At 39.1% G+C, this 144,179-nt stretch overlaps 1 protein-coding gene across 1 annotated transcript; it reads right to left on the bottom strand.

Annotated features, from left to right (window-relative positions):
• Positions 1–45,837: 45,837 nt before the first annotated feature.
• Positions 45,838–132,466, bottom strand: LOC149262954 (uncharacterized). Its single transcript, XM_089383961.1, has 3 exons — positions 132,316–132,466; positions 62,400–64,644; positions 45,838–46,009 (listed from the first exon to the last, which is right to left on the bottom strand). Exons 1-3 carry the CDS (start codon positions 132,464–132,466, stop codon positions 45,838–45,840), a joined length of 2,568 nt encoding a protein of 855 aa, XP_089240087.1.
• Positions 132,467–144,179: the final 11,713 nt, after the last annotated feature.

Below are 144,179 nucleotides of genomic sequence, written 5' to 3'. Positions count from 1 at the left end.
GAAGGGGATCTACCGCCCCCTTACAAATCGCCTAACAAGGGGGGATGCCAACCCTCTTGTGACCCCCACACTGCGCCCAAAGCAACGAATGGAATCCTCGCCACCCCCCTATAAACCCCTGGCTTCACGTGTGGGGCTAGTCATGGAAAGAATATAGCACACACCCAACATTCTCCCACTTGTTGTTTTCTTTTCCACAAAAGGGGTCACATGAGAGCTTAGTCATTGGTTCAACCCTACAATGCCCATTGTTTCTCTACACCAAGAGAAATTCTCAGTGCTCACAGACTTTGTCAATGCATCTACGATATTCTTCAAAGTGTCCAACTTTACCAACAACACCTTTTTGTCCTCAACCATATCCCTTACAAAGTGATACTAAACATCAATGTTCTTTGTATTTGAATGATAAAGAGGTTATTTTCCAAGAAAATTTCACTTTGGGTGTTACAGTCTATTCTTATATCTCGTTGTACTAACCCCATACTTGAACACAATCTCTGCAACCAAATTGCTTCCTCGCTTGCATGAGCAGTTGCCATGTATTTTGCCTCTGTAGTTGAAAGTGCCACTATAGACTGTTTCGTGCTCATCCAATTGACTGCCTCTCCAAACAGGTTAAACACATACCCACTTGTAGATCTTCTCTTATCTAGATCTCCAGCCGAGTTTGCATCGACAAAGCCATGGATGTCCAAAACTCTGTCCAATCCTAGTCTTCCTTGGTAGCACAGACCATAATCACTAGTGCCATGCAAATACCTGAAAATGCGCTTCACTTTTGTCCAATGCTCCTTCCCTGGGTTTGATATAGACCTACTCAATACTCCCACTACATGTGCAATGTCAAGTCTAGTACAGGCCATTGCATACATCAAGCTATCGACTGCACTTGCATATGGAACCCGGGACATGTCCTCTTCCTCTTCTTGTGTCTTGGGACACTGTTCAGTAGGTAACTTTATACTTACATGAATAGGAACCTTCATCAGTTTACTATCCTGCATATTAAACCTTTGCATTATTGTCTCAACATACTTCCTCTAGTTTAGCCATAGCTTCCTCTTTGCCTCATCTCATTTAATTTCCATGCCAAAAATATAATTTGTAGCACCAAGGTCTTTCATGTCGAATTTGGACGAAAATTGGGTCTTCAAATCCTTGATAATTCTTTGTCATTTCCAACCAACAACATATCATTCACATACAAGACCAGATAAATAACATGGTCACCAATTAATTTAAAATACACATAGTGATCCACTCCACTTTTGGTGAAGCCAAGTCCTCGTATAAATGTATCAAATGTATGATACCACATCCTTGGTGATTGTTTTAACCCATACAAAGACTTTTTTAACATGCATACCCGTTCTTTCTTTCCCTTCACTGCTAAGCCTTTAGGTTGCTTAATGTAGATCTCTTCTTCCATATCCCTGTGAAGACATGTTGCCTTCACATCCATCTATTCTACCTCAAAATCAAAACAAGCAACAACATATAAAAGTAATCTAATAGAAGATACCTTCGCAACAGGAGAAAAACATCACCAAAATCAATTCCCGACACCTGGGAATAACCTTTTGCTACTAACCGAGCTTTTTATTTCTCCACCTTACCTTCTACATTCATCTCCTTCTTGAACACCCATTTCCTTCCAATGGGTTTCCTTCCAGCCGGCAACTCCACCAGATCCCAAACCTCATTTTCGTCCAAAGATGCCATTTCATCAATCATGGCCTCTTTCTAGAGTTTTTGATCCTCTGAATCTACTACCTCCCTAACAGTTCTGGGATCATCATCAGTAATAGATGAAGACAAATTTGAATAGAAGTATATGGATTATAAATATTTGGATGCCTCGTTTCTTGAATTGATCTTCTCATAGCTCGAGTTTGTGGCTCTTCATCTTCTCATTCCTCTTCTGTTGTAGAGTCTGATTCTTTCTCCTTTAGCTCAAACTCTATCTTCTCATCTTCCTTTGGTAGGACCTCGTGTTTAATAAAATCTTTCGCCTCTACAAACACCACATCTTGGTTGTACACAACATTCCTTATTTCTGGGTTCCAAAGCTTATAAAATTTTAAACCATTCTTATACCCAATAAAGATGGACCTTTTAGATTTACTATCCAACTTGGTTCTTTCATCCTTTAGAACATGTACATATGCATCAAAACCAAATACCCTCAGATTTGAAAGAGAGGGTTTCTTACCAGTCCATACCTCATGTGTAGTCTTATTCTCCAACGATGATGAAGGTGATTTGTTGACCGGGTAACATGTAGTCTCCAACACCTATGTCTAGGATTCCTATCCTAACCTGAAACCATTGAGCATGCTTCTTGCCATTTCCATCAACGTCCTATTCATTCTTTCTGCAACTCCATTTTGCTAAGATGTGTATGGATTAGTCTTTTTTCATGCTATACCACACTTCCTATAGAACTCTTCAAATTCCTTTTAGAAAAAATCTCCACCATTATCTATCCTCGACACCTTTATCTTCTTCTTTGTCTAGTTTTCCACCAGAGCCTTAAATTCTTTAAACCTGTGAAAGACTTCATATTTCATCCCGAGGAAATATATCCACGTATTTCTTGAGAAGTCATCTATAGATGATACCTAGCACATAGACTTACCCAGTGATGGAACTGACAAGGTGCAAACACATCACTCTGCACAAACTCTAATATCCCTTTCACCCTCTTAGCACCAGAGGGGAAACTCACCCGATTGTGCTTCCCATATACAAAATGTTCACAGAAATCGAAATCTAGAGAGAAATTGGACATACATTCTACCATACCATTACCATGAAGTATTCGAAGGAACTTCTCTCCAATATGTCCAAGCATTTAATGCCATAGCATGGTATTTTCCCCAGAGACCACAAGGTTTTTTGCTCCACTTTCAGGAACCACAGAACTGTTGCATCCATAAATAACATTTCTACCCAGAAGCTTGTATAAAGTTCCAATCTGAACTCCCCGCATCAATACCAGTGCTCCCCGAACCATCTTGCAGGTATCTTTCTCGAACATTGTTTTTACACCTGCATCATCCATCTTACTAACATAAATTAGGTTTTTGGACAATGCAAGAATATGAAGAATACCTGGATGTGTTCTAATCCTTCCACCTTATAACTTCAACTTGACTTTTCCGCATCCGACGATTCTATCCTTCCTATCATCCCCTAAGAAGACATCACCACCATAATATTTCTCATACTTGCAGAACCACTTCCTGTGGGGAGTGAAATGAAAGGATGCACTTGAGTCAATCAACCATGCCTCATGATCTACATGTGTACTTAAACAAGAATAAAAGTACACATCCCTACCTTCATCTGAGGTAGTTTTCACCTCTACGAAAGGAGAATCACCAGATCCCTTTCCTTTCTCTAGAGATTTAGATCTACGGTCCTTTTTGAAGTGCCCTTCCTTTCCACATTTCTATCACACCTTTACAGGTCTTCCTGCAGATTTATATCTCCCTCTAGATTTAGATCTCCCACTCGAGGACTTATTTTTGTTTATTTTCTGGGACCATCTTCATACAAACAAGGCATCACCATTATGGCCCTCCATATTTTTCTGTCTTATATCCTTTGACAACAAGGATGAGACTATTTCATCAAACTGCAAGGTAGTTGTATTGCTACCTATTGCGGCAACATGACTATCACACGAATCTGGTAGAGAACATAGAAAACTCATGCACTTATATTCATCTGAAATTTTAATATCAACAGATAAAAACTGGCTTACCATAGTATTAAAGGCATTCAGATGATCTGTCATCGAGTTTCCATCCTTCTTCCTCACGCTATATAGCATTTTTCATAGGAACAATTTATTCACCAAAGACTTAGATTGGTACAAAGTCCCTAACTTGTCCCACAAATCCCTAACCGAATCTTCCCCTAATACATTCAACAATATTGAATCTGAGATACACAACTATATTATGCTCTTTGCTTTTTGATACAACTTCTCCCAGTATTCATCGAACATTGCCATTGGTTTAATACCCAGATCTACTATGATGCATTGATCTTTATCCACTAGCAGATCCTCCATCTTGAGTTTCCACAACTCAAAAATATGACCATTAAATTTCTTGATCTTTATCTTTCCACTGCTCGCAATCTTCTTTCACCACAAGAATCGATCCTGCAGATATCCCATTGAACAGGGTCTACCACATGCCCGAGCAACAAACCCCTCAACAGCAAAGGCATCACCTTGAAATCAAAACAACTTTGATACAAAATGTAGGCTTTAACACTATACACAAATTATCTGCAAGCGAATTCTTAAAAACAAAAAATATACAATGGCAAGAAACATAAAACAAATACACATATATTTTCCCCTAGATCCCAAAAACTAGGAATACCAGATTAATTTTCATTATATTCCTTTCAATGTTACAATACATATATATACATGTTGAAGCATCCATAAACCCCATTCCATTAACCTTGTATTAGAACATAACCATAGTTCCCTTGATCGAATCTACAAAATACCATGGGTAGAAAACCATCATACCCAAAACCATGTGAGAAATCCATGGACAAACCATAGGTAGGTCCACCAACCTAATATAGGGTCAAAAAAAAAAATTGGGGAGCTACCCTGAGCCCCATGCAAGGGGGCATCCCACCACCCCCCTTCAAACCCCTCGATAGAGGGGGATTTCGCCTCCCATGTGACCCCCCCAGTGCGCCTGACGTAACAAATGTGATCCTAACCATCCTCCCTCTAACCCCCCATCTTCACGCGTGGGGATAGGCGTGGAAAGAATATAACACACACCCAACATTCTCCCACTTTTTATTTTCTTTTTCACACAAGGGGTCACATGAGAGCTTAGTCATTGGTATAGCCCTGTTGATGAGCCCCATAAATGGGTAATTATATGGGCTCATTTTGCCTCCTAACTTCGCTTAATCCACCATTCTCATTAGTTTATTGCATGTTTTTTTATTATATTTATGCTAATAGAGTGAGTTGGGTTGGTCATTATGCCTTGAAGTCTAATGTGTGCTTAATGCATATTTTTGGTAAATTTTGGAGACAAAGTCAAAGATTTAATGAACATTTGGTAGAAAATATTTGAAGAAGACAAGGGAGAGGATTTATAGGAGGTTTTCCCCCTCATTTATGACTCCCTACTTCGAATTATCCTTCATAAAGCTCGGAGCACAAGCAGCCACACCAATGCACCAAGGAGGCAACCGAGTAAGTGGAGGATCACTGTTGTCTAGCTCAAGTTTTGGGAGACAAGCCTCCCTGATTTTAAGGGAGCTGTTGGGAGCTCTAGTTGTATAAGTAGAGAGGCATAGGGTCTCATTAGGTTGTTGAATATTAGTCAAATTTTTGAACTTTTGTTGTAGTTTTGCTCTGCTCAACTTCAAGCTTACTTTTGTGGACAATTTCATGTAATATTACTGTTATTTTGATAATGAAGATGAGATTGGTTTTGAGCTAGCTTTGAGTCACCTTAGAGGGCTGAAGCTCTTGGGTTAGGGCCCAATCCAAGCAACCAAGCACCTCTTGTTTTGTATTTATATGTTTTGTTTCAGTTTATGAATTCATTACTGTTAGATAGATCTCTTTCTTGGTTAAGGATCGGTTACTTTTGGTGATTTAAAAGGTTGTTTCCATTTCAGTTTGTTGTAGTAGGTTGAGTAGTAATAGAAGAAGATACAAAAGGCCATAAATAGAGCCTTGTCATCCTTTCTCCCCTTTGGGACCATGAACTGAGGCCAAGACCCTCTCGTTGCCACACAAAAACACAGATTTGTCTTTTCCATAGGATTTCTAGTGTTGCAGTTTGTTAGAAGGTTAATGCTTTGCTATAGATCCATTTCACCATGGGAATTTCTGCCTTTACAATGAATTTCCTTCCATGTTTTCTTTCCATATAGCATTGTTCATCATTTATTTTTTAGATCAAAATTTAGAATAGCTTGATGCACATTTCTATTTTTTGGTGTAGCTAGTTTCTTTGCTTGCTTAATCTCAGCATTTGGTTTTCAGTTCTCTGGAAGTACATCTCAGCTCACAATAAGTCATCCAATCAGCCATCACCATCTCCCTTTGATCTATGTTCCACAGGTCATCCAAAGTCCCTAACAAATCTGCCTTAATTTCCTGCACTTTTCTCATGCACTTTCCTTTCTTTCCTTGAACAAGTCCAACCATATTTCTCTCTCCTAATCCTTCTTGATAAACCCTAGACACCTTACCACATCCTCCTAACCATCAGCTACCCTTTCCACCCATTTTCCTACCTTCAAAACCCTCTAAAACAGCTCTCGGCATCCTCCTGTAGACCTCTTGTAGATCCCTTGCAGCCTCCTGTATATTTTCCTGTAGGTAACTTTTTGAAGTCCGATTGTAGGGAAAGCCTCCAGAAGGCCACCTGGGACCTGCTAGGACCCCTCCACACCTTCCTAAATCTCTGCAAACTCCAAAGTCGCCCTCCATTGCCACCTAATCACTACCACATTCACAAGCAAATCAATTACATGTATGACAATTTCACCTAAAAATACATAAAAATCCAAAAAGATGTTTTTTTCTCATTTCCTTCTAGAAATCACTTGAGTAGATGTTTTTTACTTCCTAAGTAGGTAATGGAATTCATTTCATGGTTTTGCATCTCTCTTTCTGCAAAAGTAGGATTAGTTGGTTAATTAGGGTTTGCTAGGTTTACTTCACATTTCAATCTTCTTTCTCTTTCTGTAAGTAGAGTAGCCTTTGTAGAGTAAGCTTTCTCTTCTTTCATCACATATAACGCTTCTTCTGGAATCCATAGAAGTTGGCTTGAGCTCCTAGTGATCTTGCGCCAGCTGACCAAGTGACGGCCTGCAGTAAGAACTAGCACTTGTGCATACAACACCGTCGCTTCCAAGTTTGTTACAAACTACTGGGTTGATAAAAGTAAAGTAGGAAGCCCAAGAGTTGCTGCATTATTGCTGCAATACTGGTGCTCACCACTTTTTGGCACCATTTCCAGGGAAGTGTCAGAGTATTTTGTGATTACTGCTTTTCTTATATTTTCTTCCGCAACATTCTGCTAAGTAGTTTATTTCAGCAAAAGTAGAGTAGTTGTTTCTTTAAATTTCTGCATTTCCTTGTTTTCATTTCAATTCTGCAATTTCCATTTCAGCAAAATTAGATTAGTCGTTCCCTTGCTTCCATTTCAATTTTGCAATTTCCATTCCTGCGAAAGTAGATTAGTCATTTCCTTGCTTTCATTTCAATTCTGCAAGTTCATTTTAGTTAGTTGCAATTCGTTTGTTCAATCAATTTTAGTTTTGTAGGTACAAGCAGAAGAAAAAAAAAAAAAAAAAAACACCCAAAAAGAGATTTCCTTTCATGCCTCGTAGGAACAGAGATAATTCAAGAAAATTCTTGCCCAACATCCCCACCACATCACATAGCCACCCTTCTCTCTTCTTCGGTGGCAGTGATTAAGAAGAACCTTTAGGTGAACAACCAGAGATATTTGAAGAACCTACAGGTGAAGAAGAAGAACAAAACATCCCTTCCGAGACAATGGCTGAAAACATAAATGATAGGGGAAATGGAGAAAGAGTAGAGGGTACCTTTCCCATCTAAGAGACCAATGGGGACACTAAAATGAAGAACATAAGCCCTTCTGTCCTACCTCACTTTCATGGATTGACTATAGAAGATCCTAACATCTTTTTGTTTGAGTTTTTTGTTATCTGTCAAATCTATGACTATGCAGAAGATGAGCAAAATTTGAAACTATTTCCTTCTACCCTTGAGGATGTAGCATTGCGTTGGTTCATGGGGTTACCTGGCAATAGCATCACAACTTGGGCCCAGATGCAGCAAGCCTTTAATAACAAATATCGAGACTACTATAGGTCAAAAGACACCAAGGAAGAAATCTTCTGAATGACCATGAGAAGAGATGAACCATTGGAAGATTATGAAGAGAGGTTCCAGCTGAGTTATAAAAGGGCCAAGTGCACACTTGACCCCAAATCTCTGAAGTTGGTCCTGCTAAGGGGAATTCCGGAAGACTTTCTAGACACCCTCCATCTACTAGCTGGAGCAGACATCTACCAACTACCTTATGAAGACATAAAGATTATTTTTAGAAACCATTCTAGGGCAGCCAGAAAGAGAGGGAGGGGGAGTCAACCCATAGCCAGTACCTCCTCATCCAGTTCATCCCTCAAAGGTGAACTTGGAAACATGCTGGAAGACTTCAAGAATGAGATGTTGGAGACCCTTGCCATGCAAATGGATACCTTTCATATCAAAAGGAAACAAGAGGAAGCAGAGAGAGCTTTGGCCATTTTTTGTCCTAGGTGCACCTGAAGGCATCCTAGGAACGAATGTCCATTGAACTCTATAGAGTTTTGTTCAATCTGTGAAGAAGATCATTCTACATATAAGTGCCCTTCCTTGCCCGAACTTAAAGCTGTGTACCAAGGGGTCGAAGGAGCCACTGAACCACTATATTTCATGAACCAAAGGAGACTACATGGACCTAGACCATACTAGCAGGGGATGCAAGGGACATCTCAGGCATACTACAACCCCAACCAACCCACTTCCATACCTTCTTGGGGCCCTCCTTCTCATCCTTCCTGGTCCACACCTCCTTCTTGGTCCTATCCATCTCAATATCATGCCCAACCAGTTGCTCATGCATTTCAATCCTATGCTCAGCCACAACCTCAATGGAATGCATCTCATAGGGGTGGAGGCCCCAATACAACTCTCCTCCCAATTATTTGCCTCCACCGCCTGCTCAACCACAACCATCACCTCCTGCTCCACCAATGCAACCCCAAATGCCTACTCAACCGAACCCGAACCCGAACAACAGACAGGCCTAGCAAGTATATAGTGGGGAACCATCATGCCGAACTTATGCTGTGGAGATTCAGGAAATTAACCTCTGATCTGGAAAGCTTCTCCCAGATAGCCAACCTCCCCCTCAAGAGGTTGAGGAAGATAAAGGGGAAAGTGAACCGAAAGAAATTCCACCCTTTCCTGAGAGATTATCTGGGGCAACAAAAGCCCACCCCAGAAGAAACTGAACTTCTGGGAGAATTGAAACAGTTATGTGTAAAGATACCACTTCTCCAAGCCATAAAGGATGTGCTTATATACAATAAGATGATCAAAGAGAAGTGCTTCAAGCATCCAACCAGGCACAAGAGATATGCCCCAACCATCAATGTCATAGGACAACTGTCCGACCTAATGTTGGGGCAGGTAATATGTATAAAATATATAGACCCTCGAAACCCAGTAGTTGATGTCCACATAAATGAACACATATTTCGTTAAATTTGGAAATTTTTTATTACATGGACATCACTAGAATTAAGTTTTCTAGTTATTTTGAAATTCTAGATCCACTATTTAATTCCAAATGCAATATGTGTTAATGGCACCATGATCCCACATATCTTGATTGATCTGGGAGCTGCCCTTAATCTGATGACAAAGGACACCGTGCTCAAACTCAACCTCCAGGGCTCCTTGAGAAAGACCACAACAGTACTGCAGCTAGCAGACCACTCCACCGTGACCCCTAAAGGGATTGTGGAGGATGTGATGGTCTCCATTGATTCTTGGGAAAACCCTGTTGATTTATTAGTTCTCCGGCCGAAGGCAAAGCTCACTAGGTATCCTCTCATCCTAGGAAGACCCTGGTTGGCCACTGCCGATGCTTACATCAGTGGTCGGGCTGGGAACATGACCATCAAGAATAGGCATATGTCCAAGCAGCTAATCTTATACCCTCTTGCCCAACTCTTACTAGAACATGATCTACCTCTCTGGTTGGAAGAGGAGGGTGAGGATGAAGTGTATTCTGCACCACTGTGTGCAGTAGAAACTGTCATGGGGGCGAAGCTGCAAAATGAGGATGATATCATTGAAAATTTAATTCAGAATCCACCCCCCAGTATTTTTCCATTAGAAGATTTAGTGAAATAAACCCAAGACAATCCCTTAACTGATCTCTATGTGGCTAACCCGACCTCTCTTCATGTTAAGAATATAGAGTTCGGCCTAGAAAGAACCTTGAAAATCAACTCATCCCTATCCACTTCCTAGGAGAAAGAACTGTGCATCTTATTGAGAAAACATTTAGATGCCTTCGCTTGGAGTTATACATAGATGAAGGGAGTGCACTCCTTAGTTTGTACTCATCACATATACATTAAGGAAGACTACAAACCGGCCAGGTAGCCTCAAAGGAGGATGAATCCAGCCCTTAAAGACATTGTTAAGGAAGAATTGCAAAAATCACTTGATGCAGGATTCATCTACCCCATCTCTAATAGTGAATGAGTCTCTCCTTTGGTGCTAGTGCCAAAGAAAAATGGTAAGTGGAGAATCTGTGTTGATTATCGGGAACTGAACAAGGCCACTAAAAAGTACAAGTTTCCTTTGCCTTTCATAGATTAAGTGTTAGATGGTCTGGCGGGGAAAAAGTTTTTTTCCTTCCTAGATGGGTGTAGTGGGTACAATTAGATTCAAATCAGCCCGAAAGACCAAGATAAGACCAATTTCACTTGTCCTTGGGGTACCTTTGCATACCAGGTCCTTCCTTTTGGTTTGTACAATGCTCCAGCCACTTTCTAGAGAGCAGTATTGAGTATATTTTCTGAACTGGTTCATGATGCAGTGGAAATATATATGGATGATTTTACTCCTAATGGTTATAACTTTCAGGAAGCTTTATCTAACCTAGGAAAAGTTTTGGACAAGTGTATTGAAATGAACCTGTCCCTCAGTCCAGAAAAATGTGAATTTTTTATGACTGAAGGGACCATGCTAGGTCATGCAATCTCTCAACAAGGATTGCAGGTGGAACCCAACAAAATTGCCATCATCCAAAGGGTCCCACCTCCTCAAAAGGTGAGAGATGTCCAAAGTTTCCTAGGTTTAGCAGGATATTATAGAAGATTCATTAAATATTTCAATCAGTTAGCCTCTCCATTCTTTGGTCTTTTGGGAAAATATGTCGAGTTCATATGGACTGAAAACTGTCCAGAAGCCCTAGATACCTTGAAAGGAAAACTTGTGACTGCCCCAATTTTGAGAAGCCCAAACTGGGCCCTACCTTTCCACATTCACAGTGATGCCTCGAACAAAGCAATAGGAGAATCCTTGGGACAAATTGATGAAACGTTAACTCATGCCATATACTTTATAAATAAAAATTTGTCAAAGGCAGAGTTAAACTATACAGTAACCGAGAAGGAACTTCTAGCTGTAGTGCATTCCTTAAATAAATTCAGACATTACATCATAGGCTATCAAACCTTTGTACACACTGATCATGTTGTAATTAGGTATTTAATGAATAAGCCAGATGTAAATTCTCACATTATTAGATGGTTGCTTTTACTGCAGCAGTTTGATTTAACCATTGTTGAGTTTTTGTCTAGAGTCAATTTGCCTGCAGGTGAAGAAGGAATGGTGGATGATCAAATGTAAGATGAACACCTATTTACTATCTTAGTACTCTCTCCATGGTTTGCTGATATAGCAAATTACTTGGTTTCAACACAGTTCCCACCACACCTGTCCTCAAAAGAGAAGAGCAAGATCGTGAGGAAAAGTGCCCCTTTCACTTGGATTGAGAGTAATCTCTTCAAACTTGGCCCAGATCAGATCTTGAGAAGATGTGTCAGGGAGAAGGAAGTTTTTGACATTCTCCTAACCTGCCATGACAGACCTTGTGGAGGTCATTTTGCAGCAAAGAGGACTGCCTTCAAAATCTTGTAAGCAGACTATTATTGGCCCACTCTTCATCAAGATGTGCAGAGATATACCAGCCAATGTGATCGATGCCAAAGGATGGGGAAACCTACTCCAAAGGATGAGATGCCCATGCAACCTCAAGTGACCTTTGAACCATTTTAGAAGTGGGGCATGGACTTTGTGGGTCCTATCAATCCTCATTCAAAACAGAGGCAATACATCATTGTGTGCACCGATTATCTAACAAAATGGGTAGAGACCAAAGAAATCAAGGCAACAATAGAGGAAAAAGTAGCTGAGTTTTTAAGAGAAAACATATTCTATAAGTTCGGGTATCCAATAGAACTGGTCACAGATCAAGGCAGTCAGTTCACTTCCAATTTGATTGAAGACCTGCTCACACATCATAAAATCAAGCACAAGACTTCCACCCCTTACAATCCACAAGACAATGGACAGGTCGAATTCACTAATAGAGCTTTGGAAGGAATTTTGACCAAGGTAGTGAGCAACAGTAGAAAGATTGGGTGGATAGACTAGTTGAGGCCACCTGGGCCTACAACACAACATGGAAGACCACCACAGGGTTCACACCCTATGAACTGGTCTATGGGAAGAAGGCTTTGCTGTCAATATAATTTGAATACAATACACTAAGGATGGTAACTCAGCTAGACCTAGACCTCAGCCATGCACACAGGGAAAGGCTACTCTAGCTCAGTGGATTGGATGAACAAAAATTGCAAGCCCTTCTCCACACAGAGGTAGTCCAGCTTCAAAGGAAAATATGGCATGATAAAAATATCAAGGAGAAGCAATTCCAAGAGGGAGATTGGGCACTACTTTATGACTCAAGATATAAAGACTTCAAAGGCAAGCTGAGGACAAGATGGTTGGGATCCTACACTGTGGAAAAATGCAATGACAATTGTTCGGTTCTGATCAGAACCATTGATGAGGAAGCCATCCCCATGCTTGTCAATGGAGATCAGTTGAAAATTTACAAGAAGCCCCTCTCCAAGCAAGAGTTCATTGAAGATCTGAATAAGACAATGTTGGTAGTGGAGCAGGTCTCAGCCTCCACTCCACCCACTCACTGAAGAAGCAAAAAAAAGAAAAATAATGACTCAAGTGAAAACCTCCATGAGGTAGTTGAGTCCCATCATTGGCTTGAAAACCTCTTTTGAGGAAGCCCAGTGATGAAAAAAACAAAAGAAGAGAGAGAATAAGATCCCTGGGTGAAAACCTCCCTTGCAAGCGCCGAGGGCAGGCAATTAGGGTGAAAACCTCCTTGAGGCACCCTAGTTGTCTTTCAAAAATCCTTCATGAATCCAACATGATCCGCTCCACCACCTAAGGACACATTTATCCCTAAGTCTGCTAGGGTACAAAATGGTGTTGCGGGAAGTTTGTAGAAGGCGTGTTGAAATTGTGGATTTTAGGACTTAGGACGCTCGATCAAGTGCTTAAAGCACTCAATCAAGGGCTTATATTTCAAATTCGAATAGCTCGATCAAAGGTTTCATACACCCTCAATCGATCCATATACATGGTTAACAGGGGCTCAATCGAGCGTTACGGCTTGATCAAGCTACATAGCTCGATTGAGCCACTATAAAAAAAAATTCTAAATGATCTAAAATTAAGCTTTTACCACATTTTAAAATTCCAAATTTTATTAGAATTTTTGTTATCATGTCATGTAGAAACCTTATTAAATTTAATAATAATATTATTATTATTATTAAATTAAATGATGAAATATGATATTAAGATAAAAAAAATTAATATTAATATATTCTAATTTTAATATAATATTTATTGATTTTGGATTAATATAATATTATTAACTTTAATATAATATAAAATTTGTTATATTATAATATATACTTAGCACAACCACATTAATAAATGTGGTTGATATATGCCATAGGCATCAACAAAAGAGTCATACATGTTGTCTGAATAAGTTAATTTTATTTAACCTGTTTTGTTTATAAATCTAACATAATAAAATATATAATATTTTTAAAATCTTGAAGTAATCATAACCTAAACAATTTCGATTGGAAGACATGAAGCGCTCTATGTATATTTTATGGAAGTAGTTGGAACATTAATATTTTGGAAAATTTTAGATAATATTTCCCTGGAAAATTATTGTTTTCCCTCCGAGTATATGTTTAACACACATTTGAAATATTGCATTTTAAATACGTATTATATAAAAAAATTAAATTGTTGTACGACATCAAAATATAAAAATAAAAATAAAACTATTTAAACATAATATGTTAATTGTGAAAGTATTTTAAAATTTTCAATTTATAGAGGAGAGAGAGTGGGAGAGAAGGGTAAGAGAGAGAGAAAGGGGGACACAAAGATGAAGAGATGGAGAGGAGTAGAGAGTCTCGTAGAAAGAGAGGGATCTTGAGAGATGGAGTTGGAGAAAAAGATAGGGAAGGAAGAAGTTCAAGACATATAGAGAGAGAGGTGGAGAGAGAGAGGGAGTGGGAAGGGAGAGATGGAGAGAGGGTGTGTATTTTTGGGGGTGAGATAGAAAGACAAAGAAGCAGAGATGGAGACACAGAGGCTTCATTCAATGAAACTCTGATACATCACATGTGTTCGTGGCATACTAAACAATACCCCTTGTTTGGCTACAAATTGGAAAATACCTCTAAAAATAATAGTATTTAACTCCCTACTAATACGAACCAAATACACCTTCGAAATTCAAAAAAGCCCTAATTTCACTAGATATTGTAGGTATCCATTTTTTCATTAACATTTTTTATACCCTTTTATATTTTTCATTAGCTTTGAACTCCATTTTTTATACCTACCAATATAAAAACCCTTTACCCCCTAATATATGCTCAATATATTGTCATTTTTTCCTCGATATATATCCCCCAATATGAACCCACGTGTTGTGGTATTGCTCCCATAGTGAAGACACCATGGATGGAGAGAAGGGGGTGAGAGAATGAGAGAGGGAGGGAGATAGTAAATAGAGTTTCCATATATATATATATATATATATATATATAGAGAGAGAGAGAGAGAGAGAGAGAGAGAGAGAGAGAGAATGTGTATGTTTGTGGGGTGATAAATAGAGATAAAGAAGGAGAGACAAAGGGAGATAGAGATGTAGATAGAAGGGGGAGAGAGGGAAGAGGAGAGAGACAGAGGGAGGGAGGGAGAGATAGATAGTTATGAAGAGAGAGAGTGTTTGTGTGTCTTGGGGGGTGAGATAGAGAGTCAAAGAGGGAGAGATGGATGGATATATCAATATATATGGAATGTGGGGAGAAAGGGAAGAAAATTTCTTGGACTAGATACATTCATTTCAATGTACAAATGCTGATTTCTAATCCTATTTTATTTCTTGCATTAGATGCATTAATTTCATTAAATATGTTAATTTCTATTCTTATTTGATTGAGCTTGCATTAGATGCATTGATTTCAGTGTATACATTGATTCCTAATCCTATTTGATTGCTAGCACTAGATGTAAGGATTTCAGTGTAGATGTTGATTCCTAAGACTATTTTATTGTTTGTGGCATTAGATGCATTGATTTCAGTGTAGATGTTGATTTCTAATCCTTTTTGCTTGTTTGCATTAGATGCATTGATTTTAGTGTAGATGTTTATTTCTCATCCTATTTGATTGCTTGCATTAGATGCATTGATTTCAATGAAGATGTTGATTTCTGATTGGATGTAACCAGATATATAGTGTAAATTAATTTCAAGGTAATTAGTTTAACATTGTGCATTAGTTTTAGTGTAAGCACAAAAAAATTATTGATGACGTGCATTATGACTAAGATTTTGTAGATAACCTCAAACAAAATAAAGTCAATTAAAAATTGTATTTGTAACTTTTACATCTCCACGTCTTTTAAAATTGAATATATAGCTTATTTCAATAATATTTGAGTTTTTATAAATTGAATAAAACTTATTTCCATCACAAGGAATTGATTGAAATACTTGGATAACTAGTAAATTTAGGAAAGTTGACAACTTCATATAAAATTATAGAAATGTTGGCATATATTGTTTTTTGACCTATATATTAAACTTCAATATGATTCACTTATATCATGTTATGACTAACTCTTGTAGATAATCTCAAAATAAATAATGTTGAAAAAAACCAATTTGTTGTTTACATGACATCTTTTAAAATTGAATAAAGCTTATTTCAATTCTATTTCTTTTTTTTTAATTGAACCCTGAGATAAGAAATTGATTGAGATACTTAAAAAAGTTGTCCTTGCAATGGTATATGGTTGGGTCACAAATATTTTCATATATACATGACTTTATAATTCAAATAATTTACTTTTAAAATTGAATTGTAATAACATACATGTTGATTACACTAAAATACACTTTCTACAAGCCTATATGAAGCATGATTGGAATTCTTTCCATGTTCAATATTAAATTGATACATGATATATTTTATTTCATTTTAAGTATCAAAGTGACGTGCATTATAACTTAAGGTTGTAGTTATTTTCTTAGTCTATGAAACTAGAAATCAAAATTGAACATATATTTTACTAATAAAAGTTATAGTATATAGAAATTTGTTCAAATTAGCCAAAAAAATTTAACATACCCGTAAACTTCAAAAATTAGTGAGCATCCATAAACAAGATTAATACAAATCCATAAATTGAAATAATGAATACATGTATCAATAAACTATCCATATGAAAATATATACAAATTACAAATATCACACGAACATCCATAAACTGAAGTAATAACCATCCATAAACTAAAATGTTGTTCACGATGTACATCCATAAACTGTCCATGTATGAAATATATAAAGTTTGTATCACATATGTGAATGTGCCCTATGAAATGAGCTTGAAAGTATACAAATTGTGACACTCTAAGTACCACCAGAACTCCTATGTGAGTTCTGCCCCACAAAGTAAGTGTCCATAAGCTGGTACTCCAATATAACACATTCAAATTCAAACTAATTAGATAATTATTTGTACAAAAAAAACAATATGGAAATGAATGATTTTGAATCACATTTTTAAATACATATACATGAATCTAATAACCTCAGTCGAGTACAAATGCAAGTCAGATAGGATGGGGGTCTAATCATGAATCTGAGTTTTGTGCTACCCTACATATGGCTCAATGATTAGGGTCTGAATCGATGGACCTGCATCATTAATGCCTCTAAACCCAACTGTTATAGAAATATTTGGGCACTGCAACCCCAATCACATATGTCCATAAACCAAGGGCTTCTAAACCCCTAAAAGTGTTGTTTCATACCTTAAAGGAACAAGGTCATCTAATTACATCATCTCCCAGAAGTTCTCCATGAAAAACTACTAAGAACTGGTCAAAACTGGACCATACAGACGGCTCCATGCATAGGGTGCGATGCATCTCACCTATTACACACGGGGGGTGCGATACATACTGGAAAGCCCTTCTGTAGGGTGCGATGAGCAAGAGTAGACAAATGGCAGAAGCAATTTGCTAGGTGTAAACCCAGAGAATCTTCTAGAAACTTCTCATATGACACTTGCCTCTCTAAATTCGCCCAGGGATGAGTAAGAGATCTGAAATCTCCAAGTGGAACGAAGAACTATCAGTGAGATGACACTAATCAAAATCCCAGAAGCTAACTCACTCTCCTGTAAACATCTATATATGGATCCCTCATCCAAGAGATCCAAAGGCTGGAATTTTGTAATTTGCAAGGAAGTGTTGTTGGCTTCTCTTTGAAGACATTGTTGGGTGATCTTAGTTTGTATGAGGTGAAGAGGGCTTTCATGCTGGGAGGATGATGTTGGATCAGACAACTTGGTTGTAATCCTCTCTTCTACTACTTCTATCAATAAAGCTATTTGAGTTTTCCTCCATATGCTTGTATATCTCTGAATCTTGTATTTGTATATGCATTTATATGGTTAATGTACATATGATCCTACATTATTTATGGTTATATATCTCTATGCTTTGATGGTATTTTGCTGCCTTGACTCTACAGGTGTTCTTTGAAGTGGGATAAGTGAGAAAGGAGTGGTGAAAGATATATCAAGGGAGAGAGGAAACAAGCAAGGAGATTAGCGAAAGACTGAGGTTGGTACTCTCTGCTTCTCTCTCATCTATCTCTCATAAAGGAAAACACAAGTAACTTTAGTTTGTTTGTTTCTAAGATAGTTACCCGTCTTAGTGGGACTAGCAGCTCGAATGGACACTAGTTTTCCCGATAACAAAATGGCGACTCTGCTGGGGAGCAAATAGTTTGTTTGTTTTGTTATTGTTGTTTGCTTTATAAATCACAGATGGATCCTGAAGTCAGGCCAGCTAACCTTTGAACTGCTTTTGCTATGCAACTGCAAAGTAGATCAACGCTGCTTCAGTCAATCTTTGGGTTGGATTATGAACTGAACATCTAGCTTGCAAACATATTAAGTGCCCTAGTGGTAGCTCAAATAACCTCATTAGATCAGCCCCTATACTTTGTGTTTACTGACAATCATTAGCTCAACCTAAATCCCTGAACTTAGCTGCAAACTGTGAGTGAAAACCAAGCACAATCTCGTCCCTGGACCATCGCATTGTCTCTTCTTGGCAACTTGGATGCATCGCACCTTCCGTGTGTTGCAGGTGAGATGCATCCCTATTTCCCTGTGTTACAAGTGCGATGATTGAATGAGACTGTTTCTGCCTCCAGATTTTGGTTTTTCCTTCATTGTCTTCAGCTTTATTCAGTAGTTTTGTTGTCTATGATCAGTATATCTCTGTTGAAACCATCTTCCTTTTCATTATTCAGCCTCCATCAGAAGGAATTGTGAATGCTTTTTTATGTATTTTTCATCATTTACAGTTCTCCTTTGCAAATAGTAACTTAATCGAACTGTCATCCTTTGATTTGAAAGTGTCGCAAGTGTCATTTTCAGTGAAGAAAAAGAGTGTCACAAAGAATTCCTCTTTTAGATAGTCAATTACACTTTTGCCATTGTATTTGATTTGAATCATTAGTATTTAAAGTGTCGAAAGAAGTTTTAAATTCAAAATCTCAAAGTGTTGTCTTGACCTTACTATCGTTTTTTGAAAAGAAAATTGTTATACTATCACTTTCAAAAAAAATAGTTCAAATCTATACCTAGTTTTCTTTTTGTCATTCTCACATTAAGGAAACATAAAAACAATACATGCATGTGCATTTGCATTAAGACTACATGCTGAAGTTGATTTAGGAAAAGTGCATCTAGTGTGTGCTCTCTGCTCTATGTTGAAAGAATTTCATCTCTCTTTACTTAGTAGCTAGGATTTTCATTGCAAAAAGAAAGTAAACGACTGTTTATCATCTTAGATTGCATATTTAGGAATTGTATATCTACATCACGTGGTGAACCTTAAAGGAAAACTTCTTAAGAAATATCAACTGTAAAATAAACTTCAATGAGCATAAAAACGCTTTGGAACCTAACGCACAACATTTAGAAGTCTAGGTTAGAGACATATTTCGGGGTCGTAAAGCCTATTAACTATCGCTTTCATCGTAGGTTGGGTGATTCTTCCTCTTTGAGACGAAAAGTGATAGTACAGACTTGTGCTCCCACGCACCGTTGAGTATATATTGGGAGACCACAATAGGCTACATCCTTTATCCTTAGGAAGCCGTGTCTGCCGCCCTATCGATCGCAATGCACTGAACACAGGATTCAGGAAGATTGACTGTCATACCATAAAAAGTATTCTACAGTTTTGCGATTGGTTTGGTAATCCCCTCTGTCTAGATTTCCTGAGTAGTCACTTTCATTCCTTTTCAGACTCCTTAAAAGAAAAGGTCCATCTGAGCACTTGTCACTTCAGGCTCATTAAAAATCGAAGGTGACTAGAGTCATCTTTAGCTTTTTCTCGACTCTTAAAAATTGAAAAAGCAAGTTGTGTTAAAGCATCATAAAATTTATTTTAATCAGAATAAAGTCATTGTTCCCTCATTGGTCTTAGGTTGAGAAAATGGAGTCTACCAATCAAGGATTTCCCCTTGGGGGAAATCCTAGTCCCTTCTCCTCTTGGGGGGATGTTGGTGCTCCACACATGGCCACATTGTCCCTTCCAGGACTCACAATTGTCCTGCCAGTATGCCTTTTCTCGACCTCTGTCATTCAAAAAACTGCAATTCCTCAGCAATCCAATCAGCAACTAGATGAAGTTGCTCCCCAACCTTCTACTTCGTTTGTTTCTCCCTCTCCTTCTTCCTCTTCGCTTGGTGAAGTTAGTCATGCTAAAAACCAAGTAATTGAGAAGAAGAAGAAAGGGAAGGAGAAGAAGAAGAAGAATCCAACAGCAAAAGGGGGCAACTATACATCATCTGGCGAATATCCACACATTGCACCTTCCAAACCTAAATCTCCATGTGTCATTTGCAAGGGAGACCACTATCATCGAGATTGTCCCTGCATCCCACGGATCTTGAGGGACTAGTCTCCTAGATTACACAATCCGGTGTCTTCAACCGCTGACGATCATGTTGAGAGCATACTGTCAACTAGTGAAAACGAAGTCAATGGACAAAAAGGAAGATCCAAATTTCCTTGTAGATTGTGTGAAGGTGATCATGCCCTCCATTGTTGTCCCTTCCTAGACGAAGCTAAGAGAGTCTTGGATAACTGTCCTACTTCATCACAACGACTTCCTCCCGGATACAAAAAACTCTTGCCAAGTACATCGCTAGTTGAAAATCTGACTGACACACCTTTGTTGTCGGTTGAAGCACCTATCATTGAAGATAAACCCTCTGAGTCCACACCGGACCAAAGTCAACAGGTCGAGATGGCATTCGACCCAATCTTGTCTTCATAGGATGCACCTTCAGAAGATACTGTCACCAAGGAGAATGAGAACGACACCGTTCAAATTCTCTTCGTAAACACAGACTCCAATGAACATGGGGGCAATCTACCCATTCCTTTACCACAGGAAGGAATTTTGTCAGAGATTTATCCGGCCGTTTATTCGGTCCCACCTCCAAGCAATCTAGTCGTTTCCTTCGATTGGAATCTACTAGGCAAACCCCATCTACCATCTAATGTACCATTCTGAATCATAGTACAAGCTTACAGAATGATCATGGTTGGTACTATCATAGATGAAGGGGCTTCTATGAGTATCCTTTCCTCAACTGCTTGGAAAGCGCTTGGTTCACCATCGCTTCTGCCTGAGATTCGAAATCTGACAGGCTTCAACAAAGGAACCAGTCGACCGTTAGGGATCCTTCCAAATTTTCCTATAACTTTGAGAAGGAAAATCGTTCATATAAACGTGATGGTAATCCACGGGCCTCTAGATTACAATCTACTCCTTGGGCACGACTACATTTATAGCATGGGAACTATTGTTTCCTCACTCTTTCGAGTGATGTGTTTTCCGCATGAAGGTAGAGTGGTCTAGCTCATAGACCAGCTTTCATTCCCCAGTTCAAACACAGCTACTAGTCAAATTCCATACCTAACAGGTCTTTTTGCACAAGGAATGTCTCATCAATCTCCAGTCCGTCCACCTGATGACCGCGAGTGATTCAGTGATTGTGACTGAAACCCAGGAGGCATGCACCCTGGTCTGCTTCGGCAAAAAAACCCCAGATATAAGGTAGGTTTCTACGTAGGAATATGACTAGTCTGATACCCCTGTCCGTTTAGGAAAATGGATTCGGACTGGAAAAAGGTTCCCTCGTCAAATGTTATGTGAGGGGAAGCTCCCACCATTCACCTTTGTCTATTTCGATGGACATCGCCAAGGAAGTGTTTTGTCTAGGATGCAGATGGAACAATCTTGCTAATGCAAGAACTTCCATAAGGTGACCTGGAAACTCTACTTTGTACCTGGGGGCATGAAAACCTTTTTGCATGCAAGTGAAAAGCGACCATTTATTTTCTTAGTTTGTAGGCTCTTAACCCTTTAGACTCGTAGGTTGGTCACTCCTAGCTCGCATAACGAAAGGCTTCGGAGCAAAGTTGTGCATGGGGCAAGCTCACTAAAAAATGAACCTACTGATGGGACATCCTTATTATACGACTGGCACGAGCAGTTTTACACAAAGTTCAAGCTCGTTAAAAAATAAACCTCGCCATGAGTAGTTTTACACGAAGTTCAAGCTTGTTAAAAAATAAACCTAGCAATGAGCAAGTGTTCCCATAGAGTTCAAGCTCATTAAAAAATGAACCCCACCTTCGGTAAATAACCATTGGGATCTCATAATTATCAACTTTTGAACCCTTGTCGTGTTCTTATCATCACTTCTGCTCTTTTTTAGCAAATCATACGCCTCCATTTGATTGTTTACCCCTTTTGAGGAACAACTACGACGAGTGATTCTATTAGCCACCTTCTTTACACTACCGTGATTGAAAAGTTCCAAACCTTACCTAGGACCAGCTGCTATCCAAAAACATCACTCCTTCCTAAAAAAACGAGTCTCCTTTAAGCTCTTTTCATCTGACTTGTAAAATATGAAAACATTGCCGAGCAATTGGCCTCTCCAGCTCGTTAAAGCGATCGGAAGTGCCATCCCTCCTCTAGATTTTAATCTTTTTGGACCTGAGAGATTATTACACAAAAATATCAAGCGCTTGTCTTGTTCAGCTCCTTAAAACTATCGAAGAAGTCATCCCTTTTGTATAATTGTATACTTTTGCAGGCTTAAGGGATTACATTACGAAAAAGGACCACCTTTACGTCTCTTTTTAGACTCTCTAAAATTGAAAAGGACCGAGTTATCTTTGTCTTTAAACTTGTTAAAACAATAGTGACAAACTTTTCCATGCAGACAAGAGTGAGTTTCACTGTCGCTAGGCTTGTTAAAACATAGCAACAGGTTTGCCCGAAGGGAAAATTATAGAACAAGCATATGTTATCCTCCTCAAGCTTGACAAAAATAAAGAGGTACTGGTCAGCAATGGCTGGGGAAAAAGGGAAGAAAACTTGAATAGCTTCATTGGTAGTAGGTCGCTCTTGAAAATGACACTTTCACTCCGTCACCATGATTGAGTCGGGTTGGGTTATTTCGTTCACCGGTCATATTACCATTGGTCCACCGTACCATCCATTTTTGGGGTTAACGATACCAATCCATTTCAGTGTTGCCGATATGTTCAAGAGAAGCCGCTCAGAGAATTCACCAACCTATGTAACGTTTCATCTGCTGCAATACCTTCACTCTCCATTTTCATGACCGCCACCCTGAACCTTGTATCATTAGATCGTTTTCACCTCCACAAAATCATTTGCTCCATTCCGTGTCGTAGATGTGGGATTCATTAAGGCCCTCCTATGATAGGTCACTTCTTGTCAACATCAGCTCATTATCCAAGAAGTTGACTTAGGGACAACCCTTTTAGTACTTTGAAGCTTGCATGCTTCAGTGGCAAGATTCCCACTTCCGGCGGTAGTTTTACATCAATGGCCTTCGACCGAAAGATTTTACATGGTGTTCAACATCAACTCATGCATTCACACCACGTGAATTGTATTGCAGTGCCTTGAGGGCCATTATCATTATCGGTGATTCCTCTTGCACCTATTAACAGCTTACATCATTGGCTGGTAATCAGGTGATGTCTTTCCATGTTTGACATCAAAACATCTTTTCACATGGATCGACTTGTACTTTGGGCGAAGATTGAACGAGTTTGAAGACCCTGATCTAGTTTCATCCATCTGGGTTGCGATATATTCAAGAAAATAAAGACATCAAATGTACAGCTGCACAGATAATCATCCAAACTAAAGGATATGGCTCTACCAGAATCATTAGTCTGCCACCCAGACGATTTTCTGTCTTATGTACATGAATATGAATTTATAAAGCTGAGCATGGGAATGCCCGCCTCAGCTAGATCATGAAAATATTATGAAGATAATGTATTGTATTATATCTTATTACAGGTCACCTTCCAGTTTGAAAAATCTCGGATCCTCATTATAAAGCATTTCACCCGACATCAAAAGATTTATGACCTCATGCTTTAGGGGGCAACTGTTATAGATATATTTGGGCACTGCAACACCAATCACATATGTCCATAAACCAAGGGCTTCTAAACCCCTAAAAGTGTTGTTTCATACCCTAAAGGAACAAGGTCAGCTGATTACATCATCTCCCAGAAGTTCTCCATGAAAAACTACTCAGAATTGGTAAAAACTGGACCATATAGACTGCTCCATGCATAGGGTGTGATGCATCTCACCTATTACACACGGGGGGTGCGATGCATATTGGAAAGCCCTTCTATAGGGTGCGATGAGCGAGGGCGGACAAATGGCAGAAGGAGTTTGCTAGGTGGAAACCCACAGAATCTTCTAGAAATTGCTCATATGACACTTGCCTCTCTGAATTCGCCCAGGGATGAGTGAGAGATATGAAATCTCCAAGTGGAACCAAGAACTATTAGTGAGATGACACTAATAAAAATCCCAAAAAATGACTCACTCTCCTGTAAACATCTATATATGGATCCCTCATCCAAGAGATCCAAAGGCTGGAATTTTGTAATTTGCAAGGAAGTGTTGTTGGTTTCTCTATGAAGATAGCTTGGTTGTAATCCTCTCTTCTACTACTTCTATCAATAAAGCTATTTGAGTTTTCCTCGATATGCTTGTATATCTTTGAATTTTGTATTTGTATATGCATTTATATGGTTAATGTAAATCTGATCCTACATTATTTGTAGTTATATATCTCTATGCTTTGATGGTATTTTGCTGCCTTGACTCTATAGGTGTTCTTTGAAGCGGGACAAGTGAGAAAGGAGTGGTGAAAACTCTATCAAGGGAGAGAGGAAACAAGCAAGGAGACTAGCTAAAGACTGAGGTTGGTACTCTCTGCTTCTCTCTAATCTATCTATCATAAAGGAAAACACAAGTAACTTTAGTTTGTTTGTTTCTAAGATAGCTACCCGCCTTAGTGGGACTAGCAGCTCTGAATGGACACTAGTTTTCCCGATAACAAAATGGCGACTCTGCTAGGGAGCGAATAGTTTGTTTGTTTTGCTACTGTTGTTTGCTTTATAAAACACAAATGGAGCCTGAAGTCAAGCCAGCTAGCCTTCGAATTGCTTTTGCTATGCAACTACAAAGTAGATCAACGCTGCTTCAGTCAAGCTCCAGGTTGGTTCATGAACTGAACATCTAGCTTGCAAACATCCTAAGTTCCCTAGTGGTAGCTCAAATAACCTCATTAGATCAGCCCCTATACTTTATGTTTACTAACAATCATTAGCTCAGCCTAAATCCCTGAAATTAGCTGCAAACTGTGAGTGAAAACCAAGCACAATCTCGTCCCTGGACCATCGCACTATCTTTTCTTGGCAACCAGGATGCATCGCACCTCCCGTGTGTTGCAGGTTAGATGCATCCCTGTTTCCCTATGTTACAGGTGCGATGACTGAATGAGACTGTTTCTGCCTCCAGATTTTGGTTTTTCCTTCATTGTCTTCAGCGTTATTCAGTGGTTTTGTTGTCTATTATCAATATATCTCTGTTGAAACCATCTTCCTTTGCATTATTTAGCCTCCATCAGAAGGAATTGTGAAAGTTTTTTATATATTTTTCATCATTTACACTTCTCCTTTTCAAATAGTAGCTTAATTGAACTGTCGTCCTTTGATTTGAAAGTGTCGCAAGTGTCATTTTTAGTCAAGAAAACGAGTGTCACAAAGCATTCCTCTTTTAGATAATCGATTACACTTTTTCCATTGTATTTGATTTTAATCATTAGTATTTGAAGTGTCGAAAGCAATTTTAAATTCAAAATTGCAAAGTGTCGTATTGACCTTACTTTCATTTTTTGAAAAGAAAATTGTTAGCACTGTCGCTTTGAAAGAAAATAGTTCAGATCTTGGTTTGTGTAGTTGGCTACAAGTACGAGAAGAGAGTTCGTCATTGGGTAAGAGCTTGTGCATTTGAGTTACATGGTATGCCTACAAAAACACATTTGAATGTACTACCATTGGGATCGTACAATATGATTTTGGGTATGGATTGGTTGCACCTTCACAGGACCAAAGTGGATTGTTATGACAAGGCCACTGAGTGCCTGCATGATAATGGGGAGATGAGAATTTTGGAAGGAAAGAAGAAGCTACATTAGTGAGGATGGTCACTGTTATGCAGGCTAAGCACAATTGTAGAAAATGTTGTGTATGTTTTCACTGCATATCTCTAGTGACAATGGTAAAGATGTTGAGGATGCAGAAATATTCAAGAGTTACCCTATATTGCAACAGTTTCAGGATGTGTTTCCAACAAAGATTCTAGAGTTACCTCCTCATGGGGAAGTGGATTTTTCTATTGAGTTGGTACCAGTGGCAACACCTGCATCAAAGGCACCTTACAGGATGAGCACGCCAGAGTTAGTAGAGTTGAAGTTGCAGCTGAATGAAATGCTTGACAAGGGATACAATAGGCCAAGTGTATCACCTTGGGGTGCACCAATGTTGTTCATGAAGAAGAAGGATGGTACTCTTAGGTTGTGCATTGATTATAGGCAGTTGAACAAGATCACAATCAAGAATAGGTGCCCATTTTTGAGGATTGATGATTTGTTCGATTATTTGAAGGGAGCAACAATGTTCTCAAAGATCAACATGAGATCAGGATACTCAAGTACGCATCAAAGAAGAAGACATCTACAAGACTTCCTTTAGGACCAGATATGGGCATTATGAGTTTGTTGTGGTTCCTTGTGGTTTAACTAATGCCCCAACTATATTTATGTGTTTGATGAATAGTGTGTTGTGTCCTTATCTGGACAAGTATTTTATTGTATTCATTGATGACATACTGATATATTCTAAGAATGAAGAAGAGAATTTAGCAGTAGTGTTGAGATTGCTAAGAGAGAATTAGTTGTATGCCAAGCTTAGCAAGTGTAGTTTCTTTCAAATAAAGGTGCATTACTTGGGACATCTTGTCTCCAAGGAAGGCATAGCAGTAGATCTAGAAAATATAAGGGCCATCATTGAGTGGGTAGCTCCTAAGAATGTGGAGGAAGTAAGGTCATTTATGGGATTAGTAGGTTACTATAGTCGGCTCATCAGGAACTTCTCAAGCATTGCATATCCTATTACATATTTGCAGAGGAAAGGTAAGATTTCGAATGGACAGAAAAATGTGTAGCTAGTTTTGAGCAGCTGAAGAAGTTGTTGACCAATACTCCAATTCTTAAGATTACATATCCGGATAAAGAGTTTATGGTCTATACAGATGCTTGTAAAAGAGGACTTGGTGGATTCCTTATACAATAGGGACAGGTGTATTCTATGATTCCAGGAAACTGAATGAACACGAGTAGAAATATTTGACTCATGATCTTGAGTTGGCAGTTATTGTTCACACCTTGAAGATGTGGAGGCATTATATTCTCTGCAGAAGATTTATACAGATGAGTGATCACAGTGAGCTGAGATATTTGTTTGACCAACCGAATTTGAATGCCAAGCAAGCTAGATGGTTAGCCACCCTTACTGAGTTTGACTTTGAGATCAAATGTATTAAAGGAAAGGAGAATCGGGCCGCGGATGCTCTTAGTAGGTGACTACAAGTGAATCATATAGCAGCTATGAGTTTTTAATGGACAGATTTACAGGATCAGATCTTACAGACATGACAACAAGATGATAGATATATGGAGCTCATGCACATGTTACAACAAAGTAAAGGTACAGATAGAGGTGCAAGTACAGGTGATCAGGATGCAGACTATTGTCTCACGGAAAATGGTTTGGTGAGATTTAGGGATAAGATCTATGTGTCAGATGACAATGAGCTCAAGAAGGCTATCTTAAAAGAGTTTCACGTCATGCCATACTCGAGTCACCCAGGATATTAGTTGACAGCGGTGAATAAGTTTTATTAGTTGAATCTGAAGAAGGAAGTGGCAATGTTCATGGCGAAATACTTAGATTGTTAGCAGGTGAAGGCAGAATGTAAGCTCCAAGTGGTCTACTACAACCTATTCCGATTCTGGAACGAAAAGGGGAGGTCATTCCATGGATTTCAGTACAGGTCTTTTGAGGACAGTGAGGCAACATGATTCTATCATGGTTGTGATTGACAGGTTGAGCAAGGTAGCTCACTTCATTCTAGTAAAGACCACTGATTCAGCTAGTGAGGTAGCATTGATCTTCATCAGGGAGATCGTGAGATTGCATGGTGTTCCAAAGAAGATTATGTCGGACATGGATTCCAAGTTCACTTCCAAGTTTTGGAAGGAGATGTTTGCATGTTTAGTGACAAAGTTGGTCTTCGGTACAACCTATCATCTGTAGAAAAATGGACAGACAGAGAGGGTTAACGGGATCCTAGAGGATATGATGAGGATGTATATGATGCACCAACAGAGGAGATGGGAGGAGTACCTTCCATTGGTTGAGTTTGCATACAAAAATGGTTATCAAGAGTCACTGAGGATGAGTTATTTTGAGGTATTGTATGGGCAGAGTTGTAAAACTCCCATCAGCTAGAGTAATCCAGTGAACAAGGTACTTTTTAGACTGGATATGTTGGCAGATGTGGAACATGAAATGCAAGTTATAAAGAAGAATCTAAAGGTGACACATGACAGAAAGAAGACTTATGCAAACAATCACAGGGAATTTAAGGAGTTTCAAGTTGGGGAGAATGTGTATTTACGCATCAAGGCCAAGAGGAGCTCCTTGAGGATTGGATCATGTGCCAAGTTGGCACCACGGTATTGCGGGCCTTTTGAGATCCTTGAGAGGATTGGGCCCGTGGCTTGTCGACTTGCACTTCCTCCAACATTGAAAGTCCATGATGTTTTCCATGTTTAATTTCTTACGATCTGTATAAAATATGTTGATAATTTTATTTATTGGTTTGTATTGCAAGTGGAGCAAGAAGGATAATTTCAGCCAGAACCCCAATGCATATTGCAATAGAAACATGTCGTGCTTTGGAACAGAGCACTTGAGTAGGTTAAAGTGCAATGGAAGTAATTTGGGCCGAAGAAGCTACCTGGGAGATTCTGGATCAAATGCGGGCTATGTATCCCTCATTGTTTATCGATTGAGGCAAAGCAGTTTTGGTACTTGTACATGTTTATGTATGATTGCTATTGTAATTATCACCATGAGCTAAGTTATAAAGCTTCATAAGAAGTATGGTTGTTATATTGTCATGTTGTCATGACGATTTTTGCTTTTGAGCCGGTCATTCATTGTAAATACTGCAACGAGCTAAGTTAAAAAGCTCCATCAGAAGTATGTTTGTTTTTTAGCGGTTTTACTGGGTATAGGTGTGGTTTAACACTAATGACGGTGCTCCCCTAAGGGGGAGGGGTCTGTAACATCCCCAGGTTAAACGTTCATGTAATAAAACTTAATAAAGGAAAATTAAGACCATGATTAAGGGACACTTATTCCAAGTTGAATGTTGGGAAAATATATCTCAGTGGGCATCACCTGATGTATTTATGGCTAAAGGGAAATTGGAAAAGGCAATGGCTAAGGAATTAAAAAGACAAAAAAAGTATTTTTGTCATTTTATTTACGAAAATAAAGGAAAATAGGAGAAAAGGGAGGTGAAAGGTCACAGGTTGCATGTGATGAGGAAATTGAAGGAAAATAATGGAATATTGAAGAAAATTAGAAGCATGAATAATAAAAAGACCTCAAAGCATTAGTTTGGAGCCTTTTTTCAGTTCATTTTCAGAATTAGTCTCAGAGGAGAAGAGCTCCAAGAGGAGAAGAAGATCAAGAAAGAAAAGGATGAAAAGCAAGCAGAGAAAGGAAAAGGAAAGGAAAAGGAAGCAAAGACCAATCAAGGAAAGGTTGGCTCAAACAACTTCAACAAGGATACTTGCAGGTAATAGATTACATGTATGATTTCCTAGTTGGTTTTGACATGCGTGGTATGTGCATGTTGGTATTTTGTTCTCTTGTTGTCGATGGCATGGTTTTTTTGGGTTTTGACAGTGGTTTTCAGCCTTGCCTTTCCATTTCCGGATAGTCATGGTGTGATGGGATTGTTCTCGGTTTGAGCTTTGAAATTGTCGGATGGTTTCAGAATCCGGGGCAGAGGTGGTCTCAAGAAAATTCCCAAAGGCCTGGGAATCCCTTAACCAATAATGGAGGGATACATGGTAAAGCCTGAGGTTGGAGACACGAAAATTCCTCAAGGATGGTGAAGGAATCTAGAGGCATTACAAGCTCGGTTTGGTTTTGTGATCTCAGGACCGGTTTAGGTGAGATCACAATATGGTGAGGGTGGAGGTGGTTTAACTGTTGGACTCCCTTAGCTGTTTTTGGATTGGTTTATCCATGAGATCCCACATTCATGCTTGGAATATGGCATGGGGGTGACTGGATGAAAGAAATATTAGGTTCAGTCATGTGTATGGTCGGGTGGAACACGGAAGTCCCGAACCCAGTTGGCTCTTGCCTATGTTTAATGAAAACTAAGTTATCATGCTTTGATTGGTAAATGACTTATTATTATGTGGCTTTAATGGTTGTTCTCTTATTTTTATTGATATGGTTAATGTTGGTTATAAGCATGGTTATGTGAAAGTTTTCAGTCATGGCTCTTTTCATGTTTTTACTTGTCACTGAAAGAATAATGGATGCAAGACCTAATTGATGTTAAGAAAGCTAATGTGAGAAGTTGGTGACCCTTCTTGTTAATTATCAGATGTGTTTTTAGTGCCTTATATTCAGACTTGCATTCATAACCTATACTTTGCATATCTACCAAGTGTTTGACAAAATTTCAATATCAGTTGGGGATGGTCAGGTCTAGTTCTGTTGTTGGTTTTTGGTTTACAAGCATCGTCCTTATGTATTTTATGAGTTTTGGAAGTCACATGGATTTCTGGGCAAAGGCTTAGCACTAGCCCTAGAAAATAGCCTTAAATTTTGTAGTCGTTAGTGTTGAACCTCAGAATTACCCTCTCCTTGACATTTTTTTCTCACTTTCTCATAAGATTACAGACCCAACCAATGATAAATGCTAGGTTTTGTCTTAGGGAAAGCATTAAAATGATCATCATATTATATTTTCATGTTCTTGCTATTTGAATAGATTTTTGCAAATTAGCTACAGAACGCAGCCTATTCTGCAGCTAACTATGGATTCTGTAGCTACTCTCATGGTTTGGCAGGTTCCAAGTGTCAAATGAATAATTGGACCAATGGGCTTTCTAGAATCATCTCCACATGGATTCTATCCTATTCACTCGGTCCAGATCGATGGAAAATAAAGCCTAAGGTCATGGTCAAAGATGGAGTCAAAATGCGTTATCTAGAAGCAGTGGGACTCTTGATTTTCTCTTTTGTAGCTAATCAAGAGTCTAAAAGTTCTGTTGAAAATTTAATTCGAATTAGCCACCTGTAGCTAATCAGAAGTTTAAACAGTCCTATTGTAATTCGAATTAGCCACATGTAGCAAGTTTATCTCATAAACAGTTATGTTATTTTCCTATAAATATCGGTTGCATGGAACCGAGAAGTAGTTAGAAGTTAGAAGGAATTACGTTAAGTTCAGGCTTTTTGTTGATACTCTGTATTCAGACTTTGTTTTGTTCATAATACAAACTTCGTGTTGTCAATGATCATTTAAAGTGCATCCTTAACTAGCTAGCATTCTAGCCACATCAGTTGTAGAGGGCCCCTACACTGAAGGAGGTTTTTCATTTGTTGTTTTCAGTTTAATTTCTATTACTCTATTTTCAGCAAATCTGTTTTCTAATTTAGAATGATATTTCATTTCAGTTTTTAACCAATAGTGTAAGGATAAAATCACAACTGTGCAACCTTGTTCTTCTAAGATATTTCGTGGAGAAAAATGACTTTGTTTCCAAACTGAATTAAGATTGAAGTAATAAGAATACACAGTTGCTTAGTTTTCTTACTATTTTGTCATTCATTCTCTTAGAACAAAATTGTCAATTAACTGTGTTAATGGATGTTTTCAAAAGCCATTTCAAGATGATGATGATCCTAAACTAAATGGTTAAATGTCTAATTCATACAGTGATTGAATTTACTCAGTACATTGTTAGTTTTACATGCTTTTACCTTTTTGCTTTCAGATCCTTACTTAGTTGCATCACTGATATTCCAAAAAATCATTTCAAGGAGATTGATTTAATCATATTCCAAAATTGAATGGTTGAATGTTTAATGAATGCAATTACTGAGTTACCTTCTGCATCAATTTCACTCTTGGTTTTAAGAATTAGATCCATGGATTAGGACTAATGATAAGATAAGATAGATGCTCTGTTTTCTTATTAGGTTCTAACTAGCCAACAGTTCTTGGTCCATTTTTAGGAAATTAGATTAACTTAGGAACATTTCCTTTCCTTTAAAATTCATTAGATCCACTTAAATTTTCTCATAGTTTCAGGTTGTATATTCTTAGACATCAAAGAATAGAAACCCCCAAAAACAAACATAAAATAAAAAACAACGAAGTAAGAGAAAGGTTAACTAAGCACATATAGTGCACCACACTTCATCAATTTACAAACCTCGGTTGATAATTTATGCAAGCAATTTAGGACACTAAATTGACTAAAAAGTTGGCACAACACTGGTAGGAAAAGTCCACAGTCGCACTCATACAACATCATGGGAGTGACTAGGACCTACAGTTGCACGAATGCCTTGGCAAGGGAGAGACTAGGGGTGAAACTCAAGGAAAAGTTGAGTTGCATCAGGCGATGGACTCTTGGAGGGGTTGGGACACTCCTGGAAGGTATGTGGCACCTAAGAGAAGTCAATAAGGTTTGTTATGTCGACTCCATTTCCTTAAGGTCACCTAGGAGGTTGAGTCTTGTCATAGTTGCCCCTCATCTCATGTTTACCTAGGGTAACACAGTGAAAGTGGATAGATATGAGGGGAGGTGTCATTACATAACAAATATAATTCATGCTCAATATGTTGATAAAATATGTTTTAATGTTCATAAATTTTATGGTTGTAACTATGATATTGAAATTCTCCATTGAAGAAGAGATATTGTAGTAAGAATGATTTAATCAAGTTACAAAAAGGTGGTGTAAGTGACAGTGTCACCTAAAAGAGTCTTAGTGACTATAACTTCCAATTTAGAGCTAAAATGTTCTTTGTTTTGGGTTAAGATTTCATCTTTGATTACCATTTTAAATTATGCTTGATGATAACCTTTCTTCTTATGGGCCTCATTTCAATGCATCCACTTCTTGTTAGTCTGTGTGTTGCCTAGTGAAGCCAACTAGGATGTGCCTTGCATGAAAACCTATTTCATTTTCTTCTCAGCAAAGAAAACTATCTAAGCAAGGTACATACCAGTTGGCTTGGTTTTATTTCACTTTGTTTCCTTAGTCTATGTTTCTTACTAATGTTGTTTGCGTGTTTTATCAAATTTTCTTAATCAAATTTCAGTTGTCTCCTCATTAGTTACGTTTCCTTGGTTTTCAGTAATTTTTCTCCCCACCTTAACCACACAATTTCACTCAAGGAAATTTAACCTTTTCCTTGCTTAGTGGGAAACTTCATTGTTTACTTAGTGTCTTGGATATGGTATGTCTCCTTCATTTTTTAAGAAAAGTTGTCAAGTACACTGATCCTTTGCTCAACAAGTTGATATTTGGATGTGATGTTTTTTTGTTTTGCATAGTGGATTAACCTTCAATTTTCCCCATTTTCTTAGTCCACCTTTTGATTAACAATATGAATTTCCTTAGTTCAGTAGATTAGGTCATAAATTTACTTGGTGAATAATGGTTCAAGATCCTAGCATATTCATTGAGTACTATATCTTATCACCATGAAAAGACATCTTTGCGTAGTAATCATATACTTCATCAATTTGTTAAGTTTCTAAACATTCTTTGCTCAACACAATAAGGCATTTTCTTGGTGGAATTACCATGCCTTGCCATATGTTAACATGATCCATACACACTTAAAACAAATTGTCCTTTTCCCATTGACATTTTAGAACCTCATTAATCTACGTGTCTAATGTATTATCTTTACTCAATGCTTATCTCATCTCTTATGTTCAATGTTTGTTGGTCCATACCTTTGGCTTATTTGTTGTGCATTTCCTATTTCTTTTAAGCAAATGCATGGAGCAATGCCTCTTTTCTCAAAGGTCTAAAACATAGTTAATTTCTCCCTTATTTTCTTCATGGACCCTTGCTCAATGAGATGTCTTTGAATTTGTTTGAAAAATGTGAATGTATATTTGTCTTTGCATTGTTAAGTGCAAGCCATTAATTACATCACCATTCGGTCAATTCCCACTAATTTTGGTAGTACCCAAAGGTTTGAAGTTGACTCAACCTACCTAACTCCCAAAGAATTGCTTTGGCAAGATTGGTGATACCAAGACAGATGCCTTGTAGCTCATTAAGATTATACCCAAATGTGGAGATGTCTCATTAGTAAAACATTTCAATGTGAGATTTAGTGAGGACAATGTTTTCATCCCGACTAAGTCTAACTAAACATAGACATCTAGATATTATCATTTAGGTCTAGGGCCTTAATGTTTACACATTTCATAAGAAATAAAGGAAATTTGACTACTATTGAATTGATGTACCTTATGAACAAGAAATAAAAAATAGCAAGATGCCATTAATTTGGCTATAAGAATTATCCAATTCTTTTGCTTGGATGCATTATGCTCGGAAGAAACCTCATAAAAAGTAGCATAGCTCTATTAGAAAAAGTCATTTTGTTCATGAAAGATTTTCCAACTCCTCTATATGGACCTCATACTCCACCTTATACTTCACCCAATTGAGCCATGAGTGTGGACGTAATGATAATAAGCTTAACAACCATTCTAGTTGAGATGGTTACCAATCCCTTCGCCACAAGGTATTATCTAAGAGATGCTTTGGCTCACTTATAGGTAGTGGCCCCTATGTTGGCATACATAAAAATGGTACATACTTTAATTATCCCATAGAGTTGTTGCTCAATAAAATAAAATAAAAAAAGTAGCAGAAGCTAGAACACATATGGTGTCAATAACTACTCCTTTCATTTGACAATTGAAATTTACTATGCTTTTAGGATAAGAAACATTTTGTTCATTTTCTGTCACATTTTTGTAATCTGAATTGATAGAGAACATGGTAGCTTACCAGATCTATGTACATGTAACAATGTTTTGATTTAATAACAGACCATTGGTTTCTTCTCTTAGAAAAAACTACTCCTTCCATTTGACATCAATGTGTAAACCCTCTAATTTTTCATATGAAATGTTAATTTCTTAATGATTTAATAACAAAATCAAATAACATCCCACAAATGTAGAAACAATAAAAACACCTTAATCTTTGACACGGATATACTTATTAATTAAATGGAAATAACAACTTGACATGATTTACCAACTTTATCAAGTGAAAACTTTTATCCATTCACTAACTATATTATAGGTCAAAATAGAAATGTAAAATACCCAAACTCTCAGCGTTCTAGTGAAATTTCCTTAATCAGAATTCATAAATTAATTTAAATTTTAAAAAATTTCAAAATAACCAAGTTAATCTTTGCCTAATAAGAGAAAACGATAGAATTAATATTATTAATAATAATGATAATAGAAGTTTTAAAAAATCGCGAACATTAATAAGGGACACTTGTCTTTGAGATGTAAGCATAGAGGTAAAGGGCGGTTCACAAGAACGGCAGGATATACCTAAGCAATTTATGCTTTAAGCATCTCTTATCTTCGCAATTTTCCTATCGATGTAATCATTGCTTCGACGTGTATCCCCGCGCATCGCATCGCATCGCATGGTGTGAATTCCATCTACTTTGGTCAAAAACGGGGATAGCTCTTTAAACGAGCCTTCATTGATTATTCTTATTCCAAGGTAAACCCTACGCTAAGCTAAGCAATCGAATAGCGTCATTTTCAAGAAATGGATTCTGGAACGTTCCCGTAACGGCTACTTCCCATCATGAAAATTTGTGATGAGAAAAGTAGGTCGGTCAACCTTATCCTTCTTCCACCAGGTTCCTTGGCCTTAACAGTCAATCCGATAGTCGCGAGTGGAATAATGGTTTGCCCGACCTTTTAAAATATATGGAAGTAAGTAGTATATCTATGTTTCTTTCAAGCCTTGAGTGTAAAAGTTTTCAACCTCCCACACTTGTTCTTAGTAGTTTCCCTTTTCGTAGGAAACCGATATTTCATATTTTTATAACAATACAAGGGAGTTAAAAGAATATTAACATTATTTTGAGGATTTAAGAATATTAAATTGAAAATTATATATATATATATATATATAATCAATTTAGGTTTAATATTTGATGCGTGAAAAATCAGTAATAATACAATTAAATACTAATAAATATAAATTGGGATATGGAATATAAAGATGAAATTAATCAAAGAAATTGTGTGAGTAAAGATGATCCATGTTGAATATGTTGGAATAGGAATAGAAATTAAGTAATTTTTTCTCTTACTCTATGTATCAAACTTGCAAATCAAGGGAAGGTCAATTTCTCATATTATAAATGGGAATTTAATGTTTCATGATGATATATTGAGATCCTAAGTTTTAAGAGGATCTAATGAGAGGTGCATTTAAGTTTGTCAAGAAAAGGATCACGACACATTCAACCCTCGCTGCAAAGTAAAGGGGACCATATCTAAGAGCAAAAGGGAATTGGACTCAATTAAGTAGACTAAGTCCATTATTTAGGAACGACCATTACATTAGTGGCTATAGTTATCATAATTCATTATATTATTTTTTTTCTAGGTTATCATAATTTATTGTTTTTTTCACAATAATAAGTAGATTTTATATTAGAAAGTGTTGTAGGAAAATTAGACATAATTGTAGGATAAAATTGAGAAGTTTGGCCTAATTTTTATACCTAAAGCATATTTATATTTAACATCCAAAGAATCCTTACTCTTGTCCTTCCAATTCTAACAATTATAGGCATGGAAATGGTATTGCATTACATATTGAAATAGTGAAAAATTATTCGATAAAACATACCAAATATAGTGAAAAACTATAAATTATGTCCTTCAAGCGACACAATTGTGAGGCCCACATAAGTCTCCATTGGAGCATCTCGGAACTGCATCTCCACTTTAGTATGAGCTACACCACTAACTTCACCTATGGCATCCTTTAGTTTCCAATTTGGGGTCCATGTAAGATGTAGATATCCTCCTTGTTGGATACAAAATAACCATTAATGGAGGATTTCTAAGGTACCATTTAAAATTAAGTGAGGGACTAGACATGACAACCTCCTAGTGGAGGCTAAGTTGAAATAAAATACATCCAATTGAAGACTAGAAAGAACCCATTTGAGACATTAATTGAAGATATTTTGCGAGATAAATTTACATGAATGTATTGACTTCATTTTCCATTTCAATGAGTTTTAAAGTATGTGTTGCATTTTTCATCACATACTCTTCTCTGGCTTGATTTTCTACCTTGATATCTTTGTCTAATTATTCATACCAACAATTCCAATAAATAGTGGAGTTCATCACGCTGGACTATTCTTTAGCTATCTCACATTTAGGACATTTAACCCCTTTTTGAACCTTTTTGGTCTAAGACATAACGTAACAATTGATTTTCCAATGTTAGTGCGTCATAGTTTCCTTAGGTTTACACAAAATCCATGATTTAAATTGGATCATTATATTTTTTTCATCCATATTAATGCTTTCAAAGTGGAAGAAGTGGAGGAATCAACTCACAGGACCATTTTTACTAGCAGTCCCAAATTGAGAATTTTAGGGTCAAAAACTTTAGGAGTCATTTTGAGGCCTTAAATGAAGACATTTTGCGGTACAAACCTTACTATGAACCTAGATTTCATAATCTACATGTTGATACCTTTCCAATGGTGCAAAAATCACCTCAATCAAAGTTCGGATCAGAAAGTTATGTCTCTTGGAAGTTGACATATGGAAATTGACCACCATAATTCGATATGATGTCATTTCAACCCCCATACCTCATAGAAAATGAGCTAGCTACGATGAAGAAGACTCTAGAAGAGTCCATATTGTAACTATAGAGAAGAGTTGAAGGAGTCAAATCTAACTGCTAGTAGGCTATCAAACTATGTTATAATCGAGCCACTAAGAGGAAAAGGGGTTCCATTCTTTATCAGTGCATTTTGTTCCATAGACATGAAAAGTAGCCGAGACGGATAGGGAGAGATCTGACATAGAAGATTTGTGCACTGTAGTAACTTGTAGGCTACATACCTTACATCTTTGTACTTGCAGTTATTTTCTAATCAAAAAGAGAGAGAATAACAGTCTCACATTCCAGTTGGATTTTCTCCCAAAAAGGTTACCCAAGTTATATCTTGTGTTAATTGTGGTTTGTGAATTTTTATTTCACTATTCTCTATTTTTTGCATAATTATAATTTGCATGAGTATGCAATAAACATTAATTTATATATCCAAAAATCTAATGAAAAATAAACACTCATGATATAGATTTTAGATTTTTAAGTATAATTTTCTTAGATCTAGAAGAATATCCAAAATATTTTATAGATCACTCCAAATCAAACCTTCCATATCCATATCACCCAACTTGCTTCCAACCCTCATTCATTACTAGAGATGACATCAAAATTAACAAATATATACCAATAAAACAAACCACAAATATATTTTCAATCAATCCACATAAATACCATAGCTCTTCCATAATATTGAATTTAATTAAGCAAATTAAAAAGAAAAAAATACCTTAAAGTAAATGATAAAAAAACATTAATTAATTATATATATATATTAATTCCGAATCTCAATTGATATATACACAACTACAGTCCAAATCTCAATCGATATGTATTTATCATATAAAGTGAAAGTTGTAATTTCAATGAATATAGATAGATCCCAACATGCCAAAATTGATTTCGTTTCGCTGCATATTTGTTATTATTTTATATCGACAGTGTGATACAGATATGGAATAAAATGCAGATTATGCTGAGGCATTTACCATAAGAGGAATAAAATGCAGATTATGCTGAGGCATTTACAATAAGAGGATTATTATTGTGAGGTTATTTTAGAAGCCTATGTTTGGTTCATTTTTAAACACACCACGCATTTCTTTTCGAAACTTGAAATTGTTTATGAGAGAAACCAGAGTTTTAGTTTTGACTGTATTGCAACAATTCCAAAGGCTGCACTTACCGACAACACTACTGAGTTCCAATCATTTGTTAAAATCTAAGTTCCAATCATAATTAAATTTATCACTTATTGCAATCTAAGTTGCAACTGGTTGAGGCGTAGTTGACAGCTATTTCACGTGGAGCTCCAACAATAGCAATCCCGTTTGGCAAATATTAAGGCTGACCACATGTGCAAAATATATATTATCTGCAAATATATTTGCTTCCGCCATGACTTCCTCTTGAATTTGGCCACTTCAAAAATATTAATGATTTCCTCTTCTATTTGGCCACTTCAAATATAATATATGAATGATTTACTCTTCAATTTGGCCCCTTTTGAACGTCATCATCATAATGTTGCAACTAATGAGACAAGTGGACAAGAACCGCACGAAACGAATTCGTGGTTATCACATTTTCAATCGTGACATATTTCTGAATGTGAACAACTGCTTAACCGACTTATTTTAGTCTCCTTTCCCAACTACTAATATAACTGCTGCGTAAATTGGTGTTAAGTGTAATTAAGATCTTATAATGTATGTTAGGTGTGATGTGATTAAAATCTTATTTTGAATTTTTCATTAATGGTGGGTGTTTCCACACGTGCGAATTTATCCCATTTATCATTTCTTAAAGTTTACAAAACTCAGCAATTGTAAAAATTAATCAAGCGCTAATTATTCAAGCAATTGAAAATAATGAATGAATCCCATTTCTTAAAGTTTACAAAACTCAGCAATTGTAAAAATTAATGAAGCGCTAATGATTCAAACAGAATGAATCCCCTCTGAGTCTGAGATTTGAGCTCCCTCACGTCCATGCAAAGACGATATGATGCATTTGGTCAACCCTCACTTGTATATGGAAGTTTTCCACGCCTCTGCCCAACGCGTGGTCACGCAAAAAATTACATCGCAGTTTATAGACGCAGCTTCGGAATCCAAGTGGAAGCATAATATTCTTACAGCTGCTTTGATGAAGTGAGGAAGAGGACGAGTGTCATGCCTTCAAATCTGGAAAGCTCCAATTCAAACCAAATGGCAAGTGTGATGCCTCCAAATCTGGAAAACTCGGATATGATTGGTTAGGCATAATTTCCACAGTTTGGCAGATGACTATTGTAGCCTTGTGCACTGCATAAATTAATGAAGTTGTTTTCTATTTTGAAAATTTCAATGTGGCTGGATGGTCCACTTGGTTTGGGTGTGACGTTGGAGGACCATATTGGTAGGGAGAGAGAGAATAAGAGCAGCACCCCACAAGGGCAAGGGCCCCACCACCGACCGTCTTTTCTTTATGAGCATCAAGATCCATCACTCACTGTGTAGCACCACCATCCATTCATTCAATCACACACGCGTGACGCTCTGACTTGCAATATCATGTAATACATGAGCTGTCTCCTCTGCTACAAAACTTCTCTTTCCGTTTAGTAATTTCGTCAAATTTGGTGAAACTAAGGGTGCCTTTGTTTATCAATCTGAAAGTTTGACGGACTTTCTGAATTATTTGCAGGGGATCACCATTTATTCATTCAATCACACAGGCCCTGACTTGATACATCCTGTGACACATGAGCTGTCTCATCTTCGAGTAAACTACTCTCTCTGTTTAGTAGCTCCATCAAATTTGGTGAAACTAATACTTACACTGTCTATCACGCTGACAGTTTGATTGACTTTCTGAACTATTTTCCTGGTCGAAATTTTTGCACCTAAAAAGGGGCGTTCACTACAAGACTATAATTATTTCATTTCTGAAGAACATTAATAGGTTAATTAATTTTTTAGAAGTGTCCAACGATTCATTATTTGAATGATGGTGGTGGGACAGTGGGAGATATAGAGAGATGACTAAAGCGCTGCCACCAAACCTGGGAAATAAGAAATAAGTTAACCAGATGGAAAAGTTTGGTCTTGGGTTGGCTGCCTATCATAAAGGACCGAAGATAAAAGCCGTCTGTCTGTCAGTGAGTCTTCCCTGTAGTTGCCTCCCATTTGCTCCTACCTCAACTTTACTTTACAAACCCAGAATTTATGTTGCTCCTACCTTAACTTTACTTTACAAACCCAGAATTTATGTTGGCCATTTGCCAGCGATTCCCATCAAATCACAGGCTGACAGGCAAATTTATCTTATTTATGTTGACAGTCTGCGAGCCACTGCCATCATATCCTTGCATCTTTGGTTACCCTGTGTAATAAATAAGCGCCTAGTCTAAAGAGGCCGAGAGTTGCCCGGGAATTTATGAAAATTTTAGTTTTAGGTGTTTTAGATATTTTTAATGGTGTTAAATTTATTTTTACTATCAAAACATTATTTAAACAGTGTCTAGATTTTTTTTTGAATTTTTTGACTTTCCAGGCAATTTCTCCACCTCATTAGACAACTCCATAAATAAGTCTCTGTTTGCTGCATTTGACAGAATTAACCCTGAGCATGTATATCAGTTTTCGCTTTTGCCAATCATTCATTCGTTTATTGTAGGTGAAGCAGCACCAAAGTCCAAAGTTAACTAAAACCAATCTGCTCAGCACTGATCGGGCCCCGGCCCCCCACCCTTTCTTTTGAGTGGCGGTAAAATGGCCGGTGCAAAATAAAGCATACCTTAAATCCAAGAAGCCAACTATCAGTATTCTTTTCCCTATTCTAACCTCCATTCCAGCTTGCATGTACCGAGGTGATTTTATTGTTGGGAAGTGGGAATTGAAATTTCCTAACGGTCCCTCCTTGAGTTTAGGTGGAACTTATTACACTCCCGCAGAGATTAACAGGAAACCCAGATTAAGCTTGTGCATTAAACCTCAGAAATCATGAGCAGTTTCTGTACTCCTAGCAAGAAAATTGATACCCAACGTTTGCAACACAGAATACCTTCAAAATCGACGTTTCTTAAAAGTTCGAACATCTGACTTCATAGCTGACAGCTTATACACTCCTAAAATTTGATCAATGTCGTGAGCAAAATTTTTACATTATTAGATTTAGGCACTTTACAAGTGTAATCTCTTAATAAACCTCAATGTGATTTCAATTGGGGACCGACATTATTTTCAGTAGAATCTGGTGAAGTACAGGAACCAATTATTTATAAAAAATTTGAAAGGCGCCCATCACTCTGTCCTCAACCACACAAACAAACAAAAGAAAAGGAAAAGAAAAGACCGTTATAAACATTTGGCCCAAAACTTCCCAATAACTCTTGGGGAAAATTCTTATTAATTTTATAATGATACAATCATTATTAGTAATCTTTTTCAAGCTATCCAGAGATAGAGAAGAGGGGACTGGAATTGAATCTACAGACACGGAGAAATCTGTAATGTGCACTGTACACTGTCCAATGGCAAAGCCATACTAATCTTTCAAAAAATTCACAATACTAATCTGATAACATGCTCCACCATAAAATCAATGCAAATCCAACTATTCTTTTATCTGGTTATCTGGTTTTCTGATATCTAGCACCTACCAAAATACAGTCCCCATAAGCGATTGCATCTGCCGGTGATGAGCAAATATCATCCAAAAGCATAGCTGTAATATTGGATCTGACATCCAAATTTTCGTAGCCTTGAAGTATTGTGTAAGGACAAGACTTCTTTCTGAAAAACAAATCCTTCTGCTTGGACTGTTCCAAGGAATGCACAATAGAATCCGAATTCTCAACGATATGAACATGATCCATCACCTTCTTCCCAAGCACATAGCTCTTCTGAATAAGATATGTAAGCAGCACACTGTCAGGGAACGGAGTCCTACTCTTTCTCTCCAATGCCACTCTGACAATCTCAGTCATCATAGCGTTGGCCAAACGCCTAATGGGCTGAATCCCGCCCACGATTACCCCACTGTTCACCAATTTCATCTCCGTTTCCCTTCTGTCCAACGAAGTCCACAGCTGGTGCCCGTAGACTCTCTCAAATATACCCTCCATTCTTACACCATTACTTTCTTTAATGTTCAATCCAGACTCAACAATGTCTGTCTCATTCTCAGGCATGGGATCACTCCAGGTTCTGTCCTGTACAGTCAGATAAAGCCCATTCTTCTTCCTAACCACCGCCATAGCATCACCAAAAACCAAAACCCCCTTAACTTCTGTCAAAAGAACATGTTTAAACTTATGCCTGACCTTACCCAACAACATCTGATAACAGGCCCATCTTCTCAACTGAATAGGGGGCTGATCAAGAAACCCAATCAAAGCATCATCAGGATTAAGCTCCGCAACATCGAAGCCCACGATGGATCCCCAAACAGGCTCAAAAAACATATCTTCAGATCCAGAGCTCTGATTCCCATTATGCAATCCCCAAAGGGGTTCACTCGCTTTTCCATCTCCCACACCATAGTTCCTATCCTGGGAAGCCTTCTTGAATGCACCTGAATTGAAGCTACTAATTTTACATGTAGAAACTGCCCTCGCCACATTAAATTCCCCTCCGCCCTTATTAACGACAATCCTGGAAGAAGATAACAGCTGCTCAGACTCCTCCACCTGACTTATATTCACGCTAGCCCTTGACATTGTTTGTTGGGCAGAAACCTCCCTGATTAGGCTGGTAAACAATTTCATGAAGCTCCTGTTCTCTTCCTCAATTGCCCTCAATATCTGTGGAGGAATAGGACTCCACGGAAATACAATCACAACATCTGCTCTTGCAGTCATTCCGGATCTGTGCAGAGTCCTCAGAAACCATCTAACTTGATCTTCGGTGCATCCTTCTTCCATGTGTGCAACAACCAGCTCATTCATGGCCCTGGTTCCTCTTCTAAACAGAGTACCCATACCATGGAGTGCAAGCTTGCTAAACTTGCTTCGACCGCTGCTCCCTTCCTTCTTGGGCAGACTCCTCTCGGCTTTAGTAACTGTGCTCTGCAACACCCTCCATCTTTTACTAAAACTAATCTCAATCTGGGGACCTATCATGGGCAATGATGGCTGTGATGAATTCACTTTGCCAGGATCAAATGTTGAAAGCATAAACAGGAGAACTGTAAAAAGAATAAGGGCTGCACATATTGATATTGTTGATTTTGCACTCTTGGTGAGGCTGCATTTGGAGGCCTTGAAGTTATCGTCCAAGAATAGCAAGAACCCAAACATATCCCTACAGTTTGTTCTATCTAGATGGCCGCCTCTCGGTGGAGAGGATCTCCTCCTCCCAGAGAAGGGCATGGTGGTCTGATGATGCGCGATACGAAAGATAAACAGATCGATCCAACTAGAATGATGACCCCAGGAAAGGACTGGAATGGATGCAAGGATGAGAAACCCGCTTTCATATATGCACATAAAATGATTTTAGGATTGTTTTTCTCTTTCAGCCGTTTGGAAAAAGAAAGGAAAAGAAAAAACGCGAGCGCAAGGGCCGTCGGAAATTTAGTCATCAATGCAATTAATCAGGATCACATGCACCTCCGTCGGCTGGATCATGTTTTTTATACTTTTTTTATTTTCTATTCAATTATTTCCAACCCAACTGTAATTTATATAAAATAAATAACTAACTATGTGCTTTGTGCAAAACGGGGTAATTGTCCGTACCAAGGCCGTTCCGCGTTAATTTGGTTTCCAACCTTGCAAAGGAGAAGTGGCTGTACAATTAGCCTGTCCTATATCCAACATTAATAGGGTACGATTTTTAAATTTTATTTTCTAACACTTTTTAGAGTTTACTTTTTCATATAGACTTTGTTCAACCAAGCTTATAATTTATTTTAACTCAATTTATGTATTGTTTTTATTTTTCATTCAATCTTGATTTGATGGTGGGGAAGGAAATTGTTTTCTTTTCATCGATATGGTTGGTTATCGTATATTTATTCCATTTGTATTGCATTTCAATTAAATTAAATCGTCATAGCTTCTAAATGAAAGGGAAAGGGTTCTTTTATATCACTAATTCTATGGTCCTCTCGCATTCTTTATGACTCGGGTATTTGGGGATCTTTAAGTTGGCGCGCTATAAAAAAAATTTCTTTAATGATTTCTTTTTCATTATATGTATTAATTTAATATATATAATATTTAATAACGTTTTTATACTAATTTGTTATAATAATAAAATAAAAAAAAAACAATTTTATTTTAAAATCATTAATTTTCATTTAAATTTTTTTATTTTCAAAATTAAATAAATAAAAAATCTATTATTATAAAATCTTCTTAATTCCAACGCATTATGACCATTAAATTATAAAACCAAATTGATCAGTATTAATTAACCAAATCAAAATCTCATGCAAAATACCCTAGATTCTTACACCTCTATCTTCTTACTTTTTTGCTGAATATTTTTCCGAAGTACATCAAATCCCATGTCACAATTGGGCCCACGCTATTAGAGCGTCATGGACAAATTATTTATTACTTCATCCATTATGCGCAGAGTATGTATTACAATTATATATTACTAGAACTCTAGTGAGACGAGTATTTATTGCTAACCAAATGTCAGGCAAAACCAATCATCGCAAACAATCATCCAACGGAAAATTTAAAACAATAAATTAATGCCACGTGCATAATGCACAATTTTTTAGACAGTAAAATCATAAACAATTATCGAATAGAATAGTCGAACTGATAATTTTTTTTAAGATAATGTAGTTTGAATTAAAAAAATATAATTTTAGGTGAAATTGAGTTTTTTTATTCAAAATTGTTTTTGAATATATAAAATTTTATATATCGTTTTGTTTGGAAATTTTCTAAGAATAATTAAAGATTTTAATTTTACAAATTATATAACAAACAAAACATCTATCAATTAAACTTATATTTAATTACCATGTATGCGATCTTAATCGTCTTCAAACTTGAGTAATAAAAGTGCAGGAAAGAGCTTTCCAAGTTCCACGTTAGAAAACAAACAAAGAAAGTGTGGAGAAAAGAGGTTTCCACGTAAGTGAAGCAAGCACTCAAGACGTTTAAAGAAAAGGGGAACGGGAGGCTTAGACCATTTCAATTCTTCCCTGAAACACAAGCATTAGCAATAGCATTGACTACATTAGAAATACGCTCGTAAATATTTGATTAAAAATGAGGATAATCAAGAGCGTTCTAGGCAGAAGGCCATCTGAGGACGCTCTGGTTTGATCTTTCAACAATCATGCTATTGACTTTGTATAAATATCATTCATTTACCAGCTTTATAATATCTCTCTGTAAATTTAAAATTATACACTGTATAATGATGATGGAGAATACTTCTATTTTTAATTTTTTAATTATAAAAATGTTTTTTAATAATCAAATCTGGAGAATACTTTTATTTTTAATTTTTTAATTATAAAAATGTTTTTTTAATAATCAAATCTTTCGTTAATTACGTCATGTTATTGAGTTTGCAAAAATAACTCATCTACAAGTTTTATAAAAAAAAATTCCTATGTTGAAAGATTCCATTATAATAATGGAGAATTCTATGTAATTTAATAGTATATAATAATGGAGAATATTTTATTATTATTATTATAAATTTGTTTAATATTTATAAAATTTATTCAATAAAGTATATTTTGTAACAATTATAAATAAGTTTGATCAAAGTATCATAAATTTTTATTTTTAATTAAAGATTCATAATCATCTATTTATTTAGGTATCAACATGATAATATTTTTTTGTAAGTGTAAATTTTCACAAATTAACTAAACCAAAAAGCATTTATGAAGTTGTTTATTTAGGAATGCAAAAAAAAATGACCAACATTTACGTATGAATTTTGTTATCTTTCACAATGTCCCATGCTGAGAGGAATTGACGGAGGTAACCACAGACCAAGCTTTTAGTTTAATAGCTAGCCTTACCAAATCAAAGAGGGCTCTCTCTATTCTATGAGATCACAGCTAAAGAATTGACTCGAATATAAAAGGATTTAAGGCTAGATATGTTAGGCTCAAGTAGGTTTTGATGCTGGACAAGGGACGAAAACCAGGTAACTAGGTCAAAGGATCAAAAGGGTAACAACATCAAAGATATAAAGGAGCAAGGTAGCAATAGTTTTGTGATGGATTAGGGTTTGTCAGTATAGTGTCGTGTAGTGTTTAGAAGAAACAAGATGTCTTAATGAGCATGTACATCATGAATTCATTAAGCAAGAATGAAAATAACACATAATGATATTCCCATCAAAACAAAGCTTTGTGCAAAGAATTTTGCTTATAAACTTTAAGGAAAACCCCTGAAGAACTGATGAATGGAAAGAGAAGATGAATATCTTTCATATAAAACTATAACAGAGAAAATACAAGATCACAAAATTGCTGCACATGAATTCCTAGAAAATAGTTGCAACTACTCCTTTGATTTCCTAAAAATGCTCAAGCACAAGCTACAAGAGTTCTCTCCTCAAATGTTCAAACTCTCTCTTTGACTGAGAAAATGATACATATGGACCAAAATAAACAGTTTCCCCACCCTCAGGGGTCGAATCCATGAGTGGTGGAATAGTTCCCATGAATATCTCAACCAACAACTAAGACTGAGAAGGTTGAATACAAACTCTTCATTTAGACTTTGACTTGAGTTTTTCTTCTTTAGTGAGGCAAAAGTTCAGATAAAAACAACTTAAAAAGGCCAATTACCCACTATAACATCATATTTACACTAGGATTAATCAATTACATCATTTACATAGGTAAAAGGTCAAACTAGGGCAAACTGATGAAGAAAATCAGCCTCCTAGAAAAAGCGTAGTGAATCTGGAAAAAGAACAATGTGGCTGAGGAAAAGCACAACGTGAGATTGCAGACAACTTTTGGAGGCCTTCCTGAACTCCAAATTGAGTTCATGATAGCTCATTTGAAATTTATTTATGTCTAGTTATCCATGAGGCCCTCAAGCATTGAAAATGGTGAATTATAGCTCCTCAAAAGTGACTTCTCCTAATACTGGTCAAAAAGCATAGTGTGGCCTCCAAAAACAAGGAAAAAAGGTGTTTTTAGGTGGTTTTTGGCCATTTTCACCTTGTAAAAGTTTATGACTTGGGCTGCCAAGTGTCCAAAGTTGATGTAGGGGTCAAACGCTATCCAAACATGTAGATTATTTTCCTTTTAGAGCTCTCCATAAAAAGTGCAGCGTGGCCCATGCTACACTTTTGGTAGGGTGACTGTGCCAAAAATTTCCAAATTTCTGTGAAAATAGGGTTGAAAGGTGGGGATCTCTAACCATAAATAATTTTGAACTTATGGAAGAGGCATTTGTATCTTGGCATCTTAGGAACAATAACCTCCTCCAGTTTTCACAAATACTTTACCATTTGTTTAGAATCCAAGTTTCTAGTTTGTCACTAAAATACTGAGCAACTTTCCCATAGAAACTGTATTTTGGCCATTTCTCCCAAATTATAGCACCTGTGACTAAAATGAAGGAGGTTTTGTTCCTTGGTCTACTTTTAACAAAAACCTCTTTCACTTTTGTAAAATTCATCTTCATTTTGTCAGAAACATATTTTGAAGAAAAATTGTCCCTATGTGCAGCAAATGATTTGTCAATGTCCCTTTGACCTAGTGGAGGAGATGGCTCACTCTCTTGCTCTTTTTGCCTCTTGATACCTCTTGTTCTTTGTCTCCTTTTTTTGACCTGCGTTTTTTATGGCTTCTTTTCTCCGGCCATTGTTTACAATTGCAAAGCAAAACCCTAGTGAAAGAAAGGGGAAAAATAAAGTGTTATGAGGGAGCAGGGGATAGGGATTAGTATGTTTAGGTGAGGGATGAAGGGGTTAGGGAGAAAATGTGTGATTATGAAACTTTTGGGAGGTAGATAGATGTATTAAAAAGCTTAGAGAGGTGGAAAATGAAAAAAATAATGTGGTGTTTAGTGTAGGGAATTAAAACATAGTTTTAGCCCTAAATCTGCCCAAAACACAGCGTAGGAGCTAGGGTTTGATGTAGGAATTATGGAAATGATGGGAAAGGAGGTGTAAGGGTTGTGTGAAGTGTATTTGGATGTGAGGAAGGTTATTGTGTATGGGATAGGTACTTTTACTTGCAATTTGGAAAATGAAGCTCATCCACCAAAAACGCAGTGTAGGGGCCTATAGAGGGTGTCAATCACCTGTTTAGAGTGTCCTTTGATGTTGAATGTGCTGAAATGGTTTTTTTTGGTGATTTAGTGCTCAATGCCAATGGAATGAGTGAAATAAAGGCTTGTATGGTCCTTTATGAGATTCAAATTCACTTTTTGGCATATGTCATGGCATGAACTCATCCTTCATCTTAAGACCAGATGTGATGTGGTTGCAACAATATCTTTATGAACTGAAATGAAACCTTTACCTTTATTTCATTTGTTTCCTAAGATGCTAACTCCCTTTATATGTGGACTCAAGATCATAAACATGGCTATAATCTTGAAACTTACATGATGATGACAATTACAAGTGATGACCTAAACCAAGACCTATATGATAATTTGATTGATCCGTGACTTGTAACACTTGAAAAATGACATCACCATGATGAAGAATAATAACCATGAATGCTTAAGGGAGTAGCACTAACCTAGACACACTAGACCAAATTTTATTTTGAAAACCTAGTGAAATGATAAAATTTGACTTTGAGACCCCTAACAAACCTTGTAAGAGCATATTTGATCACTGGTGACAAGAAGAACTTACTGACACTAACATTGGCTCTAGCTGGGGATGGCAGCTCCATGGAGGTGTCAAGAATATCGTAGACCAAGTAGCCTTATCCATTGGGCATGGAGTCAAAATAAAACAAACAAACTTGAAAATGAAAATTGACTGACTAATTGAACTGACTTAACAATAAAAAACATACTAACGGAATTTACTTATGGCAGTATACCCTCGGGATCCTAGGGCCTTCAACTCGGGCTTCAAATCCTGATGATAATGCCCACCTATTGAAGATATATACATACAATCATGTGAAATTATCATTCCAGTGTAACCAATCCAGTAGATGGCTACTTATTTGAATTTTGCTTGTACTTTCTTTGAGCAAGTAGAACAAACAAAAGCTAGGAATCTCCAAATTCCATATGGATCCAACACCTGTATTGAAAAAATTGGCATATTATTCCTCTACTGATGACTACAATAAACTTACCAGAGGATCATGGAAATCATGCAACATAAGATCTTCTAGATGATTAAAACAGTAAAACAAACCTTATTCCAAAATGTTGATTTGTCTATGTTTTGAAACCGAACACCTTCATCAATGAATGCTCCAACATCGACCTTCATCACTGGTTGTAATGAATTTTCCACAGGATGCTGAAAATCATGAAAAATTGGCTCTTGTTGATTTAGAGGAATCAAGAAACATCCTTCTATTGCAACTAGTCACTCTTCATGATGAATTTTGGCAAGAGTGTGCTCTTGGTCTTCAAAAAATTATGAATGTGTAGTTGGACAAGTTTCATCTTGAAACAAAAATTCAAGAAATGAAGTATTTGAAGAGAAATCAGATTGACACACCTCATCAATGTCTTGGTCTCCTAAACAATGTTGAATACCTTCATATAATTCAAGCGAATGAATGTGATCTTCATCAATTGATTGCTAATTAATATTATCTTCAGTCAAAGAAGACATTGTTTGCTGGAAATTTTCCTGAATACAATTTTCTTCTGCAAGATTATTTAGAACAAACTCTTCTCTTTCACTGCTCTTTTCTTGATATTCGAACATCTGATTAGTTTCATTTTCAACTGCAGAAAATATTGTCTGTTGGATATGTTCTTGTGGATCATAAGACTGTTGCAAATCAACAAATGATTCTTCAATGATATGCTCAATTACTTTTACCTGATGATTGGCAAGAGGACTTTTTTTGACAAACACAGTGCTAATGTGTACACCCACAGGATCTAAAATAACATGTTATTTTTCATTATTCTCCTCTTCTTGATTATTTTCAGGCTGATGAATTCCTTCCTTAACCTCTAGCTGATTAGTGTGTTGTGTTGTTGCTAGAATTGTTTCCTGTGGGGAATCTTTATGAGCATCTATACAATATTCATCATTTATTTTTTCATCAATTAAAGAGGAGGCTACTGTGTGATGAGTATGATCTCATGTATCAAAGTGATTAGCTTCTTCAGATTGTTGTTGGAAGGAAAAATCATAGAAGACTCCAATTATCTCTTCATCATCCATACATTCGATATCTTCAATACTTTTAATATATGCAATAAAACCTTCATAATAATCACAACAACTTTGTAAAAGAGACTTTCCATAATGCTCGGTGAACACTCTATGGAAATATTTAACAGGGTATAAGCTACCTGGGTTTAACCCTTCATACCATGATCTTGCTTTCCCTTCCAAGGTAGCCATAAACATCTTCATCAAACAATCCTCATGAAAACTAATCCCAAGCTTATGTATATGGCAATGAAATTTTATTAGATGCATAATAGTTTCATCCTCATTTCCATCTATGAATTTCAGTGAATTAGTTTGCCAATCTAGGCAAGGAATATGATTTGGAAAACTAGAAATATGAGCTCGATTCATAGGAGCATACCTTCGAGTAGTTGAATCCATCTTCAAAATAGTTTAAGTCACCAAGAAGTTCTTCAAACTACCATTTTTTGAACAGTGGAGTCACCATGAAAATTCTGAACCTTTGGATTCTTCGACTCTGGAGTCACCAGGTGAAAGATGCACAACCTTTCTTGTGTCTAATCATTGTTCACCATTAGCAATCAGATCTAATCCTTATCATTTTTTCCCATGGAAGATATGATCTTGAATTCCCCGACAACAATGCCAAAATTTTGTCCTCCACAATGTCCCAGGCTGAGAGGAATCGACTGAGGTAACCACAGACCAAGCTTTTAGTTTAGTAGCTAACCCTACCAAACCAGAGAGGGCCATCTCTATGAGATCACAACCAAAGAATTGACTGGAATATAAAAGGATTTTAGGCTAGATATGCTAGGCTCTGGTAGGTTTTGAAAATTTAAGGTTTTAATGTTGGACAAGGAATGAAAACTAGGTATCTAGGTCAAAGGATCAAAAGGGTAACAACTTCAAAGATATAAAGGAGCAAGGTAATAATAGTTTTGTGATGGATTAGAGTTTGTCAGTGTAGTGTAGTGTAGTGTTTAGAAGAAGCAATAGGTCTTAATGAGGATGTACATCATGAATTCATTAAGAAAGAAAGAAAATAACACATAATGATATTCCCATCAAAATAGAGCTTTGTGCAAAGAATTCTGCTTATAAACTTTAAGGAAAACCACTGAAGAACTGATGAATGGAAAGAGAAGATGAATATATTTCATATAAAACTATAACAGAGAAAATACAACATCACAAAATCACTGCACATGAATTCCTAGATAATAGCTGCAACTGCTCCTTTGATTTCCTGAAAATGCTCAAGTACAAGCTACAAGAGTTCTCTCCTCAGATGTCCAAACTATCTCTCTGACTGAGAAAATGATACATATAGACCAAAATAAACAGTTTCCCCACCCTCAGGGGTCGAATCCATGAGTGGTGGAACAGTTCCCATGAATATCTCAACAAACAATTGAGACTGAGAAGGTTGAATACAAATTCTTGATTTAGACTTTGACTTGAATTTTTCTTCTTTAATGAGGCCCAAGTTTACATAAAAACAAATTAACAAGATTGATTACCCACTATAAAATAATATTTACATTAGGATTAATCAATTAAATCATTTATGTAGGTAAAAGGTCAAACAAGGTCAAAATGATGAAGAAAATTAGCCTCCTAGAAAAAGCGCAGCGTGGCTGAGGAAATGTGCAACGTGAGATTGCAGGCCACTTTTGGAGGCCTTCCTGAACTCCAAATTGAGTTCATGATAGCTCATTGGAAATATCTTTCTGTCTAGTTATCCGTAGAGCCCTAACGCACTGAACATGATGAAGTATAGCTCCTCAAAAGTGACTTCTCCCTACACTGGTCAAAACGTGTAGCGTGCCTCTGTTTGGTCAATTTAGTGTGTTCTAAATTGCTATTTAAAATGTCAATCCGAGATTCGTAAACTAACGAAGTGAAGTGTACTATATGTACAAGATAACCATTTCCTTAGTCTTTTGTCGTTTTTGAGTTTTTTAGTTTGTTTTTGGATTTATCTTTCCCTAATGTGTGATGGCAAAAATGAAAGTTAAGTATGGATGGTAATGGTGATTTCTACAGTGATTTTCCCAAACTTAAAAGTGTTCAAAAAGAAAGCTTTAAAACAACTGTAATGAAATCAATTCTTAAGAGGAAGTAAATGTATCAAACAGTGAACTAATGACAATGGCCTAGTATCCTTGTTGTTGTATGAAAAAGAAAGTAAAAACTGAACTGAAAGAAACTCAAAAACTAAAAGCAAAGCAACTAATTCACACTACTTCAACTTTTCTGATCCTTTACCCTTCAGCTCAATCTACCTTGTGGGAAGCAATCATGAACAAGTTAAGCAATATGATATCTAAATGGCAAGAAATTAAATTGCATAAAGGAAACTAATCACACTACTTCAACTCTTCTGATCCTTTACCCTTCAGCTCAATCTACCTTATGGGAAGCAATCATGAACAAGTTAAGCAATATGATATCTAAATTGCAAGAAATTAAATTGCATAAAGGAAACTAATCACACTACTTCAACTCTTCTGATCCTTTACCCTTCAGCTCAATCTACCTTATGGGAAACAATCATGAATAAGTTAAGCAATATGATAACTAAATCACACTACAATAAGTAATATTCTGATTCCTTACTAATAGAGTCACTTGACTATAGAAAGAAACCATAAACAAATGAGTAGTATGATGTCTAAGTAGCAGAAAAATAAATAAGCAAAACACAATTTGAAAAAGGACAGTGCTGGTATTAAACTTCAGAAAATGAAAATTAGCAGGAAGGACAAGATGATCTCATATGTCAGTAGTTATAAAAAAGATGAAAATTTGTCCGTAGAAAAGCATTGATCAGCTGACAGCTATAAGAAAACAGAAGTGAAAATGTAAACAACAGTGAATTAAAAACATCAAAATAGCATGTTATATACAAGCTAATGATTATGAAAACAGAAACATAATAAAATCAAATGAAAACTATACAGGGATTTAGTGCGCAGGGGCCCTCTGCCACCTCAGCCAGTCAACGAACAGTCACAAAAACGAGCTCAGGAAAGTAGTCTTCTCATATATTAAAGCAGCAGAAAAATATGTAAAACAGAGTGTAGTGGGGTGATAATAACAACAGTTCAAAAATTACATCTCCAAAAAGCTTCTACACAACGTTTATCAACGAGTTATTTATAATGAAAAAGTGCTGTAACTAACTAACTAAATCCTATGCTATCAACTGCGTTGCCAGAGACACGTAGATCTACTCAGCCCGAGATCTAGTGTAATGGTCATCATGTTCATTAAATCTTCGGAGTGGTAGCTGTTGGATTCAGGTTACGGGGTTGATCTCCAGGTGTGCCGATGTCTCCGTGCGCTGAGGACTGTGCCACGTAAACTTTCACGTGCTCAAAACAGAGACGTGCCACCGCTAAATTCCTTGGTTGGCTTTGCCTTTGACCCTTGTTGACCGTGACCTTTTATGGATGATTTGGCTGATCTGAAGGGACACGTTCCATGTACCCGTCACCTGTAGCTTGCCCATGTGGCTCGTTTCTTCATAGGACACCTGTAGCATAGCCTTTAACAAAATGGATGCGGAAACTGACAAGTTTCCGCAGCTGCTTGAACAAAAATCTAAACCAAACAACAGTCATAAGCATAGTTAGAAAACCATGTCAGAAGCTCTTTTTAGACTATAATGCAATGATTTAATAGCTTGATGGATGAAGTAAGTGGGAAAAGAAGGCTGAGAGGGTGTATAGGAAGGTGCAGTTTTGAGGCTCAACAACCTCCAAAAACAAGGCATAAAGGTGTTTTTAAGGTGGTTTTTGGCCATTTTCACCCTGTAGAAGTTGATGAATTGGGTTGTCAGGAGTCCAAATTTGATGTAGGGGTCAAACTCTATCCAACCATGTTGAGTTTTTTCCATTTGGAGCTCTCCAGAAAAAGCACAGTGTGGCCCACGCTACGCTTTTGGCAGGGTGACTGTGCCAAAAATTTCCAAATTTCTACGAAAATAGGGCTGACGGGTGGAGCGATATCTCTCTACAAATAACTAATTTTTCAAATATGAGAGAGGTTTTTGTAGCTTGGAATATTAGTAACAAACACCTCCATTTTTCACAAATGCTTTCCCATTTGTTCAACATCGAAGTTTGTGGTTTGTCACTAAAATATTGAGCAACTCTCCCATAGCAACTATATTTTGGGCATTTCTCCCAACTCATAACACCAGTTAATAAAATGAATGATGTTTTTGTTCCTTGGTCTGTGGTTAACACAAAAATCTTCCACTTTTGTAAAATTCATCTTCATTTGGTAAGAAACATATTTTGAAGCAAAAATGCCCCTATGTGAAGCAAATGATTTGTTAAGTCCCTTTAACCTAGTGGAGGAGATGGCTCACTCTCTTGCTCTTTCTACCTCTTGATAACTCTTGTTCTTTGTCTCCTTGTTTTGACCTACTTTTTTGTATGGCTTCTTTTCTCCCTCCATTGTTTACAATTGCAAAGCAAAACCCTAGTGAAAGAAAGGGGGAAAATAGAGTGTTATGAGGGAGTAGGGGATAGGGATTAGTGTGTTTAGGTGAGGGATGAAGGGTTTAGGGAGAAAATTTGTGAGTAGGAAAATTTTGGGAGGTAGATAGATGTATTAAAAAGCTTAGAGAGGTGGAAAATGACAAAAATAATGTGGTGTTTAGTGTAGGGAATTAAAACACAGTTTTAGCCCTAAATCTGCCCAAAATGCAGCGTAGGAAATAGGGTTTGATGTAAGAATTATGGAAATGATGGTACAAGAGGTGTAAGGATTGTGGGAAGTGTATTTGGATGTGAGGAAGGTTAGAGTGTGTATGGGATACTTATTTTTACTTGCAATTTGGAAAATGAAGCTCACCCACTAAAAACGCAGTGTACGAGCCTGGAGAGGGTGCCAATCACCTTTTTAGAGTGTCCTTTGATGCTAAATGTGCTGAACTGGTTTTTGTTGGTGATTTAGTGCTCAATTCCAATGTAACGAGTGAAATAAATTCTTGTATGGTCCTTTATGAGAGTCAAATTCACTTTTTGGCATATTTCATGGCATGGCCTCATACTTCATCTTAAGACCAGATGTGATGTGGTTGCAATAATATCTTTATGAACTGAAATTATATGTTTAAATTTATTTCATTTTCTTCCTAAGATGTTAAATCCCTTTATATGTGGACTCAAGATCATAAACATGGCTATAAGCTTGAAACTTACATGACGATGACAATTACAAGTGATGACCTAGACCAAGACTTATATGATAATTTGACTCATCCATGACTTGTAACACTTGAAAAATGACATGACCATGATGAAGAATAATAACCATGAACGCTAAAGGGAGTAGCACTAACCTAGACAAACTAACGAGTGACCAAATTTTATTTTGAAAACCTAGTGAAATGATAAAAATTGACTTTGAGATCTCTAACAAACCTTGTAAGAGCATAGTTGATCATTGCTGACACGCAGAACTGACTGACACTAACAAATTCAATGGTGAGGAAAATAGTTGAGATTATATGAAGATACATAGTCCTTTTTATGAATTTACATCTCTTTTTTGCTAGGTTACCTATAGAGTTATTTTCTTGGACATATGAGTGAAGGAGGATTTGTGAAAGTGACAATAAATTCACTTAGTTTTTGGATAAGAATCTTTCATAAAAGATTTTGATTTCCAAAGCCTTTATCACTACTTTACATCCCTAAAAACCTTAACCTCTTCCACATTACATTTCTTTGCTCAAGGTGGAAATATGAACATTTGACCAAACTATTTGTGTCAATACCCTATCCACAATAAAGTATGAGCATCCACCTACTCCACATTAACCTAGGTTTCCTTTAGATGATCCATAAAAAAAAACAAGGGAAGGTGTTGTCTTTGGAGACATCGAGAATTTTCCTTTGTTTCTTCTTGATCTTAGTCCTTAGCAAGCTATCATTATTGTGTTAATCATAGGTAGAACTTATGAGAAGGAATGGTGCATAATCTTGAGATATTACTTTCTTATTGGCATGATCCAAACTTCCCAAAACACCATTATTGGAAGGGTTGGAAGTTAATTCAATTCATTATCATTGGCCCACCTTTTTGAAGCACTCTTAACTTTTTCACCTATCCAAGTCCCATTCTCTCTTGTGATAATCTTAAAAGTTTCCCATACTAATTTGGAAAAAGTAGCATTTAATGAACAAAAGAGTTACACTTTCTCCCTTTTCATACAAGTTATCCCATATTAACATTTATTGTTTTAGACGAACCACAAATAGGTATTTTTTAGAGGTGTTTTCAATTTCCATGTCCCCAACTACCATCATCATGAGTGCTCCTCTTTCACATGTTGATAGATTACCAAGTAACCCATCCTAGTAATGTAGTGTTGATTTTTTAAGTGAAATAAAGACAAACACAAATTTATTTTCCAAATAATTACTTCCAATGATATTATTCTTACTTTAACACATCCCAGATCATTAAGCAATTATACTTCAGAAATTTTCAACCATAAATGCAGTAGGACAATAGAGATCACAATAAAATAAGATACACAAGATAGACACAAAATTTATCCCCAGAAAACCCAACCTCAGGAAAAACCCCATAATCTTTTCTTAGGAGAAATTGTCCAATTCAACAAATGTGCAATTCGAATATCTGAGTCAAACTTGATCAAACTGACCAATCAAATAATATAGATCAAACCTGTTCAAAAGAGAGAATTCTAGTCTTCTGTAACAACCAATAAAATCTAGTCCAATAGACTGAATTTTGGCCTCTACAACTTATGGTCAACTCTATTCAAGCATTCCAAATTTCAACCCCTATGACTTTTAGTCAACTCTGGTCAAATATGTGAAATTTCAGCCCTTGCAACTGCCTCAAGAATTTCGTTCAACTGTCCCAGAATTTTGATCAATTGACTCAGTCAAACTGCGGTCAAATAGAGAAACAAAACGTTTGGTCAACGTAGCTCAAAGCAATCCAAACTTTTGGTCAAGTTCACTGGTCTTGTCTCTCTCTCTCTCTCTCTCTCTCACGTGTGGACAGAAAACATAACCTATGATGATTTGAATTGATTTCCAAATGAGAGAGGTTGAATGCCGATGTATGGAGGTCAAAGTAGGAGGGTTAAAACCAAGGATCAAACCCATTCATATGGCGAGGTTTACTTGAATGTCTAGGGTCGATATGAACTCAAAATAATAGTTTAATTTCCTTTGAATTTGTTGACTTAAATACTGACCTTAGATATAAAAATTCAACACCCCCTCTTAGCTAGGGAGGTATTCACTTTGACTTCCAGAGATGTACAATTGTTGAAAAAAAATTCCAGCCAAAGAAAAGATTAAATGAGCTAACTATCTTGATGTATCCATCCATTACATGTGGAAAGAATCCCACATAAGCATCACGCAAAGGAATCTAGTCACCCACTAGGCACACACCCTTTGCAAATGGATCTAGCCACCTGCTAGCTAAAGGCCTTTTGGGGTCCCATTAGCTAAATACCTTTTGGACTTTGTTATAGCACCAATTATCACCCTTGGTATTTGTGATGCTTGGTTTATGGCCTAGGGCAACCCCTCCTTCTAGACTTGGTCCAAATATATTAAAAACAGTGTTTTATTCCCTGTATGCTACTTTGCGCTAAGATAAAAGTGTGTACACATGGGTTAGTCAATACCCAACCTGCGTATATGTATTAAAACACTTAAAAAAATAAATTTCCTTAATTATGGGCGGAGTTCATGGGTTTTACCTGTTGATTACCTCTTATTGCCCGTGGCCCAACTGTTTCCCAACTAAAAAACTAATTGGGAGAAGTATAAATAGACTTCTATGGGAATGCCTTAAGGAGGAGAAGAGATAGAGTTATTATACTTGGATTATCCCTAACTGAGTCTGATGAATCCCTGTGCCTCATGCACTTCCCCAAGCTTTAGGAAACCCTTGTTTCCTTGATTATAGATATTCTCCCTCTTGCTTGAGATATCATGGTGTTGGTTATGGAAGAATATTGTTGAAGGCTGGGATAGGATGAATCCGGAGGACGGTTCCGCTTGGAGCCAAAAGAAGAAGACTCAAGTGAATCCTCTCCATGCTATTTATAGCTTACTGCAATAAAAGAAATGTTGTCTTGTTTCCAAAAATAACTTTGTTTATACATCAAATTGTGTTGAAATTCATGTATGAATGTTGTTTTGATGTATAACTGACCATTAGCTTATATGATATAAAGTCAAATTTCGTGAATATGCTTTACTTCTATATTGCTATGTATGTTCGAATTGAATGATTTTCAGGTTTGAAGAACATCAGGAGTTGCAAAGGGTCTGAACCCTGTGGGACTTACTCGAACAAAGGAAATCTAGGTATGGTCACTCTTACGTAGTTTGTTTATATGAGCATTTTTCCTGAGTTGTATGAGTGTTTCTTGTTGTAGTCTGCCTCTTCTTTGTTGAGGTTCCAACCCAAAGCCCTAGGGTACTTATTCCCGTAACAGAATTGGCAACTCCACTAGGGATAACAATCTTGTTATTCCTAGTTTGGGTTCAATGTCAATCAGGGCTCAGTTTCTTGTTTGCTTGCTATTACAGTCTTATTTGGTCTACTAGAGTCTCAGACCTTAAGTCTAATCTTTTTGATCTGGCTTTGTTTTTTACTTTTCTTGCAAAGCTTTGCATACACATTTTACTCTATTTACAGTAGCGTACACACGCTTTTTTCTGTGAAGTGAACCCATGTATATGCGAGTTTCCTTTATCAAAAGCGCGTGTACACACCTTTGTGCTTGAACACAGTCGCGTATACCATTTTTTGCATTGTTTTTTCAAATCTCTCTCCCCAGAAAGATTTGTTGCCTGGTCTGCTTAGTCTCTGAGTGGTCAATTTCTGTCTGAAGAATTTCATTATTCTACAAGCTTACTATTTCGAAGTCTCTTCCTCATTGAAAAGATTTGGCCTAGGTTTGCTTTTTGAGCGAGTTTGTAATTGGTGTTTTGGCACACAAGACTTTGTTCAGAAGTTCTTGATTATTCTGGTCCTCCAGAACAGGAGATTGTTTTCAATCTCAGTGTCAAGCTCGATTTTTGGTCTACTTGCTTTGCTTTCCATCATTTTGTGGCCTTATAGCTTTTCTTGCTTTTTGAAAGTCTTTTTGGTGAATTTGAAAGTATTTCTTTCCTGGATTCTTGGTTAGTTTGTCAAGCTCTTTACTACTGTTTGGATCATTCAGTACAAGTTGAAGCCTTTTTGCTCAAGTTTTCATTCATTTTCGAGTTTGTAACTTGCAAGGACTCCTTGTGCTCTTCTTTCAGTCTTTGAGTTTTAGTGACATTTAGAGTGATTTCAAAAAGTTGTTTTGGTTGTTTCTTGAAAAAGAAAAGATCTCAAAAAACATTGTTTTTGTTTTCTTTTGCCAAGTTTGATTTTGGTTTCTTTTGATTTTTGAAAGTGAATTGCGATCTTTTGTGATTTGTCCTTCCTGTTTGGAGAGATTTCGTATTCAAAATTTGTATCCTCTTCAATAATTAAGTTGGCTCATTAATAGTTATAAACAATTGCTTTCGTTTTTTAAGAGTGATTTAAGATCTTACATCTTCATTACACCTTGCATTAGGGTAGTCTGCATTGTTAAAACATTAGTAGTCTTTTTAGTTTTTTCATGTGTGAAGTGTGTTTCAAGAAAAGAAAAGAAAAAGTGTTTTGCTTTATAGAAGTTTCGTAGAACCCACGTAGAGATCCCTTTTCATCGAAGAACAAATAATTGCATTCATGTAGTTAGTTTTTCATTGATTTCTTTTGCGTCATACAAACACCATTGGTTTCACTTCCATCTATACCCTTGACTTAAAAGAACAACCATTAAAATCAAGCGCTTAATTAAAATAAACTAGAACTTTTGTATTGTCATCAGAATACACCAACAAGTTTTTAGGTTTATTAGGGCCTTATATTAGGCGAGAGGAGAGTTAACTCTCCAAGGCCACTCTAAATTACAAAACATAGAAGTTTGATTAATGAGCGAAATCCAATAGCGTTAAGAAGATCAGAAAAGCTCCGTGACCAGGAGTAAAGCATGAGGGTTAGTGAAGATAAGGACGAGAGATACCCCCTCTCTTACTTGTCGGATCCTACCTCACGGCTGTTCCGCCCGGCTTTTGATACGAGTTGGTGACCATATTTGCCTATCCTAGGAACCACACAGGTGGCTGTGGAGGGGAATCCCATGGCACCTGAGGTTGACGTTGTATCACGTTCAGCAGTACTTCTAGAGGGCACCCTTGCAAAGCTTGGGGGGTTGCACCAACAAAGGCTGTTGTCTAGAAGTTAGCAAAACTACCTCTGATACCTTCGCTAGTAGGCTTGGGGCATAATTACCCCAGTCTATTTTCGGAAGGCCCTTGTTATTAACTTTCTTGTATTTTGGTGCCCAGTCCTAATCACCCAGAGTGGAAATAATTGAGAGTTGTTTGATTTTTTTTTTCCGAAGAAAGAGAAATCATAATTTCTATTAAAAGAAATTACATGCTGTTGATGCCATTGGCATATGCTGTAGTGTGGTTTTCACCACTGTTCAGAAACAAAATTACATCAAAGTACCCACAGAGATACGGTGGTTCTGTATCCCTCAGAGAAAGTGCAATGTCTCAAAACAAAATAAACAGTTCTGTAATAGTATATCCGCTATACAGGTGCAAAAAGAAAACATCTGAGCTGTGTCTGTTATATACAATAAATATCATAGCAGAGCCAAAAATTAGATGGGGGCATTGCCACCCTGTGGGAGGCCATCAATATATGGACGATGGAAAAATCTGTGCATCCCATCTGGTTTGTGTTCCTCGATCAGCCAATCTCCTAGAGGACGATCCGCCGCTTCTTTCGAGAGCCGGTCAGCAGTTGAATTTCTTTCCCTGTAAATGTGAGAAACAGTGATCTGGTCAAAATGTGTTTTGAAAAAAACAATTTCTTCCAAGATATGTTTCAATGAATATGCATGACAGATGGATTTGTTGTTAACCCAATCAATCACAATCTTTGAGTCCCCAAAAATTTGTAGTTGCCGACAGTTTTTGGACAAAGCAAAATAGAGGAGATGTCTCAGTGTAATTAGTTCAGCATGGTTGTTTGTGCCAGGACCAAGTCCCATTCTCAGGTGAAAATAGTGTGAGTCTGATAGATGAAATAGTATGCCCCCCCCACAGCCTTGTCTCGGAGCTGCCCCATCAAAGTATGCCCACGGCATATCCTTGTTGATGATTTCTGGCATAATGTTCTTAGGGGTGTTCTGTTTATTTTCAAAGGGGATCTCCGTATATGCCGCGCATATGGAAGGTGGGAGAAGGTTCCAATTTGCGATGCAGTCCTCAAAGATGATTGCATTCCGCCTATTCCAGATGTACCAGGACACCAAAAGCGGTAAGTTTCTGGACTTTTCTGAAGCCACTGCGTTCCACCACTGATCCCAGGCCGTAGGTATATCTTCCCCCTGCCAAGCTGTATTTATATTGAGAGCCTGAGTGACCTGGTTCCATATATCCTTTGTGACCTCGCAGGTAAGGAATAGATGTAGAGATGTTTCTTCCTCTTTCCTGCAAAGGACACACCATGTTGGTCCAGCAAAAGCTCTTTTCCTGAGGTTGGATCCGGTAGGTAATTTATCTGCAAGAATGTTCCACATGAGAAGTCGAGTTCTTGGTTGAGCTTGAAGGTGCCAGAGAGCTGACCACCAGCTTTTATGCAAGTCGGGGTTCTTTGCCTCAATCAGCTTATAGTAGCCGATCTTTGGCGCATAATTACCAGATTTGGCAGCCGCCCAAATTAGCTCATCCCCTTCCTCTTTCAGTCTGATGTGCGATTCTGTTAGTGCCTGTATGTAATCTTTCCAGTTTGAGTTCCATTCATCTGTCAGTTGCCACTGTCGGTCTGTTAACCATGCCTGTGAGAAGATGGAAGTATGTTGCTGATCTCCAATCTGCGCAAGGTATTTAATGCCCCTGTTGTTAAGATATCGAACCAGCCCTTCCGGCAGTATGTGCGCATTCCCAGAGCCAGGCCAAGGATCTAAGCCTATGCGGACTTGAGAGCCATTACCAATACGCCATAAAAGATTGTCTCTAATGAGAGGCATAGCATTTAGAGTGGCCTTCCAGATCGCAGATATGCCTTGTCGGTTCCAATGGGGTCTACGGATCCAATCGATGATGTTTGAGGGCCAAATATACTTCTGGTGTATAACTTCCGCCCAAAGACTGTTCTGTTTGAGTAGTGACCAGCCCTGCTTGGCTGTCAACGCTTGTGCAAATTCCGATAGAGCTTTTAGTCCCCACCCTCCCCATCTCTTTGGTGTAGTGACTAATGACCATCTCGTCCAGGCAAATATCTTCCCTTTTTTGTTCCCATTCCAAAGGAATCTGTTGCATATTTGTTGAATTTTTTGGAGGATGCCCTTTGGGATCCATGTGAGGGACATCCAGTATACTGGGGTAGCCTCAAGAACAGATTTGATCAGCAGGAGTCTACCTGCTTTAGATAGAAGACGATGATGCCAGCAATTTATCCTTTTTTCTATTTTGTTGATGAGCCAAGACCAGTGCTCTATTTTGTACCCATCCGGCCTTAGTCTAAATCCAAGATATTTGATTCCATCCAGCAAATTGATTTCCAAGAAGGGGAAATGCTGTGTCGCCAGCTGAGATTCCTGATATGTGCACCCCGCCGTGGACCTGGTAGATTTCTCCCTATTGATCACCATTCCCGTAGCCTTACAAAAGAGTTGAAGAATATCATTTAGTGCAATGGAGTCCCGGATACTTCCATTCAAGAAGATTAGGATGTCATCAACAAACAGTAGATGAGTGAGATAGTACTGCTCAGTGATTTTGAGTCCACTGAAGTCTCCATTCCTTTTTGCTGTTGCTATGAGCCTACTAAGCCCTTCCATAACAATAAGAAAGAGGAGTGGGGAAAGAGGGCATCCTTGTCTGATTCCCCTGTTGATGTTGAAGCGAGCAGAGGCCGAGCCATTGATGAGGATAGCAAAGGAGACAGAAGATATGCAACCCATTATCCAGTTAATGAGAATGTGGGGGAAGCCCAAATGTGTGAGAATCATCTTCAAATAGAGCCAGTTTACCTTGTCAAAAGCCTTTGCAAGGTTGATCTTTAGAGATATGCCTTTGAGGTTCTTATGCTTTATGGAATGTAAGGCTTCCTGGGCAGTGCCAATGGCCTCTTGGATGTGGCGATTTTGGAGGAAGGCAAACTGTTCAGCAGAGATATGTGAGGACAGAATAGGTTTTATGCGGTTTGCAATGATTTTAGCAATAATTTTGTAGAGGCAATTACATAATGAAATAGGACGGAAGTCATTGAAGGATGTAGGGTCATCTGTTTTGGGTATCAGGGCAATGAAGGTGTAGTTCATAGGGGGATGGATGTGCCCTGTGGTCCGGCTCTCCTCAATGACCTCCAATAAGTCCTCGCCTAGCAGATCATAGAAAGCAAGATAGAACTCCACTGGCCATCCGTCCGGCCCCGGGCTCTTATCTTTCTCGAACCATTTGAGGGTGCTTTCTAACTCCTGATTGGTAACCGGTTGGAGAGTTGTTTGATTGTTGATATCTTTAGGGACATTTTAGTGAGTGTTCTATGCTCCTAGTCGGCCTAGATTTATAATTTTTTCTGAGTCTTTAAGTAGATATGTTAAATAATTCAAAGTGGCCGACCGACCATCTCGACGGTCCAGGAGACTTCGTGGGCTATCACCTATGAGTTGAGAGCCTTCTCCTAGAAGGCGTAGGAGTGATTCTGCCAATGGTTTCCAACCAGTGGCAGCAGGCGCATCGGAGATTGATCCTCCGCTTGGGGGCATTAGTTCACAAGATAGACCTAGTACCAGTACAGATTTAGAGAGGAACACACCAGTTCTTTCTCAAGTACTCTTCTAGTCAGAAGATAGTATTGAAGTAGAAGACCTTTTAGAGTTAGTTGCGGCTCCGAATTCTCCTCTCCCTCCTGACCATTCAAACATTTTTTTATACATTGGAACTCTGACTCACAGGCCTTTGAGCCCAGGTTTACATACATCTATTCATTTGATGACCACTACTGGAAGCATGGCATCTACAACGAGTGTTGTGAGCGTGCAGACTCCCATATCTGTACAAGGGGGAGGAACTATTTCCATCCCTTCTAATACTCCCAACATGACTATATTTGGGTCTACTTCCATTCCGTCAACGAGTGGAAGTTCTCAAGCTACTGCATCCATTTTTGGATTCTTCCCTTTTGGAATGTCATCTCAAGGTATACTAACACTCCTAAAAAAATATAAAGTGTGCCCAAATATATCATTTCAAATGATCTATGTAGCTTACCTTTTGGTTTTTCAATTATCAAAGTTGTTACCTATATTGATGAGAAATTCTATAGCCGATACCACAGTGACAATATATGTTATTGTTTTATCTGTGTTTCTTTTGTTAGTGCCTATATCGACCTCAGGCTGAAGGGAGGCAATCTTAGGATAACCACAAACCAAGCTTAACCTGGTAGCTAGCCCTACCAGGTCTGGAGAGGGCTCTCTCCTTGTCAATCTCAGTGGAGATGACTAAATTGAATATGAATTTTAGGATAGGTATAGTAGCTCTAGGGTTTTTGGTTGATTTTGAAGGTTTTTTTGCTGGATCAAATGGAGCAGGCAGCTTTGGGTCTGGGAAATGAAGTCAGGATGCAGGATGTTCTATGGGGTGAGGTAGGTAGGTGTTTATGCACTTGGAATTGAGTGAGATGGTAGGTCTAAGACTGGTGAGGGGATGAGGAGGGCATGCAAAGGTCATGAATCCTCTTCAAACAACTGAAAACATAAAAAACTAAATGTATTCCCAAGGCAGAGCACTGTTACCAATGTATTCTACCTATCCATCTTGATTCATTTAGTTAAGAAGAATGAAATAGATTTTGGCACATATAACACATGAGAAAAACTAATGAGGGAAGGAGAAACAATGCAAAAACACATTACCACAATAATCCCACAACAATAGCTGCAAATCCTAGTTTATTTCCTTGCCAAACTGCTATAGAGATGTAAAATGTAGCTCAAAGCATCCACAAGAGTCCAACCTTTACAAATTACTAAGAAAGTACATAATATAGGCATCAAACAACTCATGCTGAACTTTAGGGGTCGAATCCATGAGAAGAGGGGTAGTTTCAACCATTTCTAAACTAAGAACAGGAATATAGGCAGTGGAACAACTTGCCTCTAAAACCATGAAAACTAATTCATTCACCCCCAAACCACCTCAAAATGATGAATCTACTATCTAGAGTCATTTTACAATTACATTTACATAGAATAACATCATTTACATTCATAAATTCATCCAAAATGAGATTAAAAGTCAACTTGTAGAAAAACTAGGCAAAATTTTGATTTTTGAGCAAAACTGGCAAAATTCATCCTATAGGAAGTGCCTTTTCAAACCCAGTTTTGGAGGCCTTCCCCTTGACCAAATTGAGCCCAAGATAGCTAGTTGGAAAGGTATTCATGTCTATTTTTTCGAACATCTTTAATTTTTTAATTTTGAGGTCATTTCCCCCCTCAAAAGTGGAATCTCCCCAAACTGCTTCTTGTGTGTCCAAAAAGTGGTAGAGAGGGCATTTTTTGATGGTTTTTTGACCTTTAGGTGACCAAGACTTGCTCCACAATTGCTGAAACTTTCAAGGATTGATGTTCTCATCTTGTTGAATCTGAATATAAAAGCCATTCTTTAAAAAATGTCTCCATCAAAAGCACAGCGCCAGTGGTGCTGCACACCTATGCCAAATTCTTGTGTTGCAAAATTTTACCAAAATTTTCCCAAAATTGCCACAAGGCACCCTCATCCACTACTTTGATGAGCTAATGAGGCATTAGCTAGAATTTCCAACTTGTCTTTCTCCTTATTGGCCATTAAGGCCTTCCTCAACCTAGCCTTAAGCTTCCTCATTCTTATGTTGCAGATTTTGTTCCGGGTCATGTAGTGATAGGCCATGTGGCGAAGCATCTTTTTGTCTCTGTAGGCCCTCTTAATCAACTTCTCCAGGTGTATGTTAACTCGCTCAAGACGAATCTCCCTAGGACTCTCAATTTCCTTTGCCTTTTGTCTTCTAGCCTTGCCTCTTTGTTGCCTAGTCACTTGGCCTTTTTTCATTGTTTGTGAACACTTGTGGTGAATGATGAGATAGGGTGGATGGATGAAAGATGAGTATGAAGAGATTTTAGGATGAGTAGGTGAGAGTGAATGGGATTTAGGGAGTGAAGGGTTTGGGGATTTAGGGAGTGAGTAGAGTTTTGTATGTAGGGTATGGGATTTTAGGAACCAGTAGCAAAGATGAATGAGTGAACCTTGATGAATAGTGAATAAATGAACCTTGGCAGTTATGGTGAACAGTGAACACTAGGGTTTTGATTTTATGGGCAAAAGACCAACAAGATTTCATGCAAGAACACTCTTCGGCAAGGAGGATCAATGCACTTACCTATAAAGAGGATGAACTTGGAGATTTGAGGCAGTTTGAAGTGATTTAGAGAGATTTGGAAGTGTTTGACAGGTGCACAGTGGTATGGTCACCACTATGTTAGTGCCTAGATCGACCTCAGCCTGAAGGGAGGCAATCTTAGGATAACCACAAACCAAGCTGAGCCTAGTAGCTAGCCCTACCAGGTTGGGAGAGGGATCTCTCCTTGTCAATCTAGTGGAGATGACTGAATTGAATGTGAATTTTAAGCTAGGTATAGTAGCTCTAGGGTTTTTGGTTGATTTTGAAGGTTTTGTTGCTGGATCAAATGGAGCAGGCAGCTTTGGGTTCGGGAAATCAAGTCAGAATTATAGGGTGTTCTGTGGGGCGAGGTAGGTAAGTGTTTTGGCACTTGGAATTGAGTGAGATGGTAGGTCTAAGACTGGTGAGGAGCTAAGGAGGGCATGCAAATATCATGAGTCCTCTTCAAACAGCTGAAAACATCAAAAACTAAATGTATTCCCAAGGCAGAGCATTGTTACCAATGTATTCTACCTATCTATCTTGATTATTTAGTTTAGAAGAACGAATTAGATTTTGGCACACATAACACATGAGAAAAACTAATGAGAGAAGGAGAAACAATGCAAAACACATTACCACAAGAATCCCACAGAAATAGCTGCAAATCCTGGTTTATTTCCTTGCAAAACTGCTTTAGAGATGTACAATGTAGCTCAAAGCATCAACATGAGTCCAACCTTTGCTAATGACTAAAAAAATACATAATATAGACATCAAACCACCTATGATAGCCATCAAGGGTCGAATCCATGAGAAGAGGGGTGGTTTCAACCATATCTAAACTAAGAACAGGAATATAGGCAGTGGAACAACTTGTCTCTAAAACCATGGAAGTTGATTCATTCAACCCAAAACCACCTCAAAATGATGAATTTTACAATTACATTTGCATAACATAGTATAATTTACATTCATAAATTCATCCAAAATGAGAGTAAAAGTCAACTTGTAGAAAAACTAGGCGAAATTTTGACTTTTGAGCAAAACTGGCAAAATTCATCCTATGCGCAGCGCCACAGATCCTATGCACAATGCCTTTTCAAACCTAGTTTTGGAGGCCTTCCCCTTAACCAAAGTTAGCCCAAGATAGCTTGTTGGAAAGGTATTCTTGTTTAGTTTCTAGAACATCTTGAATTTTTGCATTTGGAGGTCATTTGCCCCCTCCAAAGTGGAATCTCCCAAGACTACTTCTTGTGTGTCCAAAAAGTGGCAGAGAGTGCATTTTTTGATGGTTTTTTGACCTTTAGGTGGCCTAGATTTGCTCCAAATTTGATAAAACTTTCCAGGTTTGCTTATTTTTTCATGCTGAATCCAAATATGCAAGCCATTCTTCCAAAAAGTGCCCCAATCACCTATTGCAATTTCCTATGTTGCAAAATTTAAAATTTGAAAATTACAAAATTTTACCAAAATTTTCCCAAAATTGGCACAAGGCACCCTCATGCACTGCTTTGATGAGCTAATGAGGCATCAACTAGGATTTCCAACTTGTTTTTCTCCTTTTTTCTTCTCAAAGCCTTCCTCAACCTTGCCTTAAGCTTCCTCATCCTTATATTGCATATTTTGTTCCGGTCATATAGTGATAGGCCATGTGGCGAAGCATCTTATTTTCTTTATTGTCCTTCTCAAGCAACTTCTCAAGGTGTATGTTAACCCTTTCTAGCCAATTTTCCCGTTCATTCTCAATCTCTTGCTCAATGGAGGTCATCTTGACCTTTGCCTTCTTTGCCTTTTGCCGGTTCTCCTTGATCATTTGCAACTCCATGAGGACTTGCTTGTCAGTTAATTGCTTGTTTTCTTGCTCAAGATAATTGATGATCCACTTTTCCCTCTCTAAATTAACTAACAAGGCTTGTATATTGGCCTCTTGCTCTTTGATGATCATGTCTTTAGTTATCTTTGTACCTTGACTCTCCAAATCAATGATATCAACTCCCTGTGTCTCCTCATGATCAACTAGGACAAAGTCCCTCTCTTGCTCATCACTAGGATCCTTCTCCTACATTTTTCCTTTGGCTTTACCTTTTCCCTTGCTGTGCTACCCAACATGTACCTGTTTTGCTGAAGAAGAAGGCAAAGCCCCTTCCACTCCTTGTGGAGATAGCATTTGCCTGTGGTCTGAAGATGAAGGCAAGACCCCTTCCACACCTTGTGGAGATAATACTCGCCTAGTAGCTGCAAAGAGCCCCCTAGTGCCCCTCTAATATGTCACAAACACTGGCACTCCAACAATTTCAGTTTCTTTGGCTTGTTCATGTCTTGAAGGTCCACCTTCCTCCTGATGCACTGATGAAAATACTTGAGGGCCTTTGAACACTTCATGAGAAATGAAGGTCTCCCATGGTATATTCAGTAGATTCAGCTGATGTAAGACAATGATTTTGATCACAGAGAAGTGGTAGATGTTGTTTAACTGTTGGGGATATGGCTTTTTCTTGACATAGAGTGCCATCTTCTCAATATTTCGGAACATGAAGTAAGGAATATTCATCATCCTCACCCTAGTAAAATGCATCAACAATCTAATGTGGTAGGCATATAATCGAGAAAACCTACCTTCACAAGTAAAGTATTTGATGATTATCTTCATAAGTGGAGCAAGCCTGTCCTCCAATAATTTGAAGGGGAACACTCTCTTCAATTTGCCATGGTATTTAGACTTGATGAAAGGCTCATAATACTCCATGTTAATATACTGTCCTTTGTTCCATCTTTCACCTACATTTGGAATTCCTGTAGCCTCTGAAATAATAGCAGGTGACAAAGTGAATGTAACTCCAGAAGGGTTTACTTCATTGTTGTCAAGATGTGTCACAAACAACCTTGTTAATTCATGATGAAACTTAACTTTCTCCACCATTTCCTAGAATCCAAAACATGACTGATGTTTGAAACATGAGATGGCAAGTGAACAAGCAAGCAATTCCCTCAAACTAGTGGGCTCTCCCTTGATTATCTTTCCCCCTTTTTGAGGCTTCTTCTGCTGCAAGTTTCTTTCCCTAGAACTGTCACTAAGGGTGTCTTCTTCCAACTCATATTCATTGTCCTTTTCCATTGCTCTTGATTGCTGTGATCACTTGTGGTCAATGATGGGAGGGGTGAATGAAGATGAGTATGAAGAGATTTATCAATGAATAGAGTTATAGGGAATGGTGAATGAGTATAGTATAACCTTTGGGAATAATGTAAGTGAGAAAATGGGAATAAGGGAAATGCATGAGGGGGATGGGGTTTGGGAAATAGGTGAATGGAAATAGGGTTTAGTTTAGGGAATGATGGTGAGGGTAGGGTAAGAAAGCAATGGAGTGATAAATAAAACTAGAGAACCCTAGAAACTAGGGTTTCACTTTAAAGATGCTAACAAACCAACTCTAGCAAAACAAACCCTAGCTCAAGTGATATGGTAATGGAACTTACTTGCAAGAAGGTGGAACGAATTATTTTGAGTGGAATCTGCAATTGTGGAGCTTCTTTGGGCAAACTGAAGCTCGACTGCACAGGTACGTAGCGCCAATACTATGCACAGTGCATGTGTACAAATACACGGTGAAGAAAACTCAGGTGTGCAACGACTATCCTATGCGCAGTGCCAGGATTAGGTGCATAGTGCCAAGTGATTTTTCTCCAAAAACGCAAAAATCACCCTCTTTTGTTCAATGACACTTCAAAATCATTTTTTCTCTCCTTTGGCACTTGAAACTTTCAACAATGAAATGACATACAATATAGATGACCTTCAAATAGATTTTCAACCTTTGATTTTTCATTTTTCACAACCCACTTTATAATGTCTATTTGCTTTCTTGAAATACTCTGTTTTTTTGATATTTGACTTTTTGGCTTTTGACAGGTGGATTGATGCTTGATTGCTTCTCTTTTTGCAGTGGCATGTACTTGGAAAATGTCACCAAGTGATCAGGAGCAACATAGAAATATTTATTACATAAAGGATCAATAAAATTACATGAAATTACAAATAAATACAAATGCTCTGTTTTTTACCTCAAACTGGTTTTGAGGTGAAAAACTTATTAAATTTACAAATTATGATTTTAAAACTTTCATGATGGTTATTGTCATCCTCATGTGTCTGCTGACTCTTATTGGTCAATGGTTACTGAAAATTTGACATGGTGAAACCCTAATACCTAAGACCTAATGAAACTGAAACCCTAAGACCTAAGACCTATTTGATGAAATAAATTGAAAATGAACCTGAACCTAACCATTGACTGAATTATGCAGGAAAAGTGGTCAGCAGATAAGTATCATGAGGGAAAAAACTGAAAGGTGACTACCATCAGTTGATCCAATGACCTAATGGGATGCAACTCATGAAGAATAGAACTCCTAATATGAATGCAAAAGAGTGAATTTTGATCACTGATGGTAGTGTGAAGACACTTACACTAACATCTTTGAAGGTGTTTCTCCTTCAGCAGAGCAGCAATACTCTATAGTTTCCATTTAGGGGAGAAGTGTACCCAGTAGCAACCTTGGCCTATGTGCAGATGGGTTGAATGCACATTAGACTCTATCTGTTGTTTTGAAGGTGTTTCTCCTTCAACAATGCTTCATCTTAGTAGATACTTCCGGTTTGCACCTTTAGTAGATGCTTGCAGACTTTGGATACATGTTGTAGATTATAGTTTTCCTATGAGGCTGTAGTAGCGATGAAAGAAGTGCATCGATTTTAGGCATATTTAGTATGCTTTTATAGTTTGACTTAGATGCTCACTTTTCTTAGTTTAGGTGTTTTTCTTAGTTCTGTTTTATGCACAAATTTATATTTAAGAAAAGTGCACAGTAGAGAAGGGTTCTATATTTTGAGTAGGGGACACACTTCTAGGTACGAGGTACTCTATTTTAGGAAGCTTTTTCCATGTAGGTTAGGTGCTTTATCTGAGAATCCCAAGAGGCGCTATTGTCGCAATAAGAAATTTGTTTATTTTGAGTTCTTCATTAGTGCATTGATAGTATATTGTTTATTCCATGCAATACCTCAATATTGTATACAACGATATTTAGTATACTTTTATAATTTGACTTAGATGCTCAATTTTCTTAATTTAGGTGTTTTTCTTAGTTCTGTTTTATGCACAGATTTATCTTTAAGAAAAGTGCACAGTAGAGAAGGTTTCTATATTTTGAGCAAGGGACACACTTCTAGGTAGGAGGTACTCTATTCTAGGAAGCTTTTGCCATGTAGGTTAGGTGCTTTATCCGGGAATCCCAAGAGGCGCTATTGTAGTAATAAGAAATTTGTTTATTTTGAGTTCTTCATTAGTGCATTGATAGTATATTGTTTATTCCATGCAATACCTCAATATTGTATGATCAAATTACAGTTAAGATTGTCATAATATTTTGACTTTCCCTACTTTAGAGGGAAACTAGAGTGTGTGTCAAGCTTGCACGCCTGTTACAGGGAAAAGTGTCTATGCAGAACTGCTAATCCCACTAAGGCGTGGTAGCTACCTTAGAAACAAAAAAAGTAAAACTACTTTCATTTTCCTTTATGAAAGATAGATGAGAGAAGAATAAAGGAGACCAACCTCTATCTTGCGCTTGGTTCCTTGCTCGATTCCTCTCTCTTATGATAGTCTTTTGCTACTCACTTCCTTGTATACCCAGCTTCACAGAATACCTGTAGAAAAAAGCAGCATAACACTATACGAGAACATGGATCTACTATCATAAACAATCTAGGATCAGATATAAATTGACCATACAGATGCACAAAACATAGATTACACAAGAGTATGGAGGAAAACTTGAACAGCTTTATTGATAATCAAGAAAGAGCCAAGAGAGTTACAACCAGTTGTTCTGACCCAGCATCATCCTCTCAGCAAGTAAGCCCTTCTTCACCTCATGCAAATCTTAGATCACCCAACATTATGGTGTTGCCTCAAGAAACCAACAACAATTCCTTACAAGATGCAAAATTCCAGCCTCCGGATCTCTGGGATGAGGGATCCATATATAGATATCTGTAAGGGGGATGAGTCAGCTTGTGATTTGATTAGTGTCTTCCGTTTGATAGTTCTTGCTTCCACTTGGAGATTGATGATCTCTTACTCATCCTTGGTCGAATTCAAAGAGGCAAGTGTCACAGGAGAGTTTCTGGAAGATTCCACGCCTCTCCACCTCGCAGATTGACACTGCCATTTGTCTCTTCTCGCCCATCGCACCCCATAGAAGGGCTTTTTGAAATGCAACACACCCACAGAGTGTACTTAGGTGAGATGCAACACACTTTGCCTATGGAGCAGGTGCAATGATCCTGTTTTGACTAGTTCTGAGTAGTTTTTCATGGAGAACTTCTGGGAGAAGCTGCAATCAGTTGACCTTGTTCCTTTAGGGGTTGGAACAACACTTTTAGGGACTTAGGAGCCCTTGGTTTATGGACATTTTATGCTTGGGGTTGCAGTGCCCAAAAATGTCTATAATAGTTGCCCCCTAAAGCATGAGGTCGTTAATCTTTTTTGATGTCGGGTGAAATGCTTTATCATGAGGATCCAAAGTTCTTTCAAGCTAGGAGGAGACCTATAATAAGATACAATACAATACATTATCTTCATAATATTTTCATGATCTAGCTGAGGCGGGCATTCCCATGCTCAGCTTTATAAATTCATTTTCATGTACATAAGACAGACAATCGTCTGAGTGTAGACTGATGATTCTGGTAGAGCCATCATCCCTTTGATTGGATGATTATCTGTGCCGCAATGATGTACATTTGATGTCTTTATTTTCCTGAATATATATCGCAGCCCGGATGGATGAAACTAGATCCGGGGTCTTCAATCTCGTTCAATATTCACTCAAAGTACAAGTCGATCCATGTGAGATATGTTCTGGAGTCGAACATGGAAAGACATCGCCTGATTACCAGCCAATGATATAAGCTGTTAACAGGCGCGAGAGGAATCATCGATAATGATAATGACCCTCAAGGTACTGCAGTACAATTCACGTGGTGTGAATAAAGGACTTGGCGTCAAACACCACGCAAAATATTTCGGTCGAAGGCCATTGATGTAAACCTGTTGCTGGAAGTGAGAAACTTGCCATTGAGGCATGCAAGCTTCAAAGTACTGAAAGGGGTGTCCCTAGATCGAATTCTTGGATAATGAGCTGATGTCGACAAGAAGTGATCCATCATAGGAGGGCCTTAATGAATCCCACATCAATGACACGGAACGGAGCAAATGATTCTAATGGAGGTGAAAATGATCTGGTGATATAAGGTTCAGGGTGGCGGTCATGAAAGAATGGAGCGTAAATGTATTGCAGTGGGTGAGACATAGGTGAATTATCTGAGTGACTTCTCTTGAACATATCGGCGACACTGACGTGATGGATTGGTAGCATTAACCCCAAATGTGGATGGCGTGATGGGACCATGGTGATGTGACCAGTGAATGAAACAACCCAACCCGACTTGGATGCGGAGTGAAAGTGTCATGTTCAAGAGCGACTTGCTACCAACAAAGTTTCTTCAAGTTTTCTTCCCAATTTTCCCCAGTCATTTCTAACCAGTACCTCTTTATTTTTGTCAAGCTTGAGGAGGATAACATACGCTTGTTCTATAATTTTCCCTTCGGGAAAACCCATCGCTATGTTTTAACGAGCCTAGCGATAGTGAAACTCGTTCTTGTCTGCTATGGACAAGTTTGTCGCTATTAGGTTTTAACAAGTTTAACGACAAAGATAACTCGGTCCTTTTCAATTTTAGAGAGTTTGAAAAAGGACGTAAAGGAAACTCCAAAAATCCTTTTTCGTCATCTAATCCCTTAAGTCCGAAAAAGTATAAAACAATACAGAAGGGATGAATTTTCGATACTTTTAACGAGCCGAATAAAACAAGCGCTTGATCTTTTTGTGTAATAATCCCTCAGGTCCAAAAAGATTAAAATCTAAAGGAGGGATAGCACTTCCAGCCTTTTTAACGAGCTGGAGAGGCCAATGGCTTGGCAATCTTTTCATATTTTACGAGTCAGTTGAAAAGAGCTTAAAGGAGACTCGTCTTTGAGGAATGAGTGATAAAATTGGGTAGCAGCTGATTCCAGGTAAGGTTTGGAATTTTCCAATCACGGCAGTGTTACAAGGATGGCTAGCGGGATCACTCTTCGCAGCTGTTCCTCAAAAAGGGTAAACAATCAAATGGAGGTGAATGATCGGCCAATGCAGAGTGGAGGTGAATGATGGGAACACGACCAAGGCTTTAAAGGCTGAAGTACTACATTCACGATGGTTATTTATCAGGAATTGGTTCATTTTTTATTGAGCTTAAACGCCGGGGGAAAAATTTGGTCATTGCTTATTTTTATTTTTTAACGAGCATGAAGTCCGCGTTAAAACTGCTCGATTAATCCAGTCGTATAATAAGGATGTCTCATATATAAAAAACGACAATTTTTCAAATCTTTGCCCCACATCCTTTCTTTATGCAAGTTAGGAAACGACCAATCCTACGAGTTTAAAGGGTTAGAGGACCTACAAATTTAAAAAATAAATGGTCGCTCTTCGCTTGCACGCCAAAAGGTTTGCATGCTCCCAGGTATAAAATAGAGTTTCAAGGTCACCTTCTATTCTACCGACAAGACATTCGTTTTATCAGGAAAGGTTTACCTCTTTCAGGTTACCAAAGATTGTTTTATTTGGACTTCAAACAAAACACTTCTTCGGCAATGCCTATCGAAATAGACAAAGGCGAGTGGCGCAGACGCCTCCACCCACATAAATTTTACAAGGGAATCTTATTCCAGTCCAACCCCCTTTTCCAATCACGGACGGGAGCCTCAGACTAGTCATTTATCCCTCGCGGAAACCTACCCTATACCTGAAGTTTTCCTGCCGAGGCAGACCAGGGTGCATGCCCCCTGGGTTTCAATCATGTCCTCCGAATCACTCGCGCTCATCAGGAGGACGGACTGGGGATTGATGAGACATTCCTTGCGTGAAAAGACCATTTAGGGATGGTATATGACTATTTGCTATGTGTGAACCGGGAAATGAAAGCTGGTCTACGAGCTTGACCACTCTTCCTTCGTGCGGAAAACACATTACTCTAAAGAGTGATGAGACAATGGCTCCCATGCAATAAATATAGTCTCGTCCAAGGAGTAGATTATAATCCAGGGATTCTTGGGCTACCATTACGTTCATATGAACGGTTTTCCCTCTCAATGTTATGGGCACATTGGGAAGGATCCCTAACGGTCGAATGGTTCCTTTGTCAAAGCCTATTAGATTTCTCATCTCAGGAAAAAGCGATGGCGAACCAAGCGCTTTCCAAGAAGTCGAGGAAAGGATATTCACAGAAGCCCCTTCATCTATGATGGTACCAGCCATAACCATTCTATATACTTGAGCAATGATTCGGAATGGTATACTAGCCGGTAAACGGGGTCTGCCTAGCTGATTCCAGTCGAAGGAAACAACTAGGTTGCTTGGAGGTGGGACCGAATAGACGGCCCTGTACGACTCTGAAGAAATTCCTTCCTACGGTAAAGGAATGAGTAAATTGCCCCCATGTTCATCGGAGTCTGTGTTTACGAAAAGAATTTGGACGGTGTCATCCTTGTTCTCTTCAGTGACTGTATCATCTGAAGATGGAACCTCTGAAGGTAAGACTGGGTCAACTGCCACCTCGACCTTTTGACTTTCGTCTGGTATGGGTTCAGAAGGTTTATCTTCAATGATAGATGCTTCGGCCGACCACCTGGGCAGGTTAGCCAGATTTTCAACTAGCGACGGACTCGGTAAGAGTTTCTTATATCCAGGAGGAAGTCGTAACGGTGAAACCGGATGATCGTCCAAAACTCTTTTAGCCTCGTCTAAGAAGGGACAACGGTGGACGGCGTGATCGCCTTCACACAGTTTACAAGGAAATTTGCACTTTCCTTTTTGTCCAGTGGCTTCACTTTCACTAGTCGACGGTGCGTTTTCAACATGATCATCAGAGGTTGACGACACCGGGTTGTGCAAATGAGGAGACCAGTCCCTTAAGATCCGAGGGATGCAGGGACAATCTCTATGATAGTGGTCTCCTTTGCAAATGAAACATGGCGATTTAGGCCTGGTCGATGCAGTGTGTGGATTTTCGCTAGACGACGCTTGGTTGCCCCCTTTCGCCTTTGGCTCCTTCTTCTTCTTCTCTTTCTTCTTCTTTTCCTTATTCTTCTTAGATACTTGATTTTTGGCTTTACCAGCCCCATCAAGCGAAGAGGAAGGAGGTGAAGAAGAATTGGATGAAGTAGAGGGTTGGGAGGTAACTCTGGAATTGTCTAGTTGTTGACTCGATTGTTCAGGAATCGCGGTGTTCTGAACGACGGAGGTTGAGAAAAGCCATACGGGTAAGCCAATCGTCAATCCTGGAAGTGACAATGTGGCCATGTGGGGTGCACCAACATCTCCCCAAGAGGATAAGGGACTAGGATTTCCCCCAAGGGGAACTCCTTGGTCGATAGACTCCATTTTCTCAACCTAAGACCAACGTAGGAAAGCTGATGATTATTCCGTTTAAAATAAATTTTAGATGCTTTGACACAACTTGTTTTTTCAATTTTAAAGTGTCGAGAAAAAACAAAAGATGACTCTAGTTGCCTTTGATTTTTAATGAGCCTGAAGTGACAAGTGCTCAGATGGACCTTTTCCATTAAGGAGTCTGAAAAGGAATGAAAGGGACTGCTCTGAAAATCTAGGCAAAGGGATTACCAAACCAATTACAAAACTGCAGAATACTTTTTACGGTACGACAGTCAATCTTCCTGAATGCTGTGTTCAGTGCATTGCAATCGATAGGGCGGCAGACACGGCTTCCTAAGGATAAAGGATTAAGCCTATTGTGGTCTCCCAAAATATACTCGACGGTATGTGGGAGCACAAGTTCATACTGGCACTTATCGTCTCAAACTGGAGGAATCACCCAACCAACAGTGAGAACAACAGTTACCAGGCTTTACGACGCCGGAATACATCTCTAGCCTAGATTTCTAAATGTTGTGCATTAGGTTCCAAAGTGTTGTTAGATTCATTAAATTTATTTTATAGTTGATCTTGTTTAAGAAATTTGCCTTTCAGGTTCACCGCGTGATGTAGATGTACAATTCCTAAAATGCAATCTAAGATGATCAACAATCTTTTATCTTCTTTGTGCAATGAAAATCCTGGCTACTAAGGAAAGAGATATAGTATTCTTTCAACAAAGAGCAAAGAGCACACACTATATGCACTGTCCTAAATCAAACCAATCAAACAGTCTAAATTAAAATGCACATGCATGTATTTGTTTTCAGCCTTCTTAATATGTGAATGATAAAAAGAAAGGTAATGCACAAATCTGAATTACTTTTCAAGTGACAATTACTAACAAGTTTCTTTTCAAAATCAAAATGAAGATAATGACAACACTTTACGATTTGGAAATGAAAACTTGCTTTCGACACTAGAAAAACTACTAATTCAAATCAAATACAATAGTAACAGGGTAATCGACTATCAGGAGCAATCAAACTCTCTTCTATGACTGAAATGACACTTGCGACACTTTCAAATCAAGAAACGACAGTACAATTACGTTACTTTTTTGCAAAGGACAACTGAAAATGACTCAACAAATACACAAAAACATTTACAGTTCTTTGCACAAGGGAGGCGGAATATCAGCAAGGAAAGGGGTTTCAAACAGAGGTATACTGACTACAGGCAGCAAAATTTTTGAATAGATCTGAAAAGAGTGAACACAGAAACCAACATTCAAGAACAATGCCTAGTCTGATCAGTGCACCTGTAACATAGTGAATTTGAAATGCAGCACACCTACTACACTCGAGAAGTGCGCTGAATTTCAGATTCACAGAACAGAGACTACGCTAGGCTAGGGACGAGACTTTTCTTGGGTTCCGGGTCACAGTTTGCAGTTCAGTTTAGGGATTTTGACCGAGCAAGTGGTAATCAGTAAATCAACAACAGGGGTAGATCTAAGGAGGTTACTAGAGCCACCACGAGGGCAATTAGAGAGTTTGTAAATCAGTTGTTTAATTCATAAACAAAACCCGGAGATTGACTGAAGTGGCATTTATCTACTTTTCATTTGCATAGCAAATGCAGTTCGAAAGCTACCTGGCTCAACTTCAGGCTCCGTCTGTAAGTTTATAAAGTAAACAAAGGTAGATAAATAAACAACCTAGTCGCTCCCCAGCGGAGTCGCCATTTTGTTACAGGGAAAAGTGTCTATGCAGAACTGCTATTCCCACTAAGGCGTGGTAGCTACCTTAGAAACAAACAAAGTAAAACTACTTTCATTTTCCTTTATGAAAGATAGATGAGAGAAAAATAAAGGAGACCAACCTCTGTCTTGCACTTGGTTCCTTGCTCGATTCCTCTCTCTTATGATAGTCTTTTGCTACTCGCTTCCTTGTATACCCAGCTTCACAGAATATCTGTAGAAAAAAGCAGCATAACACTATACGAGAACATGGATCTACTATCATAAACAATCTAGGATCAGATATAAATTGACCATACAGATGCACAAAACATAGATTACACAAGAGTATGGAGGAAAACTTGAATAGCTTTATTGATAATCAAGAAAGAGCTAAGAGAGTTACAACCAGTTGTTCTGACCCAGCATCATCCTCTCAGCAAGTAAGCCCTTCTTCACCTCATGCAAAGCTTAGATCACCCAAAACTATGGTGTTGCCTCAAGAAACCAACAGTAATTCCTTACAAGATGCAAAATTCCAGCCTCCGGATCTCTGGGATGAGGGATCCATATATAGATATCTGTAAGGGAGATGAGTCAGCTTGTGATTTGATTAGTCTCTTCCCTCTGATAGTTCTTGCTTCCACTTGGAGATTGATGATCTCTTACTCATCCTTGGTCGAATTCAGAGAGGCAAGTGTCACAGGAGAAGTTTCTGGAAGATTCCATGCCTCTCCATCTCGCGGATTGACATTGCCATTTGTCTCTTCTCGCCCATCGCACCCCATAGAAGGGCTTCTTGAAATGCAACGCACCCACAGAGTGTACTTAGGTGAGATGCAACGCACTTTGCCTATGGAGCAGGTGCAATGATCCTGTTTTGACCAGTTCTGAGTAGTTTTTCATGGAGAAATTCTGGGAGAAGCTGCAATCAGTTGACCTTGTTCCTTTAGGGGTTGGAACAACACTTTTAGGGACTTAGGAGCCCTTGGTTTATGGACATTTTATGCTTGGGGTTGCAGTGCCCAAAAATGTCTATAACAACGTCACAATTGTATCATGCAGATTTTACTTGGCACGAGTTTTGTGGATCTAAGCAGCCAGATACCTCTTGGAATTCAAGAGGGAACAATACTACAAAGTGGGAAAGAGGTTTTTCTAGTTAACCTGCCTTTCACATTATGGTTGGAGTCGGTTTGTTGGCAAGATGCTAGATACCCCAACTTCCTTTTTATGATTGAGTGCAAGATTGAATCCTTCAACATATTCCTCGCTCAATTTTCATTAAGCAATGGGTTTTCTGAGAATTTCTTCACATCTATAAACTTTACCAGAGTTGTTATTGAGTCTTTGGATGTGGTTATCTTTTCAAAGCACACACGTAGAAGAAGACGAGAAATAATATGCCCAACTAATTTCAAGTTATCTTCCTGCGAATGGGGTGTTCCCTTCCATAAACCTGTCAACTCGCTCTACTTCTTTCTAGTGAACAAATTTGGGACTTTTCATGATTTTGTGAGAAAATTTCAACCCCATAACTATTAGTTTCTTATTTAAAGTTATACCCACTAGATTAGAACCCGTAGAAGGAGAATTCCAATCCCATTTCAAAATAACTTGCAATCAAATTATACCATGCTATTTAATATTTTGTGTATTTCTTTGCATCCCTGGCCTATGACATGAAGATGCAACAAGTTACCTTGCATTTTCTATACTAACAATCCTAAACAATAATAAAGTATGCCCAAATATGTTATTTCAAATGATCTATGCATCTCACCTTTTGGTTTTTCAATTATTGAAGTTGTTACCTATATTGATGAGATCATCGAAAACCAAGGCCATAGTGGCAATATCTGTTAGATTTTTATCTGTGTTGCACTAAAGGTGTTTTTCCTTCAGCAACACTAAAATACATTGTAGTTTCCATTCAGCGAAGAAGTGTACCCAGTAGCAGCCTTGTTCTGTGTGCAAATGGGTTGAATTCACAATAGACTTTATCTATTGTTTTGAAGGTGTTTTTCCTTCAATAATACTTCATATCAGCATATCCTTTCAATCTACACCTTCAGCAAATGGATACAGCCTTGGGGTACATGTTATAGATTCCAGTTTTGCTTTGAGGGTATAGTAATGATGAAAGAATCACATCGATTTTAGGCATCTTATTTTTGTAATATGAAAACATGCTTGTCTAGTGTTTCCAAAACTTATATAGATCCATATTTATTATACTTTTATAGTTTGACTTAGATGCTCACTTTTCTTAATTTAGGTGTTTTTCTTAGTACTATTTTATGCACACGTTTATCTTTAATAAAAGTGCATAGTAGAGAAGGGTTCTATATTTTGAGCAAGGGACACTCTTCTAGGTAGGAGGTACTCTATTCTAGGGAGCTTCTGTCATGCATGTTAGGTGCTTTATCCTAGATAGAGTTCCAAGTCCTTGCCTCCTTGACAAAGTCCCTGCCAAACAAGACACCTGTGGATAGAGTTCCAAGTCCCTAAATTTTCCAAAAACCCACTTGACCCTAGCTATCTAGCCTAAAATCCTTTACATTCCAGTTATCTCTTGGCTGTGATTTCATAGAGAGAGCCCTCTATGGCTTAGTAGGGCTAGCTACCAAACTAAAAGCTTGGTCTGTGGTTACCTTCGTCGATCTCTTCATCAGCCTGGGACATTATGGAGCAAAACATAGGGCATGAAAACTAGGGAGTGCCAAGGCGTTCTAGTGAATGTAAGGTTCCCAAGTCATGGAAAAATGCAATGCTAGTTGTGAGGTAATGACTGCCAAGGTGTGTTAGGAAATTCTAGGGCATGCTAAGATGTGCCAGATAGTACGAAGACATGTCAAACAAGCTAAGATGTGGCAAGTGCTAAGGCATGCCAAGATGTACAAGGGTTCCAAGTCCATGCCTCCTCTTCTTCCATATGATATCCACTTATGACATTTCCTTTGCAATATTTGGTGCATTTGATAGTTATAGGTCATTTATAGGTTATAAATGTCTTCAAAGTTTCACTTCTAATTGAGTATTCAACTGAACATATTGATTCTCATATACATAACTATTTTTCCCTCCACCCAATTTTCATAACTTCAATAACCATTAGGTAGGGACCTACATCTTCGATGTTCCTTTGCTTGTTTAGTAAAATATTGCTAAGACTTTAATTTATTGAAAGTTGTAGAATTTACAATGTATGCAGTTTTAAGGTCTAAATTTAAAAAATATAATTCTTTAAAGGGTGCTAGCTCAATGGAAGAGCACCTTCTTTACAAGCAGGAGGTTGGTGGTTCGATTCCATCATGCCCTAACATCCATATGTAATCGCGACGATTAACTTTTGGTGACGGAGGCCCTTTTCACCATCACCAATGAGCTTTGGTGACATTTTTCGACCCTCGCCAAAAATATGAAATGGTGATGGTCAACGAATGCCACCATATATACGCATCAATAGTGATGACCCTCAAAGGTCCGTAACCATAAATCATTGTTGTTGATATGAAGTGGTGATGGTCATTGTTCGTTATTATAGTCATTATTCGTCATGGACATTGAATGCCACCACAACACCTATACTTCTAGAAATGCAGCTTTTGGTGACGGTCAATGAACGCCACCATATATATGCACCAATAGTGACAACCATTAAAGCTCCATCACAATAAATCATTATTGTTCATATGAAATGGTGACGGTCACTATCTGTCATTATAATCAATATTAGTGATGGACCTTGAATGTCACCATAACAGTTATACTTTTGGCAACACCACCTTTGGTGATGTTCAGTTTTTGGTGACCGAGGCTATGGTCTGTCACCATTGCTCATATGAAATGGTGATAGTCACTATCCGTCATTATAAATCATTATTGGTGACGAACTTTGAATATCACTACAACACCTATACTTTTGGCAACGCCACCTTTGGTGGTGTTTAGTTTTTGGTGACGGAGGCTATGGTCCATCACCATTGCTCATATGAAATGGTGATGGTTGTTATTTGTCATTATAAATCATTATTGGTGACAGACTTTGTATGTCACTACAACACCTATACTTTTGGCGACACCACCTTTGGTGACGTTCAGTTTTTGGTGACGAATGCTCTTTTGACCGTTACCAATGAGCTTATGGTGACATTTTTCGCTCCTCACCAATGTCCTTTTTTCTTGTAGTGTGAGGAATAGGTTTAGTTGGATTTATTTTCCCTTGCATGGCATCCACCCTCCATACTGTTTTCCATCGAGTCTCCACATTTGTTTTTTTTCTTATTGTATATTCTGCATGTTGTTTTTATGTTCTGCCCCGATTTTCTTTGTTCTTTAGTTTTATTTTGTTGTCTTGTCATGCATTGCCATTTTGTTTTGTTTAGAAAAAAATTTCATGAAAATATGCCCCTGTTTGGCTCAAAAGACAATGTGGAAAAACTTGAAAAGGGTAATTGTGATGACGAATAATGCTTTGCTAATCTGTTACCTCTTTTATCTTTGGGTTACTTATTTTTAAAGTCAAATATGTTTGAATGGAAAATACAATCCACTCAAACATAAAGCCTTTGGTCAAACTATAAAGCTCATATCTATTATATGACCCTCATTCCTCAACTCAACATTGTAAGTAAATAGTGTTTTTCTTGCTGATCTAGTCAAGTAGAGAAAGGTAAGGGGAAAATCAATTAGTGAGTAAACCAATATCAGAAATCTATATTACCTTCTCTAAAGGAACAACATCTCATACTCTCAATAAGTCGGGACCCATCTTCCACTTATGAATTAAATAAGTGCCAAAGAAAAATTCTATGAATAAAGTAAATACAGGGTGAAAGAAGATAGGTGTCCTACACAAAGAGGTGAAACAAGTAACTTTGTCGAGGTAATGTTTAGGCTCGCTGACAGTGAAGTGATGCTTTTATTCTTGTAGTGACTCCACCAGGGTACTGTTCAGGCCTGTTGGAAGTGGAGCAACACCAGAGATGAAAACTCATACTCTAATTATCTTAAACTTGTAGTTATATATTACCATTTCTTAGATTGAAACAATTGTGATTTGGAAAGCCTTGATGTGTGTTCAATTGAGTATGGGAATTAAGGGGACTATATCTCTAACCAGGTTGAGTAGGGAAGCAAATATAATTCACAAGATGAATCAACACTTCCTAAAATACTGAGACCTTGGACTTAGATAATTAAACTTAAATACATAAGCTGGAGTTGTACCAATGTGTCGCCAAGTGTTGATGTTGCGATCAAAACCCTCCAAAATTTTGCCTACACTTAAATTTTGAAGCTTTCTAAGCATCTTATGGTCTTCCACCCCATGGTTAATCCATGGTCAATAGATGTTTTGTAAATGTTTTAAGTCTTATTCCTCGTTTTAAACTATCGAGTCACTTTGTACACATGATTAGTCTTCCATGAGTTCATGAGAACAATTCCTTTATGCAAGATTGAACAAACATAGCACCATCCGTCAAGATAGTGCTTGTGTGATTTTAAACTCATGTCAAAAGTCAGTGTGAACTTTAGTTGAAAAATTCCCTCACTCTGGTTTCGTTTGTATTTCTATTTTGGTGAGTTTTCTCAACTGTTGCTTTTGCGCATCGTCACATTCAAAAGTATCATTTTTACGTTCGCAACTATCAATTTTTCTCACTTTAACCTTAATAAGTGTTTTTCTTAAGGTTATCTTCACTTTGACATGTGTCTATTTCAAGGTTGTTCACATTTTGCAAGTGTTGTCTTCATGTTTTCCACCTATTGCAAGTTTTTCTTTTATTTTTTTTCGCTCCTGCATGTGTCACACTTTTGCACATCACCAAAGTTAGTTCTGACACACTCTTTTGCATGATTTGGTCTTACATATCATTATATTATGTGCCAAACACATTCCTACAACTTGGTGCATCTTTTGGTCTTAGTCGACACTTTTGTCATAACTTGTGTTCTAAGTGTTGTAATACGTCGTTTTAATTGTTGCAGTTAGAAATAGGTGTCGATCCTTTGTTGTTTTAAGGTGTGACTATTCTTAATGAGTCCTGTGAATTCCTTTGGCATGTATTGATGGAATTTATGTGTGTGATCCATGTTTGAGTAGTGTTAGGATGCATTTCTTTCTCCCACTCTATTGGTCCCACACTTAGCCATTTTGGGAGCTCTTCTTGGTCCTCCTGCTTAGTGCAAGTTGTAAAGGCATCATCCCTCTTACTAGGTGATGAGCACAAATTATTCATGAGCCTCATTGACGTATATTTTCCTCATATAATTGTGCACTAAGTCTTTTCTAGGGTATCTTCCCTCTCACAGTGCATTAGTACTTCCTAAGATAAGTGACCTAGCCTTTTGCTGCCTGCCTCAGTGGAAAGTGCATTTCAGATGAACAAGCAACAACTATTGAGAGAATTGTGCCCTCTCAAGCCTAAGCACACTTCAAACGCTCAGTAAAAAATCACACTTCATAAGAACAGGGACCATTCGAGTGCACTTTGGAAGGACAAGGACTTTCTCTCCCTTCAAAATCGCACTTCAAAACAAAAAAGTGCACTTTGGAACAACAAAGCGCACTTCATAACAACAAGGTACATTTCATAAAATTAAGGACCTTTTGTCTCTTAAAAAGTATTGGGCACAATCTTGAACCACGAGTGTATGGCACACTATCAAAGCCTTAAGCCTTCTTCATTCCCTCTTCCCTTAGAGCACATGGTGTAGTCATGAAGCCTGAAGTCTTCATTTGAGTGCACTTCTTCAACTCCAAGAACTGTTTCCTCCTTGAGAATATGAGAAAACCTTTAATCAACAAATTATTTCTCCTTTGTGCTTCATTTGTGCGCCCTACACCCTCCTAGTTCCTCTTGAGCACAATAGTGCACCGACAAGGATCGAAGTTTGACCCCTTTGTTCCTTTGTTGTGCACCCTTGTGCCCTCCTTAGTCCCGTAGTCCCTTTGAGCTCATCGCAAACCCATGAATAATTTCCCTTGTGCTTCGGACATGCACCCTGTGCCCTTGAGTTGTATCTCTCTCTTGCTTGATTACATAAGCGCACCTTGAAGTGTCGAGCTTGGACCAAGAAAGAAATAAGACATTGCATGATGAATCAAGAGGATTTCAATGTTGATCCAAGACCCTTTTGAGGGTGAAAGAGAAGAAAAAAGTGGATCCTTCATGAAGATGAAGCATTGATATGATCTATCATAAAAAATGAAAGATGAAGCAACAAGGAAGACAACTAAGCATTTCCACCTCATCATAAAGTCCATGTCATGATTTTCAAGTTCTAACTTGTACAAGTGTCATCATAATGGTTAATGTGTGTCCATGTGTCATTCCACATCATCATGTGGAATGTAATGATGTATTCTCAAGAAAAGAACAAAATTTAATGCATGGAATTCAAAGACTCCTATGTGGAACATGAAGAGTCACATAGTCATATATGGAAAAAGAGTTGTATAGAAGTCCAAAAGTCATATAAAGCATTCCAAAGGTCATTTGGAAGTTCAAGAGTTGGTTAGAATTCCAAAGGACATATTAGAAGTCCAAGACTCATGAGGGTAGTCCAAGAGTCAAGGGGAGATGAAAGGTCACTCCTCTTGTTATAAAAGCAACCTCATAACTCAAGCAAAGGGATTTTGGGGGCTTAAGCTTTGGAGAGTTAGTCTTGGCTTCTTTACTTGGCATAGGAGAGAAAAATATTTTGGAGAAGCAAGAAGTGGCTTAATGTTCCACTACTGGAACTAGTGCCTCAACATTGTAACTATGTGCTTGGATATTTCACCTTATAATTGAAGCTCGATGAGCCAACAAATTTTCATGCATGCATTGTGAATGTCTTAGGTCTATTCTTTAGATGTTTGCTATATATGTTTCATTCATATGTACTTAGGAAATTGAACTATTTCGCTAGCCTTGGTACTTATCTTGTTGAAGGTGTGTTGTATGTGGTTTAATGATCGTTGTGTCTATGTAAACTATTTCTGTAGATATTTAACAAATATTTCTTTGCTAATGTGCCTCTCTTAGGTTAATAATATTACTTCCTTCTAGAGGCTCACCTTTATCTCCCCCCTTGTGAAAGTCTCATTTTACACATTCTAATCAGAGTTTCACAATGTCAACTTACTTTCTTGTTCAAGGTTTATGCATATAATCTCTTGTGTTATTCATTGAAACCAAGGTGAACCTTACAATTATGGTGGTCGGGATGATACTTCATATGGGGCTCCTACTCAAAAAAATGTGTGGGAGTTCACATCAGGGAGACCCAATTTATGTTGGTGATATCCAACACAGTCAACACATCCTCAATGAGAAAGGACTCTTCTAAAGTATTTTAAGAATTTATAAACATCCTTTCCTCTTATCCAATAGTCAAGACCAAATTTCCTTTTCCTCTCATTCATATTCTACAACCTAGGAAACTTCCCACTAGAGAAAAAAGTTAAGGCCTAGGAAAATAGAGCCATTTTGGTTTCATTTTATAGGGTCTCTAATGCATGCTTCAATTGATCACTGTTCTATTCATTTATTCACCATTACTTGTTACTAGTGCCCCGTTTTAGAGATCAATTTCCAACATTCTTTTTTTCCAATGTCTTTCCAATCACATATGGTTTTTGAGGCCTCATCCACCATACGAATTGGGTTTTCTTAGCCTCTTCCATTAAACTAAAGGGGTCCCTTATTATTTTATTCATTCCCATAGAAATTTAAAAATCATATGCTTGATTTTATTTACGATTGAATTGGGGATGAGTGACATTAATATCAAGCTTACAACATAGACTTATCGATGTTAATGTTATTGCAAGGGGCCACCACCTATTACACCATGTCTTGGCCCTTTAAATATTCAAAGATAACCACTTCCAACCTATAATCCAATTTCCATTGGGATTTAATTGAAACACTAAATATTCAATAAGGAAACATTGTGTTAGTTGCATTCTCATGCCAAGGGGATATTTGTTTAAAACCAATGGAATATTTTTGAATATTAATCACCATACACATTATTTTTCCAATATTTTTTAGGGATTATTCATATGGTTTTGCATCATTTGTATTTCTATTTCCAAATAGAATTACATCATCAAGAAAAAGGAGAAGTGTTAATGACAAGTTCTTGTTGATTTATGTGTGTTATATACCTATTAACCCATTCTTCCACTAGGATTAGAAAGAGTTGAGGAAATGGGAATCCTTGTCTTGAACCTCTTGTGGATTTCAGTAAAATTGAAGTAGAGCTATGGTGCAACAAATAGACCAAAGAAAAAATTGTCTTTATCTATATAATACAAGGAATTTTGAAACCAATATTTATAATCATAAATATTAGATAACGTTTTCTCATCCTATTGAATGGCTTGGAGAGATATATTTTTATGATGAAATCTTGATTCCTTTTGGTCTTGATGGTGTACGTATCCTCCCAAGCTATTCCAACAACATTGTGTATTTGTCTTCCACTTAAAAGCCCAAATTGTTCTTTATAAATTTCTTCTCATAATATTGACTTTAGAGGCATTGCAAACACTTTTGGAATGATATTGCAAATTTATTGCATACATAATAGCTCTAAGGTCTTTAATGGATATGGGGTAATCCATTTTTAGGATGATTTCCAAGAAGGCAGCCTTAAATTCACCCAAAATAACATGGTCATTCTTCTTGGATTCTTCAACTAATTTCAACAAATTAGATATACTAAGCTCATAGAAACCAATGAAAAAAAATCAACTAGGAATCCATTTGGGTCAAGCCTCATTCCCTACTATAAAGAATGTAGAACCATATTGATTTCTTTCTCGGATACTTTCTTTATTAAGCTTTATTTTGATTTTGGTCCTCATTTTTAAATCTTAGAAAGAAAAAGGAAAGGAGGCCACCCTACCGCATTTACCCCACAAGGGTTTTGTTTATTTAACTCTTCAAGATGTCCCATTCCCTCAATAATATCCTTATATGATGACACCATTTCACCACTGGATTTATAAAATTCCCATGTAATGTTTTTTATTTGTCCTTGTATTAGCATAGTTATGAAATAACCTTATGTTTTCAGCCCCCCATAAGCCATACTTTCTTTTCTCTTTATCTTTCACTTATTCTCTACCAATTTCAAAATAATTTTCCTTTGATCCACCAACTCTTTTAACCCCCTCTATTCCTCTTTTGAGAAAACCCCCTATGAACATCCTTTTATATCTTCTCCAACTTTTGTTCGACTTCTTCTAGGGCCTTCTTATATTATTTCATCTTTTATTTTCTTCAATTCCAAGTCACTCTTTTATTATTCACTAATTATCTTGAAATTGTGAGTCATAGATGATTCCCAATCATCATTGAAGTTCTTTTGACCATAAGTTACCAATTCCTTGTCTTCATCATTGGTAAGCCAAACTGAATCAAAATTGATAAGGGGCATAGGACTTATTCTCTCCTCTCTCCATATGAGATGATATATGATTTGTGGTTTACGAAATCTTGTATAATTCTCCATAATCTAAGTCTTCCTTCTTCTACCACCATTTATTTTAAAAATTAAGAACATGTGAATGGTTTTATAAATCCTTCCATTTCTTTCCCATTATTCCTACAAGTGGGAACATCCTTGTCATTCCTCTACATATACAAGCCCTTTCTCCTCTAGTTAACAAGAAAAGAGTTTTCTAGTGGGTTATCTGTACCTCCTTCCTCCCAAATTATTTCTCTCTTCATTATAAATTCATATCTCCCCTACATATCAAGTAATTCCTCTAATATAGGCTCACTTAGAAATCCATACCGAAAATTATTTCTTTTAAGATAAGATGTGTGTGTGTGTGTGTGTGTGTGTTTGTGTAACTTCTTTCCAACTCTTAGCATATATGTTTTTTGGGTAGAAGAGTTCAAAGAGGAAGACTCTCTAACCTCCAAAATGTTCTTCCAACATGTTACAAGGCCCTTGATCTCCTTATATCACCTAAAATTTCAAAATTCCATGCAATAAACATTTGGTTATAAATTCCCTTGGTTTCATTTGCTCCTATGATAGTTTCTTGAAACATGAAAATATCTATATTATATTTATCTACTTTCCTTATGGATGTATTTTTTTGGAAAGATTCCATCCCACATATATGTAGGAAAAAATACCATTTATTACCTCTTATAGAGGCCTTCCCTACTCTAGGGGATCCAATAATTATATTTTTCTTCCTTCCTTGTACCTCCTTATTTGCCATCTATTATGCTAAGCTTAATTACAAGCTCCTATCTTGTCTAGGATGTAGATTGTGTTGGTCTAACATCCAAAGCACCTCAGATAATATCTTTTTCTCCATGTGACCTTCTAGTTATTGACCTTAAATGGTACTTTTCTTCATGTTTGGGACATATTCCTCATATGAAGGATTAAAGGAGGTGTGCATTACTACTTCAAAGATAAGGTTTCCAATTTTTTTGACTTGGAATTTTAATCTTTTGATAATAGAAGGTTCCATTTACACTCCTTTACATTTTTTGATATTACATCTTTATGTGCCTATGATTTCTAAGTTGATCTATGATGCAAATCTCTGCTCCCACATTTCCTTCAGGTAGTCCCTTCCTTTTTATTTATTTGGAGAAGTTCTTTCCTTTTAGAATTTTTTTTTATAAGAATTATGTTAAGGAATTTTTCCTTTTCCAATTTCTCACAACTTATTTACTTCTCCTCTTTTGGGAAAAAATAATTTTCATTTCTCGCTCTAAATTAAAATCTTCAGTATTTCTAAAAAGTGGTTTCTTCTCTTTAGTGATGTTCAAATTTTGTTTGGTTTTAGATAATTTTTCTCATAATATCCCTTTGCTTCTACCTTCTCCTTCCATTTTATTGAGGATGGACTATGTTGACAGTGCTGCACCTGCGAACATGTTAGGGGTTATCCCCGGTAAGAAGTCCCAACTAGACCTCATAATGTTTAGAGTAGGAGTCCTAGCAGTGGGTAGTACAGTAGCGCCTTGATTGCGATAATGCGCAGGGGTAAGCATGATATCTTTGTCGGAATCAATGGTGTGACCTTGCAACAAGTCAAGAGATATGTATGGGGAGGTTCTAACACACAGAGGGGGAAAGAAGTGTGTCCCTTACAAGCTTGTAATAGTACACAACCTAAAAGGAACACATGAGCTGGAAGACATCACGAACTAGAAAGCAGAATAGTTGAAAATCCAAAGTGATGAGTTAAACCAACAACACACTTCAATACGATTCATACAATCACATACAGAATAGTCCATACATAAATGCGTAAGTTAAAATTACATACATTGCTAAAGTAAGTAGAATAATCGAACTACAATGACAAATTATGCATGAAACGTGTTGGCTCTGTTATATTATATAAAAGTGAAAGTTCCATGCATACATACAACCATGAAAACCACTAACCCCAATAGTGGAATGTTACAGTCAACACTGCATGCTCCTCCAAATAGATGTACTTGCTCTACACTGTGGAGAAGCCAAGGCTCATCACAATACACTCCAAGCCCTCTCTAAGCAATGCCTAACAAATGCTTGGATCCCAAAAATTTGTTTTATGAGTTATGAGGTTCTATTTATAACAAAGGGAGGGGTGACCCTTGACATTCCCCTTTGTGACTCTTGGACTACCCTCATGACCCTTAAACTTCATTACATAACTCTTTACATTACATATGATTGTTTGCATTCCACTTATGACACTTGGAATTTCACTTTACATCATGTTTACAAAAATACATTTTCCACATATACCCATGTGGGACAAAAATGGCTTGAGTCAGTGAGACAAGACAACACTAAGACTTGGACGGTTGTGGAAAAACCAACTCATCAACCTCCTCTCTGTGATCCTCGGTGATGAATTGATGCCATGCTTGATAGTGCATAATGATGTCTGCGTACTCCTTGATGATGTCTTTCTAGAAACGAACCCTTGCCTCCAATTCTTCCGTGTATAATGATTTGGAACCTCTATCCAACTCGTCCTATAACATGCACAACTTAGTCCTGAGCAAGGTCAGACCAATGATGTACATTCACATGTTATCTGCATTGAATTGCAAATCTGCATTGGTGGCCGTGAGCACCAACTCATTAAAGTATGTGTCGATCTTTAGTATAACTTGGTTCTTCTCTTTGGCCTAGGTGAGTGTGCCAATTGATGAGGTGCTTACTTTCTCACCACGACATCGAAAATCATAAATAACCATGCGTACAAATCCTCAACACTGGTGATGAGCGGCGAGAGTTCCTCATAATTCCATATCAAACTCCAGATGTGTGCTTTGTGCAACTCTACCTACGACTTCATCATCATGTGCAAGTGAAGTGGGGCTCCCTTGTACCTCATTTTCCATGTCTATATATGATCAACAATGACATGTATACTTGTGAGTGTTCATGTTATCTTGGTGCAGTGTTGCTAATGACCATGTAGATGGATAACTACCTTGTGCATAGTGAAAAACCTGTCATACAGTCTTTGTGTGACTGTCTCAAGAGCTGATACTTCAACAAGTATGGATTTCTTCATCTCTTCTCTAGCAGATCTTGTTGATTGTTCCTCCCTTTGCCTGGCTACTTGCAACTCCTTAGCCATGTGCTCATTTTCTACTATCAAGAACTTAACACTCGAGCTCATGGCTTCAGCATAAGACTTTGTAGCATCGTCCAAGGTGGTTGGATGTCTTCGTACATTTGACACAATCACCCATTCTTCAAAGTGCGCAGGTGATGCATGCTCATCAGGGGTGCGCACTCTACTTACTTGTACAATATTAGGCCCCTATACTACTAGTGTAACGCCTTATTGTTATTAGTACAACCCACTTATTATATTGATGTACCCATGTAGTGCCCATATTGTTACTATTGTGCCCCATAGAAGCCCACTATTGTTATTATTGTGCCCTTACATTATTATAGTTATGTCGGCTCTGATTATGTTATGACCCCTTAGACTCCTATATATAGAAAGGAGGTATTTTCATTTGTATCATCGAAGAATTGCTCATTTATGTAATGTAAAGGAGGTTGCCCCCTCGAAGAGGCTAAATTCTAAGACTTGGATCTCTCTTTTCTATCTTTTTGTGAGCTGGTTTCATAACATTTGGTATTAGAGCTTTGGAATCTAGGGTTTCGCTGCTCCAAACAGTTCATCGTGGCATTTTCGATATAACCTTTTTTCTACGACATTTTAGAAGCAACAAAGGCCTTCGAACATCTTAAAGAGGCAATGTGCCAAGCACCGGTCTTAGCTACACCAGACTTCCCAAAAACCTTTATTGTGGAATGTGATGCTTCAGGAAATGGAATTGGTGCTGTTTTAATGCAAGATGAAAGACCCATTGCTTTTGAAAGTCGTCCAATCAAGGGAAAGTTTTTACACAAAGCTATTTATGAGAAGGAAATGTTGGCAATACTACATGCACTTAAAAAATGGCGACCTTACCGAATGGGAAGACTCTTCAAGGATGAGGATGTGGAAGCATTGTTTTGTGCTATTTCTATTATCCAACCAGATTGGATAAAAGAAGCAAGGGATGAATGGAAGAAGGACGAAGAAGTATGGCCACTTATTCAAAAGTTGCAAAAGATCCCAAGTCAAACAATATTGCCAGAAATTGAAGAAGAAGGAAAAATCATATTGGAACTTGGAGCAGTCACAGAAACAAGAACCCGACAGCTACGAAATCGATCAATTTCATAGTATCTCATCAAGTGGAAGAACTTACCCGCTGAAGATTCCACATGGGAGGACAAGAATTTTATACAGAACAATCAAGAACTACTCAAGCGTTGAGGACAACACTTTTTGAAGGAGAGGGGCATGTTAGGCCCCTATACTACTAGTGTAACCCCTTATTGTTATTAGTACAACCCACTTATTATATTGATGTACCCATGTAGTGCCCATATTGTTACTATTGTGCCCCATAGAAGCCCACTATTGTTATTATTGTGCCCTTACATTATTATTGTTATGTCAGCTCTGATTATGTTATGACCCCTTAGACTCCTATATATAGAAAGGAGGTCTTTTCATTTGTATCATCGAAGAATTGCTCATTTATGTAATGTAAAGGAGGTTTCCCCCTCGAAGAGGCTGAATTCTAAGGCGTGGATCTCTCTTTTCTATCTTTTTGTGAGCTTGTTTCATAACATTTGGTATTAGAGCTTTGGATTCTAGGGTTTCGCTACTCCAAACAGGTCATCGTGGCATTTTTGCCATAACTTTTTTCTGCGACATTTTAGAAGCAACAAAGGCCTTCGAACATCTTAAAGAGGCAATGTGCCAAGCACTGATCTTAGCTACACCAGACTTCACAAAAACCTTTATTGTGGAATGTGATGCTTCAGGAAATGGAATTGGTGCTGTTTTAATGCAAGATGAAAGACCCATTGCTTTTGAAAGTCGTCCAATCAAGGGAAAGTTTTTACACAAAGCTATTTATGAGAAGGAAATGTTGGCAATACTACATGCACTTAAAGAATGGCGACCTTACCGAATGGGAAGACTCTTCAAGGATGAGGATGTGGAAGCATTGTTTTGTGCTATTTCTATTATCCAACTAAATTGGATAAATGAAGCAAGGGATGAATGGAAGAAGGACGAAGAAGTATGGCCACTTATTCAAAAGTTGCAAAAGATCCCAAGTCAAACAATATTTCCAGAAATTGAAGAGGAAGGAAAAATTATATTGGAACCTGGAGCAGTCACAGAAACAAGAACCCGACAGCTACGAAATCGATCAATTTTAGAGTATCTCATCAAGTGGAAGAACTTACGCGCTGAAGATTCCACATGGGAGGATAAGAATTTTATACAAAACAATCAAGAACTACTCAATCATTGAGGACAACGCTTTTTGAAGGAGAGGGGCATGTTAGGCCCCTATACTACTAGTGTAACCCCTTATTGTTATTAGTACAACCCACTTATTATATTGATGTACCCATGTAGTGCCCATATTGTTACTATTGTGCCCCATAGAAGCCCACTATTGTTATTATTGTGCCCTTACATTATTATTGTTATGTCGGCTCTGATTATGTTATGACCCCTTAGACTCCTATATATAGAAAGGAGGTCTTTTCATTTGTATCATCGAAGAATTGCTCATTTATGTAATGTAAAGGAGGTTTCCCCCTCGAAGAGGCTGAATTCTAAGGCGTGGATCTCTCTTTTCTATCTTTTTGTGAGATGGTTTCATAACATACAACTTTGTGTTGCGACTCATCAAAGGCTATGTTGTACACATTTGTTCCTAGATTATCCTCAAGGAGAATGGTATCCCATTGTTCACTTGGGAATTGCTCTGTTTTTGGAGCTGGTGAAGCCTGTGGGGTGATCCCGTTTGCTTTTGGCTACTCCATCTCCATGTCCATCTGTTCCATTATTGGTTCATCCTGCGGAGCAAGTTCTTGTTCCTGTGGCTGCTCACCTTGTTCCCCATCTACTGCTAGTTCAGATTCTTCAACTTGTATCGACGCGGTTTGTGCTGTCTGTGCACCTTGCACTTCCTCCTATTCCTGTTCATGTTGCGCTTCCTTCTCTCTACTGTGCAGCTCTTGTTCTTCTTTGAGTTTTTGTTGTACTTCCTGCAACTTCCTCTTTGCTTCTTCCGGTCTTTGTTTCTCCCTATTTTTTTGCACTATTCTCCTGTCGCGTTGTCACCTCTTTGCATCTATCTCCAAAGCTACTCTTTCCATAAGTGGCTCTTCCTTAAACTTGTAGCTTTTCTCCATCTCTGTGCTTTTGATAATCTTCCTCTTACCTTTGTCTTGCATAGGTTTTCTACTCACTGCTGATGTTGTTGCTACTCCTTGTGGTGCTAATGCCTTGAGTGCTGCTAGCCACTCTGCTGTTATGATGGTTGGTTCATTGAGCCTAGAGGAGTTATAACAATATCTCCATGGGTCTTCCTCTGGACAATGAACGCCCCTTGGATCCAAGAATAGTACAGTCTCGCATAGTGGTCCCTGCATAAGCCATGTGGGTCGTACAGATTAAAACTCTTGGTGCTGAACTTAAACTGTAACACCCTTTGGGGTAAATGTGCATATAAAAAAACATAATAGGAACAAAAATACAATAAAAATAGCAGCCATCAAAATCCATATATACATCATTACATTTTCACATGGAAATCAATGGAATGGATTCCTTTCATTAATAATGCAATGAACCAACTAGTGGTGGGACTACCACGTTCCACTGACCATAGATTGGCTGAGCCAAGTCTCTCTTTATCCAATCACCCCGTGCCATATTCCAAGAATGAATGTGAGACTCATAGAACACATCGAAAAACACCAATCAATGTGGATGCCACTAGATTTCTCCGCCTACACTGTGAGGAATTTGAGTGCCTCCTAGTCTCTCAGGATTTACCATGCATCAGTAGTTTGATCTAGGCATCACTAGGCCCTACAGACATACTCTCCAGGATTTACTGTGAATTCCATCCCAGAATCACTAGGCCCAACGGAGAGAAAATCCACATCTTGACTTTACCGTATATCCCACCATTCACTGGCAAGGATTCCTAGGCCTACCGAGGCACACAATCTGGCTTTAATGCAACCCACAATATAGTTCAGGGGTTACTAAGCCAGTGGCTTCATGCATCCTTAGTCCAGTTCAAGGACCACTACCACCATGTGTTTGTCAATTCGGAGATCCACCCCACTCAGCTTCGAATCCAATCTGGCCATCCCCCACAAAACGCATGAGAGAACCCATCTCATCAAAGCTATCAAGAAATGGCAAGGCTAGGCTGAAAATATTGTCACACTTGGAAAAACCCATGCCATGGTAGAAAAAGAAACACATGCAATCCCATGCATGCCAAATCTAGCAAGGAAAATACACATGAAATCCCATGCATGCCAAATCTAGCAAGGAAAATACACATGAAATCCCATGCATGCCAAATCTAGCAAGGAAAATACACATGTAAGTTGATACCTGCAATGAAGCCTGTTGTAGCTACTTGATCCTGCCTTTCCCTGCTTGATATTTGCTTCCTCTTGCCTTCCTTTCCTTTCTTGCTCCTATGCCAAAGTGCTCCAAAAAGAAATCTAAGTAACCAAGAGTATGAGAGAGAGAGAGAGAGAGAGAATAATGAGAGAGCTCCAAAACTAAACTGACCAAGTCTTGCCCACTGATCCTCATAAGCCTTTTTATTAATGAGGCCTCTATTTTCTTCATTTTCCATTATTTTCCTTCAATTTCCTCCTCACATGGAAAATGTGACCTTTCACCTTCCTTTTCTCCTAATTTCCATTATTTTCATGGATAGTACCCCGACGGAGTCACGCAGGAACAAAAGCATTGCTCTACTGCTAGAAAGCCTGGTCAATACCCCGACAGAGTTACTTGCATCACCTCTCTGCGTAGGAAGCCTTTCTCTTCTTTGCCTTATTTATTTTCATTTTTCATTTTTTTTTTCATTTTTTAATGAACTGTGCATAGGCACTTATTTATTTCAGAGGCGGAAGAGGGATCCCGACTTATTAAGAGCAGAAGAGGTTTTCCCTTCAGAGAAGTAGTTTATATATACCTCTAACAATACTTGTTAAGGTTTCCCCCTCACCTTACTCTACTTGATTGAGTTGACAAGGGTTAACCCAAAAGAACCGATTAGAGTAGGCGGTACTAGTTAGTGTGCAAGCGTTGTGTTTTCACCAAGACTCACTCTGAAAAGAACATATATTCCATCATGGTATCATCGACTAAAGACACAGGCTCTTCATAAAGAGAGAGAACAACAGATAACCAAGTGTTAGTAGCTATACAAGTCCTCTTGTACTTTACCTTGCTTGTCTCGACAACCATACATGTTTCATGCAAACTAAACATATGGCTACAAAATGAGTAATCAAACAAGAAAGAAAAGGACAGAAGTAAAATGAAAGAAAATCAAGAAAGAAAAGCAAGCAAACAAGAGACACAAAAAAAGTAAACAAAGCAAGCATGCAAACAAAGAAAACAAGAAAGAAAACACTACTCCTACTCCTAAACTAAATAGTGCATGGGACGACTCATGTAAAGTGATATTTCCAATGCAGCCATCGATGCATTGGTTGACCCATGTTGGTGAATGCGTGGTTTACGAGAAGGGTAAGCACGTAAACTAGCAAACAAGAAAGATATAACAATGAAGAAAAACACGCTCCAAGTTTAAAAATGTTCATGTAAAAGAAAAGAATGAAAGCACAAGATAAGCATTATGCAGACCTATCACATCTATGCAACACACTGCGTGTAGACAATAAGAACATACACACTTTTGATCATAACAACGAGAAAACATAAGAAAGAAAGAAAACTTATGTTTAGCAATAGTGCTCATAGTGTATGATTCCTCCAATGCATGAGTGATGGGATCATGTGATTCAGGCGGAGGATGTGCATTATGTGAACTATATTGATCTCCAGTGTAAATAAGAGAGTGATGAGGAGCCTTGGGTGTTTCAATATATTTCTTATCAGAAGCGAAATCGACCTGAAGATAGCAAGGGCCTGACATAACCAACAACTCGAGATGCAGTGCCTCGACAGCCTATGGGGTCTCCACTTCATAAACAGATAAATAATCGAAGAGGGGCAGCTTAAAAAGATCATCAGTGAATGAATCATCATCGTGATCAAATGAAGGAGTAAAGAGATCACGACAACCACGATCATAAAATTTGATATGTTCATCAGAATCCTCATGATCTGAGGAATCATACAGAGGGGTTGATGAGAAGTAAGAATGTTCACCCTCTACATTTCTGGAAATGACAGATGAAATATTGAGTGGATTTGCAAACACAGATGTGTCCTCTCCACTATGCAATGATAGACTGACACCCGGTGTATCCTGTGAATTATAAGAAGTATATGCATCCGGGAATGAATTATCACATGGAAAATTAGCAATGGAAGGATCACAAAATATGTTAGGGAACAACAGATGAGGTATGTACAGAAGGAGGTCATCCTTCATCGTAGGCTCTTCTTCAGATTCTCACACACACTCATCATAAATGATAGCACAGGTTGGATTCTCAACACCAACTCCCTCAACAACTTGATCCTTGTGAACAAAAAGTGTGGAGTGCGGAACAGGAGAACACAACACAGTACAATTTGGAGGATCGATAGAACACAGGGACAGAGGTTGAGGAAACAAGTCCATGTGACAATCAATAGTCTTTCAAGCCAAATATGCGCAGAAATCAAGAGCAGGTGGGATGGGAGGATGTGATAGTTCAATAGATGGATGCACACCTTCACCCACCTCACACTGTGGGGCTAGAGATGTTTGATGAGATGATGACAGATAGTTACTTGTGACGTCAACCTTGTCTGCCTTGGATTTAGCAGCTCTAACATTGAGGTATGTTGGGATGGGTTTAACTGATTCTAACACTTGTGAATTTTTAGATATGTGAAGAAGTTAGTGAAATATTTCGCGAAGAAAAGTCCAATAAATTTCATCCTCTGGGAATTGAAATGCGAGATTATGAAATAAATCCCAAAATTGCAACAATGATTCATTAGGGGCTTTCCTTAGCTTGATTTTTTTTTGTTAATTTCTTTACGGTCAAAGTGATGGAAAAAATGGTCTATCTCTTCAACAAAGTGATTGAAAGAGTGAATAGATTTATCAAGCAATGTGACACACCATTACAACAGGTGTCCTTGAAGCGTGAATGTGAACAATAGGCATGCCACATAATCCTGAGGGTCTTCCAAGGTATCATAGAGATCTTTGAAAGAAACTCTATGCTTGGGCCAAGTTGTTCCGCCTTCACCTTCATATGTGTATTGTGAAAAGTCATGCTAGAACTCCCTCAAGACTTCAAACACATTTCCATAAGACATACATCTCGGAGGATGAACTGTAACAGAAGTCATGATAGATGTACAAGGATTAAAAACATATTTTGAGGAGTCAACTTGTCATCTAGCCCTCATTCTAGCGCCAGAAATGTTGACGGTGCTGGACCCGCCAACATGTCAGGGGATCTCCCCAGTAAGAAGTCCCAACTAGACCTCAAACTGTTTGGAGTAGGAGTCCGAGCAATGGGTAGTATAGTAGCGCCTTGACTGTGATAGCGCATAGAGGTAAGCATGATATCTTTGTCGGAAGCAAGGGTGTGACCTTGCAGCAAGTCAACAGAGTTGTATGGGGAGGTTCTAACACACAGAGGGAGAAAGAAGTGTGTCCCTTAGAAGCCTGTAATAGTACGCATCCTGAAAGGAACACACGAGCTAAAAGACATCATGAACTAAAAATGAGAATAGTCAACAATCCAAAGTGATGAGTTAAATCAACAACACGCTTCAATAATATTCATACAATCACATACGTAATAGTCCATACATAAATGTGTAGGTTAAAACTACATACATTGCTAAAGTAACAAGAATAGTGGAACTACAATGACAACATATGCATGAAACATGTTGACTCTATTATATTATATAAAACTGAAAGTTCCATCCTTACATACAACCATGGCAGCCACTAGCCCCAATATTGCAATGTTATAGTCAACATCGCCCGCTCCTCCAAGGAGATGTACTCACTCCGCACTGTGGAGAAGACAAGGCTCGTCACAATACTCTCCAAGCCCTCTCTAAGAAATGCCTAGCAAAAACTTGGCTCCCAAAAGCCTGTTCTATGAGTTATGAGGTTCTATTTATAACAAAGGGTGGGGTGGCCCTTGAAATTCCCCTTTCTGACTCTTGGACTACCCTCATGAATCTTCAACTTCATTATATAACTCTTTACATTACATATAACTATTTGCATTCCACTAATGACCCTTGGAATTTCACTTTACATCATGTTTACAAAAATACATTTTCCACATATATCCATGTGGGACAAAAATGGCTTGAGTCAGCTAAACAAGATAACATTAAGACTTGAATGACCGTGGAAAGATCATCTCATCAACCTCCTCTCCGTGATCCTCAGTGACGAATTGATGCCATGTTTGATAGTGCACAATGGTGTTTGTGTACTCCTTGATGATGTCTTTCTCGAAATGAATCCTTGCCAGCATTTCTTCCATGTATACTAATTTGGAACCTCTGTCAAACTCGTCTTGTAACATGCACAACTTAGTCCTGAGAAAGGTCAGACCTACGATGTACATTTGCATGTTATCTACACTAACTTGCAAATTTGCGCTTGTGGCTGTGAGCATCAACTGATCAAAGTAAACATCAATCTCCAGTCTGACTTGGTTCTTCTCTTTGGCCTCGATGAGTGTGCCAATCGACGAGGTGCCATACTTTCTCACCATGACATCCAAACTCCTGAACAACTGCGCATACGAAGCCTCAACACTAGTGATCAGTGGCAAGAGTTCATCATAGTTCCGGATCAGACTCTGGATGTGTGCTTTTTCCAACTCTACCTGCAGCTTCATTATCTTGTGCAAGTGAAGCGGGGCTCCCTTGTACCTAATTATACATGTCTATATATGATAAAAAATGGCATGTATATTAGTGAGTGTTTGCGCTATCTTGGTGCAAAGCTGCTGATGACAATGTAGATGGAAAACTACCTTGTGCATGGTGTTGAATCTATCATACAACCTCCGCGTGACTGTCTCAAGAGTCGATACTTCAACAAGTTTGGAATTCTTCATCTCTGCTCTGGGGTATCCTATGAGTGTTCCTCTCTCTGCTTGGCTTCTTGCAACTCCTTAGCCATGCGCTCATTTTATTCTATCAAGAACTTAACACTCGAAGTTGTGGCTTCAACATAATCGGCCAACGCAACTGGATGTCTTCGTACATATGACACGCTCACTCGTTCTTCAAAGTGCGCAGGTGATGCATGCTCATCTGGGGTGGGCGCTCTATGTGATTGTACAAGTTTGTGCTGTGATTCATCAAAGGCTATGTTGTACACATATGTTCCTAGATTATCCTCAAGGAGAATGGTATCCCCTTGTTCACTTGCGACTTGCTATGTCGTTGGAGTTGGTGAAGCCTGTGGGGTGACCTCAGTTGCTTTTGGCATGAGGTCAGTGTCTTGATCCTATTTCGACTGCTCCATCTCCATGTCCATATATTCTATTATCAGTTAATCATACAAAGCAAGTTTATGTTCTTGCAACTGTTCACCCTGTTCCTCATTTGATGCCCGTTCAGAGTCTTCAACCTGTATCAGCACGGTTTCCACTATTTCTGTGCCTTTCACTTCCTCCTGTTCCTGTTCTTGTTCATGCTACGCTTCCTTCTCTCTTTTGTGCAACTCTTGTTCTTCTTTGAGCTTCTGATGTACTTCCTACAACTTCCTCTTTGCTTCTTCTAGTCTTTTCTTCTCCCTCTTTCTTTGCGCTATTCTCCTGTCGCGATGTCACCTCTTTGCATCTATCTCCAAAGATACTCTTTCCACAAGTGGGTCTTCCTTAAACTTGTAGCTTTGTTCCGTTTTTGTGCTTTCGGTAATCTTAGTCTTGCCTTTGTCTTGCACAGGTTTTCTTCTCATTGTTGTTGTTGTTGTTGCTCCCTATGGTGCTGCTGCCTTAAGTGTTGCTAGCCATTCTACTGCTATGCTGACTGGTTCATTGAGCCTAGGGGGGTTATAACAATATCTCCATGGGTCTTCCTCTAGCCAATGACACACTCCGTGGAGCCAAGAATAGTACACACTCACACAGTTGTCCCTGCATAAGCCATGTGGGTCGTACGAATTAAAATTCTTGGTGTCGAACTTAAACTTCATGAATTATTCAACCTAAACATCCACTTATTTCAAACTCTGGATAACGCACAACCCAATTTGCAAAGGAAGCATAGGCCATGGTGCCTTCTTGTTCATGTGCAATCCATCTGATAACCCCATCGAGATGTTGTAGAAACCTCCTGCATGACTAGCTTGTCCGTGGAAAACTGCGGCAACACATGCAGAGCTTTCTCCATGTTGTACATCTTGATGAAGGCGCCATTGGGTGAGGGGTACCAATTTGTAATGTTCAAAAACACCTCCATTGCTGCTTGGGACATGCAAGACAAATCTTGTTCAAAGATCGTTGTGTATAGAGGGGCAATGGAATGGTCATATAGTCTAGCCATGACTCCTCAATAGCTGCAATATGAGAGCAACTTGCAATATATGTTCACAACATTCTCCGAAGGTGTCCATGCCCAACCCATGTCAGGAAATTGTTAACGGGCACAGATCACATCGAGCAGGTAGGAAGCCATGAAGAATTTTCCTTGCTGATCCTTGGGTAGAATTTAGGCATTGGATACATGAAATTTCAAATGGACAGCCAACATGTTGGACCAGTTGAATGGTTGTCCTTCACTTTCTAGCTGTTCCAACATAGCAACCCAACTCTGAGGGAAGGTCTTCGTACTCCCTTGGCCATACAAATGACATGTGAAGATGACCAAGAATTGGTAAGCCTTCTTAAGTGTCTTCATCTTGTATATTTGGTTGGGTGCTTACCTGAACTTTGTTGGCTCCCTTACCCAACACTTCAATATGTCTCTTGTATTCGTGCTACTGTTGGGAGTGTAGCATGTTGCATCCATCCTTCTCACCGACAATGGAAAATGGTACATCAACTGATAATCTTCCATCCTAAAGGAAGTAAGCTTTATTCCACTGACACTACTCAGTATCATGATCTCAAGATCAGTGTGTGAGACAATCTAGTGGATCACATCTACGCATGGGAATACAGGAAACTTGCATGCAAACTTGTACAATCCTAACTTATGAATATTGACATTGACTTGTCGGCCCTCCAGATTCTCCTCAAAGCTTCCTACAAATATAGTGTTGATGTCTTGCCATGTGATATTGATGTTTTTCTCAATGAACAAGTGCGTGTCTGTGTGCACGGGCAAGCTCATGGAACCCTACTCAACCACATCACCATTAATTCTTGACGAGCCTCATCATTGGGTAATTATATGGGCCTTAATTCACCTCCTAGCTTAGTCAAAACAAATTTTCTCACAAATTATTACATATTTTGATTATATTTTGTTTATGAGATGAAGTAGAGTTGGATATTATGCCTACTGGACTAATATGCATTGAATGCGGGACTGAAGGATAAAATCAAGGAATTTTGGCAAAGAATAAGGTTAAAAATCAAATGGGACAAGGGAGATGGATTGTAGGATGTAAATCCTCCTCATTTACTTCTCCCCCATTCGAATATTCCTCCATTTATCGCACCAGCTCAGAGTGAAACCAGCCAAGTCATGAGGATTAGAAGACAGTCGAGCAAGTGAGAGACAAAGAGCTAGTTTATATCGCGTTTGGGAGCCAAGCCTCCCTAATTTTAAGGAAGTTTTTGGGGATTCAGTTGTATAAGTAGAGAGGCCTAGAGCCTCATTAGGATTGGAATTTTTTTTGTAAAACTCTAAGTTATTTTCGAGCTCCAGACTTGTGGAAGTTTTAGTGACGTAATTTTCTGTTTTGGTAATAAGAATGAGTTTTGTTTTGAGCCAGAAATGAGTTAACTCAGAGGGCTGAAGATGTTGGGTTAGGACCCAACCCTAGCAACCAAGGCTCCTCTTTCTTGTATCTGTATGTTTAAATTAGTCTCATAACTTCATTATTAATTTTCCTTTAGATTTATTTTCATTGAAAGTAGTGTAGATTGGATTGGTTGTTTATTAGTTTTCTACCATTTGTGCCTTACTTCAGTAGCATGTTAGTAGGGATAACAGGAGTAACACAAGGCTATTAATAGGTGTCTTGGCCTCATTTCCTCCCTTTGGGATCATGATTTGAGGAAGGGACCCTTATGCAGCCCCAAAAACACAGATTTCCATTGCTTGTATGAGCTTTAGAGTTTACTGTATTTAAGTTAGCATTTGAACAGTTTTGCAAAGTAGGATTTCATTTCCATCTCTTCTATCTTCATTCTTGCAGTAGATCTCATCCATGCTTTCATTCCTTTCAACAACTTTCCTCATGCATGATGTAAGCAATTAGTTCATTAATTCTGCTTTTCTAGTTTATGAGAATGCTTCTTGTTTACATAGATTTTTGGAAATTATACATGTTTTATGCAGAGCAGGTGCTTTAGGAGTATACAAAGACTTCATAGCTAGCAACCAACTTACACTTCATCCACCATAGTCGTTCCTTGTTTTCACCATTGCCTTCATTAGTTTTCATCATTTTACATAGAAATTCTTCCAAGCACATTGAGCGAATCCAACCATCTTCTATCCTTGTTGTTGACTTCTGAGTGATACTAGACCTTTTATCACTTCATTCCACCCATATACCACCTCCCCTAAGCCTTCCATCACTTCCAACACCTCCCATTTTGCTCTCGGCTGTATCCTATAGGTTTACAGGGAATCCTGTAGGTTTCTAATACATCCTGTATGTTTTCCTGTAATGGTTTGTTTTGAGTCCGAATTGAGGGAAAACCTCTAGAAAGTCACCAAAGGTCTCCCAAGGGTCTCCCACACCATCCAAACATCTCGTAACCCTTCCATCCATTCTCCAACATCCTTAATTCACCTGCCACATCTCGAAAAGAAATTAGTTTGCATACTTGATTTTGCATGAAAAGACAAAAAGACAAAAATAGATTTATTTTAGTCCCTTTACTTGCAGATTAGTGATGTTTTATGCTTTTTACTTCCATTATTAGATAGTAGCATTTGGTTCATGTTAATTGAGCATTATTGCAAAGCATAGTTTCTTGTCTGTTAATTAGGAAATGGTGTGATTTAGCATGAATTTCGGTCTTTTTCATTATTGTAGTAGAGTAGCTGTCCCTTAGAGTAGATTTCCATTTATTCCATCAAGAAACCAAGCTTCTTCTGACTCCATAGAAGTTTGGCTTGAAAACCCCAGTGGTCTCTCGCCAGCTGAACTGTGATAAAAGGTAGAACCATCACTTTTACTTGTGTATACAACATTGTCACCTCCAAGTTTGTATGAACCCCGGGTTGATAAAGTAAAGTTGGTAGCCTAGGAGTTGCAACATTCTTGCTGCAATACTGGCACTCATCACTTTTTGGTGCCATTGTTGGGGAGGTGTCTGAGTAATATGTGATTACTGCTTCTTTCTTCTATTTCTTGTCTCTAATATTCTGCCATTAGTTTATTTCTGCAAAAGTAATTTAGTTGCTTCCTTTTTCATTCTACATTTTCTGCTTTCCTTTCCATTTTGCAAGCAAGATTTCAATTCAGCAAGTAGTTTTTTCATTCAGTCAGTAGTTTTCATTTAATAAACAATTTCAATTCTGCAAAGTACTTTCCAAGTTTGAAAAAAATACAAAACCAAACCAAAAAAATTTCCTTTCATGCCTCGTAGGAATAGGGATAACTTAGGGAAATTTTTGCCAAATACCCCCACTGCATCAAACAGCCAACCTTCCCTCTTCTTTGGTGGCTGTGAATTGGATGAACCCTTAGGTGAGCAACCTGACATATTTGAAGAACCTACATGGGAAGAGGAAGAAGAAGAGACCATTTCTATTGAACCAATGGCTGAAAATAGAAATGATAGAGGGGATAGAGAGAGAGTCAAGGGTGCCTTCCCCATCAGGGAAACCAATGGGGACACTAAGATGAAAAATATAAGCCTCTCTGCCCTACCTCATTTCCATGGCTTGACCATAGAAGACCCTGACACTTTCCTATTTGAGTTTGTTGTTATATGCCGAACCTATGACTATACAAATGATGAGCAGAAGTTAAAACTATTTCCATCTACCCTCAAGGATGCAAAATTACACTGGTTCATGGGTTTACCTGGGGATAACATCACAACTTGGGTTTAGATGCAACAAACCTTTAACAACAAGTATCGAGACTATTGTAGGTCAAAGGATACTAAAGAGGAAATTTTTAGGATGACCATAGGCAATGATGAATCCCTAGAGGATTATGAAGAAAGATTCCAGCTTAGTTATAAAAGGGCCAGGTGCACACTTGACCCTAAGTCACTAAAGTTGGTACTTCTTAGGGGAGTAAGGGAAGATCTTCTGGATACCCTACACTTGTTAGTAGGAGGAGATATCTACCAATTACCCTATGGGGATATCAAGACTATCTTTAGAAACAATTCTAGGGCAGCTAGGAAAAAGGGTAGGGGTAGTCAACCTATGGTCAGTACATCCTCTTCCAACTCATCCATCAAGGGTGAGATTGGAAATATGCTGGAAGATTTCTAGAGTGAGATGTTGCAAACCCTTTCCTTACAAATGGACACTATACACATTAAGAGAAATCAGGAGGAAGCAGAGAGAGCCTTGGCCATTTTCTGTCCTATATGCACCAGGAGGCACCCTAGGAATGAATGTCCATTGAATTCTATTGAAATTTTCTCAGTCTGTGAAGAAACCACTCCACAGAAAAGTGCCCTTCTCTGCCTGCACTCAAAGCTGTATACCAAGGAGCTGAAGGGGTCACTGAGCATCTCTGCTACATAAACCAAAGGAGACCTCACAGGCCTAGACCATACCAGCAGGGCATGCAAGTGTCATCCCATGCATATTACAACCCCAACGAGACCACATCCATACCTTCTTGGGGACCCCTTGCTCATCCTTCTTGGTCTACACCTCCTCCTTGGTCCTTTGCATCTCAGTATCACTCCCAACTAGCTAGCCAATCATTTCAACCATATGCTCTGCCACAACCTCAGTGGAATGCACCACCCCAGGGGTGGAGGCCCCAATACAACAATGCTCTAGATTTATTACTTCCACCACCTGCCCAACCATAATTGTTACATTCTACTCCACCCAAGCAACCCCAGATGCTTGTGCAGCAAAATCCGAACCCGAACAACAGACAGGCTCAGTAAGTATACAATGGAGAGACATCATATCTAGCTTATGTTGTGGAAATCCAACAGATTAACCTGAGATCTGGGAAAGTTCTCTCAGATAACAAAACTCCACCTCCACCTAGGGAGGTTGAGAAAGAAATAGAAGAAAGCATTCTTAAAGTAAATCCACCCTTTCCTGAGAGATTAACCCAACCATTCCAGCCTACCCTAGAAGAGACTGGACTTCTGGGGGAATTGAAAAATCTGTGTGTAAAGATTCCACTTCTCCAAGCAATAAAAGATGTTCCTATTTACAATAACTTTACTAAGGGGAAGTGCTTCAAGCATCCAGGGAGGTGAAGAAGAGATGCCCCTACCATTAATATCATTGGAGAACTGTCCAACTTAATGCTGGGGCAGGTAATCTGTCCAAAGTATTTGGACCCTAGAAGCCCTATAGTATATGTGCACATCAATGGCACCATTGACCCACACACTTTGATCGATCTTGGGGCTGCCATTAATGTGATGACCAAGGACACCATGCTCAAGTTCAACCTCCAAGGTTCATTGAGGAAGACCACAACAGTTCTGCAACTTGCAAACCGCTCCACTGTGACCCCTGAGGGGATTGTGGATGATGTGATGGTCTCCATTGACTCTTGGGAGTACCCTCTAGATTTCCTAGTTCTCTAGCCTAAGGCTAAGCTTACTGGTTACCCACTCATCCTTGGGAGACCCTGATTGGCCACTGTCGATGCTTACATCAGCTCCAGAGCTGGGAATATGACCATCAAGAATGGGAATATTTCCAAGTAGTTAGTCCTATACCCTCTTGCTCAACCATCTGTAGACCATGACTTACCTTTATGGTTGGAGGAGGAGGAAGAAGATGAAGTTTATTTCGCCCAACTTTATACTTTAGAAACAACCATGGGAGGAGGACAACAAGATGAAGATGATTTGATTGAACACCTACTCCAAAGTCCAACTCCCAGTACATTTCCCTTAGAATATGTAGTAAAGGAAACCTAAAACAATCATCCAATTGACCTATGCTTGGCCGATTCCAACCCCCTCCGTGTCAAAACCATAGAATTCAGCCCTAAGAGAACCTTGAAAATCAATCCATCTCTTTCTGCTCTCCAAGAAGAGAAGTTATGCAACATGCTAAAGGAACATCTAGATGCCTTCGCTTGGAGTTACAAAGAAATGAAGGGAGTACACCCCTCAGTGTGTACTCACCACATATACATCAAAGAAGGTTGCAAGCGAATCCGGCAACCCCAAAGGAGGATGAATCTAGCTCTTAAAGATATAGTTAAAGAAGAACTGCAAAAACTGCTAGATGCAAGATTAATTTACCCTATCTTTGATAGTGAGTGGGTCTCTCCTTTGGTGTTAGTTCCAAAGAAAAATGGTAAGTGGAGGATTTGTGTTGATTACAGGGATTTGAACAAAGCCACAAAGAAGGAACATTTTCTCCTACCTTTCATTGACCATGTGCTAGATGGCCTACCAGGGAAAAAGTTTTTATCTTTCCTATTTGGATTCAGTGAGTACAACCAAATCCAGATCAGCCTAGAAGACCAGGATAAAACCACCTTCACTTGTCCTTGGGGTCCTTCCTTTTGGCCTATGTAATGCTCCTGCCACTTTCTAGAGAGCAGTCCTCAGTATTTTTTCTGAGTTAGTCCATGATGCGGTAGAAATTTATATGGATGATTTTACAACTTATGGCTGTGATTTTCAAGAGGCTCTGTCCAACCTAGGAAAAGTACTACAAAAATTCATTGAAATGAACCTATCTCTTAGTCTCGAGAAATGTGAATTGTTGATGATTGCATGGATCGTGCCAAGTCATTCAATGTCTCAGCAAGGACTGTAGGTGGACCCAAACAAAATAGCTATCATCCAAAGGGTCCCACCTCCTCAAAAGTAGAGAGATGTCAGAAGTTTCCTAGGGTTAGTTGGATACTACCGAAGGTTCATAAAGGACTTCAGCAAGTTGGCATCCCCTTTATTTGGTTTTTTGGCCAATGACTCTGAGTTTATATGGTCAAAAATATGTCAAGAGGCCTTAGACACCCTAAAGAACAAGTTAACCACTGCATCGATTCTTTGGGGCCCAAATTGGGCCCTTCTTTTTCATATTCATGTTGATGCCTCACAAAAAGCCATAGGAGCAACCGTAGGTCAGATAGATGAAAAATTGCCTTATGCTATCTACTTTATCAGTAAGAATTTGTCAAAGGCTGAGCTGAACTACACAGTGACCGAAAAGGAGCTCTTGGCGGTTGTGCCTTCATTGAACAAATTTAGGCATTATATTATAGGCTATCAAACATTTGTGCATAATGGCCATGATGTAATCAAATATTTAATGAATATTCCAAATGTGAATGCTCTGATTATAACATGGTTACTTACATTACAATAGTTTGATCTAACCATTGTTGATAAGCCTCGTAAGGAAAATGTTGTTGCAGACTTTTTGTCCAAATTAAATTTGCCTGCAGGTGAGGAGGGAATGGTTGATGACCAGTTACTAGATGAGCACTTATTCTCCATTTTAGTTTTCTCTCCATGGTTTGCTGATATAGAAAATTATTTGGTATCTGCACAGTTCCCACGGAACTTTTCCTCCAAAGAGAAAAGTAAGATAGTAAGGAAGAGCGCCCCCTTCACTTGGATTGGGGGCAATCTATTCAAACTAGGCCCAAATCAAAACTTGAGAAGGTGTGTCAGGGAGGAGGAATTCTTTGACATCCTTCTGACTTGTCATGATGGGCCTTGTGGAGGTCACTTTGCAGCAAATACGAAAACATTCAAAGTTGTTGGGAAGCAGATCCCCCATAGTAGGTTTTTAGGGCTTGAAGCCTGAATATTGGTCAAGTGTAATGTAACGACCCCGCGAAATGTAGGCGGGGAGCGCAAGAGTCTATGGTTGTCTGCCCTAAGATAATGTAATTTAATGTAAAGTGTGTCGGCCTACCCATGGTCCGCGGACCATGGGATTGTATAAATAGAGCGAGGCTCTAATTGTAAAAGGGGTCTTAGTTTTTGAGAAGTAATAGGAGATGCGAAGGCATGTTTAGAAGTTAGAAGTAGATTTGAAGGTATAGAGTTGTAGTGATAGGTAGAGGCTCTACAGCTGAGTGCATAAATGCCTAGTAGAGTCTGCAGCTGAGTGCACAGACCCCTGCAGCTAAGTCTGCAGGGCGGAGTTGGGATTTTACATGGACGAAGAATTAATAAAAGATAAGTTGATTCTGAATTATTGTGTGTCTATGCTTCCGTTATATTTATGCATCTCTTTAAAGTTTTATGATTGCGTGCACTTGTTATGAATGTTGAATGATTAATGGGAATATTGGGCCCACACAATTAAGTTAAGATCTATAATAATAGCACAATAAGGATAAAGGATCTAGACAACACCTCTTCGTGCTCTTTACAGAGCTGCGCGGAAGTAGTTGCACAAGCTGCAAAGGACAGATGGCTGCGCGGATCAACACAAGCACCTAGGGTTGGTTCACGAACTTCCTAGAATTCATCAAGACATCCCTAGGGTGCGGAAACCTGGTTCCAGCACCGTCCCATACTACCTCGGGTGACACCCCAGTCCACGCACTACGGATTGTTGCCGAAAGGGTCGGTAGTTTCAGGAGTTGTTTGGCTAAATCACTTTTGTACCTGGGTCAGGCCCCAACAAGCCAACAAATTGTTCCGTTGCCAGGACTGGGATCTGCCTAAGGCATTTCTGATGTCTTGCCACTGGAACCAAACAAAGAAAGAAATTAAAGAGCAGTTGGACAAGAAGATTCACGAGTTCGCGACACAGGAAAACAGAACTCCGCAGGTATCCGAGAAAAGGTGGCTGGATCACTACGTGTATGCAGAAATCCATGAGATCTTCTTCGCATCCTTTCCTTTTGAATTGTATGAGTGGATCGCGAGGCTAGCCGACAGCCAAGGAAGGTGTAAACTCGACCAACTGATAGTGTGGAATTCGGAATTAGTGCGTAGACTAGAGGCATCAGAAGATAAGATCGCGTGAGCTGTGGGCCATTGGCTTGACCAGATAATAGGGGGATTTGTCATTGAGTTTGCAGTAGACATGACCATAAGCTATAACGAAGCAGAATGATGTTTTCTCAAGGGACCGCGAGGTGAGTACATTAAATCTTTGAATACTTGGATTAAGATATTGTTATGTGAAAAGCGGGTTATGCGAATACATTAATGTTTGGAACGACACAGAGCAGAAAGATCTACAGAAGTAGCGGGGAATTAGGAAACAGTCCCTTAATTTCACCTTTGTGAGAGAGCGAGGAGGAGCTCGCTCACGTCTCTCTGAGAAGTGCAGTCAGTTTGATATGACAACGCATTCCATAGTTACCACCTCCACTCACACCACCACCTGCTTCACCTCCATCTCCACCCACTCCACCTCCGCCAACCCCGCAGTTCAGCATGGCGAGCACGATCAAGCTACCCATATTCAGAGGAGTAGGAAATGATGATCCGGACCAGTTCTAGTTCATGGTAAGAGTAGTGTGGGAAGCGCAAGGGGTCATGGACAAAAACATTAAGAAGGCTACATTGGTGAGTGCGCTGCAGGATCGCATGTTGACATTGTATATCAAGCACTCTAATGACCACCCAAATGCAGGGATAACAGAGATCCAGAATGCATTGAAAAAAGAATTTAGCCAGCCAATATCAGAGACACAGTCAATCATCGGGTTTAAAAAGATTGCGATGTTTCAAGGCGAGATCCCATGGGATCTGGATCAACGACTGAAGAGTACGATCCGCAAGGCTAATATGACGCTCACAGATGCACAACATTGCACATGGTTTGTAGCATCTCTGACACCGCACCTGAGGACGATGCTATCACAACAGAAACTTTCTACCCAGGTCAAAGTGTTGGAAATGGCAATGGGTTGCATGAGACACCGATACAAGATCTGGGGCTGGGAGTTCAACAAACCCACGTGCAACTACATAATCTCTACCTGGAGATGCAGAGCTTGAAACTTGATAGGGCACCGCGCCAGAGACGCGCGAGGAAGTATGGTGCGTAAAATGCAAAGGCTAGGGCCATGACAAAGACCACTGTCTAGTATTCGCGAACTACTTGGTAGGAGGGGGGCCAATGCCATTGATACCGGAGGCACAGGTAGGGCCGAGTGCGACACCCGTGTTATGGTGCATGATTTTTCAGATATGAGGAAAAGACATGATGGATAATTGTCATTTGTTGCAGAAGTATACACAGACTCCACAACAGTTGTGTTGTAATTTCTGCAGGTTGGTAGGCCATGACAAGCGCACTTGTCGCAGCTACGAGTTAATTATGGATCGGACCCTATCCTATAGAATGCAGACGGAAACGTAAGGCCTCAACCCCGCTGTGGGGGGATAGCACGCACTGGATTTTTGGGGCGAGGTCGACAACGAGGAGGAATGGGACCATGAAGGGGCCGCGGACAGTTAATTTGTTACAATTGCGGAGGGCTAGGGCACTACGCTCGTGATTGTACCGACCCGACAAGGATATCCTGTTCGTACTATGCTCAGTTTGATCATGAAATGATAGATTGTCCTATGTTGATTGCACATATGTGTGAGAAAAGGGTACTCCAGCCTCCTCTGACTCAAAATATCCAAATGATGAGGTTTGAACCGCGTGAAGAAGATCCAAATGTTAACATGGTGCGCAGAAGTGGTGTGACCACAAGGGTGGATAAGGGGAGGCAGCCTGAGGAAGATGCCTGGGTTTGCAAGGCTCCTATAAAGGAACCTGAGTTTGACCTAGAACGCGCAAAGGAGACGTTCATGAAAGCTAAGAAGAGCTTCATGGAGGCCTTTACTTCAGGTAGTAAGGATCAACCAGAGCCAGGGAGGGATTCGTCTATGCTTACTAACTTTATGGAGACATGCATGAAGCTGCTATGCGATAATAATGCAGTTAAGGGACTACAGGAATTGATCACCAGGTGCGCAGGGTCAGGAGAACCGCGCGTAGTTAGGAAATTGGGGAAGCATACATTGCGCACTGGAAGGGAGATGAGGTTGACTGCAAAGATTGGTGAGTATGAAATGGATTAGGTAATCCTAGACCTGGGTTCAGATGTGAATGTATTACTGAAGTAGACATGGGAACGTATGGGCAGGCCTGCGTTATAGTGGTCCCCTATTCAATTACGAATGGCAAACCAACAAAATATTTTGCCCATGGGGAGGTTGCAAGGGGTAATAGTCAATATCAAAGGCGCAAGCATCCAGATGGACTTTGAAGTAATAGAGATTGTCGATGACAACAATCCTTATCCCGCATTGCTAGGAATTGACTGGGCCACTATTATGAATGGAGTCATTAACCTGAAGAAGCGGAAGATGATATTCGAGAAAAAGACCCTACGCGTAGTAGTTCCGCTAGACCCAAATGAGGGAGCGCATTACACTGAACCAGTGCGCGACGATGAGTTAGATTGTATTTACCAGATAACAACGCGAGACCAGGATCAGGTGAACCTGACTGTAGATGGGAGAATCTCATGGGAGCGTGACAAATCCTACACTTCAGATTCAGACGAAGAAGTAGAACACTGGCAGAACCAGTTGCACGAAGTGATAACGCTAAATTGTAACATGATGATTAGATCAATACGTTGCGTGATGGAAGAGGCAAGGGAACTGCTAACCTATGATGGGGTGACGGTGGTGGATGAATTCTTGGACGAATTTGAAGGCGCAGTACCGGAACAACAATAGTATGGTGCGCTGGAATGGGCACTGCACGCAATGCCCTCACAATGGTGGAGTACACATCAGAAGACCATTTTAAATTGGAGCGAATGTAGAAGACAGATGCACTTATGGTTTAGAAGTTCCCAGCGTCGAATGAGAGCCAACAACCAAGACGAGGCAGTTTGCGCACCCACCTATGTCGATGGGTACAAACGTGTGCTGTGGAAGCACATCCCAGACTAAGGATTGAAAATCAAAACCAGATGCAGCAGTAGGAAAAGCAACGCGCCCCACAGAGGTTCCACGTAAAAGCATTCCATAAGGTATGCAGAATCCTAAATGGGGTTTACCAGGCGGGGTGAACTGATTGGGACCTGTGTGTACCAGTGGTCCAATGGGCCTATAAGGCCATGCACAAGAACCTGAGTGCAGGAATGATTCCGAAGACGATGAGTAGAGTCGAGGCCATAGCTTTAGAGAAGAATCCCCATACAACAACTCCCATAATGGGGACAAAAAACGAGGACCAGAATGAAGGGATTATGCAGCTGTGTGAGGACGAACATATGCAGATTCAAGAAACCATTCGGCGAGGGAACCTTGAGCTTCGCAAACTTGAAGAAGATCAGGTACGAATAAATCAGAAAATCATGTTAATGGATGCGAAAATTAGAAAACTGGAAATCAAAATCACACAAACATGTCACGTTGATAAAAGGACAAGACAAGATAGGGGAAACCATACCACCACATTAGAAGATCGTTGCCGAGAATTTTTGGCTCTGTTACCATGGCTGCGACTGCACCTTATCAGACAAAGTAACCAGGGAAGTGCACCACATAAGGAAGAACACAAGGCACGAGGGTAGCTAAAGAAGGCCCGCAGACCGGGTTGGAAGGTGACTTGAAGCCTCACACTAGTGGTGCGATCACCTAACTATCTGTAGAAAGCACAGTATTAGCACTCCAAGTAGTTGAAAGAGAGCACAAGACTTTAAAAGAGTCTGTATGGGAGCTACGCAACAAGGAGGTTGTGCACAGGATCAGTATGTCATAGGGGTCACGGCCACGCATAGGGGGCTGCGCTGCTGCGCGGGTAGGTTGGGAGGTGACCGTTGGTGTCACTGTTCATGACAAGGGGTCCAATTTAAGGCAAAAAGGAGTGGGCAACAGGCAATTAAGACATGAGTTAAGAACGAAATTTGGGACGATATGCCGCCAAGAAGGCATTAATGATGCAAAAGTGGGGGGAAGGGTTGAATCCAAATTCAAGGGACACTATAAAACCCCCAGGGCAAGCTCCAAGGAAAAACTTGGTTGTTTGAGAATTGAGAAAGTACAAAGCATTGAGGGCCGCGTACTCTTACCATCCTTAAGTGTAGACACAATGACACCTACTAGAACAAGAGTGCGATTCTTCAAAGTTACTGCGGAGCCTGGTATGGCCCATGAGGAGCTTAGAGAGGTGGAAACTGTGCTCGAAGTTCCAAAATCACCACGATCATCGCGGCCACAGAAAAATAATTAGACGATGGGGATAGTTTGTGTATCTTGAAGAAATCCACGGTTTGTCAAATTGTTAATGGCAGAGAAAGGAAAAGTTATCACCATTGAAACGGAAGAGGAGGAGGAAGACTTGCAAGCCTTGATCGCCCAAATTGAGGTGTAAGATGATGAGGCAGAGGATGCCTCCCAAAAGCATTCCATGACAAAGATACCTCCTTACATCCCCCCGTGGAAGGGGAAATCCAAGGCACCAAAGGACTTGGAGGCCACGAAGAGTGCGCTCCAGACCCCGCTCCTCCCTGATGATATAAGGTTTGAAGGTCCACCATTGAGACGAGTACCTACTATGAAGTTTGAAGATTGGGACCTCATGGACAACGAGAAGTTCCCACAGTTGGTTGTGGAGAAGTTAATAAAGCAGAAATGGTTGTGCGGTGTGGAGAAGGCTGGGTTACTCCATCTACGATGGACACCTCGCTACCACCACACGCCCATCACCATTTTTGTCATCGGGCAGCTGTTGTGCCTGGTGCATGATGGATATCTCTAGCTGGAGGAGTCGATTCCCATCATGGCTGATCTAATTCACTGAATTTCTCGACTGCCAGTCAAAGGAAATGACCCTGCGACCATAGCAGGAAAAAGCAGCGACTTGGCCCTTGCAGAAGCTATGAAGGGAAAGTATAAACTAGAAAAGAGAAATAGGGATAACGCAATAGCAAGTATTACAGACCAAGGGGTGCACGTAGCCACCCAACTGCTGGCCAACAATATCATGAGGAAATGCTGCGCCAACGAAGTACCAACATCTGTGATTGAGTTGGCAGAGCAATGCATAGAGGGGGTCCAATTCAACTGGGTGCAGTTCCTTTGCGACGAGTTCTTGACAAACTGCAGGGAGGCCTAGGAGCAAGGTAAGACCTTCCACTATATGTGGTTACTCCTATACATCCTATTGGTTGCAGGGGAGCTGCCAGTGAACAGCCAGTTTCCCACTACTAAGGGTGACCTGCTTGAAGCCGTGAGGTACACCTTGCTATGGGCTACAAGAGACACGAATAGGATTCGCGAGATAAATGTGTTCTGGGTGTTCGTGGAGGTGAGCATCTGAACATGGATCAACTGCAGGCCATGCTTGTCCCCTACAGTTCATAAAAACTTGCAAAGCACGACATAATTCAAGGCAGATATGCATAACCTATATATCCGGGCACGCAAGGATCTAGCATGAAAATGGGTGAAGCTTCTATTCATTGCAATAGATGATGTGATCTTCGCCGTGATGGAGTCACGGTCTCCAAGGTGGTGCGCCCCAGACTTGGCAGAAATGGAGGCTCAACAACGAAAGAAGGAAACCAAGCTATGCCTCGCGCAGCTGGTTGAGAAGAAGCACCAGGAATAGGAAGCAGCTACACGTCAGAAGGCACCGATGCAACAACAACAACATAAATGGCAGAGATTACAACCGTGCCAACTAGAGAGGCCGAGGAAGGCTAGGAGATGTCCTCAGGGCAGCAGACCAGGGAAGTGGACAGGGAAGAGGACCATGTAGACCCCAGTACGACATCAACACAACTCAAGTGGCCACACAACTCGGAGAAAACCATCCCCTAGAAGAAAGGGAAAGCCACAAAGACGTTCGATGACCTAATCACGCTCACAGCAGGTGATCTATAGGATATCAACAAAATTATTTGGGAAGTCACAGAGGGCGCACTCCAGGGATTGTGGATGGAGCAAAACACTGTGTTGGGGGCACTCAGTGCGGAGCTACAAGTTTACAGGTACAGTACCCCCAAATAGGTACAATGGCCTAGTATGTCGCAGCAGGGAGGTCGAACAGCCACTGTATGCCCGTATGGTTACACCTTCATCTTGCCCGAAGGCGTGTTAGCAACAGAGAGCGAGGATGACCGGGCTGTGATGAGCAGCATGAAAGGTGTCAACTTAAACTTGGTTGCCATACCACGCGAAATACTGTACTTGTTGCAGGATGGGGTGATCGCCAAACTCTGCGCTCGAGAAGGCCGAGCAGTCTAGGTCCTACATGAGCAGAAAATCAACATGGACCAGCTCATCATCCAGAGGGATGCATTGGTTGCGCAGGCTAGCAGTTTGGAGTAGGTCGTAGAGGATGCATTCAGGAGTGTTCCAGAGTTGGTCGTGCTGGTAGAGCTACCAGTAGCAGAGCGGGTCCATAGATTGGCGGCCAAAGTCTGTGCGGCCTAGGAGGAGACCGGAAAGGTTCAGTTGGAGCTGAACCTGCAAATCGCTGAGCTATGATTGAAGGTGCAGCCCTCCACACCCATAGAAGTCAGAGAGAAGCACACCCGCGCTATTCAGATGGGGTTGGAATAAATTGGCCAGGTGCCACAGGGGTGCACCAGGATGTTGGAGTAGGAACTAACCATACTTACGCACCTGTAGGAAGACTCGAACCTACAACGCTTAGAGACAGAGGTATACGAGTTGTAGCAGAGGTACGATAGTGTCCGGGGCACCGTGCAGACGATTTCCCTTACTCAACTACTTGCTAGACTACAACAGGCAAGGGCACTGAAGGACCGATTAGACGCCGCACACCAGAAGGAAGCCCTACTTAAAGCATGCATCATGCCATAGATCGATGAAGCATTCACAATCATAGCTACCATTGAAGGGAAGCTGGCACAGATGCAGGGACTGTATATGGTTGGACAGGAATGTGACCCTACTCACAAAAGTTCAGAGCTACGCGTGCAACAAGTACAATAGGTGGTGGAACAGTGTGTTGTGGACACCCAAGTTGCACAAGACCTGCTGCATGGACTTCACAAAAAAATTTCCGCACCAGCAGAGTGACTCCGGGTGAGTCACGATGATTGTGTTGGGGACCTATTGGGTAGCGGATACCCCCATATCAGGTATTTTGGGCTTGAAGCCCGAATATTGGTCAAGTGTAATGTAAAGGCCCCACGAAATGTGGGTGTGGAGCGCAAGAGTCTAGTGTTGTCCGCCCTAAGATAATATAATTTAATCTAAAGTGTGTCGGCCTACCCATGGTTCGTGGACCATGGGATTGTATAAATAGAGCGAGACTCTAAGTGTAAAAGGGGTCTTAGTGTTTGAGAAGTAATAGGGAGATGCGAAGGCATGGTTAGAAGTTAGAAGTAGATTTGTAGGTATTGAGTCATAGTGATAGGTAGAGGCTTTGCACCTGAGTGCACAGAGGCCTATTAGAGTCCGCAGTTGAGTGCGCGGACCCCTACAGCTGAGTGCGCAGGGCGGAGTTGGGATTGTACTTGGACGAAGAATTGATAAAAGATAAATTGATTCTGAATTATTGTGTGTCTATGCTTCTGTTATATTTATGCAACTCTTTACAGTTTTATTATTGCGCTCACTTGTTATGAATGTTGAATGATTAATGGGAATATTGGGCCCACACAATTAAGTTAAGATCTATAATAATAGCACAGTAAGGATAAAGGATCTAGACAAAACCTCTTCACGCTCTTTATAGAGTTGCATGGAAGTAGTTGCACAAGCTGCGAAGGATAGACGGCTGCGCGAAGCAGCGCAAGCACACAGGGTTGGTTCGTGAACTTCCTAGACTTCATCAAAACATCCCTAAGGTGTGGAAACCTAGTTCCAGCACCCTCCCATACTACCTCGGGTGAGACATCAGTCTGCGCACCGCGGACTGTTGCCGAAAGGGCCAGTAGTTTCAAGATTTGTTTGGATAAATCACTTCTGAACCTGGGTTAGGCCCCAACAAGCCAACAAAAGTGTTACAAGTAGGTTATTATTAGCCCACTTTTCATCAGGATGTGAAAATATATACTAGTTAGTGTGATCAATGCCAAAGAATGGGAAGGCCTACTATAAGAGATGAAATGCCTCTATAGCCTTAAGTGACTTTTGAGCCATTTGACAAGTGGGGCATGGAATTCATTGGACCTATTGACCCTCCTTTCAAACAAAAAAGGTACATCATTGTGTGCAATGACTATCTGACTAAGTTGGCTGAAACCAAGGCAATTAAGGCAACAACAGAAGAGAAGGTAGATGAGTTCCTAAGGGAGAATGTATTTTACAAATTTGGGTACCCTAGAGAGCTGGTCACAGACCAAGGCAACCAGTTTACCTCTAACACGATTGAAGACTTGCTCAGCTAGCACAAGATCAAGCATAGAACCTCCAATCACTATCATCCAAAAACTAATGGATAAGTGGAGGTGACCAATAGAGCGTTGGAGGGCACCTTGACCAAAGTGGTAAGCAACAACAGGAAGGATTGGGTAGATAGACTAGTTGAGGCCACCTGGGCCTATAATACCACCTGGAAGACCACCACTGGATTCACACCCTATGAGTTGGTCTATGGGAAAAAGACCCTATTATGCATTGAATTTGAGTATAACATATTAAGGATGGCAGCCCAACTAGATCTAGATCTCAACAATGCACTAAAAGAGAGATTTCTAGTGTTGAATGGTTTAGATGAGTTCAAAATGTAGGCCCCCCTACATACAGAGGCAATTCAACTTTAGAGGAAGATATGGCATGATAAGGACATCAAGGAAAATAAATTTCAAGAAGGTGATTGGGCTTTGTTATATGATTCCAGGGATAAGGACTTCAAGGGAAACTTAAGGACAAGATGGCTAAGACCTTATGTTGTAGAAACATGCCATGATAATGGTTCAGTATAGATCAGAACCATAGATGAAGAGGCCATTCCTTTACATGTTAATGGACACCGATTGAAAATTTACAAGAGACCATTTTCAAAACAAGAGTTCATTGATGGTATCAATAAAATAGTGATGGTAATGGAGAAAGTTTCAGCTCCTACCTCATCAAATCACTGAGAGAAAAAAAGAAGAAAAAATAATAAGGACTCAGGTGAAAACCTCCATGAGGTGCTTGAGTCCCACTATTGGGTTGAAAACCTCTTGGGGCGGCCCAATGGTGTCAATAAAAAAGAAACAGAAAAAATGAGAATAAAAAGATCTCTAGGTGAAAACCTCTCTTGAGGCACCCAGGGAAAACAACTAGGATGAAAGCCTCTCAGAGGTAGCCTAGTTGTTTTCAAAAAAAATAAGAAGTGAAAAATCATGAAAATTTCTATTTTGAAGGTCAGCAAGAAGGACGATCAGAGAGCAAAGGAGGATCACAAAGAGACCTATTTCACTCATATTTTTATTTTCCACTCATTGCCATTCATCACTCCACCATTTATTTCATTTTTTCCATTCCTTTGCTTCAATTTACAAGGGGACTATGTTTTCTACAGGATCCCCTATAAACCTATAGGATCCCCTGAAAACCTACAGGATGATCCTGTAGGAATTACAGTGACCAATAAATCCTACAGGAAGCGACCCTAAGGGAAAAAATGACCTGCTATGTCACTAAAATAGCTCCACTACATCATCATTCCATGACCATACCTATCTCCACCTTCATCACCCCTACATTCAACCTAAAAAATAAATCAATTTGACTTTTTTTTCACAGTCTTCGCTAAAAGAAGGAAACTGTTATAGACATTTTTGTGCCTTGCATCACTGAGCATGAAATGTCAATAATCAAGGGATCCAAAGTCCCTAAACATGTTGTTCCTACCCCTAGAGGAACAAGGCCAAGTAACCACAGCAATTCACAAAAAGTTCTCCACCTGAAAACACTCAAAAACAAGGCAATTCTGGATCATGTCAACTGCTCCACTGAGCATCTGCGCTGAATGTCAACTGCTCCACTGTCTACCTGCGTTGAATGTCAACTGCAAAGAAGGCTACCTGCGCTGAGCGAGTTTGGAAAAGTGGCAGAGTCATTTCTCAAGGTGTCAATGCCCAGGAAGATTCCAAAATGACACTTGGATCAGGGAATTCGACTGGTGATGAGTAAGAGGTTCCAAATCTCCAAGTGGAAGCAAGAACCTCCAAGTGGACTCAAGAACTGAAGTGGGAGAGGACACTAGTCAGCTTCATGCCAGCCTCAAGCTGACTCATCCTCTCTCCAAAACTCCTATATATAGATCTCTCTCATGAGGTCTAGGGAGGCTGGAATTTGGTATTTGTAAAGAATTGCTGTTGGTTTGTGGCTAGAAACATTGGGTGTGTTATGCTAGTCTAGTTTTAACGATACTTGTCTTCTCGTTAATTTTAACGGGTCTATACGGTACTTGTCTTCTCGTTAGCCCAACTTTTAATAGATTTTCGCAAGATCGCAAGAGAACAAGTAGCTGTGAACACCCAAAGAAAAGCAGAGGTGAGAAGGAGGAGGGGCAACCTTGAAATTGTATTTTATACCTGGGGGCATGCAAACCTTTTGGAGTGCAAGGAAAGAGCGGTTATTTATCTGTTTTTTTGGGTTAGCCGTATCCGAACTTGCATAAAGAAAGGAGAGACTTGCATAAAGAAAGGAGAGTGAGCATAGCTTCGGTAAGGCGCAAGCTCTATAAAAAATGGGATCTTTCATGAGACACTCTTATCTTATGACTGGGTAATCGAGCAGTTTTAGCATAAAGTTCATTCTCGTTAAAAAATAAACGCAAGATCCGAGCAGTTTTAACGCGGTCTTCATGCTCGTTAAAAAATAAATAAAAGCAGTGAGCAGAGTTTCCTCCATTGTTTAAGCTCATTTTTATCTAAAAAATGAACCTATCCTGGTAAATAACCACTGTGATCGTAAATTTATCAGCCATAAAAGCCTTGGTCATATGTGCACCTACCACCTTCACTTTTCATTTGGCCGATCGTTCACCCCCATATGATTGTTTACCAATTTTGAGGAACAGCTGCGAAGAGTGATTTCACCTAGCCATCCTTGTGACACTGCCGTGATTGGAAAATTCCAACCTGTACCTGGAATCAGTTGCTATCCCTGTTTATCACTCGTTCCTCAAAAGACGAGTCTTCTTTAAGCTCTTTTCAATTGACTCGTAAAATATGAAAAGATTGCCGAGTTTTGGCCTTCCAGCTCGTTAAAGTGACCGGAAGAGCTATCCCTCCTCTAGATTTTAATATTTTTGGACCTGAGGGATTATTGCACAAAAAGGTCGAGCGCTTGTTTTATTCGGCTCGTTAAAGTTATCGAAAACTCATCCCTTCTGTATTGTTTTATACTTTTTCGGACTTAAGGGATTAGATGACGAAAAAGGAATTTTGGAGTTGACTTTATGTATCTTTTCAGACTCTCTAAAAATGAAAAGGACCGAGTTATCCTTGTCGTTAGACTCGTTAAAATGATTAAATAGCGACAAACTTGTCTTTAGACGAGAACGAGTTTCCCTATCGCTAGGCTCGTTAAAACATAGCGATGGGCTTGCCCGAAGGGCAGGTTATAGAACAAGCATATGTTATCCTCCTCAAGCTTGACAAAAATAAATAGGTACTGGTCAGCAATGACTGGGGAAAAATTGGGAAAGATCAAGAAAACTTTGATGGTAGCAGGTCGCTCTTGAACATGACACTTTTCCTCCGTATCACAATCGGGTTGGGTTGTTTCATTCACCGGTCACATCACCATGGTCTCGCCATACCATCCATATTTGGGGTAATGCTACCGATCCATCGCATCAGTGTCGCCATATGTTCAAGAGAAGTCATTCAGAAAGAGTCAACCGGGTCCCATCCACTGCCATACATTATCCTTCATCCATTCATGACCGCCACCCTGAATCATATGTCACAGATTGTTTTCACCTCCACTAAAATCATTAGCTCCGTTTCGTGTCACTGATGTGGGATTCATTAAGGCCCTCCTGTGACGGATCGCTTCTTGTCGACATCAGCTCATTATCCAAGAAGTTGATCTAGGAACACCCCCTTCAGTACTTTGAAGCTTGCATGCCTCAATGGCAAGTTTCTCACTTCCGATGACAGGTATACATCAATGACCTTCGACCAGAAGATTTTGCGTGGTGTTCGACACCAAGTCCTTTATTCACACCACGTGAATTGTACTGCAGTACCTTGAGGGTCATTATCATTATCGGTGATTCCTCTCGCGCTTGTTAACGATTTGCATCATTGACCGGTAATCAAGCGATGTCTTTCCATGTTCGACTTCAGCGCAATTCTCACATGGATCGACTTGTACTTAGAGTGAAGATCGAACGAGTTTGAAGACCCCGGATCTAGTTTTATCCATCCGGGCTGCGATATATATTCAGGAAAAATAAAGACATTTGACATGTACATCATTGCAGCAGATGATCATCCTATTCAAAGGATGATAATTTCACCAAAATTATCAGTCTACCATTAGACGATCGTCTGTTCTATGTACGAAAATGAATTTATAAAGCTGAGCATGGGAATGCCCGCCTCAGCTAGATCATGAAAGCAGTATGAATCATAATGTATTGTATTGTATTTTATTACAGGTCTCCTCCTAGTAGATGGATGAACTTCGGACCCTCCTGGATAAAGCATTTCACCCGATAAACGGCCTCATACTTTAGGGGGCAACTGTTATAGACATTTTTGTGCCTTGCATCACTGAGCATGAAATGTCAATAATCAAGGGATCCAAAGTCCCTAAACATGTTGTTCCTACCCCTAGAGGAACAAGGCAAAGTAACCACAGCAATTCACAAAAAGTTCTCCACCTGAAAACACTCAAAAACAAGGCAATTCTGGATCATGTCAACTGCTCCACTGAGCATCTGCGCTGAATGTCAACTGCTCCACTGTCTACCTGCGTTGAATGTCAACTGCAAAGAAGGCTACCTGCGTTGAGCGAGTTTGGACAAGTGGCAGAGTCATTTCTCAAGGTGTCAATGCCCAGGAAGCTTCCAAAATGACACTTGGATCAGGGAATTCGACTGGTGATGAGTAAGAGGTTCCAAATCTCCAAGTGGAAGCAAGAACCTCCAAGTGGACTCAAGAACTGAAGTGGGAGAGGACACTAGTCAGCTTCATGCCAGCCTCAAGCTGACTCATCCTCTCTCCAAAACTCCTATATATAGATCTCTCTCATGAGGTCTAGGGAGGCTGGAATTTGGTATTTGTAAAGAATTGCTGTTGGTTTGTGGCTAGAAACATTGGGTGTGTTATGCTTTGAAAGGAGCTGAAGAAGGAATTCCATTCTGCTGGGAAGGAGATGCTGGATTGGAGCCCTATGGGTTGTATCACTTCCTGAACCCTGTTACTTTCAATAAAGCTATCTTGATTCTTTCCTATATGCTAGTGTATTTTGTATGATTGCATTGGTATATTTGATTTACTTCTAATCCTGAATCATTTATGAATATGTGTATTTGCCTTTGTATTGTGTTCTTCTCTTGTTGCAAGTAGTTGTTCTCTTGTCACAGGTAGCTGTTCTCTTGTGATCTTGTGGGATTCAAGTAGCTGTTCTCTTGATCAAGCGAGGAGGCAAGTAGCTGTGGACGTACAAAGGAAAGAGGATCTAGTTCGAGGGACAACCGGAAGACAACGGTAAGTCTGCCGATCTCCTCTCTTTCATATTTCATAAAGGAAGAAATCATGATAGCTGTATTCTTTTGTTGCTAAGGCGCTGTCACACCTTAGGTGGATAGGATCGTCCTAAATAGGCATTTTTCCCCACAACAGAAACAGAGAGAAATAGGGAGCATCACCTGAGTATTCCTCATTCTCAACACTCCTAGTCTCCCTTTCCATCCATGTCACCATCCTCAAAATCCCAACAAATTATATTATTAAGAGTTCTGAGGGAGACACAGCTATGGGACATCCTGTAGGAAATCCTATAGCAGCTTATCCCATAGAATAAAAATCATGAGAACAACAAGCTTCAAGCATGATGATCGAAGAGCAGAAGGAACTACAAAGCAGCAACAACACCATCATCTTCAACACTAGGTACCTACACCACAAAAGAATCATCAAAGAACAACAGAAAAGGGAAGAAGAATAGCATGCAGCCAATACACACAGCAAGCGCCTCCGGTCTTCAACAACTGCAAAAAGGTATTAGCACCATAGATAAGTATCCCTCTCACTCTCTCATGTGCATAATGTAGTCAAAACTAAAGGTTACGAGTAAGTTGGTTTATAAGCGAAAGGTGGCCAGTTAACTTGGCCACCTTCAATCAGTCAACAAAGACAAAATAATTTGTCCTCTCACATGTGGCAGCAGTCAACTAAAAAACAGAAAGGAGAAGGACAAAAGCAGTTAAGGCTATGGAAGCATGAAGTGGGAGTTGATTACAAGGAGTGGGGAATGACGAGGTGGTAGTGGGGATCAATGGTCCAAAAATGGAAACCTTACCTTGGCTGCCAGCACACCACCTCACCTCAAATGACCATAAGAGGAAATAATCGCCATCCCCATGCATTCATGCATTCATTTCCTCAAGGCTCGCTCTCACAAGTCACTCTCATACCCAGGAAACCTACAAAAAGGAAGAATCCATCATTTTTCTATGCAGGAATTCCTACATGATTGCACAGGAAATCCTACAGGATTGCACACAGGATTCCTACAGGATACACAAAGAGTCTAAAGGATAGGCCGAGAGGAATTTTAGAGGGGAAAACATGGGGGTTGGCCACAACCAACACTATGAAGAGGTAGGCTCTGTAATTACATCCCTCTTTACAAGTAAATTGAACAAAAAAATCCTCTAGTTTGAGTGAATTTGGCAGCTGTGCAAAGAGAATTGTCCACATAGTCATTTCAGTTTTTTACTTCTGCATTTGAAAATTGTATCAACCATCTCATCTCTAAAACCTCACTGACCAAGATGACAGGAGGGTTTAATAGAAGGGATCCCATTAATACTATGAGAATCCAATAACACCCTTAGGTGTTAGAAATTTTCACAAGGCATAATTGGACTGGGTATTTCGAAAAATTAAGGGGGTATGATGATGAGGTGGCCCTAGATTTTGCTCTCTCCCTCATTCTACTTACTAGAGTTCATCCCACTATTGTGGTAAGAGGCCTCTCCATAGAGCTCACCCCTGAACTCATCGACAAAGTTACCACACTTCCTATAGGAGTACCATGGTTGAAGGAAGACAAAGGAGATAGCTAGATTGCCAAAAGGAAATTCTTTTTAGAAGGTGAGGAACCCATTGAGGACAAAAATGGAGTAGTGAGAGCAAGTCTTCCATTTCCCTGGAATGAGGTGAGCTACCAACTTATTAAATACATATCATGTGAGGGTAGGTATAGTGTGGTCTATGGATATCATTTTAGGCTTCTTGAAGAGTTAATATTTGGAGCAGAAACAGACCCTCACCACAGGCTCAACATACCATAATTCCTGTTGCAATCATTGATAGACACAAGCATCAAGGTGCAAGAGGGAAATTCCAAACAGTTAGCTCACCATGGGTTAATTAGAATCCTTATAGAAGATGCCCTCCAAAACCTCAAAATTCCTATTCAATGGTCAGTTTTCAGAGACATGCAGGCATAGAAGGACATCAAATCTCTCACATATGATGTTAGTCCTACTGTCAGTGGAAAGGATGAGGAAGAGACTGAAGCAGAGGAAGAAGAAGTAGATCAGGAAGAAGAAGATGCAGAAGGAGATGAATATGAGATGGATGAAGAAGAAGATGAAACAAAATAAAATGAGGAAGATGAAGAAGAAGAGGAGAAAGAGAAGGAGGATGATGAAGAAACAGAGGAAGATGTTAAGGAGGAAACTGCTAAAGAAGATGAGGATCTACAAGAGGAAGAAGAAAGGAAAGACATACATGAATAAAGCAATGGGAAAGAGGGGTCAGAAGACAAGGAGGAGTCACCTAGGGTGTCTCAAGAATCCACTGAGAGAGAGGTAGCATTTTCCCTCACTGCTCTTAGCACCCCCATCAAGCAAAGAGGCAAAAGAGAGAGGAAAACCCCCTTATATTTCAAGACATGGAAAAGCACAAGAATAAAGCAGGGGAAACCCCAAAAACCAACCAAAATTCCCATTGTGATTGAGTACTCACCTAAAAAACAGGAGAAAATTCCTTCTCCTAAGTCTCCTATCACCTATGTGAGAAGGCCTATGACTAGATCCATCTCCTCCAAGGGAAAAGCAATCCTATAGGATACACAACAAGATCTACATGAAGCAGAACCAATCTTACAGGATACTCTTCTGAACCTACAGGAGACACAAAAATTGGAAAAGGAGGGAGGCCAACAACAAGAAACTAAAGAAGAGGACCCAGAGTCAAAAGAACCTAGCCCCCAAACTAACCTTGACTCCTACTACAGGTTTATTGAAGGAGGTAGGGTCATTCCTTGAAAATTTGTTATTCCATTGTTCTTTGAGCTTGAGAAGGAGAGATCCAGAACTCATCGATGGATACAGATTGTCAAATCCAAGGGGGTGGAAGACATTGGGCACATGGAGGAGAAGCTCAAGGAGATGGGAAGAGAGCTAAGTAGCTTGAGAGATAGGGAGGCCATAATGAAAAATCAACTAAAAACAGAAAATGCATAGTTGAGAGGACAACTACAAGAAAGAGAGAATCAATTGGCATGTATGGCCAGTCTCTCTTTGGAAGCAATCCAGTGTAGGATGTCAGATAAATCTTGTGCCCTATACCTCAAGGAACAGTGGCTGCAGTTCTAGATCAAGACCCTAGCATAAAGAGGTACCATGACATTTCAGGACTACAGGCAGTTCATTGATATTTGTGATCAGAGCACACTAGAAGACAGGGCCAAGATGTCTTAGTTTTATTTGCATAACATGGACTTAATAGACATGAATGTATGGGACCCTAATTCCAAGCTAGGAGATTTACAATTGATGGCTTTGGCATCATGGATGAACCATGAGGAATCAAGGGCTGCAGAGATGAAGAAGATATTGGCAAGAGAACAAACTGAACCTCTTATGATCAGAGTTGAACAATCAGATCCCATGGCCCTCATCAGTACCCATAATTTGATTGTAAATGATCCTAAGGTTGCACCCAGGTATCTTGCTACCTAAGAGAAAGCAATTTCACATTTTGAGGAGATGTTCAGGTTGTTAGGGGATGATAGCATACATGGTTTCTCGAGGATATGGAACACATTGCCATACAACTTAAAGATAAGAGAGTACCACTCTCCTCAAAGATTGAGAGAATCTCTAAACATGATACCCATGTATAAGAAATCTATGCAAAGGCTGAAAGTTAATTGGATTGGCCTGAAACTTAGTCCACCACTACTCTTAGGAATGCTAGAAGGAAGGAAGGAAGAATAAGAAAAGAGGCAGCGGGAGGAGGTAGAAAAGAATGCAGGCTTCTATGAACAAGAAGAGGAAACCACAACAGAGGCATGGGATGTCAAGGAGGCCACTAGAGCTATGAAGGATATGAATAATGATTAGGTTGCTCAGAGGATGAGCAACACTTTCAGTAGGGGGTGATGATGAGCCTCATCATTGGGTAATGATATGGGCCTTAATTCACCTCCTAGCTTAGTCAAACCAACTTTTATAATAACATATTACATGTTTTTAATTATAATTTGTTTATGAGATGAGGTAGAGTTGGATATTATTGCCTAGTGGACTAATATGCATTGAATGCAAGATTGAAGGAGAAAATCAAGGAATTTTGGCAAAGACTAAGGTTAAAACTCGAATGGGACAAGGGAGAGGGATTGTAGGAGGTAAATCCTCCTCATTTACTTCTCCCCATTTGAATCTTCCTCCATTTATGACACCAGCTTGGAGTGCAAGCAACCAAGTCATGAGGATTAGAAGGCAGCCGAGCAAGTGAGAGACAAAGAGCTAGTTTATCTCGAGTTTCAGAGCCGAGCCTCCATAATTTTAAGGAAGTCGTTGGGGACTTCAGTTGTATAAGTAGAGAGGCCTAAAGCCTCATTAGGATTCAATTTTTTTTTGTAAAACTCTAAGTTATTTTTGAGGTCTAGACTTATGGAAGTTTTAGTGATGTAATTTTCTATTTTGGTAATAAGAATGAGTTTTGTTTTGAGCCAACACTGAGTTAAATCAGAGGGCTGAAACTCTTGGGTTAGGGCCCAACCCTAGTAGCCAAGGCTCTTCTTTCTTGTATCTGTATGTTTAGATTAGTCTCATAGCTTCATTGTTAATTTTCCTTTAGATGTATTTTCATTGAAAGTAGTGTAGATTGGATTGGTTGTTTATTAGTTTGCTTCCATTTGTGCCTTACATTCGTAGCAGGTTAGCATGGATAAAAGGAGTACCACTATTGGCTTGTTGGGGCCTGACCCAGGTTTATAGTTAATTAGCCAAACAAATCCCTGTAGTACTAGCCCTTTCGGCAACAGTCCGCGGAGCACGGACTGAGGTCTCACCCGAAGTAGTATGGGAGGGTGCTAGAGCCAAGTTTCTGCACCCTTGAGATATCTGAGAGGTTCGACTAGTCCATTGTTGGTTCTTGCGCGTAGTTTGCTTCATGGACTTTACCATTCCTCGTGGCCTGATACACTACCTTCGTGCAACCCTAACCAGGGTTTGTGGAGTTCCCACGCCACGCTTTGCGCTATTACCCGAGATCTTACTTATCTTCCCGTACTAGTTAATTACCTTTTCCTACTTGAATGTATTAAGTTATAATTAGTTATATGAAACATTCATATAGGTTCGCGCAATGAATAAACAATATACTTGCAAATTATATCCAATCATGCATTAAACTAGGAAAAGATACACAGAAATATAGTAAAACTTATCTTTATTGATTCTTCCAATGGTTACAGACTCGACCTACCCTGCGCACTCAGCTGTAGGGATCCGCGCACTTAGCTGTGAACTACTAGGCCTCTGTGCACTCAGCTGCAGAGCCTTCTCCTACTCTATGACCCATAGACACACTTTACACTTCTACTCAATCCCTTACACTTCTCCTTTTCTTCTATTCCTCTATTGGTTATCTTATACACTTAGAGCCTCATTCTATTTATACAATCCCATGGTCCGCGGACCATGGGTAGGTCTATCCAGCCGACATTAAATTACAAAAACTAGGGTGGAAAACCTTGTGACTCTATTATAATTTCGCGCCCTGCGCCCGCAATTCGCAGAGTTTTTACAAAAAGATTCGGTCAAAAATTGCGCTTTAAGCCCCAAAACATGCCTTGGGGGGATTCCATGCCCAATAGGCCCCAACACAAACATCTTGACTTGCCCTCGAGCCACTCTGTCGGCGCGGATATCTTTGCGAGGAGTCCCTACAACTGTTCCCGAATTGCGGCAAGGTCAACAACGCACTGATTTGCTGCTTGTTGGATCTGCTGCATACATTGTTCTGAGACCTTTATGTCGGAAGTGATTCTCTGCATCAGTGCGTGTATCCCCTGCATGTGTGTGATCTTACCTTCAATTTCTGCTGTGATGGTGAAGGCCTCGTCGATCCAAGGCTGAACGCGCGCCTTCAAGACTACTTCCTTGTGTCGTGCCACGTCCACCTGTTCTTGCAACGCTTTGGCCTGTTGCATCTGCGTGAGCCTCTGATTGAGGGCCACCATTTGCGCAGTTCCTTTGACATTGTCATACTGTTGTTGGAGTTCTCGTACCTCTGACTCTAAGCACTGGATGTTGCGATCCTCCTCCAGATTTGTGAGGACCTCAAATGATTCTTCCAACATGCTGGTGCAGTCTCGCACTGCACTGCCAGCACGATCTAAAGGTTCAGATCCAGCTGAACCTTTGTCATTTCCTCCTGTGCCTCACGCATCCCTGCTGCCAACCTGTGGACGCGTGCCTCTGCTGGAGTGTCTACTGGGATGGTTAGCTCTTGGACACTTTGACAAGCTTCATCTATGACCTGTACCAGCTGTCGATTTTGTGACACCACTTCATTGCGCTGCAAGCTTAACTATTCCATATTGATTTTCTGCTCGCTGATGACTTGTAGTGCGCGACTTTCCCTAGCCCACAGTTTTGTAGTTATCTCATCCTGCAAAACATATAAGGTGTCTCGTGGGAGTGTAGTGAGGTTGATGCCGAGACCCTTCAACGCGCTAATCGTAGGCCTGTCGGCCTCATTTGTTGTCACTAGTGCCCATTTTTGCAGCACTACGGTATTCGTTACCTAAGCACGCATCATTTGTTCTGTTTTCGTTGTTCTGACTACGAGGCTGGTTGAAAGGGTACTAGCCTGAGGAGTGCACACCTACAACTCCTATAGTTTTGCTTTGATGGCCCCCAACACAATCTGGTTCTCCTGCATGAAATTTTGGAGGGCCTCGGAGGTGAAATTGCGCATTGTCTTGCCAATGTCGTGTAGATCACCCTTGGTTAGGGTGATTGGGTCAATAGACAACTTTGATGCCTTGACCTTCTTGTGTGACCCTGCCCGCTCGGCTGGGTGCTAGTGCTTCAACTTTGTTGACGCGTTTGTGGGCCTCCCTCTTCTTCCTTTGCTTCTTGCCCATGTGAAGGCAATGTTTGGCCCTCGCGCGCCTTCGTGGCTGCCTCCTGTGTTGCTGTTGTTGCTCTTGTGACCTTTTCCTACTCAGTTTCTATTTATGAAATGTCCCACGCTGCTCGCACTTCTGCTGCCGTTGCCTCCTTCCTTCTCTTTTCTACCAATTGTGCGATGCGCAACTTGGCCTTGTCTTTCTTCTTTTGTGCTGTCGACTTCTCTATCTTTGTGATGTCTGGAGTGTGCCACTCCAACGGCCATGTATCCAGGACATTAAAGATGACATATCCTATGGCTACAAAGGGTAGCTTCCTCCATTGTTTCATCGGGTCCTTGCATGCTCTAACGTAAATGCTATGGATGTCTGCTTTAAATTCTGCAAAACTCTGAAGGTTGTTGTAGATAGTGGGTGATAACCACGGATTGCGGTTGATCCCCATTCTAAGGTTCATCTCCATGAACACCCAGAATATTTTACTGTCACGGATCCTAGTGGTATCCTTTGTGGCCTAGAGTGAAGCATACTTTGCAGCCTTTGGCAGATCTCTGTTAATCGTGGGGAGTTGACTATCCTCTGATAGTTACCCTGCCACGAACACTATGGACAGCAGAAGCCATGCATAGTGGAACGTTTTTCCCTATTCCTGAGCATCACGGAAATTCTCTAAAAACTCCTTGCAGAGGAACTTGGACTAGTTAAACTAGACCCCCTCCGCACACTGCTCAGCCAGTGCGACCACCGACATGGGTACCTCGTCTACGTAGCACTTGCGCATAACCTTACCAGCTAGTATTTGGGTTGCCAATTTCACTGCCTTGTCATTGATGTTGGATATGGTGTAGCCCCTTTTCATCTTTGCCAACTTGTACTTTTTCTTCATGGCCTCCACGATGGCCAATTCACTGCTTTTCCCTTCCAAGATGTCTGCAGGGTCCTCCCCTTTGCATGGAAGTCGAGAAATGAGGTAAATCAAGTCTGCCATGATGGGATGGGCTCCTCCAGCCACAAACACCCATCATGCACCGGGCAGAGCAGTTGCCTGATGATGAAAATGATTATTGGCACGTAGTGGAAATGCGGTACCCAGAGCAAGTTTAGTAGCCTAGCCTTTTCCACTCTGTGCAACCACTTTCGTTGACTAATCCTGTAACCGCCGCTGCGATGTTTTGCTTGGGCTTCATGAGGTGCGAGGTCTCAAGGTGAGGGAACTTCTCATGGTCAGCGAGGTCCTAATCTTCAAATTTTAAGCCCGGCACTCGTCCCAGGTGCATGCCCTAAAAACTAATATTTTTTGGGAGAAGCAGGGTCTGGAGCGAGCTCTTGGTCTCATCAAGGTCCTTGGGCACTCTAGCCTTTCCTTTCCGCGGGGGGACATAGGCAGGCAACTTTTTCGGGGGGTGCGAAAGCTCAGTTTCCTCCTCCATGCCTTCGTCCTCATCTTCTATGATGATTAGGTCCTCCAGGTCTTCTTCTTCTTCATCAATCTCTATGGTGATGGTTTTCCCCTTTTCCTCCATTGACAACTTGGTGCGTAATGGGTTCCGCGAGGACACACGTATGGGAATCATCGCTTGTTTGTCCTTCTTGGGTCTTGGCGTACGCGGTGATTTCTGGATTTCTGCCGCAATCCTGACAACTTTTGGAGCATCCTCCACATTCAGGGCCCGTGCGGACTCTTCTTCGGTCATTTCTGTTATCTCTGTAACATCCTCAGTTGTTGCCATCATGTCCATCTAGAAATCTAGCACTCGCGAACTCAGGGGCTCAATCAACACTTGGCAGACAACGATCAAGGCTCTGCTCAATAGCTAAATTTTCAAATGACCAAGTGTTGTTTTCTAGGCAGCTCTTTGTAATTTATACCGCTTTTTGAATTTGAATTCGATCATTCCCCCTAAATCTGGTTCATTAATGCTCCCTTGGCGGTAGATTTTCCCAAATCTTGCCCATAAATCGCATCTTAAATTCCTGCCACCCGCTCCATTTGGTCTTAAGTCAAGCATCCCATCATGAATAGTGACTTCAACGGTCACTTTCTAGACAACTCATGTGGCAGCACAGACCTTGTGACTATTTTCTTCTGCGCGCAGTTCCAACATCGCGCAACTCTCAGGAAGAATAGTTTATAGTCCCGCGCTTCCTTTCAACTGCCTGGAGCGCTAAGATTGTACTTCCTTTGGCTAGTCAGGTGGTCGCACCACCCGTGTGAAGTTTTATCCTGTCATCCATCATGTTTCTTGGAGAATACTCACCTTTTATTGTTACGGTCGGCATCGCGCACTTTACCATCTGCAACGTGCTACGTTGGTCAATACACTTAGCAATGTGCGGTCCAAGCCAAGGCATCAGAGTGATCAATTCGTAGTGATAGGCCTTAAACCTATCATCGTGATCGTACGCATCATGTCTTATCCCCCTGGTCTTTTCTCGGAGAAAATCTCCCTTTATCTCATCCTCCAACTTCTTGACTTCCGCATCCACCAGAGCACTTTTCTTCCTTAATCATACCCTTTCTTCTTCAAGTTATTGGAGTTTAAAACTTCCCCGTTGGATTTCTGCTTCCAAGGTTCCATGAACCATCGTATCTACTGGTGCTATCATGTGTGGTCTAAGCTCTCCAAGTACTATAGGGCTTACTGCGGTTGCTTCATACTCCAGCCTTGGTGGTGCCTGCACGGTTAGGTTTTTGCACGCTTGAGATGTCTGAGAGGTTCGACTGGTCCACTATTGGTTCTCGTGTGCAGGTTGCTTTGTGCATTTTCTCGTTCCTCGCAGCCTGATACAATTCCTTCGCGCAACCCTAACCAGGGGTTGTGGAGTTCTTGTGCCGCGCTCTGCGCTATTACCCGAGATCTTACTTATCTTCCCATACTAGTTAATTACCTTTGCCTACTTGAATGTCTTAAGTTATAATTAGTTATACGAAACATTCATATAGGTTCGCGCAGTGAATAAACAATATACTTGCAAATTATATCCAATCATGCATTAAAACAGGAAAAGATACACAGAAATATAGTAAAACTTCTCTTTATTGATTCTTCCAACGGTTACATACTCGACTTGCCCTGTGCACTCAGCTGCAGACTACTACGCCTCTGCGCACTCAGCTGCAGAGCCTTCTCCTACTTTATGACCCACAGACACACTTTAAACTTCGACTCAATCCCTTAGACTTCTCCTTTTCTTCTATTCCTCTATTGGTTATCTTATACATTTAGAGCCTTGCTCTATTTATACAATCCCATGGTCTGCGGACCATGGGTAGGTCTATCCAGCCGGCATTACATTTCAAAAACTAGGGTGGACAACCCTGTGACTCTATTATAATTTCATCACGGAGTTTTTACAAAAAGATTCAGTCAAAACTTGGGATTTAAGCCCCAAAACATGCCTTGGGGGGATTCCATGCCCAACAACCACAAGGCTATCAGTAGGTGTCTTGGGCTCATTTCCTCCCTTTGGGATCATGATTTGAGGAAGGGACCCTTATACAGCCCCAAAAACACAGATTTCCATTTCTTGTATGAGCGTTAGAGTTTACTGTATTTAAGTTAGCATTTGATCAGTTTTGCAAAGTAGGATTTCATTTCCATCTCTTGTATCTTCATTATTGTAGTAGATCTCATCCATGCTTTCATTCCTTTAAGCAACTTTCCTCATGCATAATGTAGGCAGTTAGTTCTTTAATTCTGCTTTTCTAACTTATGAGAATGCTTCTTTTTTACATACATTTTTCGAAATTATACATGTTTCATGCAAAGCAGTTGCTTCAAGAGTATACAAAGACTTCATAGCCAGCAACCACCTTCCACTTCATCCACCATAGTCGTTCCTTGTCTTCACCATTGCCTTCACTAGTTTTCATCATTTTACATATAAATTCTTCCAAGCACTTTGAGCGAATCCAACCATCTTCTATCTTTTCTGTTGACTTCTGATTCATCCTAGAACTTTTCTCACTTCGTTCCACCCATCGACCACCTCCCCTAAGCCTTCCATCACTTCCAACACCTCCCATTTTGCTCTTGGTTGTATCCCGTAGGTTTACAGGGAATCCTGTAGGTTTTCTTGTAATGGCATGTTTTGAGGTCAAATTGAGGGAAAACCTCTAGGAAGTCACCAAAGGTCTCCTAAGGGTCTCCCACACCATCCAACCATCTCCTAACCCTTCCAGCCATCCTCCAACATCCTTAATTCACCTGCCACATCACTAAAAGAAATTAGTTTGCATACTTGATTTTGAATGAAAAGACAAAAAGACAAAAACATATTTATTTCAGTCCCTTTACTTGCACATTAGTGATGTTTGATGCTTTTTACTTCCATGCTTAGATAGTATCATTTGGTTCATGTTAATTTAGCATTATTGCAAAGCATAGTTTCTTGGAAGTTAATTAGGAAATGGTGTGATTTAACATTGAATTTTGGTATTTTTCATTATTGTAGTAGAATAGCTCTCCCTTAGAGTAGATTTACCTTTCTTCCATCAAGAAACCAAGATTCTTCTGACTCCATAGAAGGCTGGCTTGAAAACCTCAGTGGTCTCTTGCCAGCTGAACCGTGACAAAAGGCAAAACCATGACTTTTACTTGTGTATACAAAACTGTCGCCTCCAAGTTTGTACGAACCCCGGGCTGATAAAGTAAAGTTGCTAGCCCAAGAGTTGCAGCGTTCTTTCTGCAACACTAGATCTCATCACTTCTTTCAACTGTGTCTTTTGAACCAACTCTCTTGGAGGCCATGATATATGTATTGCTGAGAAGATTCCCAAAAATTATGTTACTTGGAGACAGAGAAGACACTCACAACAAGACAATGTCAGCTAGAAAACATCAAGCAGCTCAAGAATCAATCAGGAAATAAATTGGTGACTATTGGGCAAGATTGCACAACATTGACTCTGGGGGGCTGAGATACTATCAGCTGGAATTTGGCATTGCCCAGTCTCAACTGCTAGTGAGGATCACTACGGTTGGAACTGTGGAATGCACAGTCCAGTGAGGCTGACTATTGACTAAAACTACACAATGCATTGAATAGTCAGGATGGATTGCTGGCTGGAACTGCACATTGTGTAGTTCCAGTGGGTAGGACTGGGCACTGCCTCCCAAGATTGCATAGAGAACAACTAGGAGCCAATGTGGGCAACCTATGTGAAATTCTTGGATGCAAGGCAGAGCCTTGACTTCCAGGAATGTGCAGAGCATGCCGGGAGAGATAAGATTTGGGCCAAGACATCTTGGATCTACCCAATGGAAACCTGAAAACGTGAAGGACTCAGTGTGTGTGGAAATATGGTGCAGATCTTAGTGAATAGACATGCATGCAATTCAAGCAGGTGCATAAATTAGTGAAATGGAAAAATGAAGAAGCTCATGAAGATAGTCACCGCAAGGATGACCATTAGTGTAGAAACAATGTTATGCATGTGACACTAAGGAAATTTAATGCAAAACTTGAAACAACACTTATACAAGCTAAAACACATTAAAATGCTAGCGGTCGTTCAATAAAACAAAGGAAACAACACTCATACAAGCCGAAAAACTAAAAAGCGACAGAAAAAGCAACAAAAGGCATGAAAAGAAAAACTTACCTAAAAAAGTTGTGTTGACTGTGCCGAAGGTTCCTAGATGCCTTGGGAACACCAGAGATCCATGATCGAATGTGAAGAATGAGCTCTAAGGCGTCATTTAAATAGATTTAGCAAAATTAGGGTTTATGACGTGCATGCCACAAATCTAGGAAAAAACGACACTTGGTGGGGAGTTTCTAAAACGACTTTGCATGTAACTCCTACTGATAAAAATAGATCCCTAAAATCTAGGGATTCTTTTTCACTTTTTTCTTTTTCTCTTTTTCGGGAAAAGATGTCTGGCATGCAAGGAAGGATTGCACAATTCTGGAGGGAACAAGGCAACCTACCGACACATGCGACAGACAACCACTGAGGGAAAAGTTTTGAACTGTTTTTGGGTTGAGTGGCCTTGAATAGCTAGCCAGGTCTGCGCAATTTTCTAGAGCATTATTGTTGTCCTTCTTTGTGCATTTCTCCAGAGTAGTGCTACTGGCCAATTCTGCGCATTTTTGGAGAGCAGTGCAGCTGGCCTGGTCTTCTCTGCGCATTTCTGGAGAGAAGTACAGTTGGCCTGGGCTGCTTTGCACATTTTTCGTGAGCAATGTAGGTTGGCCTGCTCTGCACAATTTTGGAGAGCAGTGCTAGCTGGTCTACTCTGCGCAATTTCCAAAGCAAGGTTGGCTAGCCTACTCTGTGCAATTTTTGAGTGCAGGGCAACTGCTGGGCTCCTCTATGAAATTCTTGAGGGGAGGATAGGTTGCCCTCTAGGATTGCGCAATTTTTCCTAATAACTGATTGACCGGATGTGAACCAAGTGCTGGGTTAGCTTTTGGTTGACCGATGGGACAAGGAAGTGAACACAAGCTCTTAAACAATAGATGAAAACAAAACACAAGTACATGATTAGTGCAGGATAACTACTATGATTTTGAGGAGGAAGGCTCCAAAACAAAGCGAAGGAAAATTTTTGGAGGGTGGTTGTAGCCTCTACAACAAACTACTTAATACTTCAACTTTCCTTATCTTATGAATCCTAGTCTACTTAACACTTTTTGGGATAAATTTCTTTTTAAATGCCTAAAGTCCTTGCATATGATGCACATGAATGTGATTTAAATATAGTATATATGCTGATAATAATGCCATCTTCCAATCTCTATCTCTATAATATAAAAAAGTCCATAACTTAAGATCAACTCCACACAAAATTTGCCAAATGAGGTAATTTCCTTATTAATTGTTTTTCCATATATGTCCACAAATATACCCATCCTATTCCCTATAACTGTCAAACACATTTCTCACCACATTCCAAGTGAAAATATGGGATTTTGACCCAAATGGGAACAACTTTAGTTACTTCCAAAGATTTGAAACATGGACACCACTACTTTAGGGATAACACGAGACCATTCCATTACTAACGGCCCTTCCCTATTAAATCCATTTTCCTTATTTTTTAAAAACTTAAAATGATTCACTCGTTAGTTAGGATATGAAATATTTGGGAATATCTTGCTTGATTTTTCTAAACCATTTTTATTTAATTAGAGAAGGTTTTGCAAGAGATTGATTTTCCATGAAACTTCCCAACAAGTGTTGTCTCAAAGTGAATCCCTATTTTTTTTTATCACTAAATCCTCTCCAAGGTCCAACTTCATCTTCTACTTTCATAGTTTTTCATAGCTTCTTTTCTTCCTTTATGTTTTGACACGCTCTTTAACTATATTTTCTTATGAGGATCTTTATATCCTAACTCTCCACATACTAGTTATTCTTTAGATAGGTTTTTAAAACCATGTTTGAGAGGGGTATAGTGTTGAAAATGCAACAAGATGATGGAGCTTAGTGAAAAGAAGTTGCCTTCACTAAGTGGGCCCGCAGGTAAATTATGGTGCAAAGTCTATTTTTAGACTATGTATATTTTTAGACATATGGATCATGGTCTATGAGTTGCAGGATGTTGTTTATGGATGATTGGTCATGTTGGGAAAAATAGATGGACTTCTATTTTTGGATCACAGCAGGAGTGATCAGAGTCTATTTTTAGACTGTTAGGTAAAAATAGAAACAATCAAATATTATTAGCCCTTAGTAATATTTAACCTCTAAACTTTATCTTATTCTCTTGGGGCACTTCAGTTGGAGCTACAGATGTGGCACATGCAACTGCCTGAAGGAATCACATGGTTACCTATGGGTTGACTGAGCTATTTCATGAAGGACTTCAGTTAGAACTCAAGTGGTTGAGTTCTATGGAGTTAGATGAGTAGTTAATGGAGTTGTGTTCAGTTTGACTTAGTTGAACTAGTTGTATTTAGTCTAACCGATCAATAGACTAAGTGATGAGTTGTGTGAATTAGTTATTAATTAATTCACTAATTATTAACTCATAATGCAACTGAAGAATACATCAATTAACTCAGTGCATGGATAGTTCAGTGGAGACAAGTGTTAGAGGTGAGTGAAAGGGTGAGTTGTGACTATCAGTTGTGCATGAGATTTTGCACAATCAATGGATTGAGTATGCCAATAAGTATTGCGCAGTATTTGCCCAGTATTATAGCCTGTGCTCACGTGATTTCCAGTGTGAGTGATTTTCCAAGGTAAATAGAACTTGGAACGAGTTTGGATTCATTCATTCTCAGCAGGTATTGTGCAGTGGAGGCAGGCAAGCAGCGGAGGAGATTTGGAGATCAGATCTGAGCTGTATTGTGTGTAACAGGTGGAGCTAGTACTGATTACTTGTGAGGAGTATTGTACTATGTATTGTTACATGTTTTCAATCAATATAATATACAGATAGTTGGGGTTTTTAGCGAGATTCTTTCCCCGGGAAAATACTGTGTTGATATGTGTGATTGATGCTTCTATGTGCGCATGTTATTGTTTTTGCTTCTGTAAATTGATGATCAATGTAGAGGAGGTTATGTATTATGCATGTATTCCGCAATAGTGTATAATCGGGATAATCTCTGTGAATATGTGTCATATTATTCAAAATTTCTACATATAGGAGATAGGTTTTCAAAGGGAATTACTTACTAGAAATCCATTTACACATCTTCTCTAGTCACAAATAGCCACTTCATGAGTTAGATTCCCTTCTAGTCTAATTTCTAAACCTTTCATTCTTGAAGTTGCCTATCTTTCGTTTACCTCACCTCTAGTGACTTCCAAATATGAATGAAAGAGGAATGGACCATGATCCTTGTAGATGGTGGGAAAGCCTCATGTATGATGCTCCGCCCTTTTATTGATTTCTTAGGGTGTCAATATCTAGTTATCATTTTGGTTATCCTAAGATAACTAGGGAAAGGACATCACCTTGTTACGATTCTTCTTGCTGCATTACTAGAGATGAAAGGTTTTTGTGATTCCTTGGGGATTTCTTGCCTTGAATTCTATCCATGTTTGAAAATGATTATAGGTTCATCCTCATAAATGACACATTTGTTATTAATGGGAGTTCAAGGCCAAAGACCCAAAAATTAGATTATGGGAGTTTTGTGCCTCATCAAAACCTATCACATAATCCTATAATAAGGTTCTGTTGTATCTAAGGATGTTAAAACCTCCTTCTCCTTTTAGCGTTTGAGCTTCATCACTCCTTAATGACTATTTCCATGAGAATTTCTCTTGAGAGGGGGGAAAAATCATTACACAATGCTTCTAATGGATCTAAGGATTAGCTCTCTAAGTATTTTTCCTCCATCACTCCCCACTACTTTGACCTTTAACCCAAACCAAATCATTAAAATTACATGAAGTTCTTGATTCATAGTTTTCACTAGTGTAATGAAAAGAACTATAATTTTTGCATCTGATGACATTGAATTATATTTGAGAGTTTCAATTCCTTCCATACACAATATAATATAAAATGATTTAACATAATGATATTCATTAACAATGTGATATAAAATGATTTAACATAATAATATTAATTAGCATACACTCAAATTTAATTAGTTACTATTAAAATAAAGTGAAAATGTTCTTATAAGCTAGTTTGATATTCAATTATCATTAGAACATAATCAATGCATTTTTAAATACAAACCAATTCATAAAATGCATATACAACAAGATAATGGATGTAAAACATACATTAATATTTAATTATATTAATAATAAAGTATCTTAGGATAATATTTACATCTACCTATTAATACATCCACATATATTTGTTACTGTTTTTGAATTACAAAAATCATACCACATTTATTTAGCATATCTCCCATTAATGAAAATTCTTTATTCAATGTTAATGTACAAACTATATAGTGAATTAAGACATATTTAGTTTGCGTATTTTTAAGATTGGGAACCCACCATACTTACAGTACAGTTATGTGAACAAGCTTCCACACTTTATGTAGTCTAATTAGATAATAATTAAATAATTTAACTAAAAATTTACACCTAGATACTAGTATTCATTACCAGAAATTGGGAGCATTAGACATCATTATATCCAAATAATAAAAAATTATCCTTTTAATGAAACTTTTGAAAGGATACTCCTTGTAAATTTAATAGTAGGCAATAACAACTATTGGGCTTCAATGGTGTAATATGTAATCATTAACTCTTTTAACAAATATACGAATTTACTTACTCTTTAAGTTGGAAGACATCTTATCCTAGGCTCCATTTATGTCTTTATAGATATGTACAGTACGAAAAATCCAAATCTTGGTGGTGATGAAGGAATAAATAAGAAACGATAATGATTCTGGTTATCACTTACACCATTATCAAATAAAAACAATAAATGAGGAAAAATTACTTTATTTTTACGGTCTTATCTTATAGATTTTTCTGAGATCAAATATCATTTTTACCATTTTTATACTTGGAGTAAATTTACATATTAATTAACATAATTATATTAATAAAACACTAATGTGGTTGGTATAGGAGAAGGCTTTATAAATATAATAAAAAATTATTGCGATATAAAAAATGATTTACTAATGTATACATTCATTTAATTAATCATGTATAAAAAGGTTATGGGTCAGTTTTAACTTGAGAGGAAAAATAATTATAAATTTGATTGTAAAATGGACCATTTTGTTAAATAAAATTTGCTTATATATTAATTTCCCCATCTAATTAGATTGGTGGGCAGGGAGCCATGTGGCACGAATCTAATTTAATTTGAGAAAAAAAAAAAGAAGAAATTGCACATCTTATTGTAAAATGGACCATTTTGCTAAATAAAAT

Source organism: Pinus tabuliformis, chromosome 6, assembly GCF_031772625.1.
Source record: "Pinus tabuliformis cultivar Carrire ecotype Pingquan chromosome 6, CPIR1, whole genome shotgun sequence".
NCBI lineage: Eukaryota > Viridiplantae > Streptophyta > Pinopsida > Pinales > Pinaceae > Pinus > Pinus tabuliformis.
The sequence above is the reverse complement of the archived record's forward strand: the minus strand, read 5'-3'. Positions and strand labels throughout refer to the sequence as shown.

What these genes read in the sequence shown, in the direction of transcription:
- LOC149262954 (XM_089383961.1), bottom strand. Translation starts at nt 132,466, where the DNA reads ATGGTGGCCCTCAATCAGAGGCTCACGCAGATGCAACAGGCCAAAGCG. An exon ending in CATCACAGCAGAAATTGAAG is followed by an intron (nt 64,645 to 132,315) that starts GTAAGATCACAC and finishes ATGATCTGCTAG; the next exon opens with GCGAGGACTTATTGGAGGTC. An exon ending in ATCATCAACAAGGATATGCC is followed by an intron (nt 46,010 to 62,399) that starts GTGGGCATACTT and finishes CTTGTGTTTCAG; the next exon opens with GGAAGAATTGAAATGGTCTA.